The 144,179-nt window shown below is 33.1% G+C and overlaps 4 protein-coding genes, 1 long non-coding RNA gene and 1 pseudogene across 5 annotated transcripts; 3 read left to right on the top strand and 3 right to left on the bottom strand.

Annotated features, from left to right (window-relative positions):
* Positions 1–1,087: 1,087 nt before the first annotated feature.
* On the bottom strand, positions 1,088–3,182 carry LOC134726226 (uncharacterized; the record flags this gene model as incomplete). The annotated part of the gene is made up of 1 exon (XM_063590627.1): positions 1,088–3,182. A coding segment is annotated over one exon (993 nt), but the record flags the coding sequence as incomplete, so codon positions are not given.
* A 1,372-nt stretch (positions 3,183–4,554) lies between these two features.
* LOC134726227 (uncharacterized) lies at positions 4,555–6,279 on the top strand. Its single transcript, XM_063590629.1, has one exon. It carries the CDS (start codon positions 4,555–4,557, stop codon positions 6,277–6,279), a length of 1,725 nt encoding a protein of 574 aa, XP_063446699.1.
* Positions 6,280–12,226: 5,947 nt separating this feature from the next.
* Positions 12,227–18,355, top strand: LOC134726882 (uncharacterized). The gene is made up of 2 exons (XR_010108660.1): positions 12,227–12,396; positions 18,073–18,355. It is a non-coding gene; the product is annotated as an uncharacterized LOC134726882 (long non-coding RNA).
* A 21,800-nt stretch (positions 18,356–40,155) lies between these two features.
* LOC134726228 (NADPH oxidase 5-like) lies at positions 40,156–71,832 on the bottom strand. Its single transcript, XM_063590630.1, has 14 exons — positions 71,701–71,832; positions 69,531–69,636; positions 68,994–69,144; positions 68,454–68,664; positions 50,804–51,192; positions 49,236–49,408; positions 48,124–48,315; positions 46,912–47,044; positions 46,395–46,568; positions 45,926–45,993; positions 45,511–45,567; positions 44,581–44,790; positions 42,954–43,223; positions 40,156–40,727 (listed from the first exon to the last, which is right to left on the bottom strand). Exons 1-14 carry the CDS (start codon positions 71,802–71,804, stop codon positions 40,596–40,598), a joined length of 2,370 nt encoding a protein of 789 aa, XP_063446700.1. The 5' UTR covers positions 71,805–71,832; the 3' UTR covers positions 40,156–40,595.
* Positions 71,833–102,512: 30,680 nt separating this feature from the next.
* Positions 102,513–104,673, bottom strand: LOC134726229 (uncharacterized; annotated as a pseudogene).
* An 18,388-nt stretch (positions 104,674–123,061) lies between these two features.
* LOC134726230 (uncharacterized GMC-type oxidoreductase Mb1310-like) lies at positions 123,062–140,439 on the top strand. The gene is made up of 11 exons (XM_063590631.1): positions 123,062–123,203; positions 124,219–124,430; positions 126,532–126,721; positions 129,005–129,133; positions 129,925–130,046; positions 130,509–130,676; positions 132,865–133,015; positions 137,198–137,340; positions 137,873–138,047; positions 139,138–139,363; positions 140,217–140,439. Exons 1-11 carry the CDS (start codon positions 123,062–123,064, stop codon positions 140,437–140,439), a joined length of 1,881 nt encoding a protein of 626 aa, XP_063446701.1.
* Positions 140,440–144,179: the final 3,740 nt, after the last annotated feature.

Consider the following 144,179-nt stretch of genomic DNA (forward strand, 5'->3'; position numbering starts at 1 on the left):
CGTTACCCATCTGTAGACCCCACTGTTACCACTAACCACATTTTCCAAACCTGCAAATTGTAGAACTTGTCAGGCCCAGAGCAAGGGCCGAGTGAAATAATCCCCCAATCACTACCAGTCTCCCTGGACCTCCCCCCATTCAAAATTGACTCTGCGCCTAAGGATAGTAGAAGAAAATTAATTTCTTTAAAATGTCTTGTTTTCTTTCTAATTGTTAATTACTTTAAACTAGAATTAGTTCTGGATGCTTAAATCACAATAGTCCATATGTTAATAACGTGCTTAATGACGGAAATGTCCAAATGATAGCAACGCAAGTTTATTTCTAAAAATCCTGTCTAGGTCCAATACTATGAAGGTCCGGCTTGAATACTGGTAACCATAATATTGCGATCAAATACAGCAAACCAGTGCCTGAAAATATAAAACAAAAACAGCAGCAACTATTCTCAAGGGGGAGGGTGGGCGGGTTTTGGAGAGTTTAACTAATAACACCTGCTTTCGTCGACAGCAAATTAACAAGTGCCCGATACGGGATTTCCAAAATTCTATTCAAGCTGATCCGGGAATTCCAAAATTCTGATTCATGCTGCGAGCGCCGCAGTGGCCAAGCCATATATGGCATTGAGCTACAGGCTGCAACACCCACGCACTCTCACAAATATTTGATTGAATTAAACCAGATTATTGAAAATATAAAATTTTTATAATCTCAATTAATTGCAATACTCATAGAAGAAGACCCTATATCAATACTGAACTAATAACAATGAGATGAAGAACAACGATCAAGAGTTGTTGACGTATTTGTAAACTATGTTGAATTCCTTCCTTTAATCACAAAGTGATTAAAATTAATCTAGAGTTGTCTCTCTTTATCTGTTGTTTTACAGTAATTCGCAAATACCAAAATTAACATGATACAGACTTTCTGTATATTATACTCATTTGTGTAGAGGTTCCATCCTCTGTTTTTCATTTATAACTTTTACAACTATTACAAAAAACAATCCATTGAATTAAACATACATTTTATTACACCAACTTGTATTTACATTTTCATGACTATAATATATATTTTTTACTTTGTGGCATTACTTTGGCTACAGAGTATTCTATAATATTTTGTTGAGGCGCCAGGGTGACTACCGATTACCTAACACAATGGCTATCAGCTGACCTATGTTGACATAGTGTCATAAAACCCCTGGTAGTTAAACACGGTTACACCACCATCTACCATGGGGAGTGACCGGGGAAAAACACTCGTATTACCAATGCTCCAGTTATAAGTGCCCCACCTGTTGGCAGGTGTAGGCCTCCCCTCTATAAGATGAGGTGGAGGAGGTCCCAGCGTTACCCATCTGTAGACCCCACTGTTACCACTAACCACATTTTCCAAACCTGCAAATTGTAGAACTTGTCAGGCCCAGAGCAAGGGCCGAGTGAAATAATCCCCCAATCACTACCAGTCTCCCTGGACCGCCACATGAGAGCCCCAGTCAGCTACCAAATCTGACTGGGGTTCTCACCTCCACAAAATTTTCATTATTGATTTATTGGAAAAGTTGAATTTGTTGTGCGTAGGAAAGACTCAACACCCCCTTGTATATTATTTAAGAAAACCTGATTTCCAGTTTGAGACAAATGAGTTCCATCTGTTCTGTATAAAGACACTTCACTTGCCCTAATGTTCTCATGTAATATAGCTTTCCCCCCGTTTTCTATTACAAAGTTTTTGACCACTGAATTCACTCTTTTTCTTTTCTGTTCGATTATTGCTCCCGCATTCAAGGGAGCAAAATGCCAGTATCTGCGCTGTAGCATTGAAGACCATATTATAATAACTTTTTTAAATAAAGCCTTGTAACGTAGGATAGAACATTTTACATTTTCCATTAAACCCTTCCCTGTCAATTCTAAGTCTGTCAAATCATTAGCTCCACAGTGAATAATAATAAAATGAGGAGAAGGTAAACAATTTCTTTTTGCGTCCAGTAGGGAGTCCAAATCTTTAAACTGTAAGCCAGGTTGCCCAATCCAGTATGTTGTTACACCTTTTGACCCCAGTCCCAGGTTGTTTCTACCATATTTCTTCGCCTCTACGTTGGCCCAATGAACAAGGGAACTTCCAACAATCCATAAAATCTTGGGACCTGTGAAAACCTGTAGCTTGTTAGCCATTTGAACTAGAAAAATTGTAACCTTATATATCGAGAATAAGCATGCGATTTCCATCTGCCTAATTTCATAATTAACTCCTCTGAGACCCCCTGCCTGGCTAGTTCCGTGGCTCCCCCAATTCTAAAACTATGTGACCTAAAATGACCTTTACTAATATGAAGAAAATGTAAAGCTTTTTCCAGTATACTACTGAATTGGTATCTAGTTAAAGGCATACCAGTATAATGGATAAACAAATCTGAATTGTTACAGGTAGGTCGTACCTTTAAATATTCGTTAATGAGTCGTATCGGACAGTAGTTTTTTCCGTTCTCCGGTATCAACAAAGTAACAGACTTTCCCTTTTGGTCAGTTTTTGACCACCTTACTCTTAGCTCCAGGACTTTTCTCCTAACTAAAATATCTGAAATTGTTAAGTTGGAGCCATTTATAACAGACTTGGATTTTGAAGTAGTGATTTCCCCTACTCTTAGCAAACCAAGGAAGGCAACAGAAAAAACTGCTGAAAATAAAGCAGCTTCATATTTATTCTTACATACTTTATCTAAACAACTTATCATATCTGATAACAATTGCACTGTAATTGGTGCTCTAATGTCATTACGTTTTCCCCCTTGAATTCTTTTTATTCCTTCTAATGCCTTTCCAATTATAAAGAATTTTGTAGTATCCTGTATCCCTTGAATTTTATGATGGTATGAAACTCCTGATATATAAGATGATATGGTTCCCCCCGAAAGACCCTGTACTGACAAAAAAGCTATAAAATTTAACAAATCATTGACTGGCACCGGCCAATCCTGTTTCAATTTATAAGATGATCTAAAGGTACAAAGTTTTGACAGAGCCAAATTGTATGATTTTTGTGTATTTTTGGACACACCTTGATTGACAATATAGTCAGCCACCTGACTTAAATGTTCCAGATCTGTGTTGGAATTTTGGTTGGCCACTGGTCTGCTTCTGGAGCTAGGCTTCTGAACTTCCCCCACTGAGAACGAGAAAGACAATCAGCAATTTGGTTTTGTTTTGAAGGGATATAAATTGCCTTAACTAATGTATTATTTTTTAAATTCAATAAAACCATCTGTCTTACTAAAGTCATAACTCTACTTGATTTGCTAGTTTTCATATTAATGATTTGAACAACCGCCTGATTATCAACATGAAAAATAACTTTTTTGTTAACAAAATGGGATTCCCAGGACATAAGAGCAGCTACAACTGGAAACAACTCTAACAATGTCATATCTCTGGTGATTCCAGCCTCAACCCAATGTTCTGGCCACATGCCTTGGGCCCACTGACCTGCAAAATAGATACCGTACCCGCCTTTGGACCCCCCTGCACTATCAGTGAACAACTCTAATTTTTCATTTGAAACCCATACATTGTCTGTTATTACCGTGACACCATTGTATTGTTTTAAAAAGTGTAACCAAACTTCTAAATCTGCTTTCATCTGCTTGTTTACTCGAATTTTGTAATACGATTTTCTAACCCCGATTGTTGAATTTATGAGTCTGCGACAGAAGGTGCGGCCTGGAGCAACTACCTTACAAGCAAAATTTAGAAGCCCAAGAAGGGATTGCATATCTTTAAGAGTTATTTTAGAACTGTTCAAGGTATTTCTGATTTTTTGGGAGAGTTTGACAAGTTTTTCATTTGGAAGTCGCATTATTAAATTCTGTGTATCAAATTCTATACCCAAAAACATAAGTAATGTAGTCGGCAAAGTGGTCTTGTCACTGGCAAGAGGAATACCTATTTTGTTGCATACCTCTTGGAATAACTTTAAAGTATTGCCAACTTTTGATGTTTGGCTCGACTCGACAAAAAGAAAATCATCTAAATAATGGAGGATATCATCATTTCCGCTTTTAAGCTGTATTATCCAATGCAAAGCTCTTGCAAATTTCTCCCACAGGGCACAACTTATTGAGGCCCCCATAGGGAGCATTTTATTAAGATAATATTCACCCTGAAATTTTATCCCCAACAAGTCAAAATCGTGCGGGGCAATTGGCAACAAACGAAAAGCCGCTTTTACGCCGCACTGACTTAATCGGGCAAATGTTTTGTGTCTATTAATCAAAAATGCTGCTTCGTCCACTGAACTGTACTGCACTGAACAATGATCTTTATCAATAAAATCGTTTATTGAATTATTCTCAGGATAGGATAAATGTTGAATAAGTCTGAAATCCCCATCCTTTTTTGGCACTAGCCCCATTGGTGATACCTGAAGTGTGGGAAAAGGTGGGTATCTGAATTATAACTCAAATGAAGCTATGTTTTCAAGCAGTAGAACACATCAACAATCACAGGTAACTAGCGGAAGTGTAAATATGTCATGTAAATACTATAATAATGGTACTGACTGTCCCTACTTCCCTCGTTGTAGGTTTAAACACATATGTGAAATATGCAGTGGCAAACACAGAAAGGCCCAATGTAATAACCGGGCCCAAGGAAGAAGTAACAAAAAGTATTAATTTTTATTCGTTAGGAAGTACTCCTGTAAAAGTATCAGTCTTGAAAAATTATTTAGAATTCTACCCACTTCACAATGTAGCACATGAAATTATATCTGGTTTCAAATACGGTTTTTCATTAAAATATTTTGGCTCTAGGGAACCAAGGGAGAGTTCCAATTTAAAAAGTGCATTACAGCTACCCAAAATTTGTAAAGAAAAATTAATGAAGGAGGTAAAACTTGGTCGCATTGCTGGTCCTTTCAGATACCCACCTTTTCCCACACTTCAGGTATCACCAATGGGGCTAGTGCCAAAAAAGGATGGGGATTTCAGACTTATTCAACATTTATCCTATCCTGAGAATAATTCAATAAACGATTTTATTGATAAAGATCATTGTTCAGTGCAGTACAGTTCAGTGGACGAAGCAGCATTTTTGATTAATAGACACAAAACATTTGCCCGATTAAGTCAGTGCGACGTAAAAGCGGCTTTTCGTTTGTTGCCAATTGCCCCGCACGATTTTGACTTGTTGGGGATAAAATTTCAGGGTGAATATTATCTTAATAAAATGCTCCCTATGGGGGCCTCAATAAGTTGTGCCCTGTGGGAGAAATTTGCAAGAGCTTTGCATTGGATAATACAGCTTAAAAGCGGAAATGATGATATCCTCCATTATTTAGATGATTTTCTTTTTGTCGAGTCGAGCCAAACATCAAAAGTTGGCAATACTTTAAAGTTATTCCAAGAGGTATGCAACAAAATAGGTATTCCTCTTGCCAGTGACAAGACCACTTTGCCGACTACATTACTTATGTTTTTGGGTATAGAATTTGATACACAGAATTTAATAATGCGACTTCCAAATGAAAAACTTGTCAAACTCTCCCAAAAAATCAGAAATACCTTGAACAGTTCTAAAATAACTCTTAAAGATATGCAATCCCTTCTTGGGCTTCTAAATTTTGCTTGTAAGGTAGTTGCTCCAGGCCGCACCTTCTGTCGCAGACTCATAAATTCAACAATCGGGGTTAGAAAATCGTATTACAAAATTCGAGTAAACAAGCAGATGAAAGCAGATTTAGAAGTTTGGTTACACTTTTTAAAACAATACAATGGTGTCACGGTAATAACAGACAATGTATGGGTTTCAAATGAAAAATTAGAGTTGTTCACTGATAGTGCAGGGGGGTCCAAAGGCGGGTACGGTATCTATTTTGCAGGTCAGTGGGCCCAAGGCATGTGGCCAGAACATTGGGTTGAGGCTGGAATCACCAGAGATATGACATTGTTAGAGTTGTTTCCAGTTGTAGCTGCTCTTATGTCCTGGGAATCCCATTTTGTTAACAAAAAAGTTATTTTTCATGTTGATAATCAGGCGGTTGTTCAAATCATTAATATGAAAACTAGCAAATCAAGTAGAGTTATGACTTTAGTAAGACAGATGGTTTTATTGAATTTAAAAAATAATACATTAGTTAAGGCAATTTATATCCCTTCAAAACAAAACCAAATTGCTGATTGTCTTTCTCGTTCTCAGTGGGGGAAGTTCAGAAGCCTAGCTCCAGAAGCAGACCAGTGGCCAACCAAAATTCCAACACAGATCTGGAACATTTAAGTCAGGTGGCTGACTATATTGTCAATCGAGGTGTGTCCAAAAATACACAAAAATCATACAATTTGGCTCTGTCAAAACTTTGTACCTTTAGATCATCTTATAAATTGAAACAGGATTGGCCGGTGCCAGTCAATGATTTGTTAAATTTTATAGCTTTTTTGTCAGTACAGGGTCTTTCGGGGGGAACCATATCATCTTATATATCAGGAGTTTCATACCATCATAAAATTCAAGGGATACAGGATACTACAAAATTCTTTATAATTGGAAAGGCATTAGAAGGAATAAAAAGAATTCAAGGGGGAAAACGTAATGACATTAGAGCACCAATTACAGTGCAATTGTTATCAGATATGATAAGTTGTTTAGATAAAGTATGTAAGAATAAATATGAAGCTGCTTTATTTTCAGCAGTTTTTTCTGTTGCCTTCTTTGGTTTGCTAAGAGTAGGGGAAATCACTACTTCAAAATCCAAGTCTGTTATAAATGGCTCCAACTTAACAATTTCAGATATTTTAGTTAGGAGAAAAGTCCTGGAGCTAAGAGTAAGGTGGTCAAAAACTGACCAAAAGGGAAAGTCTGTTACTTTGTTGATACCGGAGAACGGAAAAAACTACTGTCCGATACGACTCATTAACGAATATTTAAAGGTACGACCTACCTGTAACAATTCAGATTTGTTTATCCATTATACTGGTATGCCTTTAACTAGATACCAATTCAGTAGTATACTGGAAAAAGCTTTACATTTTCTTCATATTAGTAAAGGTCATTTTAGGTCACATAGTTTTAGAATTGGGGGAGCCACGGAACTAGCCAGGCAGGGGGTCTCAGAGGAGTTAATTATGAAATTAGGCAGATGGAAATCGCATGCTTATTCTCGATATATAAGGTTACAATTTTTCTAGTTCAAATGGCTAACAAGCTACAGGTTTTCACAGGTCCCAAGATTTTATGGATTGTTGGAAGTTCCCTTGTTCATTGGGCCAACGTAGAGGCGAAGAAATATGGTAGAAACAACCTGGGACTGGGGTCAAAAGGTGTAACAACATACTGGATTGGGCAACCTGGCTTACAGTTTAAAGATTTGGACTCCCTACTGGACGCAAAAAGAAATTGTTTACCTTCTCCTCATTTTATTATTATTCACTGTGGAGCTAATGATTTGACAGACTTAGAATTGACAGGGAAGGGTTTAATGGAAAATGTAAAATGTTCTATCCTACGTTACAAGGCTTTATTTAAAAAAGTTATTATAATATGGTCTTCAATGCTACAGCGCAGATACTGGCATTTTGCTCCCTTGAATGCGGGAGCAATAATCGAACAGAAAAGAAAAAGAGTGAATTCAGTGGTCAAAAACTTTGTAATAGAAAACGGGGGGAAAGCTATATTACATGAGAACATTAGGGCAAGTGAAGTGTCTTTATACAGAACAGATGGAACTCATTTGTCTCAAACTGGAAATCAGGTTTTCTTAAATAATATACAAGGGGGTGTTGGGTCTTTCCTACGCACAACAAATTCAACTTTTCCAATAAATCAATAATGAAAATTTTGTGGAGGTGAGAACCCCAGTCAGATTTGGTAGCTGACTGGGGCTCTCATGTGGCGGTCCAGGGAGACTGGTAGTGATTGGGGGATTATTTCACTCGGCCCTTGCTCTGGGCCTGACAAGTTCTACAATTTGCAGGTTTGGAAAATGTGGTTAGTGGTAACAGTGGGGTCTACAGATGGGTAACGCTGGGACCTCCTCCACCTCATCTTATAGAGGGGAGGCCTACACCTGCCAACAGGTGGGGCACTTATAACTGGAGCATTGGTAATACGAGTGTTTTTCCCCGGTCACTCCCCATGGTAGATGGTGGTGTAACCGTGTTTAACTACCAGGGGTTTTATGACACTATGTCAACATAGGTCAGCTGATAGCCATTGTGTTAGGTAATCGGTAGTCACCCTGGCGCCTCAACAAAATATTATAGAATACTCTGTAGCCAAAGTAATGCCACAAAGTAAAAAATATATATTATAGTCATGAAAATGTAAATACAAGTTGGTGTAATAAAATGTATGTTTAATTCAATGGATTGTTTTTTGTAATAGTTGTAAAAGTTATAAATGAAAAACAGAGGATGGAACCTCTACACAAATGAGTATAATATACAGAAAGTCTGTATCATGTTAATTTTGGTATTTGCGAATTACTGTAAAACAACAGATAAAGAGAGACAACTCTAGATTAATTTTAATCACTTTGTGATTAAAGGAAGGAATTCAACATAGTTTACAAATACGTCAACAACTCTTGATCGTTGTTCTTCATCTCATTGTTATTAGTTCAGTATTGATATAGGGTCTTCTTCTATGAGTATTGCAATTAATTGAGATTATAAAAATTTTATATTTTCAATAATCTGGTTTAATTCAATCAAATATTTGTGAGGGTGCGTGGGTGTTGCAGCCTGTAGCTCAATGCCATATATGGCTTGGCCACTGCGGCGCTCGCAGCATGAATCAGAATTTTGGAATTCCCGGATCAGCTTGAATAGAATTTTGGAAATCCCGTATCGGGCACTTGTTAATTTGCTGTCGACGAAAGCAGGTGTTATTAGTTAAACTCTCCAAAACCCGCCCACCCTCCCCCTTGAGAATAGTTGCTGCTGTTTTTGTTTTATATTTTCAGGCACTGGTTTGCTGTATTTGATCGCAATATTATGGTTACCAGTATTCAAGCCGGACCTTCATAGTATTGGACCTAGACAGGATTTTTAGAAATAAACTTGCGTTGCTATCATTTGGACATTTCCGTCATTAAGCACGTTATTAACATATGGACTATTGTGATTTAAGCATCCAGAACTAATTCTAGTTTAAAGTAATTAACAATTAGAAAGAAAACAAGACATTTTAAAGAAATTAATTTTCTTCTACTATCCTTAGGCGCAGAGTCAATTTTGAATGGGGGGAGGTCCAGGGAGACTGGTAGTGATTGGGGGATTATTTCACTCGGCCCTTGCTCTGGGCCTGACAAGTTCTACAATTTGCAGGTTTGGAAAATGTGGTTAGTGGTAACAGTGGGGTCTACAGATGGGTAACGCTGGGACCTCCTCCACCTCATCTTATAGAGGGGAGGCCTACACCTGCCAACAGGTGGGGCACTTATAACTGGAGCATTGGTAATACGAGTGTTTTTCCCCGGTCACTCCCCATGGTAGATGGTGGTGTAACCGTGTTTAACTACCAGGGGTTTTATGACACTATGTCAACATAGGTCAGCTGATAGCCATTGTGTTAGGTAATCGGTAGTCACCCTGGCGCCTCAACAAAATATTATAGAATACTCTGTAGCCAAAGTAATGCCACAAAGTAAAAAATATATATTATAGTCATGAAAATGTAAATACAAGTTGGTGTAATAAAATGTATGTTTAATTCAATGGATTGTTTTTTGTAATAGTTGTAAAAGTTATAAATGAAAAACAGAGGATGGAACCTCTACACAAATGAGTATAATATACAGAAAGTCTGTATCATGTTAATTTTGGTATTTGCGAATTACTGTAAAACAACAGATAAAGAGAGACAACTCTAGATTAATTTTAATCACTTTGTGATTAAAGGAAGGAATTCAACATAGTTTACAAATACGTCAACAACTCTTGATCGTTGTTCTTCATCTCATTGTTATTAGTTCAGTATTGATATAGGGTCTTCTTCTATGAGTATTGCAATTAATTGATTACGATAAGGCTCAGGTTCGACCAATTTAAGTCGAAGTGTTTTCGTCAATCCTCATAGGAGTTTTCTCTTCTTATGTTTTTAAAATCAGTATAACTCCACAACCATAAGTGAATGACCTGGTTTTTTCTTTATTTGAGATAGCTGAATTTCATAATATTGTATGATAAGTCGGTTCTGCATTGAGAACAACCCGTCCTAAAGTTATTTACATCGATAACCAGTGAAACTGCGAGCTACTGCTCACTGATGATACCCCCGCCAAAATGCTTGACAGTAAACAGGGAGTGGTTGAGTAATGAATTTGAAAACGCATCACACAATATATAAATAACTGACTTACATAAAACCTGAAAACGAATTTCAGAAATCCTAGTGTGTCAACCTCGTCGTCGAGTATATACCTTTTGGTAACATGTCTACCACATTTTTTAATGGACTATTAAAAAAGATTGTTAATGAAACAACTCTTCACAAGAGACCAAATGATATAGATATTAACAACTACGGCCTTCAACAATGAGCAACGGTCAAACCGCATAGTCATTTATAAGTACTTGATATTTCAACATTTCAGGTCATTGTTAGACGAGTTGATGGTAGTGAGAATTTCAACCGAAACTGGCATACATATGAAAGAGGATTTGGAAACTTAAAAAGAGAATTTTGGATAGGTAACCAAAACCATATCATTTAATGATTACTCGTTACTGGTTCTAATTATTATAATAAAAGTCTGTATTTCCGTACAGCATATACATTAAATATCAGACACAATTATTATTTTTTAAAATAGGGGTGTTAAACGACTGATACTACCAATAAATGTTTTGCACGGGTCCATGTAAGTGTAAATAGCATGACGCATTTCGTTTTAGTTGAAAATTAAGAAATAATTCATGGAAGCCATATATTTTTTGGAAATTTACACATGGCCTGGGCCGTGATATTCGAATTTTATCCTAAGTTAGCGAGGGATAAAATAAACGAATATCATGGCCCAGGCCATGTGTAAATTTATAACAAATATATGGCTTCAATGAATTATTTCGATTCTAATAGGACAAATAAGTTCATTCAAATACTGAAGCGAGGATGGGTATGCCGTGTGTGTACATGTAGCTGTTCTTTTTTACTCCTTGATAGAAAAAGCTCAAATATTCCCATAAATCTGTAGCTTGCATTTATTATTTCGTTAATAACCGCTAGAAAAAATATGATTCAATCTCAAACCCAATATTTCCGATTTTTAATTTACATGTTTTCTCGTAAGCTACCGTCAAATCCAAAATTGATATTTCGTAACGACGGAGCTGCCATATTGATTCGCTGAAATCAAATGCAATAGAATAGAAAACAAAACAAAACCTACCCCATATTACATGAACTTCGATGGTTACAAAAAAGGTTTATATATTTGTTATATTGACTAAATATTGTTTTGATATTAAACTAGTATATTAATTTTTGATAGCTTTTCAAATATCGTAACATAAATATCAAGCTTATTTTCATCCTGTAATGAACCTTTGATTGTAGAGAAGTGTTCCATGATGACATTGACATTGCACAAAATATAGCTGTGTTACTATATTTAGGAAATAAACAAAACTAGTTGCAGTATAGTAATTCTTTTTATTATGCATCCGAATAAGAATAAAAGTTCTATTGTCTTTTGTTTTTTATTACAATTTCTTATACAATAAAATTTGCAAAGCGTTTGCAAAGTATGTTCAAATACATGTGGATTTACGTGGGAGGTATATTGTAATATCCATTGTTATGTATATATCTCTGAGTCTGCGCTAAGTATAGATATATCGAGAATTTTCACACAGTGTTGTTTACAAAGCGAAAGAAGAACGTCATATTAGAATTTGAGTTTAACCATAACTTTAATATTCATAGTAAGCCATGAACATGCAAACTGTCTTAACAGATTAAAATTGTACTTATAATGATACTTACCTGTATCTACCTTATTTCTGTTAGGAAATAGTTTATTGCACTCTTTGACAACCAATGGTAACTGTGAGGTCAGAGTTGATCTGAGGAATTTCAAGGGCGAGAAGCGTTTTGCCAAGTACTTGTCGTTTTCCATAGGAAACAGTGCATCGAAATACAAGCTGTCTGTGGGAGGATACAGTGGAAATGCAGGTAAGTCCCTTACAATTGTATAATGATACTTACCTGTATCTACCTTATTTCTGTTAGGAAATAGTTTATTGCACTCTTTGACAACCAATGGTAACTGTGAGGTCAGAGTTGATCTGAGGAATTTCAAGGGCGAGAAGCGTTTTGCCAAGTACTTGTCGTTTTCCATAGGAAACAGTGCATCGAAATACAAGCTGTCTGTGGGAGGATACAGTGGAAATGCAGGTAAGTCCCTTACAACTATTAATATTATCTTACCTCCTATACATTTCAGGAATATGATTGGTTAAAAGCAACCGCGTGGATACCATATATATTTCATATTAGGTTAACTTAGTATTTTCAATATTAGGTAAGTAAGCGAGGTTTATTTCAATACACGGCTAGTAGTGGTGGTACGCCCCTTTATAAACAAGAGGAAAAAATAATGATGGATGTTTGATATAAATTCAAAAAACATCTTAACGAATAATATCGGTTGTGGGAGATATTAGCAGGCAAAATCGAGGGAATTGTGCAAATGATGATACAAGCATGAAAATTACCACAAAGCATCATTATTATATACTTTTTAAGAAACAACTGCTGGCCATTAAAAAAATCATGTTTTCAAGATGGCCACGGCCTTTTTCTAAAAGGGCTGTTTTCACAGTTTGTAAAATTAATACTGATTCTTTCCAGAAAACTTTTCTTTTACCTTCCTTTAGTGAAAAACAGCTATTAAATTTGGTAGGTACCTTCCTTACATGTGAAAAATTTACTAAAAATTAATATTTGACATATCCAGGGTTTGCGCATGCGCGAAAATGTATCAAAATTCATTAAAAAAACATTTTCAACTATTTGCTATAAAATTAGGATTTTGGGGATTTCCAATGATATTTTGACTTGGTTTGATAACATTTTCCAAGGTTATGATACACATGATTTAACAATTTTGCGAATGCGAAAACTATTTATAGACATAAAGAGCGATTTGTATGCACTAGCAGGGCACACTCAGTCTGGTATAAATCGTAGTTCATCGCATTACTCTAAAAATCGCGGCTCTTGTAGAACTGGTCAAGTAAGTGTAACATCTATGATGCCATTGTTGAAAAACAAGCCCATTCAGTTGCAATGATCAGGTATTCGATGGATAAGGCGAAAAATGTGGTTAATACGGGAGACACATAAATAGTAACTATACAGAACACCAACTTTTGGTAATGGCTATTCAGTGGGAATGGCCTGATATGTACGGAGAAGATAAGTTTCTCGTCATGTGAGGTGGATTAAACATTTTTATAAAATTCTAGGTGATATATTGAGTGATAGTGAATGTCCTCACTAAAACCAATATTGCATCACCTAGAACGGCAGATTCTTTGTATGTATGTTCAAATATACTTAGGACTAGACACGCGAAGCAGATAACTGTTTATGTTTTTCTTGAATTGTATATTTCGGCTTTAGAAAGCTGAACACGGAAATTATAATTATGTCATGACTTAGTGACGTTCAATGATTTGATAGACTGGTGTAAGGAAATATAGGCATAATATAATATAAATCCTGTCGTTCAAGGATAAAATAAGAACTTCTTGTGAATTTGGTAATAGCTCATTTCATGAGTCAGATTTTGTACAAACAGTATATATCAAGCCTGATGCCGTATTTATCTAGGTCTTGATCGTGAAAATTAATCTCAATCGTTACTGACCTTCTCTGAGATATGGATTCCCTCCTCTAACATCACCCACAGGTGGCAATTGATTTTGAAAATGATAGTTTCACTGTACGGAAAATCAGCAAATATTTTTCTTTTAGCACAATTGATCAGGCAAAAAACAAAATAATGCAATTGTGAAGGGCAATGTTGTCGTCATGTGTATAACCGAAGATCCCTTTTAGACATTTAAATGGTAGATGGACCAGAAGTCAGTAGACTATCAGATAAATTTGAAAGATCTAGTGATTTGAGGCATTCTATAACAGATGAACGACTTAATGAACACTACAAAAACCCAAAAGGATTTCTTTAAAAAGATCAAAGGCAAACAATACGAAGATCGTTTAAAGCATATGCAAAACGAAGCAGAACCTGATTTTCATTACCAGATCAAAATGAACAACTTCCTGTTATGTCCGTAAAATAAAACAGTAAAAGTCTTTTAGAGAACCATAACAGTGATTGCGATATCTACAATGTATTCTAGACTTTTATTTCTTGTCACAGTAGACAAACTGACTTAGAATATTTTCTTTATCCATAAAAAAAACTGCTCCTCCGTTTTTTTCTCAGGATCGATGTCACTTTAAACAGTGGTATTATAGGTGCAAATAGGTATTCTTGAAACATTTTGCGATTTGCTGATCCAAATTCTGACGCATTTATCGTTGGTGGGGAAGCTTGTTGGGCAACAATATTTGATGATTTTGCAAATGATGTCATACTGCCTTACATAAAATCTTGCATCGATAAGTATTCAATAGTATACATTGTGTTTCTTTTTTGTTTTGTTTGATATACATTAGACCGCTTTTTACACTACACTAATTTTGGGGCCCTTTATTGTTTTTTGTTCGGTGTGAGCCCAGGCTCCATGTTGAAGGCCGTACATTAACCTATAATGTTTTACTTTTATAAATTGTTATTTGGATGGAGAGTTGTATCATTGGCACTCACATGACATCTTCCTATATCTATTGTATTTGATGTTTACTAAAGGAATAATTCAAAGGCTAGATGTGACAAGACAAAAACAAGGTTCCTGTGCCAGGTGCCAGACGGAAAGGTGTTGGTTATGGTAGAACACCAGGGAACTGGTGTGGTTTTCTTTGTAAAAATGACAACAAAACGAAGTTTTTCAAGTTACTTGCCGACAGAATTGCTTGCTAGAGGCTTATTAGGATACTTTCCGGCGCCCCTTGTAATCATGGAGAAGCAGATACACGAATGTTTGCCCATATTCGGCATGATCATGAAAATGTTGTAAAACGGTAGTTTTATGTAGCACTGATACAGAGGTAGTTGTATTAAGAATTACAGCACTTCAAAATATGGTGGAACAAACTGTGGATAGGTTTTGGCAGGAACTTAAAACTTTTGATTGCTTCCTGTAAATGACATATCAAATGCGTTTGGTCCTCGTGTAGCTACTCTTCCTTTCGTTTATGCACACAGTGGATGTAAAACTTTGTATGATTTTCCTGGAAAAAAGAATAAGTCAGTTTGGATGACATGGGAAGTATTTCAAGATGTAGGGGAGGTTTTGTTTTCTTCGCTGAAGTATAAAGACACATACATGGACATCATAGAAGCATTTGTTTGCATCATGTATGACAGAAAAACATCAACATTTGCTGTTAACGAGGCACGATGCAAATTGTTACCCAGGAAGCAGCGGCATTGTGATGCAGTTCCGCCTGCAAGAGTGTTTTTCTCGAAGCACATTCAAAGAGAAGCAAATTAAGAAGGACAAGTTTGGGCTCAGCCTGATTTATGTATTCGACAGGTACATGTGCCTAGTCATTAACACTGGGGTTTAATTAAAGAAAAAAAAATCGATGACAGTTGGAAACCAAAAAGGACTTCTTCGGCTGCTGTTGTATCCTCCTGTCAGGAACTTATGAAATGCGAAGGCAAAAAATCCAGCTGTGTTGACAACTGTAAATGCTACTGTTCTGTCCTTCCTTGTACGGGTTTTTGTATTGGCTACTGTCAGATAATTATAAGATAACCAACTTGTCTTTCTAACAAAAGTAGGCAATTAAACTTAACAAAGAATGTGATATCACATTTAAAGTTGATGGAAATTATATAAAAAAAAACATTTTCAAAATTTTTGCCGCCATTTTGGAACCGGAAGTCACTCTTTTTTTTCATTTGTGTGTTGTTATGTCGTTCTTTATGATCTGTTATTTAAGTTTGATCAAAACTTACATTGGAGTATACCCATAACACAGCTTTTAATGATTCGCGAAGTTAAGTCAATTGGATATAACGCCATTTTTTAGTTGATCGGTGGCCATCTTTAAAAAATTTGTTTTTTTTATGGCCAGCACCTAATTTTTTTTAGTATCATTTAGTATAGCTGTATTCCAAATTTCATGCTTGTATCACGATTTGCACAATCATGTCCATAATATCTCCCACTATAAATATTATACCAGAAATATTTTTACAATTGATTTCAAATCATAGTTTTGTCATCTTATTAACGATTACGACTTATATATGATATAGATCTCGACGCGTCGACAACGAAGATTATTGGATGCTGAAAACGATATTGCAAAATTGAAATGGTTTCAAAGCTAACTAGATCAATCTATATTTAAGCATTTTGAAAAAGTTTTTGTAGTGAAACCAATTGGAAACTTAAACTGAATTGACTCGATTGTAGTTTTTGTGAAAACTCTATCCGTCTTGTTATCCTATAATTATATATTATATTACACTTGATTCTTTATATTTAAAAGTCTCCTGATTGACGTACGATGGCACACATCAATTGTCTATATTTTCAAAACTAATCCTCAGTCGAAGTTGGATGATTTTACTGTTTCGTTTTGTTCTATATTGTTCAGGCTTCTTAATCCAACTTTTCCTTTTAAAGAGATTTCATGAATGACATACTTATTATATCTAAAGGAGTAGGTCCGGTAAGGGCCCATTTTGGCCTCAAATTTCTAGTTTATCTGACGAATGATTTTGGACACTTTTTAAACACTTAAATGTCTATTTTAATTGATCCAATTATTTTTTGTGAAAGATTTTAACTGATTCACTCATTAAAAACGCTCCAATTATAGCTTGCATATGAGAAATCTGTCAGATATGCCAAAAACTCACTTTTCAGATGGTATTTGTCAAAAATGAAAGCGGCCGCATCCGTGTTCATCCTCGACCTTTATATATGTTATGTATTATCATTAAACACAACTTACATTTCAATATCAAGAATGAACACGTTTAAGACGGGAGCCGTCTAAAATTTAACTAAAATGCTAAAATTGTGAAGATTCCAGTAATTTAGCATGACTTAATGATGCTAGTACCCGATATATGTGCATTTTAATTCCAAAAATAGCCCATATTTATGTAACAGAGTCATTGCACTTATCAAAAAATAACTTAAAGTTTACATTTAAACAATTTTGTAAAACTGCTATATTTTGAGGCCAAAAATGGTTCTTACTGAACCTACTCCTTTTAATTGAATATGGGTAAAATGAAAACAAAATATTAGTTAGAAGTACACACGTTTAAACATAATTTGTAGAAACGAGAAGATTTTTTTGTTCTATCACTTTTACCCTGTGAGTCTAAAGCAGATAAGAAAGGTATTTCACTGTGAACTAACATTTATAATTTTCAGTACTGTGAATTTAGAACCGGTGAATTAAGAATATTATTATTTCAACATGAAGCCTCAACAAAATGGAATCTGAAGCGAGATGAGATGTACATAATGATGTATCAATTCATTTTGCTTCATATAGTACAGCAAAAAACTTGTTGAAAGGTTAACAGCCAACCATCTTTCATAAATAAACTAATTGGCGTTTTTAGGAGTTTTTTTCAAACACTATTTCATGGATCTGATATAGAGATGCCAATTAATACTTTCAAAGACCAATATCTTATCTCTATGTGCATTTTATATAGTGGAATGTATGCTTGGAAATATTAAAGATCCAAAAGTGTTCCACCATAATCGATAGACAAAATTTTGAAATTATTTCTCAGCTCAATTCTATAATATCGTGAGTATACTATTAAAAGGTGCAAACTGTCCAAAATTACGCGCCTTCTTAAATATTTGTAAATATCATATATGCAAATATGAAGAAAAAAAACCCCCATCTTAAACAATTTTAATGAGAATTTTATTCCTATTTTAATTTTCTGTTTAGGTGATTCTCTGTCCAAGCACAATGGATTTGCCTTTTCTACACCAGACAGTGACAATGATACTTGGCCGAAAGGAAACTGTGCCGCTACCTCTGGATGGTGGTACTTTGCTTGTGACGACGTATCACTGACCAAATATTACAACAACAAAAGTAGTCCTATAGAGTGGGAGCGATGGACAGGGTCTGGATTTTCAATAAAATACGCCGTAATGATGACCAGACCAAAATAAATCTTTACATCTGAACAGATAAAAGTATTTACAATAAATCAAATTCAACTCAATTTATTTGTTTGAATTCATAACATTCATATATGAATATTGATAAGAACTATACTAGACAGTGCTACACCCTACTCGTCCATTCTCTATTGCATACTAAGTTACATAGAATATGGGTTAAGAGACAGCTAACAAACGACAAAAATCACCGAATAATCTTCAATAATACACAGTTGGGCCTATACGCTAATCAGGCTCTAAATCGGTTTTAGTCTAAAACGCTGTGAATAAATTGTATTCTGTCCTCTCATACAGAGCACCTGAGATCCCCTCAAATGTTTAGTGGGGCTTATAATTTAGTTTTTTATGTTTCTGTTTGTGTTCTATTGTTTCTCTTTTGTGTTGTATGTCCCTCTGGTATTTTCCGCCTTCCTCTCTTGTACTTAGCCAAACTCGTAAATCGAATAGTTGTTTTTTGTTTTATAAGCACATTAACAAATTCGTAGCACGTGTCATTGTTCGAACAATTATATATTCGGATAATTAAGATATAAAGTATACGCTTGGCAAAGGGACTTTAGCCTTCAATTACTTGTTGTAATTTCGGTTGTCTAAGGCCGTGTTCACACCAAACGCCGTGTAGAGTAAACATGTTTACAATTAGTTTAGCGTAGTGTACACTGGTTTCTCATGACATTTGTTCACATCTATACACCTTGTTAAGCTACCTGTACATAAGATTTGTTCCCACTTGTAAACTATTTGTCATTTAAATGTTCATTACGTAGAACTGAATTCAAAAATTTTGGACAACTTTTCTAGCGGTAAGGGAACAACCATTTGACTTCAAAAGGGGGGTGGGGGTAGGAAAGGAAATATTCCGATCCCCAATTTGATAAAAAAAAAAAATGATCATACAGATGATAAAGAAATAATCTGAATCAAGAGTTTCCCCATACATTATAGTGTTAAATATTGAAAAAAATGTATTTGATCACCAGCATCGAAAAAAAGGAATAAAAACGTACGCGCGAAAAAAAATCTTCCTCAGAAAAAAAAAAAAATTAGCCCTCCCCCTTTTATAAGTTAAGTGGTTGCTACTTTAAGAAAGCCATTTTTATAATTTGCAGTAGTTTGAATATACTAGAGATGTCTCAATTATGCATAAGAAAACGTTAGCTGCAGCAGCGTGCTTACAGCCGAAAAAAAGAATTGAGATATTAGGAATCACTACCTTTTTATCTTTTCTGTTTGTTTCAAATGGTATTTCTTCTCCAAGGAGTATTGGTAAAAGAATGGGGTAACGTTTTTTTATTTATTTTACGTGTTATTTAACGGATCAAAGAGGGGCTTTAGCTATTGTTTTTTTACAGGACAAATTTTGGTGACAAGTCGAAATCAATTTTAGCATTACATATAGTGACAGCTGAGGGTGAAACAAACAAAACAAAATTTCAGCTAGGGCCAAAAACTGGAAACATTTTTTGTTTCCAAAACAAAATCCATAGCTCACCACCCCCACCCCTTGTCTTTATGTTTTATACTCAACTTTAATAGTCCCCCCCTTTCCCCCGAAAATTAATTGGTAACTACCTTATGGGTTCGGCAATGATGCTGCTTTGAGTCTTCATCAGGGGTTAATAAAGGACGTGAATTTTTTTTTAACAAAAATAAATCTGTAAAATTTAGACACGATTTCTGTAAAGAACTATATATACTATAAATTATCAGAAATATCAACTTTACTCAAAAAAAGTTTCCTCTTAAATATATACACGGTAAAACTAATGTCCTAAATGCCTAGTTTTGTGTACACTTAACATACACAAGGCCTACATTGACTATCGACTGTGTGTAGATAAAACATGATTTAAACTACATGTAAACATTGAGTTTTATCAATGGGAACGCAAATGTGTTTAGTTTACGTGTGAGTTACACTAACACAACACCGAATTTAGGTCAATGTGAACACGGCCTTAGCTTTTTCATCTTTGCTTTAAATACACGACACACGAAACAAATAACTTGTTTTTTTGAAAACAAATAAGGTTGTGTATTTTGTTTTCTCAAACGACTATATTTTTAAAAACAGTTAGGAGTGTAGCTTAATTAGAACCTTGTAGAGGTGAACTCATGGCGACCTGTTTTTATAATTTATCTTGTCAATATATAGGTCATCATGTTTGAACCTGTTCTGTGCACGTTTTTTATAACACGACGACAAATAGCAGGCAAAGGTTTGGGTGCACTACTAAAAAACTGGTTTAACCCATCAGCCTGTCTTGTCTGTGTGAAAGTAAGTGTAACTGATATGTGCTGTTCGTGTTATTTATCTATAAAAAGAAGATGTGGCAAACATTCCAATGAGACATTATCAACAAGACTTTCAACGAGGGGTTAATGAAATTTCTGGTCACAGTATGGCCTTCCACAAGGTGGGGGAAAAACCTACCATGTAGTCAGTTATAAAAAAATGACAATAAAAATGCGAAATGATTCAAACAAACCTGAACTAATTTCGAAAAGAAACAAATATGACAGACATGTCATTGAACGAACGAAAACTACTGAAGGACATGCTTCTGACTTGGAACATGTTCATTAAGAATATTGTTATATTAATATAATCACAAAGAATGAAGGTTTAAAAAACAAGATATCAAACAAAGATCCACACGAAGCACAAAAACACAATTTCTATAAAAAAAATAATTTGATTTCACATTCAGATACATTGATAATGTTCTTTCCATTTACTATTCAGACTTTTCTAATTAGATTGTTTTGCTAATTAATTTAAAATATATATCCTTCATAACTAGACATTAAAGAAACAACAGACACGGTTTCATACGCCTCATTTTTAGACTTTTACCTCAAATTTGACATACACAGTCATCTCAGTACCAGAATCTTTGACAAACGAGACGATTTTAATTTTGAAATTATCTATTTCTCCAACCTTAGTAGCAATATATACCAATTTCACCTGCATATCGGATATGTATTTTGCACCCTATGCGACATTAAAGAGCTTGTAGCCGCTACTCAAGACGGTAAAAAATCAGTAGTGTCCGAGTAGAAAGTTGATGAACCAGGGCTATGTCTAGAAGTTTCTGTCCTTTTTCTAAAAAAGTTCATTGTATATTATTCTTTTATTTGTCTTTAAGATCTAGAACATTAATGTTCTTTTATGGTTTATTCGTTTTTTTGTGGTATTCATTTGACATGGCTCTATACTTATAAATCCCGTCATTGTGTTATTGTTCTATGGTAAAACAAAAAGTGTATTCTCGTCTTTCATTTGCATAAATATGCTTTGTCTAAATACTTTTTTCTTTGTAACATATGACGTAGCTCTGTAGTTCTACATCCCATCATTGTGTGTTTGTGCTATTGTAAATTTTCGAATTCTTGTCTTTCATGTTGCTAATGTACTTTGTCTATACACTTTTGTTTTGTTATATATGTTTTTTTAAGTGAGTACAATTAAAACACAATGTTAACTGCTGCACCCCTATTGTTAACATTTTAATCTATTATGTCTGTTTGTTTTGTTAATACATCGTTTTCAGTATAATGAAATTGTAAGCGACTATCATAAAAATGTGAGGTGTATGGCGAGCTATAACAGAATGATTATTTCACCATTTTCTACATAGAAAGTGTCCGTACAAAGTCAGGAATATGACAGTTTTTATACATACGTTTGATATATTTGAGCTTTTGATTTGACAGATTTGAAATTTACTCGGAGTATTTTTGTTAGTTTTTAGTACACATCTTACAAGTTGTAGATTAAAATTACTTTTTTGCACAAAGATTATAAAAAGGTTTGGACTGAGCGATAAGGTTATTCAAATTATAACATGCACGCCAAATGCGAATATATCAATAAACAATCCATATGTGATGGCGATCGAGTTTCGTTTAGTTTTCTTAGAAAATACTGCCTTCGTGATAATTGAGATTATACCATTTTAAATTAGAAACAGGTGAATGCTTGGTTCTGTCTTAGACAAGTGTGACATGAAAAGAGTCTGTATTACTGTCTGCAGCAATAACATGGATAAATAACATGAATATTTTTAATTTTTATTACATCTTGAGTTTCATTTTTGTATGCGTTGCAGTTGATTAATAAGATGTTTTTGAATTCTTTACTGGAATGTGGTTGTATGTACCAGCTTTGTAAGGATATTCAGCTGCAGGAGCATGCCCTAGATGTGCATAATATCCTTTCTGCGACTCCTTTGATGAATCTGCTGGTATTTGACCAACATTCTGTGACAACACAATTGGAATCGAGAGGTCAATTCTTATTGGCACTTGTCCTAAAATTGCATTATATAAAAACACTAATTTTTCTTTATACAATCTTGTTTTTCTTTGTTAAATTATTTGTTTGTTTTTATAATGGTTAATATTATAACACACTATTGACTGATGTACTCTATTTTTTTTTTTTAACATTTAGTACTTTTATGTCTGTTTGTTTTGTTCATACATTGTTTTTATTAAGGTGAAATTTTATCCACCATTTTCTTCATAAGAAAAACCAATGCCTATACCAAGTCAGGAATATGACAGTTGCTGTCCATTTATTTGATGTGTTAGAGGTTGTGATTTTGTCGTTTTTATATGGGACTTTCCGTATTTTTTTATTTTACCTTTGACAAGCCCTTTATTAGACAAATGTAAACTCAACAAGGAATTTTAATAATTATAAATGCCCAACTCTTTAAAGAATTTGCCATACTTATATTGAATATTTCTGACCAATGTGGGTTTTATGTGCCTTTATTCAAATATCACACTATTGTTTGTTACTATGACTTAAAAAGAGTAACTATGCAGACATAATTTGATAATTTTAGTTGTCTATTTCACAAAATGAAATGATTTCTGGTTAGTTAGTTTTCCTGCTTTTACGCTATTTTTTCAAATACCGCTGCTATTACACCATATAATTTATTAACTATATTAGGATCAACGTAGCCATTTTTTTGTCGTTTGATTGGTGTCACTCACCATATCTGCTGTCTTTACTATCGCTGTCTTTATCACTATTGTCACCATCTTTGTCTTTTGCAGGAACTGCAAAAATAATGTGCGTACACTTTAAACATCAAGAAGCAAATTCAGGATACAAACAATTGTCAACTTTTGAAGAATTACCAAATTTTATCTACAAGTTCAGTATAGTACTTTCTTGATAAGGGAATTTCCTTTTTAAATTTTCCTCGGAGTTCAATATTTTGTGATTTGATCTTTCACTGTGCTTAATCAGACTTTCATGTTCACTTTAGCAAATGGTGACTTAGTTGCAGGTTTATCTTATTGCACTAGCTCATACCATATCTTCTTATATATATGTTTGACCTAGAGACAGTGGTTTCAGATCAATTAATATCAAAACAAATATACACAACTGCAAAATATAAACAGGATATTTAAGCATTTATCTTTTCGAAGTTATTATCGAATCGGATACGTTTATTATCATATGATTGTAAGTAAACATCGTCAATTCATATTGTTGACATTTTGTAATGATTGCTTTATCTTTACAAAGTTTGAAACTAGACATAACGTATTTTGATAATTACATTATATTAATGTTCCATTATAATAAGTTATTTTGATAATCTATGATCAGTATCGCGTCATTTTAAAAGCAACTTTCAGTTATAAATGAAATGTAACATTCGTGATGATTCGAGCGTCCGCAATGAAGTGCACAGGTACATGTAAATAACAGAAACACTTGATAGAAATCGTGTTACCATGATCATATAAAAAAGTGTAATTACAAGTATAGAAAACTCCTTTTAGCAGAAGCGCTTCATTAAAAAAGTGTGCGCACTTTCAACACTCATACAGCCTTACACATTCGTTTTATAGGATTATGAAAACACGCTTTCTATGATAATCAAAAATCGTCTTCCTTTCTCAACAATTCTGTTTAATAGATTAATTCATTGAAATGTATAAACGCCATTTTCCGAACCACTGGCTTATTTGTAAAGGCTAATTGTTTGATGGTGAAGAAAGACATATATATGTACTTTGAGTTATTGAGTTATTCATGACCTTCGATAGGAAAATTGAGACTTCTAGGCAATTAAGATTGGATCGACCACACATAAGAACTGCGGGATTCGAACTCACAACCTTTGTATTGATAGCTCCGTGATACAGTAATTTGACTACTTAGACAAATATTCTTTCAAGATCCCCGTTTAATAGAGGAAAACACACACGTGATATTGAAATGTATGAACACAATTTGAGGAGACTCACACGAATACACATACTTGTGTTTCCTACTTATCTATATGAAATAGATTTTGTACAGATTTGAAATGTGACGTAAAATTAAACAAAAACTGAGGTTCATAAAAAAAAACCAGCATGCACTGCTTGCACCATCACATTTCAACGTTTGGTGGTACGTCAAATCCGGGTAAGATCAGTGAATCGTGAAATCCTGAGAAAACACTTATTTGGCATATACGCTATGTATTTATAAAATTTAGGTACAACCCACCGTTTTCTACATTTGCAAATGCCTGTACCTTTTTATAAATATGACAGTTGTTAGCGAGTGTTCGTGACGTCATGTTACTGTTAATTGCAACGTCAGGTATTTATGTTGTGTTTATTTTTCTTTGAAATTCAGCCCAAAAAAGCAGCAATCCCTATTGATTTTAGTAACTCTCTTTGGATCCGTAGGGGCCATGTACATTACAACATTAAACAAGAGCAAATGAATACGTACCTATATCAGTACAGACCTTCTCTGCAATCTTTTCCACCACTGTAGTTTTCAAATCCGAAAAGTCGTCAACAAGATGGACGAAATCAGGACCGGACGCTATTTTAGAAATTACGTCCAAATTAATTTTGTTTCCAACACCAACGCCGAATATGTAAACTTTCTCACTTTTCAGCTGGTTTGCAATAGGAATTGGTTGATCAGAACTGACACCATCAGTTAGAACTATAATCACCTTGGTAACAGATGGACGTACTCCACCATTTGCCGCCTTGAAATATTCATTTCTGATTCTCTTTTGAAGAAACAATGAAAAATATTTGAAGAAAACAACGAGCTTTATGTATGGCAACATGACTCTTTAATTAATGACTTCAACATTTTAATTCAACAATATGTTAGAAATCCATATTTCTATTATCCGTGCTAATAAATCCTGTATTTTAAAGGTAGCATTCACATTTGATGGATTGTGAATTATTTAATTACTAGGTGAAATTAAAAAAAATAAATAAATAAAACTAAAATTGACACTTTTACCCAGAGGAGCTTAAATTATTGATACAAATTTAGGTTATGGAACTCTTTTTAAAAGATATTCAGTTAGAACGAAATTGCGGGAAAATACTGACTTGGACTTTAACCCAAAGTTTGTTTATATACTATTCATGGTTTCCTCTCAAAATAAATAAATCAAGAGTCTGATAACAAATTGAAAAATGTCTCTTTGTATAAGTCTTACATGAGGAGAAAAATGAATGTTATGATGCAAAATATCTTACCCTATATCAAAGGAAAACACAAGGAGTCCGACAATCTGACAAGCATAATTAAAACTGACGTAAGTACATCCTTTAGTGTAAGTAATTGTTTTTCTATTCTTTATACTTATTTGTTATTTTTTTTCTATTTTTCTTATTTTTGTTTACCTTTTTCTCTCCTTCAAACGTTGTTCTGAATTATTGATCTATTGTCAACAGGTGAAATCAAATAAAAGCTTTGGGAGATTGAATCACCGTAGAACCCTTGGTGCTTTTTAAATAATAAGGAAGTATACAAAATTATTAAAGGAGGCACAGGACACATTTGCCCTGTTGTTTAGATCAGAAATACCGGTTTTTGTACTATCAAACTTCCTGAAATCAGTACACTCGAATATGAAATGACGGGCATGTTGAATGTTTGGCAACAAGTTTGTCTGTTTGTCTGTTTGTCTTTTTCATTTTTAGTCATGGTGTTGTCAGTTTATTTTCGATTAAAGTGTTTAACTGTCCCTCTGGTATCTTTCGTCCCTCCTTTATGATAAGGTAAACTTTTGACATGAAATGACTACCACTGTATTTGAACTTAAGACAACGTAGCCATCAATGCTTTAAATTGCATAATTTAACAAAGAAAGCAATGGGACTATGAATTAGTAGTTTTCTGCCTTAATTTCAATTTTGTGATTACCATTTAGATTTTCCTGCATGACAAATAAAAAAAAAAAACTCAGAAAATTAAATCATATCTTTATTCAACTTTCTATTTTTTGAATCCTTTACAATTTTCCTGTAATTTAGTATTTTTATTCAAAATTATTCGCTCTAAGTGATAATTCAGAATCGTAGTTTTAGATCGCGATAATTCAATTTATAGACCTGATCTGACATTTTACGCATAAACTCATTTAAGATACCAGGCGTACAATATGATGAGCCAAACGCACGTTTAGTTTCTTTTAGATTTATCTGTGGCACTGGATATTATAACCATTCAAATTATCTAAAGAGATCAAACTACTGTTGATTCAGAAGTTATTGCGTGCGTTTGTTATATTTCGGTTTTACCATTTTAGACTAAAATGCGATTTTAATTTGTGCGATATTGAGAAAAATCCTGTTTAATTCATTTTTCTAGTTTGAATTATTGATTATAAGCTGTAGCATTTTTCGCAAAAATAAAAACATTGCAATAATTTCTGAATGTACAGTACTAGTATCCTGTATTATATCCATGAATAAGTTTAATTACCTCTAATCCTTTACCAGTGTATGTTGTTCCGCGTATTCCAGGTTTGAAAGCATTTATGGCGTCAATGACAGACTGTTTAGTGGGATGATCTTTCAAGAAGAAATGATCTTTAGTGTTTGTGCCAAAACATATTGCCGCAAACTGTGCAGCATTTTGGCCCACATCAAATCGTTTTACAATGTTGACCAGGAACTCTTTCATTTGCGGAAAGGCGTTGTTCGGTATGCTATAGCTCTCATCATACAGGAACACTATGTCAATAAGTTGGTGACAAGTTTCTTCTCCTTAAACAAACGTTTAAATATATAAAGTAAGTTAACTCATACTATTAGATTGATTGATACACTTTTCTTAGATAAAAATATATCTTTTCTGTCGTCCAGAATTTATTAACCGGCTATGACCAATCCGATGCATATAAATGCTACTTCTGCATCAAGTGTGATACGATATTTTACCACTCGACACAGTAACATGTTTAAAACGCGAGCATCACACGACTGATTGTTCATACATATAGCAAGAGGCACTTAGAATGTTGAAGCAATCGGTGTTTGTCTTTTATAGGATTCCTTCATGTTTTTTTGTTGTAATCTTCTTTGTCGATGGATAAAATATAAACATATATAAGCATACGCCGTCTATTCCTTCCAGTCAAAATCAATCAATAAAATAAGAAAAGATCTTTAATAGTTTGATTTTTTCCAGCACATTTTCATTACATACCCTGCTTATTTTTAAAATTCATTGGTAAAATGGCTATTTGAAGTGGACCTTTTTTGTATCAGGACGATACAGAACAATTTGAATAAGATAGATTTGGCTGGTTAATTTTTATGAAAATTTGACAAAGTTTTTATATTGACCTGTTGACCTAAATATAGAAATTTCGAGAAATGTGAACCACACAATTTACATAAAAAATCATACTATCTTTTAAAAATCGTTTAAAACGTTTAAAAACATTAACCGCGGGTAAAGTCACACAGACGTACAGAGAGGAATATGATACTTCAAGGGTTAACTATATAGCTACCACATGTGTTCTAAACCACTTTAATAAGTTACTGAAACAGAAACAGACGTACCTGATGACGACGAGGAGAGAAAAATACAACACATCTGAAAATAGAAATAAGATGCCAGAAGAAAATTCTTTTAAGATTGTGGTAAACATAGAAACGTCTATGCTCACTCTCTGATGAAAATGTTATAGAAAAGTCTCGTTGAAATAATACATTATTTTGTGTTGATGCAAACAAAGTGATTGATATTCATAAAAGGAAATACATTTTTCTTTCCAATGCTCTTTTAATACTAATCGATTTGGACAAAGGAATCTTCATATAATTGTATGACGTAATCCTATATGAAATGGACTAATATTCTGCATAAACAAAAATAATGTACTGTAGATCGGATTTTCATGTCATAAAATAAAACAGTAAGGCAGCAACCATTTATTTTTCTGGGGGGCTATGGACTTTTTTTCTGTACAAACTTTTTTTTTGCCTGCGGCGAAAAACAATCTTTTTTTTTCGCGACAAGTCGAAAACAATTTTTTTGTTTCAATTTTAGCATTACATTTAGTGGCAGCTGAGGGTGTAACATTTTTTTTTTCAGAGTCAAAAATTTTTTTTTTTTTTTCTCCAAAAACTAGAAACAAACTTTTTTTTCCAAAAAAATCTATAGTCCCCCACTAGAAAATCAAATGGTTGCTGCGTAACCATAAAGACAGAACTGGGGTCAGGGAAATTTGATCGCAGTAATTTTTTTCTGACGTTTTGGATAGAAGTTGTCCTACATGTATATGTTGGCTGAGTTGTCTAAGTAGATTATGCGCGGTATTACAGACAATAGCCTATCAACAATAAGGTTGTTAGATCAAATCACTAAAGTGGCAGGAGCGTTTCAATCGGAATTCGAGTTGACTAGGATTTAAAGTTGTTTCTGTTGAAGGTTGGTAGTGTTTTCTTGGAACTCCGGCCTCTTTGACCAGTAACATTTACCAAAACGCTATTTGAAATAGACTAAGAACTTAAGTTTGATAGTGACACCGAAAATCAATGACTACAATCATCTATTATAGATTAAAAGATAATAAACAGTTCTTTGTTTTAAAAAGAAATGCTTGTTTGTAAATTTTACTTACAATCGATGCTAAAGAGAAACGTGTCATCTTCGAACAAATATTCTACAAAAATTGTAACAAATGAAACTTATATATCTTTTATATTGATATAAGTAACACAATAAGCGCCCATGTGGATCAGTATCTGCTTACCCTTCCGGTGCGCATGTACATGATGTAATCACCCAAAGTTTTTGGTGGGGTATGTGTTTGGTTAGTCTAGTTTTTCTATGTTGTGATTTGTTTACAAGTAATTGTCTGGGTTTATTTTGGCCATGGCGTTGTCAGTTTATTTTCGAGTTAAAAATGTGAGTTTTAATGTCCCTCTGGTACGTATCTTTCGGCTCTATTACCTTGTTTTTACATTAAATTTTGTATTTTTTAATAATTCTCACTTTGTTTGAAATTGATATTTGCATATTGTGTCCATGCATATAATGAGATATGAAGGTATACCCTAAAATGCACCAATAACAAAATAGCTCAGAACATAATTGTACATGTATATTGTATTTGAATTCCTTAAAGAGAAAAAACCACTTAAAATGTGTTGGACTATGAGAGGTGTTTTGTTTTCCCATTGATCAGAACGCTCTAAAAATAATTGGAAACTAAGAATGTATACATACCCGAAGACGTCAATCAACCTTTCAGCACTCAGCCAAGCAGCAGCATTTTTTTCAAAATTATATTTTAGAAAAAGTATTTTGAGTAATAAAGACATGAATAAACATATAAATTTCTGTGAATATTTGTGCATGTCTTTTTATCTCTTTATCTCTGTCATTACCTCTTTCTCTGTTTTTTCATTATCACTTCATACCGAAATATCTATAGATAATTCAGTAGCCACGAAGAAAAATATGTATTGTGTATATGGTACATTATTGTCGACTTACCTTTTTAATCTTTGTGGTAGAGGAAGACAGCCTGGAGTAAATAACATGAGCTGACTGGTTTGTTTTATACCGACAGCATTGATGGTTGATTAACCTTTTTAATAATAAAAGATCTAAGAAAAGCATAACTGCAAACTGTTACCTCCAAATTCACAGCAATGAAAACAATAAACGATTGCTCACCCTTTTGAAAGAAAAGTCAGAAATTGTAATTTTTTTAATAATAAAAGTTCTAAAAGAATCTTTATTGTGAACAAAAATCACAGTAATGGAAAGAAAGAAATCGGATAATCTGCGTTCTCGTTTTTAACAAATGTAAAACATTTACATACTGCAGAAAGGTATCTGAATTGTGTATTCTCTATTTTTCCCTTATTCTCACATTTTTCAACCCATTATGAACCCAAATAAATGTTCTTGGCAAATGATTGGTAGAAAGGTGTTAGGCCAGGAACCCCACCAACGACCCTGTAGAGGTTTTTTTCTAAAACTTTCATGATCAATCTAATGCAAAATTGATAATGGAAATGGGGAATGTGTCAAAGAGACAACAACTCTACCCAAAAACCAGAAACGATCTGAAGGTCTCCATTTTGGTCTTCAACAAAGTTAGAAAATCCCGCACTGTCTGAGCGCTCCAGCTGGCCCTAAACAACAACGTGTACTTGTTCAGTGATTATGGACATTATACTGAACTCCAAAAATGTAAATTTACTAAAATAAAAAAATCATACAAGACTAACAAAGGTCAGAGGTCTTGGGAAAGGCATATCAATTGCGCCTGGATTTAAAATATTTTGTGAGATATTTACTAGCCCCTTTACCTCTAGCTAATGCAGAAAAACAAGCACACTGCAAAACGCACATTAACACCGAGATTTAAAGAAGTCATAGTCCGCTGTCAAAATAGGTAGCGAAAGATAACAAAATGACGGTGATACCTAAAGTAACTACTAGCAGTTACTGATATTCCAGCTTCAAACCTCAATAAAACTGATTGAATGATTATGTCTTCATCATATGAATATCAAGCACACATTACTTTTCGTTAGGGGTTTAGTATCATACTATCATGACATAATAATTAAAATCTATGAAGAAAATAACCAGACCAACAACTGGTCTAAGAATAAATGTGTTTATTTCCGATGCAAAGACCCTATAAGTGAATCAATATTAATGCCAACATATGCCATCTTTAATGACGTGACGACATGATCGTTAAACTATATCCCTTCTTTATACATCTGATTAAAGTTTTTGTTAACTTTTGATGTGAATGCCAGCATTTTATTGCTCTGTAAAAGATTGAACGTGTTGAATGTGTTATACCTGAACGTATAGGATGTTTGCATGTTGATTTATATTTACGAATGATATCTTTGTACCGATGATAAAATTTAGTAAATATTTTGACTAGTTTGTGATATCGAAATCCCTAGTGTAATGATTTTTCAGTAATGCATAGATTTCTTTCCTTAAGATATAAAACGTTGTAACATTAAAGACCGAATCGAACAATATATCAACACCGAAATAAAAAGCTTGTATCCATTAAACGATTCTAAAACAATGGTCATATTCGAGACTTGATACAGACTATTCGATAAGTAGATTATGATGGTTAACACCTGGTTTTATAGCTAGCGAAACCTTTCACTTGACGTATGGCAGTTGTATAAATGCCATTCAATAGACAACAATATGAGAACAAAACAAACGGACACAACAGGTGAAGAACTCAAATATAGAAGAACAGCAATCGACATTGTGTTATAATCCTAATCAATATAAAAACAAACATATGATACAAACCCTGGAAATATAAGTATCCATTTGATATAAGTAAACGTCTTAGAAAAATATAAATACAGAGAAAGTAAATGAGAGAGTAGGGTTTGGGTTCCACAAATGTTATTTTCAAACTGGTAAGGGAATCAGGGCGGACAACACGGTGAATTAACGGCAAATAAAAATTCTGCAATCGTCAAAATGTTCCAAACCGATACATTCAGAACTGTATATTCTATACTAAAGTTACATAGTGAAGTAAACTATGATCACGAGAAACACATTTATCATTTGCATATTCATAAACATATTATGTGTAAATAATTACATACGTTGACTTTTTGTATGTTTCGTTATAATACTTTATTCTGATTGGCTAACTGCACATCAAGTGTTATTCCTTAAGCAATTGCATTACTCAATAAAAATTTGAATTCCGATGATGATAACACGTGGTCTCACAATAAAGTGCACAGGTGAATTACATAAAACAGTTATTAAATTCGCGTTTTAATGATCATAGCTAAAAATGTAATATATATAAGTATTGAATGCTTCTTTTTGTAACTTGATAGGATTGTAACAGCGTTGCCCGTGCGCACATTTTTAGGAAGCGCTTCATACAAAATGTACTTCGGTCAACGCTTTTAAACACCAATGAAGTTACAAAAAGAAGCATTTAATTCTTAAATAAAACGGGAAAAGAGAGTGACACACAGCGGCCAATCAAAGTGTCTAGACTATATTACAAAAGTTTTAAAAAATAAAACTTAAAAGACCAGAGCAGCTCAAGGAAAGTAAATGACAAACAAACAATAGTATTCAAAACACAACATCGATAAATAAAGACTCAGCAACATTAACTCCATACAAAACCCGCAACATTTTATCAGAATTAATGGAAAATTCAACAGGTACTGTAGTTAATAGAATAAACGGTTATAAAACCATAATAATATCATATGTCGTATTTTGTTACGTTTTGTACTACTTTCAAAATCGCTTTGAATGTAAACTAAATAAATTGGATTGAAACGAATCTGCTTTTAACTAGTTTAGTGTCTTTTTGAAAACTTTTTCATACTTGATTCGAGGATTATACTAAGATACATGTCACGTATTTCTTTTTTGTTTAAATATGAAATGACCGGAGTAGATTTTCTTGCTGCAAAAATCTGACTGATAAATACAACGCAAATACGGACGATGCATCAGATTGTAGATATTACAACACATCAAATCTTTCTATAAAACGAAAATAAATGTTTTTATTTTCTTCATATTCTAAATTACAAATTTAGACTTGCATTATTATAGAAAAATCATTTTCATGAATTGAGTTTTATGATCTTCAAAGGGCTTTGTTTATAATTCTTGCACTCATAATATATTATTTTGAGCAAATGGGCTACACAAATGTATGTAAATGACAAACTAATAAGACTGTATATTTTCTTGTCACTACTTTCAGTGAACTTTTAATCAATAATTTCGTACCATTGAATTTGAATTCCTTGGTTACTGTGTAGATATTTTCGATTATCTCTAGAGAGGACATATTCTTTTGATCTCTCCCATTGTTATTAATTAAGTATGCATGCTAACAATGTCTTTTACATGCAGAACCATATACAATGAAAGTCCCAACTGTGTATTGGCTTCCGAAGCTACACAAAACACCTTACAAATATTGATTTATTTCGTCTTCAGGCCATTGTTCCACTACCAAATTGTCTATTGTTCTTACCAGCACACTTGGTACAATCAAATACCTGATAATAAATTGTTCAAATAAGGCCTTCGAAAATAGTGGAATTAATTACTTTTGGAGTGTCAAGAACTCCGTGGAAGTACTTGATATTAAAATTAACGGTACCAATTTTCTTGCACCAGATGCGCATTTCGACAATACATGTCTCTTCAGTGATGCTCGTGGCCAAAATATTTGAAATCCAAAGCTTATATAAAAGATGAAGAGCTATAATCCAAAAGGTCCAAAAAGTATAGACAAATCCGTGAAAGAAATCAGAGCTTTGCAAGAGGGAGATACATTCCTTAATTTATAATAATTTCTAATATTTTGTAACAGCAAATTTTAATAACACAAAAAATCCGTATTTTCATGCCACTACCGAAGTACTGGCTACAGGGCTGGTGATACCCTCGAGGACTTATAGTCCACCAGCAGAGGCATCGACCCAGTGGTAGTAATAAAATTAACGGTACCAATTTTCTTGCAACAGATGCGCTTCCGACAATACATGTCTCTTCAGTGATGCTCGTGGCCAAAATATTTGAAATCCAAAGCTTATAGATGAAGAGCTATAATCAAAAAGGTCCAAAAAGTATAACCAAATATAGGGGGAGGGTTGAGATCTCACAAACATGTTTAACCCCGCCGCTTTTTTGCACCTAGTGACAAATATGTTCATTGTTGTTTAGGACGAGTATACATTGACAGTAAATACAAAAGGTAGTTTAGTTAATAGAGGCCGTCCTGTTTTAAAGTCGGCGAAAGTCGGAAAATGAAGGTATACAAGATAGACCAGACAATTGGCCTTGCAACAGACCTCATACAAACCCCGCAAATAATTGTTGCAATTGTTGTTATCGTGCATAGGGTGTGGCGCTTTCTTAACACAGCCGTTGGATACAACGTTCTAATTAAGACCGACTGTGGTTGCATACATTCCCTTTTATTTATTATGTCTCTTTAGTTCACACATCATTGTAAATATAACAGAATTGGATGAGACCGTTAACAAAGTTAGATGGTTAGCGCTATAAAACCAGGTTTAATCCGCCATTTTCGACATTTGAAAATTCCTATACCAAGTCAGGAATTTGACAGTTCTTGTCCATTCGTTTTTGATGTGTTTTGTTATTTGATTTTGCCATGGAATAATGGACTTTTCGATTGGATTTTCCTCAAGTTCAGTATTTTTGTGATTTTACTTTTTTTGTATCTCCTGTAAAGTAAAAAAAAAATCGACTTAGGCACAGTGAGAACTTTTCTACCAGTAGGAGGAAGACCAACGTGACTATATCACAGTCACCATTGTGAAGTGTATTTCATTCCTATAAATCCAATTCCAAGTAAAACTTATATTAACATTTTCATTTCAAACGACGGATATATTTCCTTACATTTTCGAATGTTTTCAATTATGCAATGTTGACGTTGCCAATTACTGTCTTTCGCAAGGAAAAATATATTTTTATATTATTCACCTTGTTAGTCAGAGGTGTTTTTTATCAATCGCTGTGACTATTTAAAACGAAAAAACAATGTAAGAGCCTGTAAAATATATTTCATGGGTTCTCGTTTGTTGTGGAATTTGATATCATTTTGTTTTTGGTTATTGTTTTTAAATAAATCAGGCTTACTGTACACATTTCTCGATTGCTTTGTTCTGCATTTGTTTTTCTTTCAGAACATTTTGATGCTTTCTATGTCGGATAGATGTTCGTTATTGCTGACGCCCGTAAGGTGAACTATAGTTGCTAACATCTATGTCATTTGGTCCACTGATGAAGTTTTCCTTTTTTTATATACGAACAGTTAATAAATAAATGTATGCCTGTAGTATACATCTGTTCGATATGTTCGTTAATCAAATACAAATACATATTAACAAAAGTTTACTCGGTGCTTTGATAACGTTTATACTGGACTTTTCCCCGTTCGTTCGAATATTTTCTGATATTAATATCAAAACCACGATATAATTTAAAACCTTACGTCATTATACTCAGAAAGGGAATTCTCGTCTTTTCAAATTTGAAAATGTGACACCACTAATAATGTTATTCTTACTGTTCCGAGTACCTGATATTACCCTTGGTGTAAATTGATGGTTAAACTATCAAATGTTATGAGTTAAGTGTGTGGCGACAGTGTGTATATAATGTGTTGGTCCAAACATTGTTTCGCTTTTTTACTAATCGTGTTCCTAGATTGTCTGCCTTGGTTTAAAAATGGCTTGTTAGAACCATTGACCCCTTCAGTTGATCATGATTCAATTTTCATCTTTGACTATTTTTAGACTTTCCATTGTTATTGTTTTGACCATGCAGATTTGAGATTTGACGGTGCAGATATTTTGTTTCAATCGATATATACACCATCTTGAAAATATATCTTGATAAATATCGATTCTAATTGGTGCAAATATGATTTTGTTAAGATTACAATGGCTATACAGCAGGAAATATAAATAAGGTAGATGTCGAATATGAGTATATGAATATTCGAGATGGTTGACCCCGATCACATATTAATGCTCCATATTGACGTTATCTATGATACTGCATCATCCGTGTCGTAAATGCTTAAACATATGCATGATTAATGAAACCGCGACTATTACAAACGCATTTAACTAATTTTTTTATAAAAAAAACTCACAGTTGCATTTAATACGCAAGAGGAGTTCATTGATATATAATGTAAATACACAACAACAATATTTTATGATAATACAATGCATGCGTACAAGTAATATGCATTTACAACAATACAGTACAGCCACAAAACATGAACATAACAAGAAATGTCAGTTCAAGAGTTATATTTCTAAATCTTGGTATATTTGCACCCAGTATCTCACCAGTAAACAGTAATCAAAGCTACATAGATATAGGAAGATTTGGTTCGAGTGCCAATGAGACAACTCTCCATTCAAATAACAACTTATTAAAGAAAAGCATTACAGGTCAATGTACGGTTTCAACACGGAGCCTTGGCTCACAACGAACAACAAGTTATATGCTTATATGCGGGTACCGAACCAGGGAATTTATACACAAAGGGCTTTCACACCTGCATTGTAAATAGAATTACAAATAAGAGTATTCAATTCTTATATGATTTTACTTTTCATTTCATACATCCAACTTTTTGCTCAACTACTAAGTAGTTATACATGTACAGTAATGTCTGTTTGCTCTACATATTTCTCCCTTCGTTAAATATGAAATGGCAGGAGTAGAACATCACTATAAGAATATTTTTCTATTCAATGATATTTAACTATATATATATATTGAAAGCAGTGTTTTCCTGCTGCACAAATCTGACTGATAAATACAAAGCCAATACGGACTATGCATTATATTATAGATATTAAAAAACCTCAAATCTTTCTTTAAATTGAAAAATACTTGTTTTATCTTTTTCATATTCTAAATTACAAAGTAGGATTGTTATAGAAAAATCATTTGTCATAAATAAATTGAAATCTATAATCTTCAAAGGGCTATGTTTATAATTCTTGCACTCATAATATATTATTCTGAGCAAATGGGCTATACAAAAGTATGTTAATGACAAACTAATAAGACTGTAGATTTCCTTGTCACTACTTTCAGTGAACTTTTAATCAATAATTTCGTACCATTGAATTTGAATTCCTTAGTTACAGTAGATATTGTCGATTATCTCTAGAGAGATCCTTTCTTTGGTCTTTCCCATTGTTATTAAGTATGCATGCTAACGATGTCGTTCGTTTATATGTTCATGATGTATAAATACACAGCCATATCCTGCCGGAAAAGAGTTTTTATTTGCGATGTCGTGTGTTCTTGTTTTGAAACAAAAATACCGAACTCCAAGTAATTTTAAAAGAGGAAGTACACAACAACTGACAGAATCAACTTTATCAATCAACTCTTTCAGAATCGACCAATGAGATTAATTTGAAATTATGTTGTTCGTTCTTTCAAGTTTTCAATGATTGATTGGTGGTTGCTTAGCGTCTAGTGACAAATATTGTTCATTGTTGTTCGGGACGAGGATAAATTAACAGTAAATACAATAGGTAATAGTTAATAGAGGCCGTCCGGTATAAAAGTACGGTATATGATATAGAACAGTCAGATTTGCCTGAAACAGTCCTCATACAAACCCAACGAAGAGTTGTTGCAATGGTTATTATCGTGCATAGAGTGTGGCACTTTTTTAACACAGACGTCGAATTTAACGTACCCATTAGGACCGAGTGTGGTTGCATACATTTTCTTGTACATCATGTAAATACAGAACGAACATTCGACTTCGGCACAGTGAGCGTTTAACTACCGGTCGGAAGTTGATCAACGTGACCATATCACAGTCAACATTGAGGTGTCCATTTTATTCATATAATTCCAATTCCAACTGAAACATGAAACAAAAGGAAAATAAAGATCTCATTATATTATATACTGTCGGTGCCAATTATTGACTTCCGAAAGGGGAAAGATATTGTTATAGTATTCGCATTGTTTGTTAGAGGTGTACAAATCGACCGATTTTTTATCAATCGCTGTGACTTTTTAAAACGAAAAAAACCAACGTGAAGAGTTTGTAAAGTATATTTCATGGGTTCTCGTTTGTTGTGGAATATTATATCATTTATTTTTTTTTGGTTATTGTTTTTAAATAAATTGGGCCTACTGTACACCTTTCTCGATTAAATATTTTTGCATTTGGTTTTTTTCAGAACATTTTAAAGCTTTTTATGTCGGATAGATGTTCGTCAAAACTGACGGACGTAAGGTGACCTATAGTTTATAACTTATATGTCATTTGGTCACTGATGGAGTTTTCCTTTTTTTTTATATACGAACAGTTAGGAAATGAATTTATGACTATGATAAAAGTCTTTTCAATATGTTCGTTATTGAATACAAAGACCCATTTGCAAAAGTTTGCTTGGTGCTTTGACAACATATATGCTGAACCGTTCCCCGCTTTCAAAGATTTTTCGATAAAAAATATTAAATATCCACACCATATAAACCTTACGTCAATAGAAACAGAAAGGCAATTCTCGTCTTTTCAAATTTGAAAATGCGACAGGTGTCGCATGCTAACCAGGTTATTTTAACTGTTCCGAGAACCTGATATTAGTACCCTTGTTTTAAATTTATGCATATACTATCAACTATATATTTATCAAAGTTGTACAAAGTCGAACATTTAAAAATGTTGTTGTTGTTTATAGTTAACACGTGTTTAGTTATTTATAGTAAGGTCGGTTTGAATGGGGTTTAAAGTTTCATGCACGAGTGAATTTAGGTAGTTTAAAGTCATTCGAGTCAGAGTTAAAGTGACCAGTAGCACTTTCCAAATTAGTCTCGATTACCCAGACGCATATCGTGAATATAGCGTCTATGAAAAAATAAGCGGCTGGATGATCGAGACTATTTCCAAATAAATAATATAATAATTTTATATTCTTTATTTTCAGATTTGTTGACCTTTAGTATGCGGTAACCAGTACCAGCGGAGAATGTTCGGTGTATTTACACAAAAAAAATTGATTTCTTTATACATACATGCAAATGTTTGCACCTGTCCTAAGTCAGGAATCTGATGTACAGTAGTTATCGTTTGTTTATGTAATATATACGTGTTTCTCGTTTCTCGTTTTGTTTATATAGATTAGACCGTTGGTTTTCCCGTTTGAATGGTTTTACACTAGTAATTTTGGGGCCCTTTATAGCTTGTTGTTCGGTGTGAGCCAAGGCTCCGTGTTGAAGGCCGTACTTTAACCTATAATGGTTTATTTTTTAAATTGTTATTTGGATGGAGAGTTGTCTCATTGGCACTCACACCACATCTTCCTATATCTATGTGTATACGAATAATAAAATGTGCACTTGTCTAGGCAAGTGGCGTCTCTTATGTGAGAGTTTACGAATTAAAATTTAAGTCATGAGTTAAATAGGTGGTGACATTGTGTGAATTGTTGGTCCTGAAACATTTTTGTGAAATTGTCTCGTTTCTTAACTAATCGTGTTCCTCGATTTTCTGTCTGGTTTTAAAATTGGATGTTAAGTACTTATGACCCTTCAATGGCTCATGATACAATTCTCGTTCTATGGTTGAATTTGTGTGTCGAATTTTTAACTGTTGTTCGCTTTTTGTTTTTGTTTTGTTTTGCCTATGTGTTTGTTAGTTTTTTGGGTGCAGCAGTTAAAATTAGTTTCATTCGATATATACGCCATCATAAAAATGTAACTTAACAAATATCGATTTCGATCGGTGAAAATATGACTTTGCTAATAATACAACCAGATTATGGCTAAACAACAGGAAATATAAATAAGGAAGCTTTATATTGACGTTATTTATGATACTGCGTCATCCGTGTCGGACATGCTTCAACATAAACATAATTGATCAAACCTCGACTATTACAAAATTTTAACGCATTACTAATTAACTTGTAAACTGTGATTTTTATTTAAAAAAACTCATAGTAGCATTTCATAGATATTTAATATAAATACACAACAACATATTTTATAATAATACAATGCATGCATACATTTAATATGCATGTACAAGAATACAATACAGTCACAAAACAAACATAAACATAACAGGAAATATCAGTTCATGAGAAATCTCCCTAAATATTGGTTTCTTTCAAATTGCTTCATTCCAAGTGTCTACCCGTATACAGTAATCAAAGGTTCATGCATATATGCGAGTACCGAACGAAGCGTTTTATACACAATGAGCTTTTACACTTACACTGTAAATACAGTTACAATTGACAGTATTCAATTCATATATGGTTTTATAAATTCATTTTTTTGCTCAACTACTTAGTATTTATACAGTTATGTCTGTTTTCTCTACATATTTCTTTTTTTGTAGGAGCACCACCATGATTTGTCGTAGTTTATGTTTTACATTAGAAATTTTCTTTTGCAAAAGCAAATGAATATTTTTCACAAAATTCCTTTAAGGTATCGGACATTACTTTTGGTCCACAGAAGAAAACTTTTTTCTTTCCTTTATTTTGTTCAGAAAACTTTCCAAAAAGCTGCAAAAGAATGAACAGTTCATTTAAACTCATTTATAACTTGAAAGAATACATGAATGTATTTTGTATGTTTTTTTTAAAATTTTGGCGTGATAATAAGATTAATACCAGGTACAACCAACATTTATTCTTAAAATGTACTGTAGCAAGTAAAGTTCGAAAATGGCTATTATTTTATTATAGTTCGCATGTTAGCGTTGTGTTTCTGTTGTGTCGTTGTTCTCCTCTTATATTTGATGTGTTTCACTCAGTTTTGGTGTGTAACCCGGATTAATTTTTTTCTCAATCGATTTATGAATTTCAAACAGCGGTATACTGTTGTTGACTTTATTTAATGAATATCAATCGTTTCAATGATTTACAACAGTTCCGTTTCAATTAGCTGTGTGTGTCTTTTGCTGTCAGTGTTTTATTTATATTTAGATTTATAACTTAACCAATTTGTGTTGTGTTAACACTCTTGGTTTTTTTTTCTTTAAATAATATATTTTTTGTCATCTTGTTTGGTAGAGACCTGCAAATTTTTTTTTCTTTTTCTTCGAATAAAAAATATGTTTAACTAAAGAAGACCTTTTTGTTCAATAAACTGAATGTGACTTTTTCCTTTTGTAATACTGGTTATTTCAAGCATTTCTGTCAAGTTTTGTCATAATCATTTCAATAGTTTGAGAAAAATCTAGTATAATGAAAGACGACATCTACAGCGATTCGAGCGAAATTTCTTCCACAAATCCAAACCAAGCCGCATCAAGTTAGAATAGAGTGTGGAGCAATAAATGATAAAATATCTATCTTATCTGCCTACAAACAGTTGAAAATGATACACAAGATGATTTTAGGAAGATAAAATACCACTAATAAACCTCTTTGTCTTCTTTATAAGGTCTCTTTGGGTCAATTTATACCTCACATTTCCTCAAAATTTCAACTTTTCAGGCCGATAGATAAAAATATTGGGGTAACTTTCACTCATCTATGGTAGAAATGTTATAAAAAATGAGTAATTGAAGCATTTTAGCAGAATGAACAATCCATATAAAAGTTTACTGTCTCCAAGGAGGTTTCAATAAGTCTGTACGTAAAAATTAAATTTACGCTGCGTTCCAAAGAGCGACATAAAAGGCTTTCTTTTAGTGAATAACTCGTCGTTACAACATGAAAAATAATTTCATCTACTTATAACTATCTATTTATTTAAGTATTACCTAGGAAAATGTTATATCATAGCAAAATATAAGAAATCAGGAGAAAAAGCCCACCCCCTCTAAACAAAATAAATATATATGCACTTAGTATGGCTTTTTCTGTCAACTGAATATTCATGGTACAGTCCAATTTCAAGAAAATTTTCTCATAAAATGTGTTTTGGAGACTCAATCCACTCAGAATATTTCATTTTTTGTATTATTTCACTTAAATAGCAAGAAATTTTAACACATGAGATTACTCACAAGGCCATAGGTGCATGTACAGCTTCCCATGATATTAGGTGTAATACCACCATTGATTTTCCCCTATTAGTCTTTGTTAAATTTGCACTTTTCAAAAAATTGTGCAGAATTTATCTTTGTTTCAAATAAAGAAATACTTGGCATGAGTAAAGTTTTATCCTGTCCAGTTCTATAGAAAAAGTTTCACATAACATTTCATTGCATATAAGAAAATAACCATCATTGAAAGTTAACCAATCAAATTTCTCCCCTTATTCTATCTGTGTACAAGATTAGTCACCATGTAACCTCAAGATTACAAAATTTTCTATAGAAATCACAAATAAAAAATAATGGTGTTTTGAAATACCCAAGACATATGTTTATGTTTTACTGCAATAAAATGTAGGATTAATTACCTACAACGGTCAAATTCAAGGGAATATTTTTTTAGACCTACTTTCGTACGGATGTGACGTACCATGATTTGGTGGTATTACACCTTCAATCAAAAACATCAATCTCTATCACCATCATACATACACAAGAATATTTTCTAAACAATGTATTATTATGATATGATTGTCAATGAGACAACTCTCCACAAGATACCAAAATTGCACACAGATTTACGACTATAGGTCACCGTACGGCCTTCAACAAGGATAGCCCGTAAACAAATTAAGGGCTAGCGGAAGTATAAATCAGTCAAATAAAAAAATAAAAATAATTTTGTTTAGCCGTAAGAGGGTCTGACTCATCTTGATCTGTCTCAAAATATACTGTAAGTACTTGCCTTGTCCCAGTCAGGTCGCCCTGCCTGAGTTTTTGTTTTTAATCCCGTAAAAAAATCTTTTCGCTCCTTTTTATGTACTAAATCCAACGCCAGTTGTAAACCAACTCCTTCCATATGCGTCTTTTTTACTGCAGCTGTCATATACAGATGTAGGTCAACAAATTTATCTTCTTCCCATCCTGCTAAAGACTGTTCAACTTCCAAGTTGTTTAATACACGAACAAACCATTCAAAACAACGTTGATTTCTATTTATCCAAATAAAATCTACCTATAAATAAAAGTAATAATAGTTTACCGCTGTTCAATAGCCATACATAGATTACGCGAACACAAATCCGTGTCACAAACCAAAACCGGGGAAAACAATGCAACAACAGAAACACTGAACTGCAACAAAAAGAAACGCCAACAGAAATATAAACGGAACATTTGATCATAAATGTCGAATTCCTGGTAAGGTATCGGACAGTTTAAGAAAACGTCATGTGAAATCCTAGTTTTATGACGAACCTATATGGCAATATGAAGATATCACTAAAAGGATTACATTAGGTACACATAACATAAAAAGGGCATATCATATACATTATGGTACATTACAACATGTAAACCACAGAATAACAATGGAACCTAAACGAAAAAAAAATAGCATCAGACTTTACTTTTCCATTAGCTTGAAAAGCTTGAAATTCTTGAACGTTTATCTTGCAGTTTTAATAATAACTGTTAAAAACCATTTCAAACATTTCAAAAACCTTCTAAAATCGATATAAAACAAACTGATGAAATCATAATCTTTCAGTCAGTTTAATTGAAGTCTGGAGCTGGCATGTCAGTTAATTGCTAGTAGTCTGTTGTTATTTATGTATTATTGTCATTTTGTTTATTTTCTTTGGTTATATCTTCTGACATCAGACTCGGACTTCTCTTGAACTGAATTTTAATGTGCGTATTGGTAGGCGTTTAATGTTCTACATTGGCTAGAAGTATTAGGGAGGGGAGGTTGAGATCTCACAAACATGTTTAACCCCGCCGCAGTTTTGCGCCTGTCCTAAGTCAGGAGCCTCTGGCCTTTGTTAGTCTTGTATTGTTTTAATTTTATTTTCTTCTGTACAATTTGGAAATTAGTATGGCGTTCATTATCACTGAACTAGTATATATTTGGCCAGCTGAAGGACGCCTCCGAGTGTGGGAATTTCTCACTACATTGAAGACCTGTTGGTGACCTTCTGCTATTGTTTTTTTCTATGGTCTGGTTGTTGTCTCTTTGACACATTCCCCATTTCCATTCTCAATTTTATTTAAACTTACAAATAAATATCTAGATATTAAGAAATTGGTAGGCAAGAGTTCGCATTATCGAGGATTCAGTTGCTTAATTTTTTTCTTCTTAAAACGATTTGATATTAAAGTGCTTCTTTAATGATGGATATGCGGAACTTACATACACATGTACACATTGTACTGATGGTAGCCGTGTTCCCCTCAAACATATTCTCTTGACTATCATAACATTTGGACACTTCAGTGAGCTTTATATTCCAGCTGAACATGAAATTGTGTGTGTGCTCCTTTGGAGGTGGAGTATGATTTTATGAAATATACATGTACAATCTGAAGTTTACCTTTTTCATCTTTAAAATATTTTCTTGATTATCGTCATACCAACAATGTGTACATTTCGGACAGTTCCGTTTGTTTCTTTTAATCTGATGAATAATGCTTTGTAAAATAGAAGCCATTGGTGTGACGCCAATTCCTGCACCAATCAAAATGGCGTGTTCTGTAGTCAAGGCTTCACGTGATGCTGTTCCGAATGGTCCATCTAGGAAACACTAGTAATACAAGTTGTATTGACAATAAGAACAATTTATAAGAAAAAAAAGATGAGTTTTGATTGGTGAAAAGTTTTCGAATGTTTTTGAGAGTCGTATTTTCAAGCAACTGATTACAATAACTAAAAATTCAGAAAATGATTGAACCTTAAAAAAAGTATCGTTTGTGGTGAATGATGACTTATTGATTTTCTACAGGTATGCGTGCATTTTACTGAAAAAAAAATTTCGAATTTGTTTTTAATTTTGTTTGTATTTAATTTTTACAAATGTTTTCATATATATTTATTGTACTTGTAATACATAAAGTGTGTGGTTCTAAAACACATTGGAGATGTTATGAAGAGGGAATCTTAATGGTCCTTACATTTCTTATTTTAAATGGATTAGTGTACTTAGAAAATATTATAAAAAAGGACTTTGGTTTGAAGTTAATTCAATGTGGGTTATGCATCTAATATACATATTTTGTAAAACCATAGAGGGGTTACCAATATGAGAAAGCAATTAAATGTGACTGTACAAAAAGCCTTTCAACTATGTTAAAAAAAAGCATTGAACAATTTATATTACAATGTATAAGGTGAACAGTAATACAATATCCATATGCCTCTTTAATCAGTTCTTCTCATACTTCTGCAGAAATCAATCAATTAATCAATCAAACGAAGATATTTAAAACAACGATATTTATTTGAAAATCATGCTTTATATACTTACTCTAATTTTGACAGATTTTATTTTCATTTGAATTCTCTTTAGCCTTGCTACTTCTTCCTACAAAATACTTCCAGATTAAATGACTGCTTATGTAAATATATGTTTCCGAATGAAGAGTAGTAAGTTTGTCTGTGTTTATTTCCAATTTTATGTTTGCCGACCGTGCAAGTCCCTTATGGATACATTTAGCCAAAGTCCTTAAAAAACCTTTTTACGTCTACTCTCGAAGCTTTGATTTTTTTAATACTAAGAATTTTCTTCTCCATATAATGGATTACTTTAACAGTATTTGACAAAAAAAATTCGGAAATGTTGGTCAACTATACTCTTCAATTTCGTACTTTATTTGACCCTTTTGACTTTTTTATTCGAGCGTCACTGATGAGTCTTATTATTGTGACCCCGTGCTTTATATACCTACCCCATCTAAACTCCCGATTGTTCCACTTCTTCTTATGTTTATCATTAGACCATTTAATCTATCTGAAACAGACAATAGTTTCAAGGTCAAATGCTGTCAAAACATGTACATGTATTAAAGATATCATCATGTCTCACGAATAAAATAAAGCATTTGATAAATAATTGAATATATGTTGTTACATATTTAAGGTAAATGAAAGTGCAAAACCTTTTGTTACTGACTGTTTTTAAGAACTAATCTTTTCCACGTGATCAATATACACGAATATGCCGAAGTTTGCTATTATAAAGGAACATTTTGTTAAAACATTCTTTTACAAGAATTTAGCGTTATATAATTAATTTTAAGTTATTTCTTGTCACATTTATAAAAAAAACCAGTATCTCATCAAAAACAATTAATAGAAATTCAAATCTCTTTTTTTCAAATTTTAATATACACATTTTTTTTTACTGCAGACCTATAATCGACTTTCGTCTATTAGGCAGATGTTCTTTTCGTTTCTTCTGCAATGTCGTCATCATAGGCGTCTCAGCCTCAATTTCACATTCCACTCCAGGATCGTACCTAGATAGGTATTGGTACAGAACTTTCGTCCAATTTCCTGTTGTACGCACGTGTAACCATAGTCTGTCTAAAAGTTGAAGAAAGACTCCTTAATAAGCATGTTAAAATATTATTGTCTGGTTTATTTTTTCTAAAGTCTAGATACTGCCATAGTGTAGTCCTATGTCATGTATAAATGATTTTGTTACAGCAGATGACCGTGAGGGTATTCCGCTGTATACTGCTATCGCTTAGATTTCCATTATGTAAACAAGTCATGTTCGTTTCAAGAAAAACAATGTTGACAAATATGCAATTATATAAGAACATAAGAAAATACAATGGCATGTAACAAATTCTAATTCTTTGGCAATTTTTAACTCCAAAAAAAATCAAATTAAAACTCTGTTGTTTTTAAATCAAGCAAATACCTTTCATTTCTGGCGCACTGCTGATGGTGAACGGGTGAAACTCGTACGGTGAAATGTCAGGAATCTGTAAATACATATAGTCGCCAGGCTGGAAGTCAAATGTCTTTGGTCTCGATATCTCAAGATGAGTTACCTATGAAATGTATCTATATGTTAATGGTTTAAAATATGTTCCTACAGAGATACATTTCAAGTGTTTTTCTGCAATTTGAGTCATATTAAAGACTGATTCTAGATACATATATAAGAATTAACTTATATATCCACAATGTATGCGCGAAAATAGACATTTAGACTCAGACAAAAATACATTACCCTTTGAAGTTAACTGGTTGTTCCCTTAACACATCAAATCGACACAAAGCATCAATTGAAAGTATCTAACAAAAACATACCGAACCTAGCAAGTTATACATCGCTCTAAACAATAAATAATGTTCGTTTCCTGGTTTATTTTTACATTCGTATGTGTATTCATGGGTCCTCCTAAAAAGCAGTGTTAACTTTAAACCATGTCCACGACAGCAATACATAATACTCATTGTTAGCTGCAACCATCAGAAATAAATTGATGTTTCGGATCCTTAGACAAACACGCAATTTAAACAACTTTCCTATCAAGGCAGTAACCCAAGTTTTTTAATTGTGATTGTCCCCAAAAGGCACTTACGTAGCTTTAGAATCTTACAACACAAGGCAGTAACGTGACTTTGTAAACGTTATAATCACCACACGACAGTAACTCTGTGTCTCAACGTCCCCTACACTGCATTAACTAGTAGGCCGTACGGTGACCTTTAGTTGTTAATGTCTGTGTCATTTTGGTCTTTTGTGGATAGTTGTCTAATTGGCAATCATACCACATCTTCTTTTTTTATAGTTCTCTGTCCACTGACCTATATGTTTATACTGCTACATAATTCCAACAAGGCAGTTATGTTACTCTCTGAAATTACCTCACAAGTCAGTAACGTAACTTTGTAAGCTTTCAATTCCTCACAAGGTAGCTCATGTTCTAAATTCACGTGCCCCACAAGACAGTTTCGTATTATTTTGAATTAATAATCCAACAAGATATTAACATATCTCTCTAAACTAACCAATGAGGTAGTATTATAATTCTAAACACTTATTAATCACCCAAGTTAACAATGCAATAACCTATCTCTCTACATTTACACATGAATTAGTATTATAATTGTATACACTTACCCCACAAGGCAGTAACGTAACTTTCTCTATATATGTTACACCGTAACGTAACTGTTTGATCCACTTGACTCTATAGATCTGTTCTAATAGGAATATAGTACCTGGTACCAAAATCCACATCCAAAAATGTTTACAGTGGATTATTAATAGAATCCAAAATGGTATACACAGAAAATGGAGGTAGAAAAATACCTGAAATATGATTAATACAGTCTGTCTCATCAAGAAAAGAAGTTTACATTATAATTATGATCCTAAGAAACAGGAAACAAGCGTGTTTTCAGTTGCAATATTTTACTTATTAATAAAAATGTACGCTACAAAAGATGACAAGTTTATCTTGCTCTGATAATAATTACAAAAACTAAGATTAATATACTTGAACATTAAAGCAAAGTTGTTCATTCTTGAATGTTATTGAATGCGCTCTGAATCTCTCGACAGACTCGTGTTCGCCTCGAGTGTGGAAGATCGTTAATTAGTTCGAAAACCAGCCGGGCCAAACAAATGACTTAAGAATTCGTATTTGATTCCTTTCAATGCAACTAAGCACGGGGTTTTAAAGTGAATTTTAAATTTATAAATATCAATTAATCATTTTCTGGGAAGAGCATACATGTATCTGTCAAAATATATGTTCCTGCTATTTTTTCACTTCAAACTTGAAATCAATAAATTTTTAGATCAATCGTTTCAAAATATCAACAACAAAAAATAACAGAAACAGCAAAGATTCTGATTGAAAATACACGATGAAGAAAAATACACGCGACACTCCCTAAGTCATCCTCCATTTTGAAAACTAAAGAAAAAATCACATTTTTTTCAAATTGATGTGGTACGCATTTTGCCCTCGAATTAAACTATGTCAAGTAGAATACTTCGCTTGCTATATATCTTAATGTACTCAATCGAGTTGCAAAATTTTACTTTTAGTTAAGCAGTATTAAAATCATCATTATTTCAACATTTATTCAAAATGTTCATTCTTTGCACAATTAACTAGATAATTGGATCTTAAAGTGAGTGTTGTATGTTACAGGATGTCTGAAAGAAGAAAGACAACTCCATTTGCCTAGAGTGATTCCCTCATGTATAGAATGTGGACTCACTTGATATATCCTAGATCTGACAGATGGGTACGACAAAACACACATGATAAGGAGGATAACTAATAATATCCATCCAGTAATGAAGGCTGTTCCATTTATTAACCCAAACGTTGTGATATCTGTCAAAAGTATTTTCCATGCTAGCAAGGCAACACTATCGTTTGATAATAAGACTACAAAAGAGACAAAATCATTGACATTTTACAGCTAATTTACTATTGTTTGTAGGGTAAAACTGTGGTTGGATAGCTTACTTTGTTTGTATAATTGTTTATACAAGCTTTGTAATTAAGTTTGACATCTCCAAACAATAAATATGACATAGTTATATAAGCCTGTATATATCATATTTTAATTCAATTGGACATTATCCCAATATAATTGTACAATATAAAAACAAAGCAAGCAAGCTTACCAAAGTCTTCCTCTACATACATTAAGAAATTAGCTGTAGTTTCATGGTACTTTCGACATTTGCATACCTGCCAGCTTTTCAAAATCCCATGGGGGTTTTGCGTGCAAGATGGCTGTCCCAGTTCATAAAAAACTTGAAGGGGGCTTGTAAATACATTTTGATGTTGTTTTTTGGCTTCTTCATACTTTTATAATTCTAATGTCATTGTAAAATCAACTATTTTATTTAAATTGTGGACACAATTGCTCAGTCTTTCAAAATTTCAATTTGGGAGCGTTCATTGGGGGAAATTCCCCGCAAATAGTGAAAATTGGCAGGTATGCATTTATATATTATTTATGATAAAATAAGAAGACAAGTCATTGTGACCGTAATAACCAATTACACAACTGCATGTATCTACAGAGCATCGGCCATCGAAAACTTTATTCTTTTAGAGGCTAGGTGTTCGAGTGGCCTAGAGCTTCGGAAATAGTGCAAGGCGATTTGAAGCCACGATATCTCAGTAGCAAACTGTTTGGATCCCGACAAGGGAAGAACAAAAAAAAATGCTTCCGGAAGTTGACATATCTAACATTGTTGGTCTGATAGTTAGACGAATTATATACTGTATCACAGAACGTGTTTTTAGCCTTGGATTACCATCACTGGTGATCCGATGGATAAAATCTGTCGTAGAGCTGTCACTGGATCAGACGTACTTATATATACATATAGCTTAGGGTAGTTTAATGCCATTAATGGGAATAGTTTTTAAGTATATGTTTCTTGTTTATTCCATTTTAGTGTGAATAAAACTTCTCGTTGTTTCTAAGGATTCGGTGACTAAGAAATGGTAAATGGTTTGGAATATGACATTAATTTTGTTTTCTAGTCGTTTGACGAGTTTGAGCTTTTGATCTCGCCATTTGATAAGGTATTTTCCGATTTGAATTTTCCGTAGAGTTCTCTTTTTTTCAGTATGTATGTAATCAGTTATTCCTACAAACAGGACCGTCGACTTTTCCGCTTAACGTTTTTCTCGTGAAGGGTCTAAGTTTTATTGTTTATTAATATTTATACTTTTCTGATATTTTCATGATGACTTAATGCTATTTGTTTGTTTGTTTGTTTTTATAGGAGCGGGAGGGATAAAGTGTTATACTTTACTCACTTGCGTTCCCAATATGTCCTATTGTATGAAATACTGCAAAAACACCTATCATAGCTCCAACACACTGGTGAAATACTGAATGTTCATCTAACGGAAGATAACGTCCAATTCTCGTTGATCTTACGAGATTTATTGTCTGTTTTAACATTAGAACGAGAACAAGAGTACAGTTAAAATTCAAATTCATTCCACAGACTCTCGCTGTAATTAAAAACCCGTTTGATTTATTGTGATTCCAGGCAGCAAAAGCACCAAGTCCTAAATTTGCAATTATGTAGAGTAGAATGAATACTATTTTTGAAGTATTGTGTTCCCAATAAACTTTAGAACAATACCGAGCTCCTTGGGAACATGTATTACTCTTTTGAATGTCGAACCAATGTGTAGCACTATATTAAAAAGAAAACATAAAAGTGAATTGTATAACATGATATCGTTTAAATTCATCAAACTATTTATTTTTATTATGACATTTAATCAATTTTTAGAGTTGTTTATAATTTTTTTCCGACATTTTTTTTAATGTGTCGTTAAATGTCTTTACCAAAATAAGGCGGTAGTTTTATCTTATGAATTGTTTTATATACTGTCATGAAGTGGCTAACGGGTTGTTCTCATTGTTGAAGGTAATATGGTACCCCGTTGTTATTTTTCTTTCACATTTACATTATGTCCAACATGGAATTTTAAATGCATATGTGTCTCTTTTCGTTGCGCACATGTATAATAGATCAATAATGCATAAAAAGGAAAATAAGACTATTTAAGGTGGTTTGGGAGTATAAATTAAAAATGATACATTTTTTTATATATATACTTTACCAAAACGTGGTATATATTGTGAAATATTCAAAAATATAATAAAATGATAGGTCACCAAACATTTTCTCAAGTTACAGGTTGTGACAAAATGCCACTTGTTGTATTATGAATTATACAGAAAAAAAACATCAGTTTGTGATTAGAAGCTATTAAGCTAAATGATAGAATTGTAAAATAAAACACTTGGAGATTGCTTTTATAAAATGCTTTGAAAATATCAAAGAAAAAAAGGGTCACCATGCGTTTTTTCATATGGAATATGAAATTTAAAACAAAATTTCATTTAGATTCCTTCAGTAAATGCACTGTTTCAGAGTTACCTGTCGTGAGTTCCCTTAAAATGCCAAATCAAACCATAAGCAATCAAGCAAAAACGATCTAAGGCTGGACAAATATTATTATAATATCAATTTTTATCAGTTAGAATCTTACTTTGTTCTTTTAAATGAACATTCACATTAGTTATTTTCATTCCGCATAAAATTTTGCTGACTTGCTTGAAAATCTAGACCTTATGTTCTCTCAGTGTTGTTGTTAATCCAAGATGGCGTAAACATCCATACAATAATATCGGTAAAGGGCAAAGCTGTAAAGCCATTCGATGTCATTTTACACTTCCATCATTATCTTTATTTTAATTCACTAGCTTATGTCATTTTACACTTCCATCATTATCTTTATTTTAATGCACTAGCTTATGACTGATATGCTTTTATTATAAGCATTTAGATACTTTTGTCTGCATATAACTGTTATATTTATTTATGTTTTGTTATACTCAGCAAATGACACCATGTCTGACATAAAACATTGTCTTGTTAATTCTCCGTTTCAGAATCTAAAGCGTTCTGGGTAATATTCCCTTAAGCGTATACCAAACCGTTGTGATGGGTTTAAAAAGTGATAAACAATTATAGAAATTCAACCAATGATGTATATTTAAGGTCTTTCCTTTTTCTATAAGGAAAGACCTTACTGTATTTCTTCTGATTATTAAGGTCTTTCCTTTTACTAAAGGGAAAGACCTTACTGTATTTCTTCTGATTATTATTATTATTATTATTATTCTTCTTGTTCCGCCAAACTTTGACAAAATTTCCCTCCGTAACCGTAAGACATGTCGCTTTCATGTTCACACTTTGTATCGGTGTCATGAATACCTATCTGGAACTCACCCTGTGAGTCGAAATATTTTGTCGGTTCGGAGTAATCCCTCCGAAACCCAAAAACCTTGTTATCGTTCCAACACCGTAACCGTAATAGGTAGAAAAAAAACGAAGGGTGAAATTTGTTCAGGACCTGACCCCGGTTCTTCGTTACATTTGGATCGAAACGATTCAACGACTCATTGGTAGGGTTACGCCCCTATGAAAATTAACCGGTGTCGGTTGGCCACCAAAACTCAGAAACCGTAAGTCGTAGACACATAGGATCTTCACCAATCATCATCAATTTATGTATCTTTGAAAAATATCTCAAGGTCAAATTTGTATTTTGACCTTGACCTTTGACCTAACACCTTGTTATGGAATAATCTCAGAAACCATTATACTTACAGAAGTTTTAAATGGTGGAAAATGTTTGGGTCATTATGGCGCAACTTTGTTACATTTTGACCAAAGAGATTTGACCTTTCTATAAGGGGCATAACCCCTGTTTTAGGTTTTTGAAAAGACAAAATCAGCTTTTACTATATAACCAAAGGTCCTATACCCTTGGGGTCTTCAGTAATTGCATTGGGGACCAATGACCTTGACAAAGGTCAAAAGGTCAAAGGTCAAGGTCATGTCCCAGATAGCGAATTTAGTGTTTTTAACCTTATTTAAAGGATTTTTAGTGTGTTGTCGAGCTTTTTAAGGTTGACCTTGACCTTTTCAATACATTCTACGTCTGTTGGAACATGTATTTTACATTAAAAAAGGAAAGACCTCTCAATTGTTCAAGAACAATTGACAGTTTAATTATTATTATTATTCTTCTTGTTCCGCCAAACTTTGACAAAATTTCCCTCCGTAACCGTAAGACGTGTCGCTTTCATGTTCACACTTTGTATCGGTGTCATGAATACCTATCCGGAACTCACCCTGTGAGTCGAAATATTTTGTCGGTTCGGAGTAATCCCTCCGAAACCCAAAAACCTTGTTATCGTTCCAACACCGTAACCGTAATAGGTAGAAAAAAAATGAAGGGTGAAATTTGTTCAGGACCAGACCCCGGTTCTTCGTTACATTTGGATCGAAAAGATTCAACGACTCATTGGTAGGGTTATGCCCCTATGAAAATTAACCGGTGTCGGTTGGCCACCAAAACTCAGAAACCGTAAGTCGTAGACACATAGGATCTTCACCAATCATCATCATTTCATGTATCTTTAAAAAATACCTCAAGGTCAAATGTTTATGTTGACCTTGACCTTTGACCTAACACCTTGTTATGGGATAATCTCAGAAACCATTATACTTACAGAAGTTTTAAATGGTGGAAAATGTTTGGGTCATTATGGCACAACTTTGTTACATTTTGACCAAAGAGATTTGACCTTTCTATAAGGGGCATAACCCCTGTTTTAGGTTTCTGAAAAGACAAAATCAGCTTTTACTATATAACCAAAGGCCCTAGACCCTTGGGGTCTTCGGTAATGGCATTGGGGACTAATGACCTTGACAAAGGTCAAAAGGTCAAAGGTCAAGGTCATGTCCCAGATAGCGAATTTAGTGTTTTTAACCTTATATAAAGGATTTTGAATGTGTTTTAGAGCTTTTTAAGGTTGACCTTGACCTTTTTCAATACATTCTACGTCTGTTGGAACAAGTATTTTACATTACAAAAGGAAAGACCTCTCAATTGTTCAAGAACAATTGACAGTTTAATTATTATTATTATTCTTCTTGTTCCGCCAAACTTTGACAAAATTTCCCTCCGTAACCGTAAGACGTGTCGCTTTCATGTTCACACTTTGTATCGGTGTCATGAATACCTATCCGGAACTCACCCTGTGAGTCGAAATATTTTGTCGGTTCGGAGTAATCCCTCCGAAACCCAAAAACCTTGTTATCGTTCCAACACCGTAACCGTAATAGGTAGAAAAAAAATGATGGGTGAAATTTGTTCAGGACCAGACCCCGGTTCTTCGTTACATTTGGATCGAAAAGATTCAACGACTCATTGGTAGGGTTATGCCCCTATGAAAATTAACCGGTGTCGGTTGGCCACCAAAACTCAGAAACCGTAAGTCGTAGACACATAGGATCTTCACCAATCATCATCATTTCATATATCTTTAAAAAATACCTCAAGGTCAAATTTGTATGTTGACCTTGACCTTTGACCTAACACCTTGTTATGAGATAATCTCAGAAACCATTATACTTACAGAAGTTTTAAATGGTGGAAAATGTTTGGGTCATTATGGCGCAACTTTGTTACATTTTGACCAAAGAGATTTGACCTTTCTATAAGGGGCATAACCCCTGTTTTAGGTTTTTGAAAAGACAAAATCAGCTTTTACTATATAACCAAAGGTCCTAGACCCTTGGGGTCTTCAGTAATGGCATTGGGGACCAATGACCTTGACAAAGGTCAAAAGGTCAAAGGTCAAGGTCATGTCCCAGATAGCGAATTTAGTGTTTTTAACCTTATTTAAAGGATTTTTAGTGTGTTTTCGAGCTTTTTAAGGTTGACCTTGACCTTTTCAATACATTCTACGTCTGTTGGAACATGTATTTTACATTAAAAAAGGAAAGACCTCTCAATTGTTCAAGAACAATTGACAGTTTAATATTGTTCTTACATCTCTTCTGAAAAAAAAAATCCACCACCTTGTTATCACTTAAACTCTGAAACTACAAGTCCAATCGATCCCAAAATTTACAGTCAGCAGGGCATACATGTACTAAAGGTTCATAAAACAACGTGGTGCCGATATCTCTCAAGACTTTTCCTAGAGAAAAAGAATGGCAATGCCGTAAAAATCGCTTGCTAGGTCCGTAATTCTCAATGAAATCCTACAATAAAAATGTCCGCTCCTGGATTGAAAAACTTATCTGTTACAAACTGGTGCTGAAAAATGTACATTTTAAGAAAATAATCCTTAAACGTGTTTTAAAGTTACACCGGATCAAATAAATCCAAATCATGCACTGCTGGTGAACTGTGATCAAAATGTCAATTTCCTATAATGACCAAAGAAATTACATTGTGTACATTCCATCTCTATAGATGTTGTCTGTCCAACGTCCCGACCTAAAGAGAAATAAAAAGACTAAGTTTTTCTTAATATAAACACGCGTCACGTGGTGTCTCCTCAATCTGGCGCGCGCGCTGGACCTAAAATAAAATAAAAACTTTCCAAACTAAACATGAAACTTCTCCGGTAACACAATACTAGACCCCTTACAGAAACAAACAAACAAACAAACAAACAAACAAACAAACAAAACAAACAAACAAACACCCCCCCCCCCCCCAATCAATCTGTTTCAAAGGGGGAAAGACCGTTTACAATTGCTTTTTGAAAGCAATTGATTTATATTTATTATTATTCTTTTTCCGCCAAACTTTGACAAATTTAGCCGCGTTAACCGTAAGACGTGTCGCTTTCATGTTCACACTTTGTATCGGTGTCATGAATACCTATCCGGAACTCACCCTGTGAGTCGAAATATTTTGTCGGTTCGGAGTAATCCCTCCGAAACCCAAAAACCTTGTTATCGTTCCAACACCGTAACCGTAATAGATAGAAAAAAAATGAAGGGTGAAATTTGTTCAGGACCAGACCCCGGTTCTTCGTTACATTTGGATCGAAAAGATTCAACGACTCATTGGTAGGGTTATGCCCCTATGAAAATTAACCGGTGTCGGTTGACCACCAAAACTCAGAAACCGTAAGTCGTAGACACCTAGGATCTTCACCATTCATCATCAATTCATGTATCTTTGAAAAATAACTCAAGGTCAAATGTGTATGTTGACCTTGACCTTTGACCTACCACCTTGTTATGGGATAATCTCAGCAACTATTATACTTACAAAAGTTTTAAATAGTGGAAAATGTTTGGGTCATTACGGCGCAACTTTGTTACATTTTGACCGAAGAGATTTGACATTTTTTTAAGGGGCATAACACCTGTTTTAGGTTTCTGGAAAGACAAAATCAGCTTTTACTTTATAACCAAAGGTCCTAGACCCATGGGGTCTTCGGCAATAACATTGGGGACTAATGACCTTGACAAAGGTCAAAAGGTCAAAGGTCAAGGTCATGTCCCATATAGCGAATTTAGTGTTTTTAACCTTATTTAAAGGATTTTCAGTGTGTTTTAAAGCTTTTCAATACATTCTACGTCTATTGGGACATGTATTTTACATTACAAAAGGAAAGACCTCTCAATTGTTCAAGAACAATTGACAGTTTAATTATTATTATTATTAGGTCTTTCCACTTTTCCGTGGAAAGACCTATTGGTTTTCTTCTGATTATTATTATTATTATTATTATTATTTTTTTTCTTCCGCCAACTTTTTGATCCTTCGCAATTTTTTTGTTTCGCAAGATGTCGCTTAGATATATGGTATATGATATCGAGCAATTAATACGCTTTTGAAACTGACACCGAGTAACCAAAATCTTTTCAATGTAAGAGTTATCTCCCCGAACACTGTTTTTCTTGTGATCGCTTAATATTCGCAACCGTATAAGAAACCGACAAATTTATTTTACCAAATTGCTCGTTATATCCTCAGGATGATTTGATTTGTTTTGACCGAAGCTATCCGGAGACTCCATATGAGAGTTATTTCCCCTTTTATATTTGATATAAGTGATATGCATTTTTAACTGGAAAACCATAAGTGTTAGAGGCCTAGGGTCTTTTGTTTTGAGGTCCTTGGTCCAAAAAATTGAAAATGAGGTCAAGGTCAAAGGTCAAGGTCATGATCAAAATTTTGATTTTGGCTTGTTATCTCTTATTTTCAGAAATCATATAAGATATTGACAAAATATTTTCATAAAATTGTTAGTTACGACATGTAGTAACACATAAATTTTAGTCGAAAGGGTACGTAGACATTTGACGTGAGTTTTCCCCCTTTTTATATCTAATATCATATGTATGGTAATATAACTCATAAACAATATAAAGTAGAGGACTAAAGTCTTTTGATTTGAGGTCCTTGGTTGATGACCTTGAAATTGAGCTCAAGGTCATTGGCAAAATTAACGTTCTAGATTTTGACCTTTGCTTTTACCTCATATGTATACATGATAAGGACATGGGACTTTTTGCAATAGGTTGCAAGCAATGTGACCTTGTAAAAGCCAACCGGAAGTGACCTTTTGTTTACCGGAAGTAGCTATTTTTTGTTCTAAATAAATGTAAAAGTATATAGAACCATATATTTTTGGAATCAGTGTCAATTAAACTATCAAACTATACCGGAAATTACGTCGTTTGAACCGGAAGTTAACAATTATCTCCCTTATCTATATCTTTTTCCATAGAAACCATACATTTTTGGAATCAACGTACAATAAGCTGTCATTTGACGGTTCAATTGACATTTAAAACCAAATTTTTAATATTTTCTTATAAAAAAAAATCCTTACTAGTGGAAAGACCATCAATGGTTCTCTGAACAATTGGTTTTTAATTATTATTATTATTATTATTATTATTCTTTCCGCCAAACTTTAACGAAATTTCCCAAAACAAGTACGCGACATGTTGAAATGATATTAGGTATTTAGTATCGGTTGACCAAAAGCTATCTTGTGGTGAGGGCACGACCCCGTAACATTTCCTTTATAGGAGTTATCTCCCCTAACACCAAAAACCTTGTTATCATTCTAACTCCATAACCATAATAGGTAGAAAAAAAACAAAGGGTGGAATTTGTTCAGGAACAGACCCTTGTGCTTCGTTACATTTAAATTGAAAGATTCAACGACTCATTGGTAGGGTTATGCCCCTTTGAAAATTAACAAATTTCGGTTGGCCACTAAAACTCAGAAACTGTAAATTGTAGCCACCTAGGATTATCACCAATGATCATTAATTGACATGGACATGAAAATTGACCTAAGGTCAAAGGTCAAGGTCATGACCTAGATTTTGACCTTAGCTTGTTATCGGCTTTCCTAAATAACCGTAAAAGATGGCTGATAAAATGTAACGGAGGAAATGTGTGTCTTGTTAAGATCTACATTTGCTATGTTGGGTTTAAAATCATTGGACCAACTGTTATGGAACTAGGGCACCAAAACTGTTTTTGGGGTCCGAAATGATGATTGTTTGCTTATAACCCAAAAGTGGTTAGAGATAGAAAGAAACTTTGAATTGCAATAATGATCAGCATAATAAGATCTACAAAGTTAGGTCAAGGTCAGAGTTCAAGTCCCTAGCAACGACATGAAACACCTTAGCAACCATATATTTTTGTACTTAGAAGGCTATGGATAATATAAATATGATATTTTTAATACTGGAAATGACATTTTTGTCCCTAGCAACGACATATAAGTCCTTAACAATCACTTATTTTTTTAACTTTAAATACTATGAATAGTACATATGACATTTTTAATACTAACAGTAATATTTTTATCCTTATGAATGATTTTTGTCCTTAGCAACCACTTGTTATGAACATAAAAGTCCTTAGAAACCATATATTTTTTAACTAAGAAGGCAATAAATAAAAGAAAAAAGGAAAGACCTAGCAATTGTTCATGAACAATTGACTTTTAATATTGTTCTTACATCTCTTCTGAAAAAAAAAATCCACCACCTTGTTATCACTTAAACTCTGAAACTACAAGTCCAATCGATCCCAAAATTTACAGTCAGCAGGGCATACATGTACTAAAGGTTCATAAAACAACGTGGTGCCGATATCTCTCAAGACTTTTCCTAGAGAAAAAGAATGGCAATGCCGTAAAAATCGCTTGCTAGGTCCGTAATTCTCAATGAAATCCTACAATAAAAATGTCCGCTCCTGGATTGAAAAACTTATCTGTTACAAACTGGTGCTGAAAAATGTACATTTTAAGAAAATAATCCTTAAACGTGTTTTAAAGTTACACCGGATCAAATAAATCCAAATCATGCACTGCTGGTGAACTGTGATCAAAATGTCAATTTCCTATAATGACCAAAGAAATTACATTGTGTACATTCCATCTCTATAGATGTTGTCTGTCCAACGTCCCGACCTAAAGAGAAATAAAAAGACTAAGTTTTTCTTAATATAAACACGCGTCACGTGGTGTCTCCTCAATCTGGCGCGCGCGCTGGACCTAAAATAAAATAAAAACTTTCCAAACTAAACATGAAACTTCTCCGGTAACACAATACTAGACCCCTTACAGAAACAAACAAACAAACAAACAAACAAACAAACAAACAAAACAAACAAACAAACACCCCCCCCCCCCCCAATCAATCTGTTTCAAAGGGGGAAAGACCGTTTACAATTGCTTTTTGAAAGCAATTGATTTATATTTATTATTATTCTTTTTCCGCCAAACTTTGACAAATTTAGCCGCGTTAACCGTAAGACGTGTCGCTTTCATGTTCACACTTTGTATCGGTGTCATGAATACCTATCCGGAACTCACCCTGTGAGTCGAAATATTTTGTCGGTTCGGAGTAATCCCTCCGAAACCCAAAAACCTTGTTATCGTTCCAACACCGTAACCGTAATAGATAGAAAAAAAATGAAGGGTGAAATTTGTTCAGGACCAGACCCCGGTTCTTCGTTACATTTGGATCGAAAAGATTCAACGACTCATTGGTAGGGTTATGCCCCTATGAAAATTAACCGGTGTCGGTTGACCACCAAAACTCAGAAACCGTAAGTCGTAGACACCTAGGATCTTCACCATTCATCATCAATTCATGTATCTTTGAAAAATAACTCAAGGTCAAATGTGTATGTTGACCTTGACCTTTGACCTACCACCTTGTTATGGGATAATCTCAGCAACTATTATACTTACAAAAGTTTTAAATAGTGGAAAATGTTTGGGTCATTACGGCGCAACTTTGTTACATTTTGACCGAAGAGATTTGACATTTTTTTAAGGGGCATAACACCTGTTTTAGGTTTCTGGAAAGACAAAATCAGCTTTTACTTTATAACCAAAGGTCCTAGACCCATGGGGTCTTCGGCAATAACATTGGGGACTAATGACCTTGACAAAGGTCAAAAGGTCAAAGGTCAAGGTCATGTCCCATATAGCGAATTTAGTGTTTTTAACCTTATTTAAAGGATTTTCAGTGTGTTTTAAAGCTTTTCAATACATTCTACGTCTATTGGGACATGTATTTTACATTACAAAAGGAAAGACCTCTCAATTGTTCAAGAACAATTGACAGTTTAATTATTATTATTATTAGGTCTTTCCACTTTTCCGTGGAAAGACCTATTGGTTTTCTTCTGATTATTATTATTATTATTATTATTATTTTTTTTCTTCCGCCAACTTTTTGATCCTTCGCAATTTTTTTGTTTCGCAAGATGTCGCTTAGATATATGGTATATGATATCGAGCAATTAATACGCTTTTGAAACTGACACCGAGTAACCAAAATCTTTTCAATGTAAGAGTTATCTCCCCGAACACTGTTTTTCTTGTGATCGCTTAATATTCGCAACCGTATAAGAAACCGACAAATTTATTTTACCAAATTGCTCGTTATATCCTCAGGATGATTTGATTTGTTTTGACCGAAGCTATCCGGAGACTCCATATGAGAGTTATTTCCCCTTTTATATTTGATATAAGTGATATGCATTTTTAACTGGAAAACCATAAGTGTTAGAGGCCTAGGGTCTTTTGTTTTGAGGTCCTTGGTCCAAAAAATTGAAAATGAGGTCAAGGTCAAAGGTCAAGGTCATGATCAAAATTTTGATTTTGGCTTGTTATCTCTTATTTTCAGAAATCATATAAGATATTGACAAAATATTTTCATAAAATTGTTAGTTACGACATGTAGTAACACATAAATTTTAGTCGAAAGGGTACGTAGACATTTGACGTGAGTTTTCCCCCTTTTTATATCTAATATCATATGTATGGTAATATAACTCATAAACAATATAAAGTAGAGGACTAAAGTCTTTTGATTTGAGGTCCTTGGTTGATGACCTTGAAATTGAGCTCAAGGTCATTGGCAAAATTAACGTTCTAGATTTTGACCTTTGCTTTTACCTCATATGTATACATGATAAGGACATGGGACTTTTTGCAATAGGTTGCAAGCAATGTGACCTTGTAAAAGCCAACCGGAAGTGACCTTTTGTTTACCGGAAGTAGCTATTTTTTGTTCTAAATAAATGTAAAAGTATATAGAACCATATATTTTTGGAATCAGTGTCAATTAAACTATCAAACTATACCGGAAATTACGTCGTTTGAACCGGAAGTTAACAATTATCTCCCTTATCTATATCTTTTTCCATAGAAACCATACATTTTTGGAATCAACGTACAATAAGCTGTCATTTGACGGTTCAATTGACATTTAAAACCAAATTTTTAATATTTTCTTATAAAAAAAAATCCTTACTAGTGGAAAGACCATCAATGGTTCTCTGAACAATTGGTTTTTAATTATTATTATTATTATTATTATTATTCTTTCCGCCAAACTTTAACGAAATTTCCCAAAACAAGTACGCGACATGTTGAAATGATATTAGGTATTTAGTATCGGTTGACCAAAAGCTATCTTGTGGTGAGGGCACGACCCCGTAACATTTCCTTTATAGGAGTTATCTCCCCTAACACCAAAAACCTTGTTATCATTCTAACTCCATAACCATAATAGGTAGAAAAAAAACAAAGGGTGGAATTTGTTCAGGAACAGACCCTTGTGCTTCGTTACATTTAAATTGAAAGATTCAACGACTCATTGGTAGGGTTATGCCCCTTTGAAAATTAACAAATTTCGGTTGGCCACTAAAACTCAGAAACTGTAAATTGTAGCCACCTAGGATTATCACCAATGATCATTAATTGACATGGACATGAAAATTGACCTAAGGTCAAAGGTCAAGGTCATGACCTAGATTTTGACCTTAGCTTGTTATCGGCTTTCCTAAATAACCGTAAAAGATGGCTGATAAAATGTAACGGAGGAAATGTGTGTCTTGTTAAGATCTACATTTGCTATGTTGGGTTTAAAATCATTGGACCAACTGTTATGGAACTAGGGCACCAAAACTGTTTTTGGGGTCCGAAATGATGATTGTTTGCTTATAACCCAAAAGTGGTTAGAGATAGAAAGAAACTTTGAATTGCAATAATGATCAGCATAATAAGATCTACAAAGTTAGGTCAAGGTCAGAGTTCAAGTCCCTAGCAACGACATGAAACACCTTAGCAACCATATATTTTTGTACTTAGAAGGCTATGGATAATATAAATATGATATTTTTAATACTGGAAATGACATTTTTGTCCCTAGCAACGACATATAAGTCCTTAACAATCACTTATTTTTTTAACTTTAAATACTATGAATAGTACATATGACATTTTTAATACTAACAGTAATATTTTTATCCTTATGAATGATTTTTGTCCTTAGCAACCACTTGTTATGAACATAAAAGTCCTTAGAAACCATATATTTTTTAACTAAGAAGGCAATAAATAAAAGAAAAAAGGAAAGACCTAGCAATTGTTCATGAACAATTGACTTTTAATATTGTTCTTACATCTCTTCTGAAAAAAAAAATCCACCACCTTGTTATCACTTAAACTCTGAAACTACAAGTCCAATCGATCCCAAAATTTACAGTCAGCAGGGCATACATGTACTAAAGGTTCATAAAACAACGTGGTGCCGATATCTCTCAAGACTTTTCCTAGAGAAAAAGAATGGCAATGCCGTAAAAATCGCTTGCTAGGTCCGTAATTCTCAATGAAATCCTACAATAAAAATGTCCGCTCTTGGATTGAAAAACTTATCTGTTACAAACTGGTGCTGAAAAATGTACATTTTAAGAAAATAATCCTTAAACGTGTTTTAAAGTTACACCGGATCAAATAAATCCAAATCATGCACTGCTGGTGAACTGTGATCAAAATGTCAATTTCCTATAATGACCAAAGAAATTACATTTTGTACATTCCATCTCTATAGATGTTGTCTGTCCAACGTCCCGACCTAAAGAGAAATAAAAAGTCTAAGTTTTTCTTAATATAAACACGCGTCACGTGGTGTCTCCTCAATCTGGCGCGCGCGCTGGACCTAAAATAAAATAAAAACTTTCCAAACTAAACATGAAACTTCTCCGGTAACACAATACTAGACCCCTTACAGAAACAAACAAACAAACAAACAAACAAACAAACAAACAAACAAACAAAACAAACAAACAAACACCCCCCCCCCCCCCAATCAATCTGTTTCAAAGGGGGAAAGACCGTTTACAATTGCTTTTTGAAAGCAATTGATTTATATTGTAAAAAGGCCTTTTTAACCATTCTGTTCCGTTAATACAAAAAAAAAAAAAAAAAAATCCCCGAGACCCCCTTTTGCCCCCCCCCCCCCATTTTTTTTACCCTCCACTTACAACTGAATGTAGTTTGTGTGCTATCTATCCTATCAACGTTAAACGAACGACAACTCCAGTTTTTTCCCTATTATTAAGGTCTTTCCTTTCTTAAATGGAAAGACCTTACTGTATTTCGTTTGTTTATTATTATTATTATTATTATTATTATTCTTTTTCCTCGTCCGTTTTCAAAGTCCAAAATCAAGAAAAGTACGCAACATATCCAAATGATCTTTGGTATCATGTATCGGAGGTATAATATCTATCTTGTATTAGAATAACCAAGGTTTACTGTTTACCTTATAGGAGTTATCTCCCCAATTACAAAAAACACTGTTATCACTACTTCTCATAAACTATAAGACTTAGCGGCAAATGTTTTTTTTTTAAATGTTCCTTGCCAAAAGTTACAACTTCAAATAACTTTAACCGAAGCGATCCAGTGACCTTTTATAGGAGTTATTTCCCCTTGAATATTTAAATTTTCGATATGCATATAAATCTCATGAACCGTAAGTCATAAAGACTGCGGGTCTTCAGATTTGAGTTCATTGGACCAAAACTAGAAAATATAGGTCAAGGTCAAAGGTCAAGGTCATATTTTAGATTTTCAAAAGTTTTTCATTTCCCTATAACTATTGAACGGTTATAGATACAGAAAAATTAAGCAGTTGCAAATGATTGGTACTTCAAGGGGCAACTTTTTTACATTATGACTATACTGATTTTACCATCATGTAAGGGACATAACTTCCATTGATGGTTTTTTAAAAGCCATTTTTAGGCAAAACTCTTTAACAAAAGGTCCTTGACCCATACGGTCTTTTGCAATGACCTTGTGGAGCAATGACCTTGACGAAGGTTACAAGGTCAAAGGTCAAGGTCATCAAATTATGTGTTTTTTGGCACTATTTAAACAGTTTTATGTGTGTTTGAATTCCAATCAATTAATCAATCAATCAATCAATCAATCAATCAATCAATCAATCAATCAATCAATCAATCAATCAATTAATCAATCAATCAATTCCGTTTCATGTGTTTCATACGGGATCCAAGGTTGTTTTTTTTTCGCTTGTTTTAATTGAGCCTATCCAACCAACGTGTTTAACCAACGTGTTTAACCAACGTGTTTAACCAACGTGTTAAACCAACGTGTTAAACCAACATGTTTAACCAATGTGTTTAACTAACCAACCAACGTGTTTAACTAACCAATCAATCAATGCATGTTTCCGTTTCATGTGTTTCATACGGGATCCAAGGTTTTTTTTTTGCTTGTTTTAATTGAGCCTATCCAACCAACGTGTTAAACCAACATGTTTAACCAACGTGTTTAACTATCCAACCAACGTGTTAAACCAACGTGTTTAAACAACGTGTTTAACTAACCAATCAACGTGTTTAACCAACCAACAAACCAATCAATCAATGCATGTTTCCGTTTCATGTGTTTCATACGGGATCCAAGGTTTTCTTTCCGCTTGTTTTAATTCAGCCTATCCAACCAACGTGTTTAACCAACGTGTTTAACCAACGTGTTAAACCAACGTGTTTAACCAACGTGTTTAACTAACCAACCAACGTGTTTAACCAACCAACAAACCAATCAATCAATGCATGTTTCCGTTTCATGTGTTTCATACGGGATCCAAGGTTTTTTTTTCGCTTGTTTTAATTGAGCCTATTCAACCAACGTGTTTAACCAACGTGTTTAACCAACGTGTTAAACCAACGTGTTTAACCAACGTGTTTAACCAACGTGTTTAACCAACCAACAAACCAATCAATCAATGCATGTTTCCGTTTCATGTGTTTCATACGGGATCCAAGGTTGTTTTTTTTGCTTGTTTTAATAGACCTTCTCAACGTGTTTAACCAATCAACGTGTTTAACCAACATGTTTAACCAACATGCTAAACCAACGTGTTTAACTAACCAACCAACGTGTTTAACCAACCAACCAATCAATCAATGCATGTCACGTTTCATGTGTTTCATACGGGATCCAAGGTTTTTTTTTCGCTTGTTTTAATTGAGCCTATCCAACCAACGTGTTTAACCAACGTGTTTAAACAACGTGTTTAACCAACATGTTTAACCAACGTGTTTAACTAACCAACCAACGTGTATAACCAACCAACCAATCAATCAATGCATGTCACGTTTCGTGTGTTTCATACGGGATCCAAGGTTGTTTTTTTTGCTTGTTTTAATTGACCTTTACCAACGTGTTTAATCAATCAACGTGTTTAACCAACGAGTTTCACCAACATGTTTAACCAACGTGTTTAACTAACCAACCAACGTGTTTAACCAACCAACCAATCAATCAATGCATGTCACGTTTCATGTGTTTCATACGGGATCCAAGGTTTTTTTTTTTCGCTTGTTTTCATTGAGTCTATCCAACCAACTTGTTTAACCAACGTGTTTAACCGACGTGTTTAACCAACGTGTTTAACCAACGTGTTTAACTAACCAACCAACGTGTTTAACCAACCAACCAATCAATCAATGCATGTCACGTTTCATGTGTTTCATACGGGATCCAAGGTTTTTTTTCGCTTGTTTTAATTGAGCCTATCCAACCAACGTGTTTAACCAACATGTTTAACCAACGTGTTTAATCAACATGTTTAACAAACGTATTTAACTAACCAACCAACGTGTTTAACCAGCCAACCAATCAATCAATGCATGTTTCCGTTTCATGTGTTTAATACGGAATCCAAGGTCTCTTTTTTTCGCTTGTTTCAAGAGACCCTATATCAAGTGTTTAATTAATAAACCAATCATCCAACCAAACAACCAACCAACTAATCAATAAATTAATCAATCAATATATATGATATATTTATTTATGACAGTATAATTAAAAGAAAATGGAAGGAAAGACCTATCAATTATTCAAGAAGAATTGAACTTTAATTAGGTCTTTCCACTTTTCTGTGGAAAGACCTATTGTTTTTCTTCTGATTATTTTTTTTTTTCTTCCGCCTAATTTTGTTCTTGCGATAAACATTTGTTTCGCAATATGTCGCTTAGATATTTTGTATATGATATGGAACAGTTTATGCGCTTTTGAAATTTACCCTGCGTAAACGAATACTTTTCTTTGTAGGAGTTATCTCCCCAAACACTGTTTTCCTTGTTATCGCATCTCCTTCGCAACCGTAAAAGATTATGACAAATTTATTTTACAAAATTGCTCGTTATATCCTTCGCATGATTTGTCCTATTTTGACCGAAGAGATATGACCGCTCCATATGAGAGTTATTTCCCCTTATGCATCTGATATAAGTGATATGAATTTCTATCTTATAAATCATAAGTGATAGAGACCTAGGATCTTTTGATTTGAGGTCCTTGGTCCCAAAAAATGAAAATTAGGTCAAGGTCAAAGGTCAAGGTCATATTCTAATATTTGAATTTGGCTTATTTTCACTTATATCCAAAGACTGTATAAGATATCAACAAATTATTTTTACTAAATTGTTAGTTGCGACATGTCGTAAGATGTAAATTTTGATTGCAAGCGTACGTTGAATGTAAAAGGGAGTTTTCTCCCCTCTTGTATTTAAAAATACGCGTTTGGTGATATAACTCATTAACTAAATATAATTAAGACCTATGGTCTTTTGATTTGAGGTCCTTGGTTTATGACCTTGAAATTGATCTCAAGGTCATAGCTTAATTTGAAGTTCTAGATTTTGACCTTTGCTTTTATTATATATGTATACATGATAAAGATATACAACTTTTAGAAAAAGGTATCAAACCATTTAACCTTGAAAAAAACCAACCGGAAGTGACTTTTTGTAAACCGGAAGTAGCTATTTTTTTGTACTTTATTCATATAAAAGTATATAGAACCAGATATTTTTGGAATCAGTGTCAAGTAAATATTCAAATATAATCGGAAGTAACATTTTTTAAACCGGAAGTAACAAATTATCTCCCTTATTTAAAAAAAATGTATGGAAACAATATATTTTTGGAATCAGCTTACTAGGAGCTATCATTTGACGATTGAAATGACATTTTAAACTTAGTTTCACAACTTTTCATATCAAAATACATTGTTTTGATGGAAAGACCTTCAATTGTTCTCTGAACAATTGGTTTTTAATTGTAAAGTTCTTTTCATTTTGGTGCACGGACAGTTAGACTACCCATAATCCTTTATATTCTGAAAAGACGAATTGTAGGAATCATGCATATCGCGAGTCCAATATATTCTCAACCTCAAAATTTATCATTTACCTCAACGTCATATCATCAATCAAACCCGGATGTTTTTCAAGGGACGACTGAAATTCATCAAAAGTTATTTCACCGCTGTTATCAACATCCGCGTCTTCAAACAGGACCGAGGTCAACTCATCTATATCTTCGTTACACAAAGTCAGTGAGCTTTCTTCCGTACATGATTTCAAAACCATTCGCATTTCGTACTTGTCCACTGTTCCACTCCCTAAAATGTTTGAAAATAATTGGTGACTATCGTAAAAACAACAACACACACAACGGAAATTATAACATTCATTTCGGATAAAGGAACTACAATTTAACTTCAAGGGGAGGGGGGGGGGGGGGGGGGATATGGTTTATTCGTAAACTATTCTGATCCCCAAATAACTTAACAAGTCACCATGTACAAAGAATAAAGGATCAAAATCTTCTATCCTCTGAAATATTAAGCGTTTAAAAAGTAAGCCGGATTGCTAAACTTGTTTCAGGCTTTCTGCGACAGAATATAAAGATAATTTTAATTACAATTTTGCTTATTCAACAAATATTTACCGTCTGCGTCAAAAACATCAAAGAGAAATTTTAATTTTTGCGTAGGTGTTCCATTCTTGAGCATGCGTAGTCCGTTAATTAACTCTTCACACTCAATATCCCCGCTGCCATCGGTGTCAAACAGTGCAAAGAACCTCTCACCAAAAAATGACTACAACAAAAATACAAAAAACATAAACACAAGTAATTAATCAAACATAAATAAAAACTAAAACAATTCAAACGAAACTATGATGGCAACAAAAAGAGACACATGACACATTTTGCTATACATACATTACACTGTATATAGACGTGCCGTCATGCGAGTTATATAAGACTCTAGATATGCTTTGTCTTTTTCTGTATACTTACTTATGAAGCAACAATTTAGCTCCATGAGGGGAGGGGTTATATATTCTTGTCTGAGTCTATTTTGTTTCGCGAACAGCGTTAACATATTTTTTTTAAAATTTTTCAACACTTTCAATCAAATGCATTGATTTCGTTAGTTTTTAAATTTGTGACAATATAAAATTTAACAAATTGGTTCGTTACCTTTTTAAGTCGTAATGCTTTCTTAAAATTTTCTGTACAGAGTCTTCCATCCTCTGCAAACTTTTGAAATTCCGTGTTGACCAATTTGACCCACCGATCATCTTCGCTGAAAAAGACAATTTTTGGTTAATATAAAAAAGAATATCTCCTCATTTACCAATTTGATAGAACAGCCGTCTTCGCTGAAATCTTATTTTGATTGATTTTTTTTTTTCATTTTTCATTTTTAATTTGTTAATTTTATTTGTAAAGTACATTTATTCAGTCAAAAGAAACGTTTTTTTCCTGTATATATAGATCATATATCATATATGTATGAAGCTGACATATGACCGTATGTGGGCCTTATTGAGATACTCAATTGCATCCAAATAATATGCTCACACTTGACCACTATTTCACTACTATAATTTTCTTGTACTGGATTTGTACTTTCAGTTTCAAGTTGAAAGTAACCAATTTATTTCTTCTATTATGTGGTACATTTTAGGTACAAAAACTCATGTGTACCTGTCCAGTATATATTATAGTTTCAGTATCAAATAATTATAGAAAAACAAGTCTTACATAATGTAGTGTACCTCAACAGTACTATACAACTGTGGTACTGTGTAACATACCAAGTTACTGTAGAATACTGGTTCTGGAATAGTACAATAATTTGTCAGAATATATATGAAACACCCAGAAACATGTCCATCACCTCAAACGTGTCCGGTGTCTCAATAACGCGTCTAAACATGTAAAGTCACTGAACTACAATACATAACCATGACTTGTCTAGTTGCTAAAGGGCGCTAAATCGTGAATGTTTTTTCAACGTCCAAATGTTCCCATTCCCCCGAAAGTGTCAATATGAAGCATAAACGTGTTTTTTATGAATGCTAAATATAGTCTTTATTTGTAAATGTCGCTTAAATTAAGTTGAAATTTGGCCTTCAAATAACAATTTCTTGTCCACCAATATTAAGTGTGTAATGTATTGTCATTTAAAAACAAATTTGCTATTTCGTTATCTCTTTCTTCTTTTACTCTTTCATCTATTGTCCTACTCCAAAACATGAGAAAACAAATATGATCACTTAATAACTATTCAGTCCTCTGGCCAACCGTAAAGAAAAACCCTTGCCAAATATAGCGTCTGTTTTGTTGTTTGTGATGTAAAAGTACGCAACCTCGTCCTATCAGAAAGTGGATGTTAAATCCGAAAACTATTGTAAAGAGAGTGCCTTCAATAAATACCTACTTTGTAATCTACTTTCACTACTAAATATGTAAAAAAAAAAGCTGTAGGTCAAAAACACGAAGGATATATTTATTTTAAAGTATCACAAATGAATGCATGAATTATTTGCCACTAAACATTTTAAGACAATCAACGAGTATAATTATCTATATGTTGTAAATTAAACTAGCAATTATGCTTTATACAAAAAACCTGCGTTTAACAATCTAATTCTAATAGATTTTGGATTCTTTTTTTTCCACCCTGTTTCTTACCTAGGAGGATGGCAGTTTATAAATTTCATCTCGTTGGATAAACGGAATAAAACACGGCTGCATTTAATATCATTGGAAAGAGGAGAACAGGCCTTTTGAAACATTGGTTTCGTCGTTGTCTACAGTGGTCAAGATTTTCTTAAATTTGGGTCAAAGGTCAAAGTTAAAATTTCAAGCAAAACTCAGAGTTATGTTGGATATAACGCATCCTGTGATTAGCTGATAGTGTTTGCCAACACCACATAGACATAATTGTATCATGTGACCGTGACGTCATTAACGTTTTTTCATGAAATTTTAAGAATAAAAAATTCCTTATTCGAACCATCAGAAATGTGGTATCATCTATGTTACACTCTTAATAAAATGATTGATGTCACGGGATAACCCGTGTTTAATCATTATGCCAAAATGTTAACTTATTCTTTTTTTATTTGTTAACTTCCTCAAAACTACTTTTATTTTACACATAAAATTTGACACACACACGCACCGTGTCCTTTTGATTTAGTCAGAGTAAAAATTATCGTGATGATACAAGAATAGTGTTGCTCTCGATGAAAATGTGTTAAATTTATGGTAAAATTTTAGTCTTACTAAAATGCTGAAACAGTGGAATCTCTCTTCCAAATATACATGCGCAATAAAAATCTAAAATTGATTTGCCTACCTTTCATCCAAAGAATCATCGTTATCCTCATCTATGGGTTTGTATTTAACGGTTTTCATTTTAGATATAAAATATTGGACACATAATTTCGGAACTTCTTTCATTATTCTTTTTTGTAGATCGTCCAAACTGGTCTCGTCTGTTCATATATAACTTTTAATTTATGTTTAGATCGGATTTATATTCTATCAATGTTTTTATTAATTTAAATTAAAAAAAATATGTATACGGATTTTTTAAATTAACTTTCACACCCGTTTGATTTAAAGTTTAAATCGTTTTATAGCTTTCAGTCTTTTATTTGTAATTGAAAATAAACATAAAAATCATTTATACTACAATTGTTTTGTTCGGACCGAAAGTATTACACGGTGAGGGAGACATTGAAGAGAGCAGGATTTATAACTACTCAAAAAGATTCCTTATACTTTAAAGTGCCAGAAAGACATCGACCAGAACAGGTTTTATGATGACATAATACAAAAATGCACACTGCAGAAGGTCTCTTAGACTACTTCTTTATATTCTTAGGCATTTTATTCTGTCTTTTCTCTCTCCCTTTAGCCTATTCTATAAAGCCCAACTAAAACCTCATATATTAAACAAGTGGAAATTTTAATTGAAACTTTTTCTGTTTAATACGAGAGAAAATTAAATCTGAACAAGGTTTCTCATTCAAATTAAGCAAGGGAGACTGGGTGGAGTTTGACAGTTTTATAGAATAGAGAATAATACATCAACGCTGCAGGATTGAGAAAATAATCAAAATCCAGCTTTTAATCAGTGAAATGAAGGGACATCTATTAAACTGTTTTCCAAACACCAAACTATTATTTCCCCCCAGAAAATGCACCGATCGTTAGCTCGATTTTACACAGTCATGTTAATGTTTTCTTGACCGAGTTCTAAAATGCCCGTCCACACAGAAGGTAACCTGGTAAAAATTATTTACACCGGAATCAACACACTGTAATATGAAAATAGTCTTGTTAACGCAATAACTTTTAAAGGATCCCTATAGGTATAGATAATTATAATTTACAATATAAATTGATTTATTATTATAGTACATTCATTAAGCCCTATTGCAATATGTTTGTTATTGGTTATTTGTACGCTAATTGATGAAAAGGTGAACAAACTTGGAAATATTACCCTAAGACAAATGAATCAATGATTTGTAATGTCCAAATTGTTCCTGTAAAAACTTATGCTTGTCAAATTGAGTTATGAATGCATGTATATATTTGTTTAGGGGCCAGCTGAAGGACACCTCTCGGTGCGGGAATTTCTCGCTACATTGAAGACCTGTTGTCTCTTTGACACATTCCCCGTTTCCATTCTCAATTTTATGTATATGTTATAATTTTGTGTATTTGGTTGATTGCTACTTGTGTAATGTCCAGTTGCAAATATTTCATGCGCATTCATGACGAGAACAAATCTGGAAAACAGACAAACCGGGATAAGCGAGTTGGCCAAACTTTTATTATCGTTATGAAAATGTGTACCCTAAACGGAGATTTTTTAAAGTATGCATCATCATTGCGACTTGATGAGGCTCTGTATTTATACATCCTGCACAGCCAAACGGTCTGCAGCTATCCATGAACGACATAATATCTATGCCATGGTAAATCCAAAAGTGGCAAAATAATCAGTAAATTGATGGTGGCCGCAAAATGGTAGAAGTAGAAGACAGAAAAGTCTTTGTTTTTGCAACAACCTTGTTAAAAAAATATTTGAAGTTTCACAAATCATAGAATTAAGATATTTATCACCGATATTAATTAAACCGAAAAGATGACTGAGTGTGCCGTTTTCGAGGCACGTCTCTATATCATGCTTGTAAATTCCTATTAGGCATTTTATTCCCGACTTAACAATATTCGGCTTCAACAATGAATAAAACTAATTCGTCTTAGAAGACTACTAGTTGATGTTGTTTGTCTCATATAGTTAATTTTACCTCCTACATGTCAAAATAATAATTCCTTAAATATTTGACATTCCACGGGTACCCTAAACATTTTTGATATAAGTTTATTATTTACATTTACTTTACAAATCATAGTTACATAGTTACAAGTATATATATTAAAATTAAAGGGTGATGATATATTTTGACCTCGTCACCGTTCAAAAGTCGAAGTTTTCAAAGTTAGCATTTACTAGAAAATTATATATCGATTTATCACTTTGAAAAACCGTATACTACTGTTGCCTTTATCTATGTTTATATTAAATGTTAATTGAATAGAATGTACATTGAGGAACAATATAAAAAAAAACTATTTCTATTAACATTAGAAACAGGACAAAAAGCGACACTGTTTACACCCTGCACTTTAATGGTTTAGTTGCTGAAAACTACTTACTAGTTCTCTCTTATTTTTATTTAAAAGAAAACGTCACAACTTAAACGCGGTCCTCACAAGTAACCCTTACAGAAAAAGAGATACCGTGGCGTCTGCTCAATATGGAAGCGGATTAACATAAGACATTATTTGTACAATAGTTGGTTGAATGGAGGATGCAATTTTTTATTAAACATTCTAGTACATTTCAAACAACTATTCGTTTAACCAGAAAAAAATAGGTACATTGTACGAAAGACTTTATTTTGAAAACAAGTACTTTTGGTTTTCATCAAATAAATTAATACTACTATATCAAGAAATAATTCTGCCTTTATTTTCATATTTGCAACTGGACATGACGAAATCAATAATCAATGCTTTTGCAATGATTATATATACAATAACTGTTTAGTGTCTTTAAATATCAGCTGTATTTGTTCGAGGCTAGGAAACAAGGTGTATGCGAGCTTTTAGCGAGCTACTACACCTGTTTCGAGCCGAGTACAAATACAGCTGATATTTAAAGACACTAAACAGTTATTGTCTTTATCCTGCAATTAATTCTGTATATTATTTGTGTTTTGAAAGACACAAAAACTAATATATTTAGCATTTATTTTCGATTTGAAATCCCTTGAGGCCCGCGTAGTAATATCAAAATCACACATTACGCTGAAGACGGGTTCGCAAAAAAGAATCTGTAATGGTCAATACTAATGCATCGCTCAAGGCGAATAATTATCTATTTTAACATAACAACTATTTTCAACAGTAAAAAAAAATAAAAATACATTGTCAAAGAAACAGAAGTGTACGAGTTGTCCTACGCTTCAGACTTGACATTCACTAAACATGCATGCTGAAATTGACATGGTTGATTTTGTAACACAATCATACACATTCAAGTTTTGAAATCGACAACTGTCAGCATCATTGGAATGCAACTGGAATACACATTCTGAGGTCACACAGGTTCAAACAATACTCAGTCCGGCAGTGGGCGGAGCTTTAAAGCGATATCTGTATAGTATACAGATACAGCATAGCGATATCTGTAGGGCTGTGTCTATATAGTAGGACACCCAATTGCAGGATAAATTTATTTATGTTCTACTCAAACAGTTGCACTCTCATACTTTAAATGCTTAAAATTGAAAAAGAAATCATTTTTTATTATTGGCTTCGTAATGTCCAGTGGCAAATAACTTCATGAAAAATATGTAATGCATATTCAGGGTCGAGAAAAAACGAACAATTTATTACTTGAGAAAGTTAAATATCCAATGGCAAATATTTTATGCATATTCAAAATCGAAAAAACAGATCAACAATTAATATTAGTAGAATATGTAACTTTACAGTGGCAAATATTTCACGCATATTCAGGATCAAGAACATATTAATTTATTACAAAAAGCTGTTATTCAAATTGAAACATCACCTAGAGATGTATAATGTATTTCCAATATGACTACAATTACTTTCAGATAAATACAATTATTTCTTTCTTAATGTTCAGTGGCAAATAAGTAAAGCATTTTTAAGACCGAGAACAGATTCAATGTCAATCAATAACAGAATTGTGTATTTGTATAGTAACATTAATAAATAATTGCTTTGAAATTCTAAATGTTTAGTGACAAATATTTCATGCATAGCCATGGTCATCAAGAACATATAAACGCTTAATTATGATGAATTAATTTAAAAACATTACCTAGAGTTATAAGTATATCAAGCCATGGTCATCAAGAACATATAAACACTTAATTATAATGAATTAATTTAAAAACATTACCTAGACTAGAGTTATAAGTATATCCAATAACTACATGTATGTGTGTACTTTGCGTGAAAAGAAAAGCTTTCTTAATGTTAATGTCTATATAAATATGCCATGCATTTTTTTTGCATCAAACACAAATTTCAATTTATTACAGAATTAAGGTATTTAAATGGAAACATTACAGAGGTGTAAGCATCTCCAATATCTATATGTGCACGTACAGTTGCATAACAATATTTATTTCTTAATGTCCAGTAGCAAATATTTCATGCATATTTATGATCAAGAGCAGATTAAAAATTAATTACACAAAGTAAATATTCAATTTGAAACATTTAATTTACCTCGAGGTATAAGTATCACCAATATCTATACATGTACTTTCAGTTAATTCTGAGATCGTAAGCGGCCTAACACGTGTAATCCCGTTCATCATAATCTTACAACATATTCTAATAACAAAGGACCTACCTTTTTATATGAATGTTTACTTAAATGACTTAAATGTTATTAATATACATTGGAATTTTGACGTATTATAGTTGATGTAATTGATGCATATTTCGGTATCTATTTTGATTTTTCCACAACGAAATCACTACAACACGTAAGTGTCATATTTATATTTGGAAATTTCCGAATGTGATTAATTGACCACAGATATCAATAATCGTAACCCGTCATATCATATATCTTTCCAAATTATTTGATTTCTTAATCCGGGTCTTTGTGATAAATTATACCATTTAAATGGTCAAAGTGACGTTTGTTCCGCAATGTTTACAGTATACTTTTAAAATTCATACCCACTCTACTGGTATGGATCCGCATTGGAACAATTTAACGGATAGCATGACGACACTCTTTGTATTTAATACTCTTTAATGTAAAAGAAGTCCGAATACAATCTTTATATTACTGATACATGTACTCAAACTTTATTTTTATTTTCTATTTCGACTTAAAAAGAAAAAAAAAGTATATAATTATTGCTTTAAAAAAACACATTTTTTGTTGCTTTCTTTGCACCTCCGCATTAAAGAAACCGAATTAACACTTAACGGTCGGTGATTACAAATTTATTGCATTTTAATATATTTCAAGTACGGTACATGATTTTGTTTTAGATAAATCAATAGTACAAGTTATAGATATCTCATATCGTTTGGATAGTTTTGTGGTGTTTCGTAAATGATACCATAGTTTTTGTTAAAAGCCCCGTCAAAAACCTCACGAAACCCCGCAAAATTATCCCAAAAATATGAAATATCTGTTTAAACCTATTGCATCTTTCGCTGTTGAAAATTGTGTATATCATATATTTTAGTTTGTTACTTTAACAAAATTTAAACCTAAACAGTTGGATTATTAACACATTTATATTTTTTTTTTTAAACTTAATTTGTTTGATTTTGGAGCGAATCATGGTTCATTTAAAATATAGGACAACGGAGATGGTGTATGTGGGTTCAATTCCCACCCTAAACATTCATTTATATCAGCTGAAGCAAAGCGGGCAATTTGCTTAATAGTCGCCCAACACTTTCTTTGTTGTTCCTATAAAAAAATTCAGACGGCCGCTACCAGGTCTTGATATTTTTTTTTCTATTGACTACCTTATACAACAAAACCATGGTATAATTGTGAAAATATACCTAGGATAGCTAGAGTTTAATTTTCGATTATTGAGATTTATACTCTGGTTGCATTACCATATGTTCCATTGTACAGCTAAAGTTTAAGACAGATCGCACTACGGTCTGTGAAAAAGATGCAAATTTTGACGATTGTAGAGGTCTTCAAGATCGTGATGAGCATGGCCAACTTTGAATATGGTGCGGTCGAATCGAAATCAGGTCGTAGTAGCGGGTAGTGAGAGCGCACTAAGTCGTGGTAATATCGTATCGTTAAGGTCGCTGTACCATCGTTGCGAGAACGTAGCAAAAGCGGGATTCTATTCGGAGAGACTGTTATTGATAAAACTCATAATAAAGTAATCATTACGATTTTTATTAATGATTGAAATAATTTGTTGAAAATTACTAATGTGCGAAATACATTAAGCGGAAATCAACGACCTACTAGATAAAATCACAAACCTGACAACTTGAAATTCATTTATTTTCGTGGATATTTAATTATAGATAATATGTTGAACCTCAAATTGGGGGTTCACATGCAACCACGAAATCAACGAAATTGGTATCCAACGAAAATGCTGAATTAAAAGGCTATAAAAAAAAAGACATTACAAGAAGAATGAATACAAATAAGTGCAGTTGAATTCAACAATAAAAAAATGTTATTCAAGAGATGACTGAAGAATCACAAATATGATGAATGAATGGGCCAACCAAAGATAATAGGAAACAATAGGGACTGATATTATTATACAGAGTTTTTGAGCGTCAGATAAAAAAATGTTATATAACCACTTTTAATCATTAGACAAATCCTTATAATAAAAATAAAAATTTAAGATATTAATGTTCAGTTGATATTTCTACAGTTCAGTGATTACTATGATAACAAGTGAACTGATATTAACATACATTGTGCAATTGGTTAATTAGCGTATACTTGTTACGTTTTATATATTAACAATGACTTAAGGATTGTCACAGTTAGCACCCTTTATTTCATCTCATTTAATATTTTTTGTTCATACAAAATCTAAGGAATTGTTGAGCTAACTGAAAAATAAAAAGGGTCAAGAATTAAAAAAAAAAGTGATATGCAAATGAAAACAAAAAAGTTGGTTCTTCATGCAAGTATATATTGCAAATTGTAAAATGTTTAAAGACCGGTAAAGTATGATATTTTCATTGCAATAAAAAGCATAGATTTTCTTGTATAGTGTTGTACTCATACCTAATGAAGGTCAACTGAAGGGACGAGTACCAACCTTTCTCAGACAATGGTAGACAGTGGAGTCCTCCCCGATGGACTGTGGTGTCCACAGCCCTGAAGGAGTAGAACACCTATACTGTCATAGCCATTTTGAATCTGTGTTATATTGATATTTCTCATGTGGATGGGAAACAGTCATATACAGAGCATTCACTGGAGAGGAGTTCGGGTCATGTATAGGAGTAAGGGTTAAGTGTCCTGCAGGCATGGGAAAATGGTGTTATGTGTTGGGTGGTTACGGGTAAGTATGGTTATATGTAGGTATAGTGAGGTGTATATAGGGATAGGTATGCGAAGGGTTGAGAGGGTTAAGGGTAAGATAGTGAAGTATGTTAAGGTCGGGTAATATTCAGGGCGGGCCCAAAGTGAAGAGTTTGGCTAATGTTAAAGGTTGGGCGAAAGTTGATAGTTTTGAGGGTTTGGCGAAAGGTTGAGACTGTGTGTGAGCGGAGGGAGAGTGTGTGTGAGGACAGTGTGTGAGAGAAGACAAAGAGTGCACGAGAGAGAGAAAGAGTGTGTGTGTGAGACGAGAGGATAGAGTGGGTATGTGCGAGGAGAAAGAGTGTGTGGGAGAGGAGTGAGTGGGTATGTGCGAGGAGAGAGAGTGTGTATGAGAGGAGAGGAGAGAGTGCGGATGTGTGAGAGGAAACGGAGGGTGTGAGAGGAGAGAGAGTGTGTGAGAGAGAGGAGAGAGTGTGAGAGAGGAGAGAAGAACAGAGTGTGTGAGATGAGAGAGAAAGGACATACAGTGTGTCAGAGGAGAGAGACAGAGTGTGTGTGAATGAGAGGAGAGAGTTGGTATGTGTGAGAGGAAAGGGAGGGTGTGAGAGGAGAGATAGTGTGTGTGAGAGAGAGAAGAGAGTGTGTGTGAGAGGATAGAGTGTGTGTGAGAGAGAGGAGAGAGTGTGTGTGAGAGAGAGGAGAGAGTGTGTGTGAGAGAGAGGAGAGAGTGTGTGTGAGAGGATAGAGTGTGTGAGAGAGAGAGAGGAGAGGGTATATGTGAGAGGAGAGAGAGAGAGATTGTGAGAGGAGAGAGTGGGTATGTGTGAGAGGAGAGAGAAAAGAGATACAGTGTGTCAGAGAGAGACAGAGGGTGTGAGAGTGTGTGAGTGGAGAGGGAATGCATGGAAGAGAGAGAGAGAGAGAGAGAGAAATGCGGACACTTTCGTCTAAAATTTAACTAAAATGCTTAAATTGTGAAGATTTCAATAACTTAGCTTGAGTTAAAGATGCTAATACCCGATAGTTTACAACTACTTCATTATTTGTTTTGGACAGCAATACATTTCTCAATATTTTAAATAAGTCAGTAGAAATAACTCCGTTTTTTGTCTTTTTAATAATATAGCATTGTTACCCTCCCCTTAAGAATTACACATTAAAGTGGTTTTGTATTACGTACAAGGATTCAAATATACATTGACAAAAAGATTGTATGAATTTCAAAGCAAGGCATTTTTTATACTAGCATAGAAAGTTGAAATCGCTTCCTTGATTTTTTTTAAAGAACTTATAAGAGAACACGTAATTGTTTCATTCAAGAAATAACCGATTGTTGTGGTTTTTTTCTGACAGCAATTTCTCAAGTTTCTGGAGTAGTAAGTAGAAATTTTAGCTTCCTTCATTTATTTAAAGGACCAATCAGAAAGCAGTATAATGTTTCAACGTAAGAATGTTTAAATATATAGATACAATTTACTTTGCAAAAACACTTTATACATATAGAAAGTATAACTGACAGTTTTTTTTTTATTATGGCAGCAATACATTTCTCAATATTTTTAATAAGAAAAATTATGTAGTCATTATCGCTTCCTTCATTTATTTAAAGTACCAATAAAAGAACACTGTTTTTTTCAACAACAAAAATAACCGATTGATGTGTTTCTTAATTACGTAAGAATGTTTAAATAAACATTGAAAAAAGACCACTTTATACATATTATACATATTCGAACAACTGACAGTTTTTTTTATTACAGGTATACCTTTATCAAGTTATTTGGAGTAGATTGGTTGCTTTTTTTAACGATTGATGTGTTTTAAAATTACGTAAGAATACTCAAATATACATCAAAAGAAACTTTATAAATCTCATGTATAAAGAATATCTGACATATTTTTTTATGACATCAATATATTTCCCAACTTGTAGATTAGAAAGTAGAAAATGCTTCCTTTTATTATTCAAATAACCAAAAAGAGGACGTTATATTGTTTCAACGAAAAAATAACTGAATGTTAGTATGTTTTTAAATTACGTAAGCTGATATAGATATAATTAATGATAAATAGCACTTTATAAATAAATCATATCCGGATAAGAACAACGGACAGTTTTTAAATATGACTGCAGTACATTTCTCAGTAAAAATCGCTTCCTTCATTTATTTAAAGGACCAATAAGAGAACATTGTTTTTTTTTTCTCAACAAACAATATAACCGATTGATATGTTTTTGAATTACGTAAGATTGTTTAAATATACATTGAACAAATACTTTTTAAATATTATTTATAAAGAATAACTGACAGTTTTTTTTAAGTAATAAAAAGAATAACTGACAGTTTTTTTTTTACAGTAATAAATTTATCAGGTTTTGAAGTAGAAATGGTTGCTTTTTTAACGATTGATGTTTTTTTTTTAAATTACTTAAGAATGTTTAAATATACCTCGTTTTTTTTTTTTATAAATATCATGTACAAATAATAAGTGACAGTTTTTATTGACAGCAATATATTTCTCAAGTTTTTAGAGTAGAAAGTAGGAATCGCTTTTTTCTATTATTCAAAGAACCAGTAATAGGATGTTATATTGTTTCAACGAAAAAACAAATATTAATAAAAAAAACCAAACACACTTTATAAGTCATACCCGGATAAGAATAACCGTACGGACAGTTTTATTTATGACAGCAATATATTTATCAAATTTTTAAGAGTTTTGAAATTACGTAAGAATGTTAAAATATGCATTGAATACACACTAAGTCTTTTGAATATTATTTATAAAGAATAACTGAGAGATGTTTTTTACAGCAATAAATTTATCAGGTTTTGAAATAGACAACGGTTGCTTTTTTAACGATTGATTTTTTTTAAATTTACTTTCAAGTCTACATCATATTTTTATAAATATCATGTAAAAATAATAATTGACAGTTTTTATTGACAGCAATATATTTTTCCAGTTTTTAGAGTAGAAAGTAGGAATCGTTTCCTTATATTATTCAAAGAGGACGTTATATTATTTCAACGAAAAGAACATATTGAGAAAAAAACCTACACTGTATAAGTCTTACCCTGATAAGAATAACGAATAAACAATGTTTAGAGTAGAAAGTGAAAATCGCTTCCTTCATTTATTTAAAGGACCAAGAAGAGAACACTATTTTTTTTCTCAACAAACAATATATAATAAACGATTGATGTGTTTTTGAATTACGTAAGAATGTTAAAATATACATTGAAAAAACACTTTTAAAATAGTATTTATAAAGAATTACTGACAGATTGTTTTATTACAGCAATACATTTTGAAGTAGAAAATGGTTGTTTTTTTAACGATTGATTTTTTTTTAAATTACTTAAGAATGCTTAAATATACCATCTTTTTTTTTTTTATAAATGTCATGTATAAATAATAATTGCCAGCAATATATTTCTCAAGTTTTTTTAGAGTAGAAAGTAGGAATCGCTTCCTTATATTATTCAAAGAGGACGTTATATTATTTCAACGAAAATTATTGAGAAATCCCCCCACACTTTATAAGTCTTAAGTACCCTGATAAGAAAAACGAACAGTTTTATTTATGACAGCAATACATTTATCAAATGTTTAGAGTAGAAAGTGAAAATCGCTTCCTTAATTTATTTAACGGACCAATAAGAGAACATTTTTGTTTCAACGAAAAAATAACCGATTGATGTATTGTTTAAATAGGGTAAACATGTTTTAATATACATTGAAAAAAAGTTATAAATATTAGATAATAAAGACATGCGGTAAGAGTGTTATTGAGATAAATATACACATGAGACCAATGCATGAGGTAGTTTTTAAGTGGTTGTTATCACGTGTGTTTCTTTTGATTTTAAACTGTAGGTTTTTTTTACTCTTCATGAAACTCATTCATGAAAAGTTTAGGGGCATAGTTTTTAAATTTTAATCAGTATGATAAATGTTTGATTCTTTATGACTCGGGGTCTTGATTTTCCCCCCATTTTTGTACTCTTTTATTAGACATGAGAAGTTGTGGTATGAGTGTCTATTAGACAACTCCCCATCCAAGTCTAAAAAATTACTGGCATAAACAATTTATGTGTTGAAACTAGATTGGAAAATTATTAAAAAGACGACGCAATCATAGACTTTTTCATTTTCACACAATTGTGAATAATAAAACTCCAGAGTATTCAGGGGACTTATCGACCGATTTAGTAGGAAGTAGTCATGATCATAACACAAGACAAAGAAATAATATTACACAAGTCAACAAACGGACCCGTTTATATTCTTAATTTGTCATCCCAGCAACAACAAAACTATCGAACACTCTTAACGTAAACATAAGAAAATGTGAATCTCTATCATTATTCAAAAACCAAATTAGTACCCAACAATAGTAAGGTCCCAGTGTATTATTATATAGGACATCGTTTTGGTCAAATTCTTCATGATCGCATAAGAATGGATTGAAGTTCATTGAATTTTCACCTAAACGTTCGTAATTTAGAAGACTCTTCAAATTGTCGTTGTGATGATGTAGAAATAAACTTATCATAGATACCAGGACTAAATTTTGTATATACGCCAGACGCGCGTTTCGTCTACAAAAGACTCATCAGTGACGCTTAAATCCAAAAAAGTTAAAAAAGCCAAATAAAGTACGAAAAAAGTAAAAACACAAAAATACCGAACTCCGAGGAAAATTCAAAAAGGAAAATCAAAAATCAAAAGGCAAAATCAAAAGTCCAAACACATCAAACGAATGGGTAACAACTGTCATATTCCTGACTTGGTACAGGCATTTTCTAATGTAGAAAATGGTGGATTGAACCTGGTTTTATAGCTAGCTAAACCTCTCACTTATATGACAGTCGCATCAAATTCCATTAAATTGTCAACGATGCATGAACAAAACAAACATACTCAAAGAGTAAAAATGTCAAAATAGGGGTACAACAGTCAATATTGTGTTATCATCTTAATATCTCTACATAAACAACAAATGTAACAAAGAAGCACAAAAAGGCATACATTAATTTAACATTCTCATTTTGCTTTTCTTATACGGCTGAATTTATCTATGTAAAGTCTACCCATAATGATAGAAGGTTTCATTACTGGTTTAAAAATGCGCGTTTGAAATTCGCACAGGTAGACATAAAAATAATTTTGTCGTATGACGGCATACATAAATGAAGACTTACGTAAAGTTAATATAACAAAAACAGACTTAACAGTAAAAGTAATAATAATAAGTAAAATAATGGTGTGGTTCAAAGTATGACGGGATACATAAGAACAGTTTCACGTCAAATACGGCTGCATTTATCTAGTATGTAAAGTCTACCCATAAATGATAGAAGGTTTTCATTACTGGTGTAAAATAGCGCGTTTGAAATTCGCACAGGTAGACATAAAAAATAATTTTGTCGTATGTCGGCATACATAAATACAGACTCACGTAAAGTAGATATACCAAAAACCAGACTTAACAGTAAAAGTAATAATAATAAATAAAATAATGGTTTGGTTCAAAGTATGACGGGATACATAAGTACAGTTTCACGTCAAATGTATATCATGAAAAACAGACTAAACAGAAAAAGTAGTATTATTGAATAAAATAGTTTTGTCATTCATAGTATTCAAGATCCTTAAGTAAAAGTAATTTCAATCAATGAAATAATTTTGCCGTTCAAAGTATGTGGTTTTACATAACCACTGAGTCACGAAGTTGAAGAGCATTGAGGACCAAAATTCCTAAAAGTTTTGCCAAATTCAGCTAAGGTAATATATGCCTGAGATAGAAAAGCCTTAAAGTTTGTAATTCAAAAATTTAAAATTTTGTAATCATATAATTTATAAATATAACCATATCAATGATAATTCATGTCAGCATACAAAGTGCTGACTACTGGGCTGGTGATACCCTCGGAGAATTAAATCTTCACCAGCAGTGGCATCGACCCAGTGGTAGTAAATAAACTCATCATAGATACCAGGATTAGATTTTGTACATACGCCAGACACGCGTTTCGTCTACAAAACACTCATCAGAAACAAATTCTCACTTTCTGTTATCTTGTCCCATATACACTGATTGAAAACATGAACTATTAGATTCTGTTTCAATTCTTTCTGTCAAAGTTGACACAAAAACTTTGCTTTTTGGATTAACGGTACTCCCAAATGACCAAAATAGTCTTTCATTTATTTTGGTGCAGAAATATATTATTAAAAGTAAACGTTTTATCCCTTGTTATTAATGCTTCATTACTCCATAGGAACCAAGCATTTCACACTGTATTCATTACAATAATTCATGTTTATTATTCTCATTAATATTTTTTTCTCTTCTTTTTCTTTCACCTCTTTCATATTCAAATATTTATCACAGAGCATGCCAGTATTTATATTTATATATTTACCAATTAGTGTATATTATTTTTGTAAAAGGAGACAGATTTATAAAAACAAATTGCTTGTTTTTGAATCCTTAATATTATGTCATTTGTATAATCTCGTTAAATGTTGACTTATCATGTTTATTTGAATAAATATTGTTTAAACTCAAGTCTCAATTTCAAAAAAGAAAAACCATTACGTAAGGCAAAGTACGGTTTTTAAGTTTGTGTGCCATTTTCTATTTACCTATTGTTTAACCTCATTTAGTTCAAATGACAAAGTGACCTTTTTGAACTCTTGGAGCCCGTCGTCCGCCGTCGTTCATCGTCATCGTTCTTAACTTTAACAAAAACCTCCACCTCTTAAATTACTTGACCAAATTGATTTATTATCAACATTGTTGATCTATTATAACAAATGCGTCTCATAATCCCGCTTTTCAACATGGGCATTGATGGCTACACATAAAAGATAAGAATGAAATAAAAGATTAGCCCATTATCTTGAAAACCGCTATCAGTAGAGAATGTCTGATATGAACAAAATGTTCAAACTGTTGAAATATATCTACTGTTTAATACATAAACACTTCTTATACATAATAGGAGTTATTGCCCTTAGAAGACGATCTTAACCGTTTTTTTACATGTAATACTTTCTTCAAAACTATTAAAGACAAAGAAACAATTGTTTAAGGAGCAAAATTGACCAGTAAGAAACAAACGACAAATAATATAGGAAAAATTGTCGAAACATCTTTAGACTCCTTATTGGAATTTTCGTTCTCAAAAGAGTACAATGTTTCATTTGATCAAGAAATACTTTTTTGCCGAAACTGTAAGAAGAATATAAGTCATAGCCTGTGAAAGACGATGTTTGTACCTTTTATGTTTGGGGAAACAATAAAGGTGGTAGTGAGAATCTGCGCACAACAACAATAAAATCACCTGCAATACAAGTTCTTGAAAAAAGATCATGATATTTTGTCATATTTTTTTTTCAAGTCGAAGGTTTCTATTATTGAAAATACACATACCAATACATTAACACATGACATGGGTGACATCTTTTTGTACTCACTATGCTATAATCTGAGTTATGTACAGCAAAGGTGTGCATTAACTACCTCTGGTAAACTGCACATGTACATTTCAAAAGTACTCTGACTTTTAGGAGGCGGACTCTGGATTTTGAAATGTATATTATTCAATGAATTCGAGTGTAAAACAGTTTTTGGCGATTTTATGCTTAAACATGATATGTTTTCCAATTAAAGCGTGTGACTTACAATATTTTGTGTCCAATTAAAATCTTAAATGAGGGTTTCACAGTCAAACCAAGGACGTATGTTAGTTTAACGTCCTTGGTCAAACGAATTATTTTTTGCAATTACTGCCAAAGAAAGAAACATATTTTGGAATATCCAATTAAAACAAATCAGATTTGGATTAGTATTTTGCACAATCAATTTTATTACGACTAATAAATTATGTTTGCCTTTTTAGAAAATATTCTTAGATATGTATTTTTCAATTATTTATAATCAAGAAGTTGAAATAGTATGCATTTTGTTCTTAAAATAGAAAAAAAAATCACAAATTTACAAAATCAACAACATGTCTTAATTTGACACGAAAAATCATTCTAATATTAACACCGACATATAGTGTTTTTTTTTTAAGTTAGATTTATGCCTATTGGTCCCCTTCTTCTTAATTGAAAGTATGAACAATTTATGTTAAACTGTGGAACTGTGATATTTTGCAGCGATTAAAATAACATTTAAAAAAAATGCATTCAAATTCAATTACATTTGAAAGTTTTATTAAACGTATTATATACGTATGTTTTAATACTTAATGCATACAGAAGGGTTTGGATGAGGTCCCTCATATCATTTTTTTTTTATTACTTTCCTCTTTTCTGTACCTATTTTGCTCATTATTCTCTATTCTCTCTCTATTTTGCTCATTATTCTTTATTCTCTATTCATTTTTCTCATAATTTACTCGTCTGTATTTCTTTTACTCATTATTCTCTTACTCTATATATTTTGCTCATTCTTCTCTATATCCTTTTCATTTTGCTCATTATTCACTATCCTATATGTTTTGCTTCTCATTATTCTCTTTTCTCTATATGTGGCTTCCCGGTTTTCATCATTCTTTATTTTTTTAGCCTATTTCTCTCTTTTCTTTATTTTTTAGTCCTCTACATGTTTATTCAGGAGTTTTTGTTTATTATTCTTCTTTTTATAAACTCCATACACACCCTCATACATGCACAATGCACAGGGAATGCCATCGACCTGTATTACTTACCTTATTACACTATATTACCGCTATAAACATAGACCAACAGACGTAAATACGTAACTAGGCAGTAGTACCAAGAGCTGTATCGCACACCTGGCATTTCCCATTTTCATTTGAAATAAACGAAATAGAAATACTAAAACAAAAATTTGGCAAAAACACCCAAATAATTCTTTATTATATTTCATTGGTTAAGAATGTCGCCTGCGTAATTCAATTATTGTGACGTAGTCGTGCATCAGATACTGTTGATTATTTGACGTTTCAAAATAATCATTAAACATTCGAAGGGCAATAACTCCTATACGGCGTCGTTTAACAGTTTTCATCATAATGGGAAGCTTGTATTTTGCTATATCATGTTAACTTAATGATCAATTGTATTTGTTTACATACTCTGATTAAGGGTCTTAAGAAATATAAGATTAAAACATGAAATGTATACCCCAGCCTCATCAAAGTTTCTCTATCTTTTAGGGATAACAGCAAACAAGACAACACTTCAATTTTATCCTTAAGTTATATGATGGCCTGAGTGTGGTTACCAAATACCATGTTACGTTGTATAGGCGGGGTTGTGGAACGCATTATATAAACAAGATACCTTAGTTTTTTCCCCTCTTATTCTACAAGTTGAAGAGTTTTTAAAAAGACAGTAAGATGTTCCAAAAGTTAACATTGGCCCTTTGTGCCAGGTGAGCAAAATAAATAAATATAAAAAAAAATATAGTACATTTAGATCATGCATTTGGAATCAAAACACGTTTAAAGCTACTTAAATACTTTTTTTTAAATACCATTCATGATAATTGAAGCTGAAAAAAGTCCTGTAGGTTTTAATTTGCGTTAGTCAGCATTTAATGGACGACGTTTTACGCGTGCATGAGCAATCTCTCAGTATGACCATATTGTAAACCAGTCTGTTAGTCATGCTTGTTAATTTTGAAATTCTGATCATTTGCTAATAGTACAAAAAATTTAGTTGAAGAAAAAGGGTTAATATATTATAATACAATATTATTTGAAAGTATTTGGTTTTATTCGGAAAGGCTGGACCCGTATACGTATGCATAAATTAAGGTAAAATAGCTATAAAGACTTGTACCGAACGGACGAATTTTTCTACATTTCTTACGATAAATTAGTTTTACGACTGGATATTTTAAGTTAAGTGGTTTTATGCATACGGGTACTGATACATTATTTTCTTTAAAGAGGGGACTGGATGCAGTTAACAAAATGGCGAATAAAGATTAAAAAAAAACAGAATAAAGGACATACACAAAAAGGAATTATAGAGAACATAGGCTAACAAGAAAATAGAAAACAGAATAATGAGGTGCTTACATATAATGAATAGAGAATAAGAGGGGGAAAATAAAGAATAATTGTAGGTTAAAATATTGTTGTTGTTTATTTCAAATTGTAAGTCGTCTTTCATTGTCAAATTGTACTAAAATATTCTACGCCTCCTCACAAGCAGATTACTTATCCAAATGCATATTGTACATCACATAACGAGTATGTGACTGTGTGCATGTAAGTTATTATACATATAGTGTGATATGCATAAACAATCAAATAAAGCATGTATCTTTTTCGGATTCTCGGTCTGTTCAGATGTTTATGGTAAGATGTATAACATTTGTTTTGAATGAAATATTCTGCCTCTATCCTTTCTTAATTGAGGGGCCCTTTATAGCTTGTTGTTCAGTGTGAACCAAGGCTCCGTGTTGAAGGCCGTACATTGATGTATAATGGTTTACTATTATAAATCGTTATTTGGATGGAGAGTTGTATTATTGGCACTCACACCAAATCTTCCTATATTTATTGGTTATACGGTCGTTATTTCTTTTGGATCATTGTATAAATTACTTTGACATCTATGGTACATCTTGTTTCTTCTTTAATGGATTAATTTGACCATAACTTCGAAAACAGATGTTTTGAAAAGCGCCTAACTCTTTTCCACAGAAGATGATCTATGATCGTCTGAGAGAAACTAATTGCTGATTTCAGACAATCGCTCATTTGCTTTTTCCAAGTAAGCTTTCCTTTAATTATAGACATTTCTAGTTGTCTTGTATTTGTTAGGTTAGGCCTGACATGTGTCCGTACAGCTATAGCTAGCATGTCATTGTCACACATTTATATAGGGAACTTCTGAAATACTTTTAAACAAGACTTGGGTGAAATGTTGTGAAAAGGTTTAGCATCATGACTTTCCTTTATAAGTGATTTGTCGCTATGTAAAATGCTGCTTTAAGTATTGCTTATTTCCTTGTGAAGTTGTTCTGCATGTCGCTTCCAGAACTTGTCATTCTTCACACTCCTGACTTCGCTTTACCATGATAACTACCCCTCACCTCTTTTGTCAAATAAGGTTTACTCTCCTTTCCATATCTTTTGTATTAGGGATATCATATGGAAAGATTTCATTATCCAGAAGTAAATTTTGTAAAAACAATAATCCTGTTTTACCGTATTTGACCTAAATGGAACTATTTTTTTCCCTGCCAGGAAACATTACATGCACACTGTGATAAACGTCTTTGAAATTTTAATTAATTAATTAATTAAATTTCTTAAACTATCCTGTAATTCTACTAAACTTTGACAGAAGCTTGTTTATAATTATAATATAGTACCCAGAATTATTTTTTTAGATCCTTTTATCACTTTCTGAGAAGTTAGATTCACTCTTGGTATATTTACAAGTTACGTAATTATTTTCTGAAAATAGAGGCGACTACGGCTCAGAAATGATACTATTGCCATGAGGCTTGACGCACTATCATGGTGAGAGATAAATTGCATATCAATGTTAATATTTTGACAAAAACTTTTACAAGGAGTTGATTCTGATGGAATTTCCTTGCTTGCACCAGTTTTGATACTAGTATCAGTGAATCTGATGTTACGAGAGAGGAGAGTAAACATTGATAAAAGGAAAGTAATCATCAAGGTTATTGTATGGTGCAAAGACGTTTTTGTTATTCTAAAGTAAGTACATATCTAGATTAAAAGTGCTGTTCGAAGAAACGTTAGTACCAATGTTAACAAACGTTCTATGATATCAGATCTTATATTGATTGCATTTTGTGGCATTTGCGGACAAGTGAAATACTTTTGAAAAGACTAGCCTTGGGTAAAAAGTTAGTAAAGGTTTAGCATCCTGTTTTGTCGTGTTGGTAAGGTGTTGGTTTGTTCAAGGCTATGTTGATTTATGGTTTTTCACAATGTGCAGTACATCCCGCTCCTGTTGGTACACGACCACTGTCCCAGTCAACACCTCCGGGATTGAAATATCCAACAAGGAATATTTGAGATTCCCTATATATCTTTGGTGTAACAACCCTTAAAATCGCCAGTTCGAATTTCCCTAGTGCCTCTTTAGCTGATTTAACTCTCTATAAAAAGCTGATAATAGTATTGATTATGTCTTTGTTAATTGAATTTGCTTTAGTTTGCATGTGGCTTCCAGATCTTGGCATTCTTCACAAGCATAACTTGGCTTAAACTTGATAACTATCCCTCATATCTTTTGTCAACTAAGGTTTATTGTCCTTTCTATATATAGATTTTGCATTCGGGATATCATATTGAAATATTTCAGCATATAAGTGATCTAGATTTAGACAAGTGTCATCATCCTCTTAAAACGTTTGGCTCCATCCTAGATATTATGTTGCATAAGTCAATTTTTTTTTATATCACATATACTCTGAAAGTTAATGAATGCCTTATTTGCATAATTAGAGATGTTATCACTTTCTGAGTAGATAGATTCAGTCACTTTTTGTGTATGTTGAAGTTATGTAATTATTTTCTGAAGGTAGAGGCGACTACTACTCAGAAACCATACTATTGTCATAAGGCATGATGCACTATCATGGTGAGATATAATAAATGTCAGTTTTGGACGGTCACTTTGACAAGGGGTTGATTCTGATGGAACATGTTTACTTGCACCGGTTAATATACTAGTATCAGTGAATCTTCAATTGTGAGAGAGAAGAGTTCACATTAAATGTAAATTTTTTTAGATTGAAAGTTTATAATATGGTGCAAAGAAGTATTTGGTATTCCGAAGTTGATATATATATCTAGTTTAAAAGTGTTATTCGAAGAAACGTTGGTACCAATGATCACACACTTAATACCGTAAAGCGAGTTATTTTCGCGGGTGTAAAATTTCGCGATTTTCATTGAATAAGGTATACGAAATATTTTTGCGGTTTCGAAATTTTTATCAATACTTTTGCATGTACACTTTTAAATTGGCGGAATTCAGTTTGACGATTTTGTTCTATCCGCGAAAATAAGCGAAAATGTACACCCCGCGAAAATAACCCGCTATACGGTATTATACCCGATGTTACATAGATCGCATATTGTTGCATTTGCGTTCATTTACTAAATATGACATGCACAGGGAAATGTAATGGGGCCTGAGTGAAGTTGTATATCACCCAATTGTGATATGACTAATTAAAAATTAAAAAAATCACAAAAATACTGAACTCCTTGTAAAATTCAAAAGGAAAGTACCTAATCATATGGCAAAATCAAATGACAAAACACATCTAACGAATGGACAAAAACTGTCATGTTCCTGTGACTTGGTACAGGCATTTTTAAATGTAGAAAATGGTTGATTGAACCTGGTTTCACAGCACTAAACCTCTCTTCTAAGAAAGTCGCGTCAAATTTTTAATTAATAATATTTATAATGATGCGTAAAAAAAAACCTAGACACAATCGGTAAAAATGTCAAAAAAAGATTGTTACTGATGTAACAGATAATTAATTATCTGTATCTACATCTACCAGGTCCACTACGGACATCCAAATTTGCTGCTAATAAGTGAGTACTGCTTGCATTAATAGTGGACTATGGTCCAAAAGACTCGTATTGCCCATAACACGTATTACTTTAATATCCTTAAAGTCTATCTCACTTTGTTATATACAAGTTACTAATTCAGAAGCTCATCCACATTTTATTTTAGTTTGACAGATTCACATGCAGACGCTACACAATCAGTGACAATATCCCGTTAAATCATTTAGAATCGACAGCGGGTATAAACCAATATTGATTATTTATATAAAATTTGTATTTGCAAAACCATAAGGAATTTCAGGTTCTCAATGCTCTTCAATTTCGAATATAATTGGCCTGTTTGTCTCTTTTAATCGAGCACCACTGGCGAGTTTGAATTACAAAAAAATACTCTCCTACCGTCTATGACGAGTTTATTTGTAATGACAATATCTTCAGTGTCCAATATCTTCTTGCTACAGTTCCATTAATTTTTGGGTAGCAGAAAATTTGCAGGAAACTGGTGTGAGATGATATCGAACACTCCTGTAGTACCAAAATGGGGATATACCTTTCCTACAGATTCTGAACAAGACAATGCTTAACTTTTAAGCAAACAACTATCCAAATGACTTTGTATAACAAAACCAATCAAGTCTTTGTCATAAATTAGTAATTAGGTGTCATGATGTCTATCATGTCTATTGTTCAACTCCTATTATGATGGACAATAAACATCAAAGACTATAAGGATTTGAGGTGCCTCTGCACTGAATAAATTAAAAACAAAAATAACTCAACATTTCACATACAATCCTGTATATCACATTTTGGTACCATAAGACTATAAACAGACAATGGGTGGGATGAGGTGGGATTAAAATAACTTCACTTGCAGGCTATAAACAGACATTACAGTACAAACGTTGCCTATTCTGTCAAACGTTTGCCTCCTCATTGAGTAGATATTAAACAAATGAGACAGAATCACATGGACTTCCGCCTAAGTTAATTGGCCAATGAGGTTATGACCATATCCTCAGCGTCCAATATCTTCTTCCTACAGTTCCATTAAGTTATGGGTAGCAGAAACTCTACAGACTTCCTGCAGATGAAACTCAAAATCTCAAATGCAGTATAATGCCTCTTCCCAAAACTCAAAATAAAACAGATCTTCTTTCTTAATATTACATAAATTTCTTTTCGTTATAAGGCTTAACTAATACCGTTATGCGTAGTAATTTGCACGGGTGGATTCACCCGTGCATACCTAAGCGGGAATTAAATCATTCGACGGTTTGCATTCAATCAGTCTACACGTTTAATTCAATTGCTGTTAAGGTCTGTTTGACTTTTTCTCCTTCATGCCTGACGAGGAAATCCTAAGTACTGATGAACGTGCACCTGCAAGAAGTCATCTTAGGAGTGAAGATGACAACCCTACTAGCAACCCTACAGCTGATGCTTTATCGTTGTTTTCTACTGGACAGTGGTCTAACTGTCCCGAAATAAGCGATCTTACAACACCAGCAGTTGCAAATGAGGTATTATCTTTGATTGACTTTAGTTTATGTTTAGACACAAGTCCAAAACGTATGCAGAAAATTAAAAATTTGCATTTAAGTTTGATTAAAGACATCATCGGGGTACCTACATATAGATATGCATGTTGAATCACAAAAGTTTCTTGTGTTTTCATAGAAAAGTGACACTAAAGTTAAATATAACACTTCAGCTTTGTCTTTTGTGCTGAGCTCAGCTTGTTCCATTTTCACTAAAATGGTACGCCCTCTTGTAAAATATTGGCATAGTAAAGGATTCAATATAATTGTATATCTAGATTATGGACTTGGATTTGAAAATACTGAAACATTTATGTTAAAAGTGTCAAAAGAAATATTGTCCGATTTATATTGTCCGCTGTGTTTTTGCCAAATTATGGAAAAAAGTGTGTGGAAGCCATACAAAATTAGACTAGATTGGTTTTGTGTGGGATTTACATATGATAGGGGTACTTTAAAGTGTACCTGAACAGAAAATGTACGAATATTTTGAATAGTATTGTTTTAGCACTTATAAATCTTTTGTAATACGACTGCAAGGAAAGTTGCAGCGGATATTGGTAAACTCATTGCATTATCACCCGTAATAGGTAAATTATGGATAATGTGCTGAGAATTTGGTTTTAAACCAATATAGGTTTATTTCAAATGTGCTTGTATTGAACAGTGTACATGTGTGTAATATGCGGACCTGGCCGTGATGTTGTTCTGTCCTTGAAGGATAGGATTTTGCATATCTTTTCATGTCTTGTATTGAAACTTGAAGCTAAAATGAATGAATGAATTTTGAGTAAAAATATTTTTGTGCGGACCTTGCCGCTTTTATGTTTTTTGATGTTGTAACTGTAGATTGTACAGTGTACATGTGTTCTATATGCGGACCTGGCCGCTTGTATCACGGACCTGGCTGTGATTTTCTATCCTTGAAGGATAGGATATTGCATATCTTCCCATGTCTTGTATTGGAACTTGAAGCTAAAATGAATAAATGAATTTTGAGTAAAAATTTCTTTATGCAGACCTTGATACTTTTTTGTTTTTTGATATTGTAACTGTAGATTGTACAGTGTACATGTGTTAAATATGCGGACCTGGCCGCTTGTATCACGGACCTGGCCGTGATTTTCTGTCCTTGAAGGATAGGATATTGCATATCTTTCCATGTTTGTATTGAAACTTATTGCTAAAATGAATGAATGAATTTTGAGTAAAAATATCTTTGAGATGATCTTGTCGTTTTTGTTTTTGTTTGTTTTTTGTTTGTTTGTTTTTTTTTTGTTTTTTTTTTTTTTTTATGTTGTAACTGTAGATTGTACAGTGTACATGTATTTTATATGCGTACCTGGCCGCTTGTATCACGGACCTTGCTGTGATTTTCAGTCCTTGGAGGATAGGATATTTTTGCATATCTTTCCATGTCTTGTATTGAAACTTGAAGCTAAAATGAATGAATGAATTTTGAGTAAAAATATCTTTGTGCGGACCTTGCCGCTTTTATGTTTTTTGATGTTGTAACTGTAGATTGTACAGTGTATATGTGTTTTATATGCGGACCTGGCCGCTTGTATCACGGACCTTGCCGTGATTTTCTGTCCTTGAAGGATAGGATATTGCATATCTTTCCATGTCTTGTTTTGAAACTTGATGCTTTATGTGGACCTTGCCGTTTTATGTTTTTTGGTGTTGCAACTGTAGATTGTACAATGTACATGTGTTTAATATGCGGACCTGGCCGCTTCACGGTATCACGAACCCGGTAGTGATTCTCTTTACTTGATGGATAGGCGAAACCAATACAAAAGAAAGAATTTAACTTTCTATTTAACCTGTATCATGATAATTCTAACCTGTCCAACTGTATGTTAATTTGTATGTTATAATTGGCTTATACTTGATTTTTTAGATACAAAGAACTCTCGCTTATAATAATGAGTGATATCAGTTTTCATAAAACACACGTTGACACTATATATAGTTCACATGCAATAGCAAGACCGATATTTATTGACAAGGTAGTATAGTTATGATAGCAAGTACTGATAAACCGACTTATTCACTTAATTATCAAGTCTTAAGATTGATTCTTCGGAGTACATCTTTGTTCTTTGCAGCCCCAAGAAGATACCTTAGTATTGAGTAAAATATATAAGCCTTCATCTTATACTAGAACCAGATAGCTTTAAGCGCAATAGGGTTAGACAAAAATAATTTAGTTTGTATAGTTTACGAAGAGGAGGCGCTTCTGTTTCTTATACCTTGGCACTCTTTCGCCTTTTGTCTCGACTGGATGCTGCAAACCTACATCCCATAGTATATTGTGTTTTGTGTTATTAAGCCTTGTATAGAAAAGAAATGCTTTATGTTCGGTTGAACCCGTGAAAAAGAACATAAATAAATTTCTTTTCGTTATAAGGCTTAACTAATACCGTTATGCGTAGTAATTTGCACGGGTGGATTCACCCGTGCATACCTAAGCGGGAATTAAATCATTCGACGGTTTGCATTCAATCAGTCTACACGTTTAATTCAATTGCTGTTAAGGTCTGTTTGACTTTTATTTATTTTTTTGTTGTTTTGAAACAAAAACAATTGTTGTTCTTTAGGACTGGTACTGTCTTTCACACGTATATTAAGATTATTCTTATAGAATTGTACAATTCAAAAGATGCACATGTATACTGTCCAAAGTTACAGTATTTAATCAATTTTCTCTTTTCATTCATTTACATGTAGTTGTGAATTGTTTCTAATTTTTGCAATTATATTTTGTAGATTGTTCAGGCTGTTGATCATACTTCTAGTGAAGATAATGTGATAAGGACTGTCTTTTGGCGTAATGCCTGCCATTCAAAATTGTGTTTTTTCACGTGTTATTATGTTCCGAATGAAATTATTAAAAGACTGGATGCTGCAAACCTACATCCCATAGTATATTGTGTTTTGTGTTATTAAGCCTTGTATAGAAAAGAAATGCTTTATGTTCGGTTGAACCCGTGAAAAAGAACATAATTATTACATAACAACACTCCGTATTACCCCGATACAAATGAATCCGGACGTTGACGCGTTCGAAGCGATAATCAGGAAAACATTTGGGATGACAACAATTTCGATTGCCTCTCTAGAACTTATACGATGAAATATAAACATGTCAATGTGCATGATGGTTTATTTATTCAATTTTACAGTTATTGTAAGTTTTAGATATTGCATAGAACGTTTGATAAAACTGCTCGATGCAAAACGCACATACATGGTGCAATTTCATACGTTTTATGAGACAAACAATGCTGAATATCTTTTCGTACATGCACATTTCCGTATTTATACCTTAGACAATAATAAATAACTGTACGTTGCATTACTGCGTGCCTTCAAATGTTCCGTAGAACTTAGAATAAACGCAATATCATACTAAATAAGTGTTCTTTAACTGTATTGTTCGTTTCATCAAATGCGTTCGTTGTGCGTTTTTAAATAATCACTGAACAGTTCGTTGACAAAAACCTTCACAAATCACTTTCTTGTCAAGGTATTCGAGATGGTTTCGACGACTCTTTTTTTGTATTTTATTGTTAATTTTTATCTGTTTACTTAGTCAAATTAGTTGAACTCAAAATATCAGTCATACAAAGCCAAAATTTCAATGTTAAACCAACTTACATTTACTTGAATTTTTACTAGATAACATTTTTGTTCGCTTTGGGGATTCCGTATATCGTCAGATTATCGGAATTCCAATGGGGACTAACTGTGCACCACTTATTGCGGACCTCTTTTTGTATTGTTATGAGTTACAATTTATGACAAAAATAAGCAAAGACCCATCAGAACAACATCTGATAAACAAATTTAATAATACTTTTAGATATTTGGATGATATTTTGGCTCTCAATAATGACGACTTCAGTATGTATATTAATGAAATTTATCCTGCTGAACTTACTTTAAATAAAGCTAATACTAATAATGACCACTGCCCTTTCCTCGATCTTGATATCTATATCACTAACGGAAAGCTGAATACTAAAATTTATGATAAAAGGGATGATTTTTCATTTCCTATCGTTAATTATCCGTTTTTAGATGGTGACGTTCCCTTGTCACCATCTTACGGTGTTTATATATCTCAACTTGTACGATTCGCTCGTGTTTGTAACAATGTTTTAGATTTTAACGAGAGAAATTTATGTATTACTGAAAAATCATTACACCAGGGTTTTCGATATCACAAACTAGTCAAAACTTTAACTAAATTTTATCATCGGTATAAAGACATCATTCGTAAATATAGCTCAACATGCAGACTTTTTATACGTTCAGGTATTTCACATCCAATTTTTTATGGAAATATTCTTTATAAAGCACAAAGGTGTAAGTATTCACCTCAGAAACTTACAAAACCTTTAAATAGACTGATTAAGAAGGGATATAATTACGATACTGTTGTCAAGTCATTAAAGATTGCATATTTTGGCGTTAATATTGAGTCACTGATAAGGTCTTTGCGTCGGAACTAAAGACATTTATTCTAAAAACAGTTGTTGGCATGACACGGGTTATGTGCTTCTCATATATGTTATGATGGTATGATACTAAACCCCTAACGGGAAGGATTGTGCCTGATGTTGATGAAATCATAATCTTTCGAATCATAATCTTTCAGTCAGTTTAATTGAAGTCTGGAGCTGGCATGTCAGTTAACTGCTAGTAGTCTGTTGTTATTTATGTATTATTGTCATTTTGTTTATTTTCTTTGGTTACATCTTCTGACATCAGATTCGGACTTCTCTTGAACTGAATTTTAATGTGCGTATTGTTATGCGTTTATTTTTCTACATTGGTTAGAGGTATAGGGGGAGGGTTGAGATCTCACAAACATGTTTAACCCCGCCGCATTTTTGCGCCTGTCCCAAGTCAGGAGCCTCTGGCCTTTGTTAGTCTTGTATTATTTTTATATAAGTTTCTTGTGTACAATTTGGAAATTAGTATAGCGTTCATTATCACTGAACTAGTATATATTTGTTTAGGGGCCAGCTGAAGGACGCCTCCGGGTGCGGGAATTTCTCGCTACATTGAAGACCTGTTGGTGACCTTCTGCTGTTGTTTTTTATTTGGTTGGGTTGTTGTCTCTTTGACACATTCCCAATTTCCATTCTCAATTTTATTTTATTACATCAGATAGGAATGTTTCTATTGAAAATTGGGACTTTCAACGTTATTCCAGATGAAATGAACAGTTAAAAATATATTCCAGAGAAAGTAAAGTACAGTCAATAAAACTTTAATGACTTACTTTTCACAATTTAAGGCTCTTCCAAATAACGTTGTTTGTCCAAATTCGCCTAGACGAAAGCATTTTTCTTAATTAAATTATTTTTTACATCTAAACGGCTATGTAGATGCATATGTGGTGTGATGGTCGGTGAGACAACTTTCCACCTAAGTTTAAATGGAATGGGTGTTTTTATAAAGCATTTCACAATGAGGAAAACCTATACCATATCGTCTGATAAAAAGGCCCCGATATAAAAAACCCCATTAAAACGAGAAAACTAACGGTTATATATTGATAACTTAAAAATTATGTATTAAAGAAGAAACAAAATATGACAGCTCTGTATAACCAATGTACTACAGGCTACTGACGTTGGACCGACACACAAAAAAAATGCGGCGGGATTAAACAAGTGAGCACCCAACCATCTTCTTTATACGGGACACTCGCGTAACAGCACAACACGATACAAAACAACCTGTACAGTTACAATTAGCTCAACTCATAATGTTGGTACAAGGCACAAAAACCATATACATAACATTTCGACAAAGTCAGTATATTTCTAACGGTTTTAGGTCAAGACGTAATAAAATGCATGAACTTGTGCAATGCCAAATAGTTATAAGTAAACAGTATCAAGAGAATGTACGATCTTATGAATTCTCATAAGTATTGTAATAATGTTTAGTGATGTTTTAATTTAACAGGTACAGCAAAACTTTCTACATTGTAGACAATTTTTTTTTTTTAATTTCATTTAATGAAAAAATTTGGGAATGGTGACTGGGATATATACGATTAGATATGGTCACTTTGGTCTTCTTTTCCGACCGGCAGTTAAACCTGACTGAAGTTGGCCAACCGTTGAGTTGTGTGGGATGTAAAAGTATGCAGTCACGTCCAATCCGAATGGGAACATTAGATCCAATGTCTGGTGTTGAGAGAACACCACGCTAATGCAAACCTTTGCAAAAACTTTATGAGAGGTCCATAAATGGCCTGTTGAAAGGCAACATTTGTGTCCTTATTCAATTTAGCTCATTTAATCCAGTGGCAGTCCAAACTTATCTGGCTTAATTCCGGAGGGCCTCCTTCCAGGACCTACATTTTATATGTGTTGCTACTTATGTGATTATCCTGAACACGCATGACATATTGGCAAGTGAACTTTATTTAAGCAACCAAAAATCAGCCATTACGTACACGTGTCAATAACAAAAAATGAGGTGCAGAAATTGGTCAGTTACATCTGTGAAACGTTTCATTTTTTATTGATAACTTTTAAGACATGAAAGAAGAAACAAGGCAAATGACTAAGGTTTAAGTTGATAATTGATGCTTAGCTCAACCGCATAATTTACCGATGACGCAAAGGGTAACTTGTGACTTGGGAATATAAATACGGTCCCTTCTGTCTTCTCCAAAATAAGTCACAATTTGAATGAAATGCATATGGGTGGGTAGATATTAAGGTGTTAATAGTAACACGAATTACGAATCGTTTAGATTTTGCCATCACAGTAGAAAGACTGTAATGTTCGAGCAAGTTAAGCACAATCTTTAAACCTTAAAAATTAAACAAACAAAAAACATAATTGAAAAAAGCAAACCAGTTGAATATAAAAAAATATCTCGTAATCTTTACATCTTCACATACAAGAAACTGAATTATTATTGGTGGCTATAAGTTGCGTAGTCATTGTATACACATATTTTGTAGCCTTAAAATGTAACTCTACTGTAATCTATGACCCACTAGGTTTCGCCTTTGAGATTTAGACCAAAAGTCTATAATCCATTGATGGTTGTTTATCGCTGTATATATTAAAAAGAAGATGTGGTATTGAAACAACTCTTCGCCTTTGAAAAGACCAAACGACACAAAATGAACAACTATAGGTCAGCGTACGGCCTTCAACAATGAAAAAATCCCATACCGCATAGTCAGCTATAAAACACACCGAACTTACAAGTTAAAACCAATGCATACGAGAAAACTAACGGCCTAATTTATACACAAAATAGTGAATAACAAAAATATACAAATACTGAATTACACGCTTTACACTCTGCCTTTTTCAGATACTATTCTGAACAAATAACCTACTGACATATCAACTGTGCTTACTTGGCAAAAAATAACTTAATCAAGCAGACCTTGTACCGGACAAATAGACAAATAATCACACTTCCTAATAACAAATGTATTACTCTTGCCCTTATCACCTCGAAGTGTCTTTCCAAACGTATGTTGAAAAACCAAGCCACTATTACCGTTTAATACTTTTACCTCCTGAGCAACAACTAAAGAAAGGTCACTAGCCCTATCATCTGCAAAAAAATGTAGTTTCATCCAAGCTCTATCTCTATACAGAACATACCTCTCCCGTAATGACATACCAGGACTTTTAATTTCCCTATCAATGTATGAACATATTGCCTTAATTTTTGATAAAAATATAAGCTTAGCTTGTTTTGGCAATACATGTGCACTGGCTTGTTCTTCCCTAATTAGTTTAAGATATTCTTTTCCTTTTTGAGCATAAGCAGGGTTACCAGACTTAGAAAACATGTCCCAATATCTCCCAAAGCCATTGTCATCAAATACATTAACCAATTGATTAATCATCCCTTCAACTGTACCAGAAGCCAGTCGTTTTGGACAAAATAGTCAAACTCCCCCTTTTGGCCTAAATGTTTAAAATGAACACCATGAATAGTAGTTTTACCAAAAAAATCCTTCCAAATTAAAAATCTTCGAATATCATAAGGTGTACAATCTGACAAATGTTTAAAATCTAAATCTTGGAGAAATTGGAGAAAAGAATCTTGAAAACTTTCTTCCTCTTGTGACCTGATGAACAAGTTATTCGTTTATCTAACTCGTCCATTCTTCCCTCAATTTTTTCCAAATCAATATTACTATCTATCTGCAATGACAAATATAAGGTCCATTTTTAGGTCAATGACAAAAAGATTTACAATTAAAAATTGAAAATATCTTAATAGGACTTAAATACAATGCACATGCATTAACTAATAATAATATACATATTTTTCATAAATGAAAAGATAAGCTACACTGGTACATTAAAATTAAACAAAAAAACATTTAATTCATTTTTTGTTCGCCTGTATTACTTCACATGAAATATAAACAAAAATAAGATCATGAAAAAGAAACCCTGAATGCCCACAATGGCCATCTTAAACCAAATTCATCAATAACAAAGCCTTTCCTTGAAGGTGCTTTGACAACACCTTTTTGACCCCTAGCTCCTAGAAGAATGGAGGTTGATGAACAACTAGTCAACAATGGCCACCACACAGGAACCGGATAAAGTTCAGGTACCACAACTGTGCAAGAAACTGACTGTTCCTTCAAAAAACATTGTAAAGGAAAAATCAATACATAGGGTGGATATACATACATATTAGATTCTGCCTTTAAATCTTGGGAAAACACATTAACACCAGAGGTTTCTGGTGTTTACCATGGGGTAAAATGTCTAAGTGGCCTACTGTCTACTGATCGCATTACATTCGAGTCCAAGGACATAAGATCAACAGTATGTGGACCAAATCGAGAATCAACTAAAAGCCATGAAGCATTACTCGACATAGTATCAGCCGTGTTCATAATTCTAGAAGGACCATCAGCCTTATTCAGTTCAGATGGAACAAAACTTAAATGCAAATCAACGTTTTTCCAGCGACCAACTGAAATATATCCTTCATAATACAATTCAAGGTCGCACATTTGCTCCCTTGACTATTCCAGGCTCATATAATCGCCATGCTATCAGTTAATACATCAACCCGAGAGTCTAATATAGATTAACCCAAAGATTGCAATGCCTTCAAAATGGCTTTAGCCGCCTTTTCATGAATAGGTCTTGTATCATCAGCCGACCAATAATCACCCATGATGATAGTCAAATGCTAACTTCACAAGTGCCCCATATATGTAACCTGAAGAATCTGTAACCAAGTCGATTTTATTATGAAATTCTGGTCTCCATTTTGTCCAAAAATTTCCAATACTCAATCTCCTCTTAAAGAGGTCCAAATACCCTAACAGGTCTACTACATTTAGTACACACAGAAATAGCAGCATTAACCTCCCTGCAAAAAAGCTTACAGCCAGGTACCGCTAATTGCATACTAATACACTTTCTATAAAATCTTTGTAAAGTTCTTAAATCTACCTCCTTAGACAACAAAATAAATTCACGCAACTCAATAATTTTTTTCCGCTTATCCTCTGGTAAAATAAACGCTTGCTTTTCTGAATCAACGAAAATCCAAGAAATTTCTTACAAAATTCTGGAATCAATGAACACTTCTTAAGCGAAAGAGTATACCCTAACCTTGTCAAAACCTCCAACATAACATAAACCAACCTCCTACCTTCAAACTCGTTCTCCTCACTCGACTGCAATGGGCCCCCTCGAGTTACTGAAAACCTATCATCAATATATAATGTATTCAGTACATTTATTTTTCTTAAATATGATGTTACACACATCCCTATTGACTGGTATATGAATGGGCTTGCTTTCCAACCAAAGGCCAATGTTGTGTAAGATCCCCCAAACTGAATACCAAAATATGTAAATGAATCTGGACTAAGTTTAACATGGTCGCAACCTGACTTTTCATCATATGTTACCATAAATGCATCTTTTTGTACTAATCTCGGAATATCTTTCAAAGTTTCAAGATGAAATGGTAAATCTTTTACCCACAAATTTAAAAAACGTTCATCATGGCATAAACGTGGCTTGCTGGGTTCGACTGTAAGTGGCATTACTATTCTAGGGGGTTCACATTCACCAACCGCTCCAAACAGCTTACTGAACCCATAGCAATTTTCTCGCATAATTCTTTTGAAATAAAATCAACATGTTGCTTACAAATTTTTCAATTTTGAAAATATTGATTTGGAGGGATATCCGAATCATAAAAACGACCCTTAAAATTTCCTTTAAAGTGACTGAAAAAATCTGTAGCATCAACCCCATTTATAAGCCATTTTAGTATATCTTTATCATCTGTCCCTTCTAGAATATCTTTCCAGGTAGACAAATGGTGATGAATCTGACCGCTTAGAAAAAGATCAGGATCACGCAAAGGAGAAGTCCCACTATCAAAATGAACATCCCATGCACCATTCAGAACTTCTTCAGCCGAAGGAACGTGTGTTGTAAGTGAAAGAATTTCACCTCTAAGTGTTACCCATGCTTGTTTTTGGCGTACTTGTACCTTTTCGGGATTAAAACCATTTCCATTTCCCATTCTTGAACATGAATGTTGAAGCATTATGAATTTAAACTTCCCAATGTATTACTATTCTGAAGAGAAAAATAAACAAGAATGTGTCCATAGTACACGGATGCCCCACTCGCACTATCATTTTCTATGTTAAGTGGACCGTGAAATTGCGGGTCAAAACTTTAATTTAGAATTAAAATTAGAAATATCATACCATAGGGAACATGTGTACTAAGTTTCAAGTTGTTGTAACTTTAACTTCATCAAAAACTACCTTGACCAAAAACTTTAACCTGAATTTCGCACTTTTATTTTCTATGTTCAGTGGACCATGAAATTGGGGTCCAAACTATAATTTTGCATTAAAATTAGAAAGATCATATCATGGGGAACATGTGTACTAAGTTTCAAGTTGATTGGACTTCAACTTCATCAAAAACTACCTTGACCAAAAACTTTAACCTGAAGCGAACGGACGAACGGACGCACAGACGGACGAACGAACGAACGAACGAACGGAGGCACAGACCTATCTTGAGTACCACTACGTAATAAACGAACATAGGAAAATGTACTTAATCATTATAATCTTATTAAAACAAACAGCAGTTTTTTTTTTAAAAAGTGTCTATCATTTGATTATATAAATCATATCTTTTATAAAATCCATGATGACACGTGTCGAGCGCACCTTTCGCCACGACGGGATTGTTGAAAAAATCTTTATACATCATTAAATTTCTTAAAAAACTATAAAAATTAACATATCTTATCAACCAGTTTAGAATATAAATATACTACAAATGTTAAAAAACATTGGCCCTATAGATATAACTAATTTCGCACTCGACCTCGTGTCGGGCTTTTCTGCCAATCTATAAATTTATAATATCTTCTTGGCCCTGGTTATTTTTTCAAATTAAACATTATAACCCTTGTCATTATTCTCCAATTATATCTCAAAACCTCTTGCTTTATCAAATAATAAATATTACCATCTCCAAATAAATCAAACCATCTCCTTGGCCCTCGCCATTTTTCCAGTGTCACATCTCATGGCCTCTTGCCCATTTAAAAATGTATTATGTCTATTGCTATTCTAAAATTATATGACCTCTTGTCATTCTTATATCATATGGCCTCTTGTCTTTTAAAATAAAAAATATATACCTTTCTTATGAAGTATGTTGCCAACTTGGCCTAAGCAGTCAGGACACGGTCCGCTCTCTTCAGTGGATATTAAACAAATGAGACAGAATCACATGGACTTCCGCCCAAGTTAATTGGCCAATGAGGTTATCTTAACAAACATGTACTGGTATATATTTACACAACATTTTTACAATTTATATTTCTAAAGAATTCTAAAGAATTCCAAACTTGGATCTCACAGGGTACATAAAATCTGAGACACCTTCATCTTATATAAGTATTAAAACTTAAAAAACAAGTTGAAACATTTGGTACTGCTTTGTTTAAGAAAAATTGTAAAACGTAGATACGATTATCTTGTCTTATGGGGGAATAAATCCTACTTTGTAAAAATAATTCCTCTGATTCAAACAACAAATTTTCTGAAACTAACATTATCAAGATGCTCGATTTTTTGATTGACAACATATTTTTTATGTTTGGAGGACGTGTGTTCAACAAACAATAAGAGTTTTGCATTCCAAATGCAGACAAACGTACTCCGTCGAAAGTAAATGTCTATTAACAGCCTAAAAATAAAATAAGTTAAAAAATAACTTGCCGTCTATGACAAACCAGAAACAAATGAAGGATACAAAGCTATAATTTAGTTGAATATCAGACATCAAATTTTAAACTTTACATGCTAATGTCTTTGGTTTCATTTCATGCCTCGTTCACACGGACATTTAATTCGAATTGAATTCGAATCGAATGCGAATCGAATTCGCTGATTGCGTTCACACACTCTTTTTTAATTCGAATTATAAATGACGTAAGACGTACAACGTTATGAATGCGAATTAAACTAATTCGCATTAGTTGATGCGAATCGAATTCGAATTACGTGTGATAACAATAGAGAATTGAAAGATTAGTGTGAACGATTAGGTCAGATAGATTTTTTCAGTTATCAAAGTTGCATATGCTCATATGTTGCACAAGTTGTATATAAAAATGTGCACCTTCCTATTTGTCTTAGAGTAGGTTTTGTTTTCAATAAACGAACATGTGTATACTAGGTAAGTTTCATTTTTTTTTAAATTTAAAACAAAAACCGAAAAGAATCAAATCACCAACGGCAATTTTTTGGATCAAAAAGTGTATATCCTATACGCAGAATCTTGATTATATTGTGCGATCTAGTTTTGAAACGCTGTATGTTTCAATATTGTTTTATGTTTAATACCCTGTTGAAGAACGTAATTTTTTCATTTTTCAGTATTTAAACTTCAATAATGAATAATGAAATAGTTCAAAGTTCAAAATTCACTATTCAATGTTATGTGCTGAATAATGAATAATGCCATTGAAATAGTATATGTTTCAGTTATCAAGTTGAATATTGAATAATGAATTAGAAAAAAAAAATGACAGAGACGCTATAAACCGTATTTCTGAATTTATTATTTTCCTGTTTTCTAACAAATATTCAAATTAATATCGGGGAAAAAAATTAAAATCCCCTTTGAAATATTAAACTATTTATTAAGATATTTTGGGAGGATAAATAAGTGGGTTTCCCTGAAACTATTTTTACAGAAATTCCATGGTTCAATGTATGGACGACCTCAATACCAAAACATAAGTATATAAACATTGAAATAATCTAGACGTTCTTTATTTTCACTTTACCTTTGCTCAAGTTGCGCTTAGGTCCTCCGTAACTCCTATAAAGGTCATTGCAGCACGAGGCGCAAGTAAAAAATGATAATAATAGACAGCATTAAGTATTTTAGTTTTGATATATATGTTTTGATATCCAGGTCGTCTATACATTGAACCAAGAAATTTCTGTTTAAAATAGTTTAGGGAACCCACTAGTTTATCCTCCGAAACTAATATAAAAAAAGAAGATGTGGTATGATTGCCAATGAGACAAATATCCACAAAAGACCAAAATGACACAAACATTAACAACTATAGGTCACCGTATGGCCTTCAACAATGAGCAAAGCCCATACCGCATAGTCAGCTATAAAAGGCCCCGATTGGACAATGTAAAACAATTCAAACGAGAAAACTAACGGCCTTACATGTATTTATGTAAAAACTTAACGAAAAACAAAATTATGTAACACATAAACAAACGACAATTGCAACCACTGAATTACAGGCTCCTGACTTGGAACAGGCACATACATCAATAATGTGGCGGGGTTAAACATGTTAGCGGGATCCCAACCTCCCCCTAGCCTGGGACAGTGGTTTAACAGTAAAACATAAAAAAAAAATCAATTGATAAAGTTTAACATTTGAAAATGTGTTTTGACTTTTTTCTGATATTGATTAGGTGTTAGATAATACCAAAACTAGGTTGACGATTTCAGAAATACGTGATATTGTTTCACAGTCAAAACAATGTTTTTTTATTTCATTTCTCACTTTACACCGTGAATACTGAAATCTAATCTGTTCCACTATTCACTTTTCATCACTTTCCGTTTAATAGTGAATACTGAACTATTTCATTATCAATATTAAATTTGAATGATGAAAAATTAATAACGGACGTTCTTCAGCGCGGTGTACTAGCATGCATGGTATTCAAAAGCAAAAACTCACGCAGGATCTTCCTAGATGCATTGTGTTTAAATATGCAAGACATCTTATGAGGAAAAAAGTTATCAAAAGTACCAGGATTATAAAAAAAGCTTGGCATTCCTGAATTTGGATTGGCTACAAACTCAAAATCTTCATCTAGCTTATTCCTATTGACCTAAGTTACATTTATTTCTATATGAATCATTTGAGAAAGTACAGTGCAATTTATTATGTTTTTACAGCAAAGTGAAAACTTCCTAGCATTCAAACTGTAGGAGGAGTTATATAAAGACGCTCTTCTTACGTAAATAAGTACTCCAAAACATTACAAAGTTCAGCTATCTTCCAAAAGCGCAAATGTTTATAAAAATCAAAACCCTGACCAAATACACACCTTCAATATATGTACAAACAAACATCAAAGTGAAAACTTCAGCGCGTTCATAAAAATAAAGTACAACAATGTCTAATAATGCCGTAAAACTGGGTCTATGGGAGAAGCAATGAACATCGAGTTCGACTTGGATTAACTCGGATTACTCGTATAAAGAAACTTTAAATTTAAGTTTTAGTCGAGTTTCTAAAACGTCACCAACTTAACCTTTTGACCTTACTCGGGTTCTACCTACCTCGATGGAGGGTTTAGTCGAGTCGAGTAAGAAAACAAAAATGGAAGCACAAATGAAGTAAGTTAAAACTGAAAACTGAGAACAAAAGATCTTCAAATTTAAGCTACTACTTTCCTACACTGGGTAACAAATCATAAAAATAAAAAGTTTATAAAACTAAGATAAGAAAAATGTAGCTCAGTAATGGATTCAATACAGAATGAAAATATTTAACTATGTATTTGCATTCAGGTATCGCAAATCAAATTTATTCGTTCATAGTATGTTAATTTACGTTTTTTGATTGTGTTAATCCTTCCACTTTATATTTTAGCATGTGTTTTTATATGTTGTGATTATATACTATTGTTTCAGAAAAAGGGATGTTATTTATACCATTAAAACGTTTAATCCCGCTGCAAATGTTTGCACCAGTCCTAAGTTAGGAATATGATGTACAGTAAATGTCGTTTGTTTATGTAATCTATACGTGTTTCGCGTTACTCTTTTATAATTTAGATAATACCGTTGGTTTTTCCGTTAGAATGGTTTTAAAATAGTAATGTTGGGACCCTTTATAGCTTGTTATTCGATGGAGCCACGGCTCCGTGTTAAAGTCCCTACCTTGACTTATAATGGTTTACTTTTATAAACTGTTATTTGGATGGAAAGTTGTCTCATTGGCAATCATACCACATCTTCCTATACCTTTTTGTATATACCCACCCCTGTTTTACTTGAATTATTGTCAGCTTACTCTATATATGTGCATGTTTTCTGACTTGTTTTCGACACGTTTGAAATAAATGCAATTCATCAAATGTTTTAATATATATTTAGACATCCATTATGTAATTATAAATATTCAGCATGTTTAAAAAAAAACCATGCAAACACGGTCTTTTCGGACAAGAAATCAATTAATGCTTACACATTTAAAATTCAAATGAAGTAAAAAAAAAAGAATACATGGAAGACAAATCAATATTGTTCACGCAGTAATGACAATCTGTTACACAGAATAACAGTGGTGCATTTCTTTCCAGTGGGTTTTAATCAACATACACAGACATCTTGGTAAGATTTTAGTCTAGGATGCATGATTGTTTTGATTAGTTATAAGTGGCTTTAAACTAGTTGTCAATAACTTCAAGTTCTCTCAGATCTGTACTTAGTGCCTAATGTTGTTAGGAAATACAACTATCCGGCCACGGCCACTCTGTGTTTTTGTTATATGTATTTCTATTTGTATTCATCTGATGAATGAAGCCTTTTTCAACTGATTTGTATAGTTCGTTCTTATGTAGTTAAGTTATGCACCACTGTCACAGATTAGGGGTATAGGGAACCCATTAACATGTTTAACCCCGCCATATTCTTTATGTATGTACCTGTCCCAAGTCAGCAGGAGCCTGTAATTTAGTGGTTGTTGTTTGTTGATGTGTAACATATTTGTTTTTCCTTTATTTTTTTGGTAAATAGATTAGACCGTTATAAATTAGTTTTTTCGTTTGAATTGTTTTAGATTGTTTATTTAATGGCCTTTTAAAGCTGACTTTTTGGTATTGGATTTGCTTATTGTTGAAGGCCGTACGATGACATGTAATATTTAATTTCGGTGTCATTTGTTCTCTTGTAGAGAGTTCAAACTTGTCTCTTTGGCAATCATACAAATTCTTCCCTTTTCTATATATCTGTAGTGGTCAATATTAACTCGTCTTAGAATAGTTAGATACATAATTTAAGAAAAAAACATTCACATAGATAAACAAAGCTGTCTTTTCCAATTCCTGGATGTTTCTTCTTTTTATGTCAAAGAAACAACAACCCGACAACAGATGTTAAATCCCCCAGCATGTGTGCGCCTGTTCAAGTAAGGAGCCTCTGGTTTTTGTTGGTCTTGTTTGTTTTTTATTTATTTTTCATTTTTATGTTTTGGAGCTAAAGTGTGAACTAGCACACATTTAGTTTATATTTTATCTGAATCCCGCCTTCAAGTGCGGAATTTTTTCGCTGTGTTGAAGACCCATTGGTTGCCTTCGGCTGTTTCCTGCTATTTTATCGAGTTATAGTCACTTTGACACGTTCCCCGTTTTCATTCTCAATTTTTAAGAATGTTAGGTTCAATGAAAATTAAATCCTTAAATTTCCATGAGCAATTAATTTAAAGGCATATAGACAATATCATTCACAACGCATATTAGATGAGTAACGAATGAACCAAATGTCGATATACGCGTAAACATTAAGAAATAGCTCATTCTGATAATGGAATGGAGTCCTGCAACACGTCAGCCCCTAGTTAAATGCTATGATACGCGTCATAATTGAGCCATACACAGGTACTAAAAAATGCATAGTTTTACAAATTAAATTTAAAGTGGTCATAAATTATAGACCTTTTTATTGAACAAAAAAAAAAACATTTACAGGAGTTATCACAGTTAATGATTTTCCTTTCGGCGGCAGTTCGCATTAATGAATTCGATACATTAATTTCTAAATTTACACAGATATCTTTTTAATATAAATTAGATTTTGATATCATATTCTCCTATTTTGTTTGCATATTTATACATGTGTACTTACTCCCTTTGTTTCATTTCTTCCTGTTTCTGTTTCTTTTCTATATTTTATCATTCCCGATTTTTTCTTTGTCGCAAACTGGTAAGGAAGTTGAACATTCAGGATTATGCCTTAGATTTTCTTATTTCCGTAGATTTGTGGCATATCCTTTTTTATTATAAATGCCAGCAATGGGGTTTCTCTATTTTATTTGATTAACAAACAATATACATGTTACTTTTAACGATTTCAGTAAAACTTGCAGATAGACGATGTTCTTTATATAAGACAAATAAGCTTTAAAAAAAGATCCCAATATATTTTGTTTATCAATCTCATTTGGTCAACATTTAAATTAAAACTTAAACTATTCCTTGCATACGTTGATTGTATTGTAATTTATACGTGCATTTTCATTTTCATTCGAATTAAAGTGAAAACAAATAATTACGATATGAAACTAAAACCCAGAGCATGAAATTAGTTACGTGTTGCGGACGTTGGGATAAACGGATACTTTTTAAAACGATTTAAAAACCTTGTTACCTAACGAAATTGTTATGCTAATATATATCAAAATGGAATTGGTACTAACATCGTCTGTATGTTTTTATTATTGGTTTATGTTTCCGCGCTGAAGTACGTAAACTATTCATTTTTTATTATTTAAAATTCAATAATAAATAATCAAATAGTTCATAATTCACTATTCAACGTTTGGTGATACATAATGAATACTGTCATTGAAATAGTATATGTTTCAGTAATCAAGTTGAATATTGAATAATGAATTGGAAAAAAAATTGACTGTGACGCTATTTCCCGTATTTCTGAATTTGTAATTTTCATATTTTCTATCAAGTATTTAAATTAATATCAGAAAAAAATCAACCCCCCTTTGAAAAGTAAAATTTATTTATTAAGATGGTTTTGGAGGATAAACTTGAGGATTTTAAACAGAAATTCCATGGTTCAATAGATGGACGACCTGAATACCAAAACATATGTGCATAAAATGGAAATAATTTACGTTCTTTATTTTCACTTTACCTTTGCCGTTATCCATCCTTTGATTAAATATAAAATGTCGATTGTGCCGCAAAGACCATTATGGAAGAGTTACGAAGGGCCTGAATGCCAAAATATGCGTGAAAAGTAAGAATTAGCCAATTTTTGATAATGGAATGGACTGCTGTGACCCGTCGCCCCCTAAATAAGGAACACCGCATACACCATTTAAAGCTTATTAAAAGAGGAACAAATGGTTGTAAACGATATCTGCCGTTATGATTATTGGAGGGGTTACGGCGGACCCGGATGCCAAAATACGCGTAAAAGTTAAGAAATAGTTAGTCAATTTTGAATGATGCAATGGATATTTATTGAAATTTGAAATATAAGGTATATCTGTTATTACATGAATTAGAAAATGCAGGGACGAAGCAGTCCATTCCATTATTTATATTATCTATTCCATTATTCCAAATTGGCTACTAGAATTTCTTATTTTTTACGCCTTTTTTGGTATTTAGGTCCTTCGTTATCTCTCTAATGGTCATTGCGGCACTTATTGATTTTTACCATTCCGTTGCGCAATCAATAAGTTTTCAATTGGGGTATACATTTTCCTTAATAAGGTGCTGACAGGTTGCAGCAGTCTATATTCCAGTAATCCAAAATAAGCTATAATTTCTTAACGTTCACGCTTATTTCGATATAGAGGTCATTCGTAACCCCTGTAATACGCGTTGCTGAACATATTGACTATATACATTTTGTTCCTCTATCAATAAACTTTCGATTTATGTATAAATTATATTTATAATAGGAGCTGAAGGGTCGCAGCAGTCCATTATATTATTCAAAATATCCATTTCATTATACAAAATTTACTACTTTTACCTTTCACGCATATTTTGGCATTTAGGTTCTTCGTAATCCTTCTAATGGTCATTACGGAACATATTATTAAAACAACCATTGTATTTCTCTTTCTATAAGCTTTCAAATGGTGTATAAAGTTTTCTGTAATTAGGGGCTGACGGGTCGCAGCATTCCATTCCATTATTCAAGATACCCATTTCATTATTCAAATTGACTATTTCTTAGTTTTCACATGCATTTTGGCATTTAGGTCCTCCGTACCCCCTCTAATGGTCATTACGGCACATATTATTTATTACCATTTTAATCCTCTATCTATTAGCTTTCAAATGGTGTATAAAGTTTTCTGTAATTAAGGACTGACTGGTCGCAGCAGTCCATTCCATAATTCAAAATATTCATTTCATTATTCAAAATTGACTATTTCTTAATTTTCACGCGTATTTTGGAATTTAGGTCCTCCGTAACCACTCTAATGTAATTGTAGCACAAATTATGTATAACCATTTTATTCCTCTCTATCTATAAGCTTACAAATAGTGTAGAACGTTTTCTGTAATTAGGAGTTGACGGGTCACAGAAGTCCATTCCGTTATTCAAAATATCCATTTCATTATTCAAAAATTACTATTTCTTAATTTTCACGCGTATTTTGGCAGTAATATGTAGGTCCTCCGTTACCCCTCTTTAGGACATTGCAGCACAAGGCTCCAGTAAAATTTATAACATGTATAATAAAAGACAACATTGAGTATTTTAATTTTGGTATATATGTTTTGATATCCAGGTCGTCTATACATTGAACCAATGAATTTCTGTTAAAAATAGATAAGGAAACCCACTAGTTTATCCTCCGAAACTACTGTAAATTCAGAAATTATTGCGTGCATTTATTATTACGATATTGTCATTTTAGACTTAAATGCGATTTTAATTTTTTAAATTTTGAGTAAAATCCTGTTAAATTCATATAAAGTATTTCAAAATGCGAGTTTAAATTATTGCGTTAACAACTCAGTCGCATTTTTCGCAATAATAAAAACCTCGCATTAATTTCTGAATTTACAGTAAATAAATAAATAAAGTTAAAAATTTGAAAGAGCGTTTTGACTTTTTTTCTTATATTGATTTGAAAAGTTTTTTGATAACACCAAAATAACGTCGACGAATTTCACGGTCAAACATATTTTTTTTATTTCATTGTTCACTTTTCAACGTGAATACTGAATTCTGTTTCATTATTCTTTTTTTATCACTTAACGTTGAAAAGTGAATACTAAACTATTTCATTATTCATGACTTCAGCGCGGTGTTTATGTTTCACTGTTGTAGTCATATCTTATTTAAGTACTAGCGTGGAATTCAAAATAGCAAAAACCTCACGCAGGATCTTCCTAGATATACATTGTGTTTAAATATTCGAGACATCTTATGAGGAAAAGCTTTGTTTATGTACATCTCATAGTTTTATTTTAATCCGTGTCTAATGGTGTTGGCCATCATGAATTTGGATCGACTACAAACTTAAAATTTGTATCAGGCTTATTCCTTTTGACTTGGGTTGATTTATTTCTATATGAATGATTTGAGAAAATACAGAGCAATTTATTTTGTTTTTACAGCAATGTGAAAACTTCCTAGCTTTCAAACTGTACATGTAGGAGGACTTATCTGAAAACGCTCCTCTTATACTCGAAAAAATTACAAAGTTCAACTATCTCCCAAAAGAGCAAATGTTAATAAAAATTAAAACTCTGACCACATGCACACCTTCAATATATGTACAAACAGACACCAAAGTGAAAAATTAAGCTTCTTAGGATTCAAACTGTTGCAGGGGTTATGCGGAATAACTAAAGCACATAATGAAACGGACGGACAGACGGAAAGAAGGACAGATAGACGTACGGGAGGACGGACAGGGTGAAAACAATGTGCCACAAACTTTCAGTTGGGGTGTCATACAAATAACGTCGAACAAATTCTTACATAGAAAACTAAAGCCGTAAAACTGTGTCTATTGGAGAAGCAATGTACATCGATGTAGACTTCATTTTGAACTCGAGTTTCTCGTGTAAGTAAAGTTTAAATCGAACGGGTAGAGTTTTTTAAAACGTCACCTACTGAACCTTTTGACCCGAGTCGGGTTCTACCTACCTCGATGGAGGGTTTAGTCGAGTCGAGTAAGAAAACAAAAATGGAAGAACAAGTGAAGTAAGTAAAAACAGAAAGCAAAAGATCTTCAAATTTAAGCTACTACAATCTTACATTGGGTAACAAATGGTAAAAATAAAAAGTTTTTAAAACCCAAAATATAAAAAAAGAAGCTCAGTAATTGATACAATACAAAATGAAAATGTTTTCATCGATTTAGTACGATTTGATAAAGCAGTGGGAATTTTGCCGTTGGCTTGCTGGCAACTAAAAAATATGACAGTTTGTCGGCTGTGTTCAAGGTACCTTTGGCAAGAAGCATATTTATATTATCATTTAGGTATTTTGCTTGCATCGGCATATTTGGAAGATGATATTTTAATATTTTTCTACAGTACCATTTCAAAACACTTTTTTTTGTGTTCCAGCAGTGATTAATATAGTTACCCATTTAATTAAATTCGACAAAAAGGCATATGCTGTAATAGCAATGTCCATTTTTTTCGGCGCTGGAAATATCGTAAACTGCTAGACTAATTATTATGTTACCGCTTTCTTTGTAAAAAGATAATTTTAATGTTTACTTTTGAAAAGTACTATGAAAATGTACATTTAATTTACGAACACAACCAAATCACATCATTGCCTAATAAAGAGTATTTTACTGTTTTATTAATATTTCTATATTATTTGCAATTTTTCTGCCATTTTTTGTTCCATGGTCTATTGCACTGGAAATTATGTTCTATTGCACCTGTGAACAGTCTATTGCACTGACCTGTTATGATCTCTTTTTCTGAAAGGTATTCATGTTGTTCAATCAAATTGGGTCTTTTAAACGTTCTTGGTATAGCCGTCAAATTTTGTAGAATATTTAATATGTTGACTTAAATGATTTCATGGCCGTTTTATTGAATTTCTAAAGTATTGGTTGTACATGTATGCTCCTTACACATTATAGTTAATACAGTTGTTACTTCCATGTGTTTTATTTATTAGAATTTGTTAGAACTGTCTCAGTATGTATTAGGTAATAAAACAGTTATTGAATGTGTAACAGATCAAAATATATTTCCCTCGGTATGAAGATCAGCTCATTGTTCTATTTCCCTCAGCCGTTGGCTTCGGGCAATAGCACAATGAGCTGATCTTCAAACCTTGAAAAATATATTTTGATCTATTGCATAGTTACATATTAAATAACTGTATATTATTACTCTTATAGTTTAATAAGATATAACACTTATAAGTCAAAGTACTGAAGTACTGAGCATCGTATGACCGCAAGTTTTTGTGGATGGTCAAAAGCACTTGTCACAGAAAAAAAATCACATCTCTATACCTGAAACTGAGGTTAATGTACAGAGGTATATTTTTTCCTGAGACAAGTTCTTGCGTGGATAATGAATAAATGACATGAAATTCAACCTCACCGTAATAACTATTATATTATAGTGATACAAATCATTATACACTGATTTGTTGTTATATATTATATTAATATAACAGTTACATTTATATATAATTTTCATCCATTTGTATATACCATTCTATTCTACTATTCCAATAATAGTGCAGTGCAAGTGCATGCATGGTGGGAACTCTTCTGTAAAAATTCGATTTTTCTAAATTTAAGATTGGATATGAGTAGGCATTCATATTTTCCCGCAAAAGCAATCTTCCATACAGAGATACCAGTCCTTGCCGGATTTGTCACAAAAACGTTCTTCCGCATGTTTTAACAAAAATTTCCGGTACTTGTACATAACTATAAATATTTTTTTCAGTATTCATTGAAGAGATGTATTTATAACAAACGATAAGGAATGTTATTTTGCACTTGTTAATGTCCGCAAATGTATCCCTTCCTATATCGATGTAGATCGGTTACAAACCCAAAACGAAAGTTACGTAATGGAAGTCTAGGCTAATACAACCCGACCAAAGATGTTAAATCCCCCAGCATTTTTGCGCCTGTCCCAAGTCAAGAGCCTCTGGCCTTTGTTAGTCTTGTTTGTTTTTAACATTATATGTTTTGGAGCTCGGGTGTGAACTAGCACACATTTGGTTTACAGGTCAGCTGAATCCACCCTTCAGGTGCGGAATTTGCTCGCTGTGTTGAAGACCCATTGGTCGGCTGTTTTCTGCTATTTTGTCGGGTTATTGTCACTTTGACACGTTCCCCATTTCCATTGTCAACCTTAAAAATTCACTTAGACAGAGAGCTTAATCTAGACTAGTGATATACTTTGTTATACTGGTCACATGTAACTTGATATTCACTGTCTTACCAAACGCATTAAGATCCTGAAAAAAAGTTTGCCAATTACTTCTTTTATAAATCAGAGGATAAAACAGTTGTTTAAATAAAAGTAAAATGTGTCCATGGGTCGCTGAGTCAACTTCCACATCCAGATGCAGGATTTACGTAGTTAAGACTGTTTTGTGATTATAAGTAGTGTGTAAACGTTTCATATCATTTGGTTAATGTTCAATCAAAGTTGTCAATTGAACGACATGTCATAATTTAATTTTTTTTAAACTTTTAGAAAAATACCGAGTTAAAAAGGATACAAAACTTAATTCACTTAGCTTTTTTTTAATTACTGACACCTCCCCCTCCTTCATAACATTATATGGGAAAAATTCATTGACCATAATGGATGTATGTGATATTGATGTCAAACAGTAACGTAAACAATTTTACCCAAGTAGCCCGAATTAATAAAACGAAGTGGACCCGGAGGGTTCTACTCATGTAACCCATTCATGTTTATCAATACCATAGCCTTACAGAAATAACTGCATATACTCTTAAATGTTCTTTAACATACCTTAAATATTTATCCTTAATAATATTATTCACTATGTATTTGCATTCAGGTATCTCAGATCATATTTATTCGTTCGTAGTGTATTAATTTACGTTTTTTGATTGTGTTAAGCCTTCAAATTGATATTTTATCGCGTGCTTTTCTATGTTGTGATGTTATACGTCTATTGTTTTAGAAAAAAAGGAGGTTTAGAACCAATAAAACGTTTAATCCCGCTGCAAATGTTTGCACCTGTCCTAAGTAAGGAATCTGATGTACAGTAGTTCTCGTCTTTTTTATATATATTAGACCGTTGGTTTTCCCGTTTGAATGGTTTTACACTAGTAAGTTTGGGGCCCTTTATTGTTTGTTATTCGGTGTGAGCTAAGGCTCTGTGTTGAAGGCCGTACCTTGACCTATAATGGTTAACTTTTATAAATTGTCATTTGGATGGAGTGTTGTCTCATTGGCACTCATACCACATCTTCCCATATCTATTTGTATATACCCCCCCCCCCCCCGCCCCACCCCTGTTTTACTTAAATTATTGTCAGCTTACTCTATAAATGTGCATGGTTTCTGACTAGTTTCCGACACGTTTGAAATAAATGCAATTCATCGAATGTTTGAATATATATTAAGACATCCATGTAATTATAAACATTGGGCATGTTTTAAAATAAAAGTGCAACACACGGTTCTTTCGGACAAGAAATCAATTGATTCTTATACTTTTAAAATTGAAATGAAGTGAGAAAAAAATACACGAAAGAGAAATCAATTTTGTTCACGCAGTAATGACAATCTGTTACACAGAAAAATAGTGATGCTTTTCATTCCAGTGGGTCTCAATCAAACATACATAGAAACATTGGTAAGAATTGAGTCTAGGATGCATGATTTTTTTATTAGTTATTAGTGGCTTTAAACTAGCTGTCGGAAACTGCAAGTACTCTCAGATCTGTACTTAGTGCCTTATGTTGTTAGGATATACAAGTATCCGACCACGGCCACTCTGCGTTTTTTGTATATGTATTTCTATTTGTATTCACCTGATGAATGAAGCCTTTTTCAACTGATTTGTATAGTTCGTTTCTTATGTTGTTATGTTATACACCACTGTCACAGATTAGTGGGTGGGGGGGGGGGGCGGTGGAGGGGGTCCTGTTAAAATGTTTAACCCCGCCACCTTTGTTTTGTATGTGCCTGTCCCAAGTCAGGAGCCTGTAATTTAGTGGTTGTTGTCGTTTGTTGCATTTTGATGTGTTACATATTTGTTTTTTATTCATGTTTTTGGTAAATAAATTAGAACGTTAGTTTTTTCGTTTGAATTGTTTTAGATTTTTCATTTTAGGGCCTTTTAATAGCTGACTATGCGGTATTGGCTTTGCTTATTGTTGAAGGTCGTAGGATGACATATAGTAGTTAATTTCGGTGTCATTTGTTCTCTTGTAGAGAGTTCAAACTTGTCTCATTGGCAATCATTTTCCATCTTCCTTTTTTTATATACTTGTAGTGGTCAATATTTACTCGTTCTAGATTAGTTAGATAATGGGTTTTTTTTCAGAAAAAAGCTATTCACATAGATTCACAAAGCAATTTCTTTCAATCCTTGATGTTTCTACTTTTTATGTCAAAGAGACAAAAACCCGACCAAAGAGCAGATAAAGATGTTAAATCCCCCAACATGTTTGCGCTTGTCCCAAGTCAAGAGCCTCTGTCCTTTGTTATTCTTGTATGTTTTTTATTTTATTTCATTTATATGTTTTGGAGCTCGAGTGTGAGCTAGCACACATTTGGTTTACAGGTCACCTGAATCCCGCCTTCGGGTGCGTTATTTGCTCGCTGTATTGAAGATCCATTGGTGGCCTTCGGCTGTTTTCTCCTATTTTTTCGGGTTATTGTCACTTTGACACGTTCCCCATTTCCATTCTCAATTTTTAAGAACGTTAGATTTAAATGAAAATGAAATCCCTAAATCTCCGTGAACAATTATTGTAAATCATTCATTGCTTCAGGAGTACAATGTTAATCTGACTGACAGTTGTAATATTTTAAATACTATACATTGATTCAAGCATTTTACCTACAGTTCATTTCATGCACATGCAGATATAGTTGTCTGTTTTTTTATATCTTAAAAATCCATACAGAAGGTATATGCATAACAATAAACTGAACTCAATGCAAAGAGCTCAATCTAGACTTTTGATATACTTTGTTATACTGCATGTACTGGTCACATATAACTTGATTGTCACTGTCTTATCAAACGCATTAAGATCCTGAAAAAAGTTTGCCAATTACTTCTTTTATAAATCAGATGCAGGATTTACGTAGTTAAGACTGTTTTGTGATTATAAGTAGTGTGTAAACGTTTCATATCATTTGGTTAATGTTCAATCAAAGTTGTCAATTGAACAAAATGTCATAATTAAATGTTTTTTTAAACTTCTAGAAAAATACCGATTTAAAAAGGATACAAAACTTAATTCACTTATTTTTTTTTAATTACTGACACCTCTCCCTCCTTCATTACACTATATGGGAACAATTCATTGACCATAATGGATGTATGTGATATTGATGTCAAACAGTAACGTAAACAATTTTACCCAAGAAGCCCGAATTAATAAAACGAAGTTGACCCGGAGGGTTCTACTCGTGTAACCCATGCATGTTAATCAACACCATATCCTGACAGATATAACTACATCTACTCTTAACTTTTCTTTAACATACCTTAAATATATATCCCTAATAATTTTATTAACTATGTATTTGCATTCAGGTATCGCAGACCAAATTTACATTTTTTGATTGTCAGCTTACTCTATATATGTGCATGATTTCTGACTACTTTCCGACACGTTTGAAATAAATGCAATTCATCGAATGTTTGAATATATATTAAGACATCCATGTAATTTAAAACATTGAGCATGTTTTAAAATAAAAGTGCAACACATGGTTCTTTCGGACAAGAAATCAATTTATTCTTATACTTTTAAAATTCAAATGAAGTAAAAAAAAAAAATACACGAAAGAGAAATCAATCTGGTTGACGCAACAATGACAATCTGTTACACAGAATAATAGTGGTGCATTTCATTCCGGTGGGACTCAATCAACATATATAGAAATCTTGGTAAGAATATAGTCTAGGATGCATGATTTTTTTATTAGTTATTAGTGGCTTTAAACTAGCTGTCGGTAACTGCAAGTACTCTCAGATCTGTACTTAGTGCCTTATACTGTTAGGATATACAAGTATCCGACCACGGCCACTCTGTGTTTTTGTTAGATATATTTTTTTGGTATTCATCTGATGAATGAAGCCTTTTTCAACTGATTTGTATAGTTCGTTCTTATGTTGTTATGTTATACACCACTGTCACAGATTAGGGGTTAACATGTTTAACCCCGCCACATTTTTTATGTATGTACCTGTCCCAAGTCAGTGGTTGTTGTCGTTTGTTGATGCGTTACATATTTGTTTTTCATTCATTGTTTTGGTAAATAAATTAGAGCGTTTGTTTTTAGGTGCGGATTTGCTGTATTGAAGATCCATTGGTGGCCTTCAATGTTTTCTGCTATTTTGTCGGGTTATTGTCACTTTGACTCATTCCCCATTTCAATTCTCAATTTTTGACATGGAAAAGGACATATTTGAAGAAAACAAAATGATGGGTTAAACCTGGTTTTCGTGGCTTGCGTCTGTTTGTCTTTTTTCTTTTTTACCATGGCATTGTCAGTTTGTTTTCGATATATGAGCTTGAATGTCCCTGTGACATCTTTTCTCCCCTTTTAAACGAATATTTATACAGAATTTTGTTGATAATAAGATAATGAGTTGTATATTCTAGCTACACTGTATGTCGGTATTTCTTCTTTAATCAAACTATAAAACACATAAATCGTGTACATATATTTGCTTTGAAATAAATCAGATAAACTCTGTGATTAATATCTTTACTTTAACATACGAATAGAAAATAAAAAAATATAAATAGAATTAAAACTTCAAACGATCAGAAATTTAACAATATCTGGTCAGATTCACAAATACAACTTTTAACTAAATACATGAATGTTGGATAAACAAATACCGTGATATAAATAACAAATAAATGGGAGAACATACAGGACAGAGAAACACACAAATAATAGCTGGCAAAAGTTACCAGGTTTATAAGTTGATACACTAGACGGTTTTTGTCTACATAAGACCCATCAGTGACGCTCAGGTAAAAAAGGTTCGAAAGCCAACACAAGTACAAAGTTGAAGAGCATTGAAGACCAAACTTCAAAAAGTAGTGCCAAATACGGCTAAGGTTATTTGCCTGGGATAAGAACATTCTTAGTATGTAGATTAATTCATAATTGTGCAAACAGTAAATTTATAAAAAAGATTATATAATAGATATACATGTTTACACCGAAGTGGTGACTAACTACAGAATAAATACGAAAACATAAAACAACATAAACCAGCACATAAAAGGGCACAGCCGCCGAGTTAGGCGAACAGATTGACACATAAAGTGCTTTATTAGGTGCATGCTCAACTTCAAATGACTGTAATAATGTTGATCTATACTTTTATTTTGTAGTTTAATTCCTGTCTTCAGCAACTACTGAATCTGTGGTAAAATGTTTTTTGGAGAAATAATATTACGTAATTCGGCGATTGCATCGCTAATTTACGTTCTATCACTTATTCTTCCGCAACGAGAAGTAGATCCACCTGGAATATTCGACAAGCCTATAAAGAAGGTTTACGATTACATAGTTGGTAAGGTTTTATAATTGTTCTCTTTTTTTAATATAAAAAGAACTCTTTTCAGAAGTTAGTCTTGCGCGAAACATGATAATGTATAGGTCTGACATTATCAAATATTAGTAAGATCTACGTTCATGATTAATGGCATAATGATGTTTTTTTTTATACCTTACATATATTTCAAACAGTTCTATTGGGTAACACCTTATCGCGTGACATGGAATAATACAGTTAATTTGCATTTAATTGCAAGGAAGGACGAATAACCCTTAAAATTTACACCAGCTGCGAATAGACCTTTTATTCCCAGGCGAATAATCTTTAGAGTTTCTAGATTTTCACTTGAGTTATCTCCCATGAACACCTTACACTGAAAGCCCTGATCGTGAGACGAGGAGAAAGGCTTTGAACATTATTAGATACCTGAATAGAGTGCCAGCAGCCGATGATATCTCTTATGAACGGTCCTTTTCAGGGCCATCGATATTTTACAAAAAGATTCCACCTGCGTTGAAAATTCTAGAACAAATGTATATTCAAAGGTCAGCTTGTGTTTGTTATGTAAAGAATATAGTAAGCGTTCAAAAGGCCCTTCCACTGTTCGGTAAAATAAAACAATTTTGGCCCTTAGAATCGACGAATATATAAAATTGTCAACCCTTAAAAGTTGTTTCACTTCCTGCTTCGCCCTCTTTAAAATAACCTTCCCGTGTTAACATTTTTGGATATTCATCTTTTCAAGGGGCCATATTTGCATAGTGTCATGTACGCATGTAAATGACTGCTATTAAATCATATATGATCATCATGTTCAAAACATGAACTACACAAATGTATTGATTGTCTTTAAAATGTAATATGAAAATAACATATTAGTTATATTCGATGTTTATTTTTTATGTCAGTATATTGTTCTCACTAAACATTATTTATAAGAAGCAACAATCTATCGAATAAACTTAAATCTGCCAACTAAATCTGAAAAGATAAATAGCTATAATAAATCATTTATATAATGTAATATCAGTTGGTAGTGGGTCGGCTGGAGGTATAGTGGCGTCACGTTTGTCTGAAGATTCCAAAGCGTCAGTCCTTTTACTAGAAGCTGGAAAATCTGATTTAGAACCTGATGACTCAACACAAATACCGTTCATATGGACTTCTAATTTCGGCTCGGAAAAAGATTGGAGCTACAGCACAATACCACAAAAGTATTCACTTTTTGCTTATAAAAATCCGGTATGTATGCTGTTTGACAGACTATTATGCTGTCCAATTGCATGGATGACTGTCTCTGATTTCTTATTTCTAGATGGTAAACGATTTAGTAATATAACATCAGTGGAAGATTCAGGCGGCATATATATTAATCGCCACTGCTCCCCACCTCTGATGGCTTAACTCATACTATATAATGTGTTTCACGATTTCATAAAGCAAAAATAGTTCATAAAGGATTTCGAATTGCTGCACTCGGCGGTATATTATCTGTTGGAATACGCTTATTTTTAAAAATCCTGAATCCTATGCATTGTCAATAATAAATTGACCAACGTCAAGGTACGATAATCATAACACTATGGAGAGATTAACGATATGTTTTGTTTATAAATCTATTAAAGGGGCGTTGTAAGTGCCCATGTGCATACTACTACTTGCGGATACATTGTATTGCCGAAACGTTCATATATGTTTTCCAGGAGAAAATTTAAAGCTTCAATCCTATCTTCAGATTTCCAGTTAGTGTATCTAGCATACTTTCCTTTTTCGTTACAGAAAAGGCTTTAAAAAGTTACAGCAAATACATTCGCAATGAGATTTTTTAAAATACCATTTAAGACCAGTTCTCTGTAACCACCAAAATTTCATATATACAGCCTGTCAAGGCATGGTACTGAAACTTCATGAAACTGTGTATACTTTATGTAAACATTATGCTAACTCAAAACATATCAAAATGTTGATCATCAACATGGTTGCCATGGCAACCAGCCAACACCCTTTGGGGAGATATTTTACACTGGAAATATTTAATTTTGCAAGGTTTTATGATGTTGACAGAATTTTTCTAGCTTCACAGGCAATACAATGACAACAAACTACTGAAAGAATAACATGTATTGAACAAAATTGAATGGTACCTATATCAGTTCTTATTATAAAGATTTTTTTTTATCCAACTTCAAAAAGCATGTAATTAAGGATATTTTGATACCAAATTATGAGAATTTTGTTCATGCTTGATATACTAAAAGTAGAGGGCTTGTGTCAAAAATACTATTACTTCATGAGAAAATATTGTTTACGCTATCCAAAAATGTAAAAAAAGTCAACGGGATTTGACTAAACAAAATTTTCAGACATTCTCAAAAATTGCCCCTTTCAAAAGGAGATAATTACAAAAATCCATAATTTTTTTTTTCAGAGAGTAAAATAATTTATATGTATATCTAAGATATTTGATACATTGCTGCATAGCCAGTTAACTAATGTGATTTAATATCATAACCTTGAATGACCTTGACCTTTGATCTTAATTTCAAGGTTAAATCTTGTGTTTTGTCATTTTGTTTCTTGGGTCATAAAATTAAAATAATTGGTCAGTCTTGTGGTAATTTTTAATTACGTCATGTTTTGCTAATGAAAATGTCTCAAAAGGATATACTATTCCTATTGTCATCTAAGCTTGGGGAGAGTAGAACCTTGGTGTTTAGTAAAATTCAAAATCAAACAAACGTTATATTTGAAGAAAATGAATTTATCAATGAAATTCCATATCAACTCAAATAGCTAACCACTGGGCTGGCTATATATATATTCTGCGACCAATATTTCTTTGAGTCTTCTAAACTGCATAACATTTTGGGCATGTAGTAGCTTCGTAAATAACTAGATAATGACTTTGTAAATGACAATTCTTGTCAACACAAAGTGCTGACTACTGGTTATACTTCCGGATACAAAACTCTCTCCAGACTTCTTTCAATGCTATAATACTGATCAAAACATATAAATAATTGGAATGATACTTTTTCTTCTCTTAATTGAATTTGAGTTTTTGTTTGTTATAAAAACAGTATCATATCGTTCAAAGAATCATTATAATAATACATGTATTGTTCTGTACTAAAGCTTTGTACATTTTTATTTGATCAATGTTCTATGCAACCTGTTATAAGTTAGAATAACCTAGTCAACATTCTCAACATATCAAAGGCTAATATTGACATCATGTATAATAAGAGAAAATGTGTATTAAATAAAGTTAAAATGTTATTAAAAAAAAGACAACACTATTAATGATTCAAGGAGTTAACACAAACCTCACTATATGTTGAAGGTGGCAGGCATTAGCGGAGGAAAGGTTTTAGGAGGTTCTTCGTCAACAAATGCTTTAACTTTTACAAGAGGAAGTCCTGAAGTATATGAGAATTGGGAAAGCGAAGGGGCAACTGGTTGGGGTTATGATGGTGTTTTGCCATACTTTAAGAAGTTAGAAGATGTGACAAGAACAACGTATAAAGGTTCAAGTATGTGCGATTTCTTTTTATATATAAAATAATTTCTTCATTTATCTACACACGCTATTGATTATAGGCCTAACTAATGACGCTCGAAGAAAGCATTAAAGAATTTGTAAAACAGTTAAAAGCCTAGATCAATATTTAGATCAAGTCTTGTTCTAATAGAGTTGTCAAAATTTGAGTTGAATAAATGCAGTAATGGTTCAGAAGTTAAATCATGTAGCTGATCTGTCTTAAATTTACTTATTCGGTAGTCTTTAAAAATGTCCGAACACTAACTTTGTGTCAAGGTACTTTGATTGTGGTCCTTGGACCGAATACGAATTTATCTTAATATGAAAAAATATCTCAAGAACAGGATTATTTTTTCGGATAATTGATTGCTTTAGAGTTTTGAACAAATGCTAATTATTGAATGCTCTGCAACCTTGTACTTATTGGTGTTTTTGATTTGATTGATTTGAGCTTCACTGATATGTCTTTTATATAAACTGTAATTCTGAATAAACGATTCGTTTCTTTGTACTTGTTTCGGCTTTCAAACTTTTGTATCTAGTCGTCACCAGTAAGTCTTGTGTGGAAAAAATGCACTTCTGGCGTATTAAATTTTAAACCTGTTGCCTTTTGTTAAGCTGGGGTCACACATTCACGATTTTTACTACCGTTCTTGAAAGGACCATTCCCGATTAAAATTTATTAAAAGTCTGATCAAGATCCTGTGAATCGTGGATGGAAATTCAAGCTTAAATTAAAATTTGTAAAAAAAAATAATTTGATCACGACAGCAATCAGATAGTGTTCAGGAAGCACCGATATTCAACCGTTTCTAAGCGAATAAGTCCCGATAATCCCGTTCTGAATCCGCTTCTAATCCGATTTGTATTTTTCGCCAGGTAAAATTCGACCGAGTCTGTCACGACTGCATCCCGACTCTACCGAATGTAATCCGACTGAGATCAGACAGTGACGGAAGTTATTTGTTCGAAAACTGTCGGCATATTCGGGATGATCAGGTACTGTCGGAACGTAATCCTATCACGGTCCGCTCTATCGCATTGCAAACGGCTTTGTCTGGTCTCAGTCGTATTGTATTCTGTAGTTGTCGGGAATCTGACGTGGGTATCGTTGACGAATTTCGTATTAATAACGGGACTGTTTCGGAAAGGTTTCGGCAAAAACGGTTCGCAATCGACAAGATCTGGATGCAATCTGGACTCAATCGGCAGAAAAACAGCTATGAAAAATTACTCCGGATCATTCCCGTTCCACAGGACACCGTCCAGAATACACAAGACATTGTTCGGAATTCGATCCGATACAGCAGAATCTGTCACGACATAGCCACGATTGTAATCCGATTAGACAAAATCGGCTGAGTTGCCCCGAATGTTACGGGACGCACCTAACTGTCGGGATGCTTTGCCGAACTATTCAGACCCTTACCGATCCGTAGGAATCTGTTACGAACTAAAACGAATGCGTTCAGGCAATGATAGGACATTCCAGATAATTGAGGATACCAATCCGACTTTTTCACTTTTCATATCGTATTGCTGTCTGGTCTCAAACGGGAGCAATAATCGGCAATGTGTGAACCCCGCATTAGCTTTTATTCGTGTGTTTCTTTGTAAATTGTGTTCTCTTATTTATTTGTATTGTAGTCCTGTAATGTTGTGTTGTCATTTTCATATTTTACATGGCCATAAAAAAGGGAAGTTTCGCATGCCACAAAACCAGGTTCAACCCACCATTTTTGTCTTTAAAAATGTCTTGTACCAAGTCAGGAATATGGTCATTGTTATATTATAGTTCGTTTCTGTGTGTGTTACATTCTAGCGGTGTTTTTCTTTTGTGTCGTTTGTTTCCACTTATACTTGAGTGGATTCATATTATTATAAGACTTGTCACGGTACCTTTCTATCCAAAATTCATGTATTTAGTTTTTATGTTATATGTGTTATTCGCATCGGATTTTGTCTAATGCTTAGTTCGTTTCTGTGTGTGTATCATTTTAATGATGTGGCGTCATTTTCTTGGTTTTAATGCGTTTTGCTGGGTTCTGGTTTATGATTTTGGGGCTAATAAGGGGTCCTACTGGATCTACTTCTTTAGTTGAGCTAGAAAATATAGAGGTCGTCGGTTACAATTTTTTACCTGTAATAAAAACAAGACACACAATAACTGTGAACAAAAACCACAGGAACTTAAAGCCAATATCTAAAATCTGAAAACAAACCCCAAAATACAAGCAAGGAAATTATATTTGATCTTAATAAAAAAATGTTTTAGATTTAAGAGGACAAAATGGGCCTATAGAATTAAATGACGACAGAAATTCACAGCTAGGCTTCTTTCATCGAGTAGCAGCCAAAGAACTTGGACTTCCATTTGTAGACTGTAACGGGTATAACCAAATAGGTGGGTGAATATATGTCTCTCTATTGAATCATGTGACCGAGGTAATTATATGTATTCATTTGACTGAATTCCACATATGTATACTAATCATTAGTCTATTTGAAAACATAATCACGAGTAAGGCATTGCGCTCTTAATAAATAAAAAAAAAGTGTGAATAGTAATGGTTATTGAATATTAACAATAGGGTCTGGATAGTGTGAACTTAAGAGAGAGTAATGGACCATATCTACAGAAAAATTGATTATCAAAAAAGAAAGAATAAAGAAAAATAAAGCTTATAACATGAATAAAAAAAAAGACTTTGGACAAAGACAAATAGAAAAAAATGAAAGCAGAAAGAAAAGATCCACATCTGGAGCATTTTACAAATTAACTTATCTTTTAAATTGGTGCATATTCCAGAAGGTAAATCAAACTCCATTACATCGCATGAAAACTGGTCCATTTATGCGAAAAAAAACACACATTTTTGAACGAACAAGCAATCCTCTTTCAAATCTAAACACAGAACACATAGGAAAATAAAAAAACGGAAAGTCAATTAACAAATGGCAAAACCAAAAGCTCAAAAACATAATGGATAACAACTGTAATATTCCTGACTTTGTACAAATATTGGTGGATTATTAGCAACACGTGTTCTACATTAAACCAAATTCATGAAATCCTTCACCTCTACCTCCCTTCACCAAAGCAAATTGTTTCATAGAACTTTGATACTTTAAGTTTTTTTTTAAACTTGCGTTTGAATACAAACTTTTATTATGTTTATTTGTCACACTTTTTAGGCTACTGTCTGACTCAAATAAATACACGTGACGGAAAAAGATGCAGTACATCAAACAAGTATATACGAAAAGCCTTGCCGAGAAACAACTTACAAGTTAATTTACGATCACATGTGACAAAGGTAATATAAACATAATGTCTAAAATGCTGACTCAGTAATTGATATTTCCCATCCACACTTGTTTCAAGTCTACTGATACACATTTAGAAACACGTTATATCTTAAAACGCATCCAATTCAATGAAATGGAAATGCACAATACTATTGTTATAAAAATATTATTCATAGTTATTCATGGTCATAGCTTTTCGAAATATTTGATGTGGTATATTTTACTAGCGATTTCAACCATATTTTGATAAAAACAAGATATACTAAAAAATCTCTAATTTTTTTGTTATATTAATTTTTTTATTTAACTACGCTTTATATAACCATTAAATATGCTTAATTCTTAATCGTCACGGGTATATGTAATAAGGATGCTAGCTTGGCTTATAAATATTCGGCTTTGAAAGATCCAAAACACAAGTGTGTTGTACGCATTCATTATATAGCATGCTGTCTTTATTTTGTGGCTAGATTTTGATACGCAACAAGAAAGCTATTGGAGTAGAGTTTGTTAGGAACGGACAGAAACATGAGGTTCTTGCAAGGCGTGAAGTAATACTCTCAGCAGGTACTATTGGGTCGGCACACATACTAATGCTTTCTGGAATTGGACCTCGTGAACATCTACAAAACATGAAGGTATTGTTTTAATTTCATGTTAGGTTTGTAATACACCTCTCTAGCACAAATGGAAAAAAATCCAGTTAGTTGCAAATGTTCTCAGGGCTCCTTGAACGACAATTTTGGCAAACATTTTCAACTATTTTATCGTTTTTGTAATTATAATCCTCAATGCTCTTCAACACTGTACTTGTTTGGCGGTATAACTTTTCTGATATAAGCGTCACAATGAACCTTATGTAGACGAAACTCGTGTCTTGAGTACTGAATTATAATCCTGGTATCTTTGATAAATAATTACAACAGTCGCTCGATACTACCGCTGGTGGATGATTCGTCCCCGATGTTATCACCAGCCTAGTCGATTGAACTTCGTTGTTAACATGAATGTCAATTATGTGGTCATTCTTATAAATTTCATGTTTACAAAACATTGAATTTTTTCGAATAACTAGTATTTTGTCATCCCAGGCATAGATTACTAGTACCTTAGCCGTATTTGGTAAAAAAAATTGAATTTTGAATCATCAATGCTCTAGTAATTATTGCAATTTGTACTTGTTTGGCTTTATTACTTTTTTGATATGAGATTTACTGATGAGGGTTATACCGGCGTTACACATTTGAGTATAAACCAGCGTTTACAAAACGTACAGAGAAAATGAACAAAATCGATGTACGTTCGTTGCACGCCAGAGGAACGCTTAACAATCGTTAAACGTGCTTTGCATACATTTGAAGTACGTCGAAATATAAAGTTTTACGCTTGGTGAACGCTACAACTCGGGGAAATTTAAATGCAGCAAAGAAATTTGAATCAGCTCAAACGTGTGTCTAGCGTTTACCTGTACGCTACACGGGTGTAAAAAATACACTACAAGCGCGTTGAAAACGCTACAGATAAGTGTGCGACACGTTTTAGGCACGTTATATACACTTCGGGATCGTTCGACTAAAACGTATGCGGGTGTGTTTGTAACAAACACCCCATAATAGAACGTCAAAGGTAAGAACGGCACGCGTCTCAAATACGTTTAAGAGACCCTTTGCCTTGGTAGCGTGCGTTCCATTTACGTAAGACAAACACCTAGCATACGCCAACATACATTACTTGAACGCCAAATACACACTTATGTACGCTTCTCGTACACAAAATACATGCTAAAGCTTTTTGTGCACACTATACAGATATGCTTGACAGGTTGAATGCATCCCAACTTACTAGCGAATTGTCAGCATACATGATTTGCAAACACGCTGATGTTTTACGCCGGTATTATAAAGACAAAATGCGCGTCTGGTGTACTAAATTATAATCTTCGTACCTTTGATAACTAATTATAAATGTCCTATACATCTGAGAACGCATTATATGCTCAATAGACAAAGCATCATTAACTTTGCTCTTTTTATTAAGGATGTACATTATAAACAATTTAATTTAGCAAGAAAATAGTATTTATCATGTGATAGAAAGAAACAAATCGGTTAGTCCGATAGCCAGTGCTTCTATTGTGTCATTATATTGATATTCAGTCATCAAAGCTATATATATATATATAAAAATCATATGTTATGCAATGGTAATTCTTCCGTTGCACTGGCTACTTTTTATAAATACGAAGATTTGGTAAGATTACCAATGAGACAACTCTCCAGTTGAAACCAAATAAACAGAAGGTAAACAGCTACCCCGTGTCTTGTCATCGTACAAGTTGAAGCATTAACAAAACTCATACCGCATAAAATGCTATGAAATTTCTCAACATGACAAATTGATCACAATTTAAACAAGAAACCAAACGGTTTGAACAATGTAAAATGACATTAAGAAAAATCAAATATAATATATAGTAGCATGCCACAAAGTATGAACTGCTGACTTTGGACAGGCATATTAAAAACATGCCGATGCCATGGATTTATGAGTTTTGAACAGCGGTATACTACTGTTGCCTTTTTTTAACATGTTTAACATGTCGGCCGATGCGACAGCTTATTTTCAGGAAATGTTAATTGCAAGCATTAAGTGCAAAAAACATGTTACTTTTAAAATGTACATGTATGTGTTTGTTTATATGGTCTGTTTTCTCTTCTTCTCCCCCCCCCCCCCCCCCCCCCCCGTTGTTGGTGGTTTGTGTATAAATAGCTTATATTTTTGTTTTAAACTGATATGATAACAGCATGCCTAAATGATTGTCTACAGATACCAGTGATAGCTGATCTGCCAGTTGGACAGAATTTAAAAGACCATATGTTTGCGACCTTTCAATACAACATAAACATACCTATAAATATCAACAGAATGAAAGTGACTGACCCGCAACAAATCCTTAACTACATTTTAAATAAGCAAGGTGAGTAGTGTTAAACATATCTATATTACAGATTAAATATCCAGATACATCAGCATTACTCTAAGTTATTCCACAGAACAAAAGCACAATGGCTGGACGCAAACGTTCCGAGCCAAGCCAAAATGATATTACCACAAATGAACTAAACACATTTTTTTCTCTCTATTTTTTAAAGCAGTTGTTGGCATGACACGGGTTGACCGTTATGGAATAACCGTTTCACAAATGATATCGGATATGTTCCTTACGTCGTAACTACAATCCCCTTCCCTTTCATGAATAAAACCTACCGCATTAGACTTTTTATCGGATTTGTAATCACATAAGCAACACGACGGGTGCCGCATGTGGAGGAGGATCTGCTTACCCTTCCGGAGCACCTGAGATCACCCCTAATTTTTGGTGGGGTTCGTGTTGTTTATTCTTTAGTTTTCTATGTTGTGTCATGTGTACTATTGTTTTTCTGTTTGTCTTTTTCATTTTTAGCCATGGCGTTGTCAGTTTTTTTTTGATTTACGAGTTTGACTGTCCCTTTGGTATCTTTCGTTAAGGAACATATCCGATATCATTTGTGAAACGGTTATTCCATAACGGTCAAACAACTCGTGATGGCGTCCGTAAAATTTATGAAGGGATGATTTCAACTTCACCATTTGGAACTCTTGGTTTAATAGCTTCCTTGTGAGCAGTAACCCTCTATCAAGAAAATCATGATAGGAAATGTAAGCACGGGAATATCGTATATTGCTAACTTCTTATCCTTCTTCCTAAGAAGTTCCTGCATGAAGTCAGCCTCATAATAATAAAGAAACAAATCGGCAAGTAGAGGGGCACAATTTGTTCCCATTGGGATGCCGACAGTCTGTTGAACAACACGTCCTCCGAATGTAGCAAATATGTTGTCAATCAAGAAATCAAGCATTTTGATAATATCGGTTTCAGAGAATTTTTTGTTTGAATCAGAGTGATTCTTTACAAAGTAGGATTTATCCCTCCCTAAGACGAGATACTTGTATCTACGTTGGCCATTCAATTTTAGGAAGCAAAGTAAAACTCCTTTAATTTATCTTTTAGTAATTGTTGTGAATTTACCCCTTTTAGCTCACCTGGCCCGAAGGGCCAAGTGAGCTTTTCTCATCACTTGGCGTCCGTCGTCCGTCGTCGTCCGTCGTCGTTAACTTTTACAAAAATCTTCTCCTCTGAAACTACTGGGCCAAATTAAACCAAACTTGGCCACAATCATCATTAGGGTATCTAGTTTCAAAAATGTGTGGCGTGACCCGGTCAACTAACCAAGATGGCCGCCTCGGCTAAAAATATAACATAGGGGTAAAATGCAGTTTTTGGCTTATAACTCAAAAACCAAAGCATTTAGAGCAAATCTGTAAAGGGTAAAAATGTTTATCAGGTCAAGATCTATCTGCCCTGAAATTTTCAGATGAATCGGTCAATCGGTTGTTGGGTTGCTGCCCCTGAATTGGTAATTTTGAAGAAATTTTGCTGTTTTTGGTTATTATCTTGAATATTATTATAGTTAGAGATAAACTGTAAAGAGCAATAATGTTCAGCAAAGTAAGATCTACAAATAAGTCAACATGACCAAAATGGTCAGTTGACCCATTTAGGAGTTATTGCCCTTTATAGTCAATTTTTAACCATTTTTCGTTAATTAAAGTAATCTTTTACAAAAATCTTCTCCTCTGAAACTACTTGGCCAAATTAATCCAAACTTGGCCACAATCATCTTTGGGGTATCTAGTTTAACAAATATGTGGCGTGACCTGGTCAACCAACCAAGATGGCCGCCACGGCTAAAAATAGAACAAAGGGGTAAAATGCAGTTTTTGGCTTATAACTCAAAAACCAAAGCATTTTGAGGAAATCTGACATGGGATAAAAATATTTATCAGGTCAAGATCTATCTGCCCTAAAATTTTCAGATGAATCGGTCAATCGGTTGTTGGGTTGCTGCCCCTGAATTGGTAATTTTGAGGAAATTTTGCTGTTTTTGGTTATTATCTTGAATATTATTATAGATAGAGATAAACTGTAAACAGCAATAATGTTCAGCAAAGTAAGATCTACAAATAAGTCAACATGACCAAAATGGTCATGTGACCCGTTTAGGAGTTATTGCCCTTTATAGTCAATTTTTAACCATTTTTCGTAAATTAAAGTAATCTTTTACAAAAATCTTCTCCTCTGAAACTACTTGGCCAAATTAATCCGAACTTGGCCACAATCATCTTTGGGGTATCTAGTTTAAAAAAATGTCTGGCGTGACCTGGTCAACCAACCAAGATGGCCGCCACCTCTAAAAATAGAACATAGGGGTAAAATGCAGTTTTTGGCTTATAACTCAAAAACCAAAGCATTTTGAGGAAATCTGACATGGGATAAAAATGTTTATCAGGTCAAGAACTATCTGCCCTGAAATTTTCAGATGAATCGGTCAATCGGTTGTTGGGTTGCTGCCCCTGAATTGGTAATTTTGAGGAAATTTTGCTGTTTTTGGTTATTATCTTGAATATTATTATAAATAGAGATAAATTGTGAACAGCAATAATGTTCAGCAAAGTAAGATCTACAAATAAGTCAACATGACCAAAATGGTCAGTTGACCCCTTTAGGAGTTATTGCCCTTTATATTCAATCTTTAACCATTTTTCATAAATCTAAGTAATCTTTTACAAAATCTCCACTGAAACTACTAGGCCACAATCATCTTTGGGGTATCTAGTTTGAAAAATGTGTCCGATGACCTGGCCATTCAACCAAGATGGCCGCCACGGCTAAAAATAGAACATAGGGGTAAAATGCAGTTTTTTGCTTACAACTATGAAACCAAAGCATCTAGAGCAAATCTGACAAGAAGTTAAATTGTTAATCAAGTCAATATCTATCTGCCCTGAATTTTTCAGATGAATTGGACAACTGGTTGTTGGGTTGCTGCCCTCCAATTGGTAATTTGTAAAGAAATTTTGCCGTTTTTGGTTATCTTGAATACTATTATAGATAGCGATAAACTGTAAACAGCAATAATGTTCAGCAAAGTAAGATCTACAAATAAGTCAACATGACCTAAATGGTCAATTGACCCCTTAAGGAGTTATTGCCCTTTATAGTCAATTTTTAACAATTTTCATTAATTTGGTAAATTTATGTAAATTTTTACCAAATATAGTTCTCTGTTACTAATGGGCAAAGTTCATGATAGATATAATTGTAAGAAGCAAAATCGTTCAGTAAAAGTAAGAACTTCAAACACATCACCATCACCAAAATACAATGTTGTCATGAATCCATTTGTGTCCTTTGTTTAATATGCACATAGACCAAGGTGAGCGACACAGGCTATTTAGAGCCTCTAGTTAAGATGTAGCAAGAAATGAAGTTCGGTGACCCCATTTTTTTCTTTCTTTTATCTAAAAAGCATGTTATAAGAGCTCTGTTCTCAGATTTAATCTTTAATTCTATGAAATATGTTTCCTTTTGTCACACATAATTTCTAATGCATAATCTATAAAGAATCTGATATTGCATGTAAAAAGACATGTGTCAAAGAGACAAAAAATCGGCAAAAGAGCAGACAATAGTAGATAGCCACCACTGGTCTTCAATACACGAGAAAATCCCGTTCCCTGATACACCTATAAGTAAAAATAAAAGTGCGTTGAAGGGAAACAAGTTTTTTGATAAGTTTACAGAACACATTAACGCAAAAATAATCACGCGTTTCTTTTCAAGTGCAACCAATAACTCGGCAAATGACTTATGTTTTAACTAGCATATAGAGTTAACAAACACAAGATACAGATGATTAGATTATGAAGTAAACAAACGATGATGTGAACACGGCGTTAACTTGGTTTTGAAGACTTTGTTGATTGTCAGAATGACGTTTACAGGAAAGAAACTTTAACAAGGTTGTAGCTAGTTTCATACCTTCTTGAATCTTATTGTTTTGTTTTTGTTCTTGACCGAACGTAGTGAGAGATAGTACACACATGTGTTATTCATACCACATTTAGCTCAATGTTATTAACTTTCGACAGAACTGGTGTCTTTTTTCGTTCATTTCCCTTAAAGTCATACGATAGTTGCTCTAGTTGAACCTTGCTGCACCGGTTGTATGTGATTATGAACTAGTATGCATTTATGTTATTTTGTTATTCTTTGCAGGGATATATTCATCCACAGGGACCGCTGGGCAGATCTTTGAAAGTTTAAGTCGTCCAAAAAGAAAAATACCTGATGTAGAGCTTTCGTTTCTAGAAAGTGCATTTGAAAGTGGGGCTGCAAGCAACCCAGCGATAAAAGATGTGGTAGGAAAATTACATGCTTTTACGTATACACAGTTACAAAGTTTTGTCAATATAATGGAAATATATGCTACTATTATACAGTTTAGCTAACCAATAAATTAAGTTTAATCCATCTTATTGTACATTAGAAAATGTATGTACCCAGTCTGAAATGTGAAAGTATATGCCACAAGTGTATCTTTATTTAAAAAAAAAACAAAACAACAACTCAACTTTGTAATTTGCTTGAAATAGGAATTTAAATATAATAGGTATAGCAATACCTGTTCTTTGAAATGCAAAGTTAATAAGCTTCACTTTATGTTAAATACAAAATTCAAAATAATTAAGGCCTAAACTTGATTTTTGAGTTATATAAATTCATAAACCAACAGTTCATTAACTTAAGCCTACAGTTACAAATTACTTTGTATTTATATTGTTAAGTCTACCTCCCATTTTCTATTTTTGCTGATATCGTTTCATACATACAAGATTAAACTTTCTTAAGTTTCAGACGTAATGATGTTCCATAAGTATAACTATATTTCAGATTCGCGCAGAACTTATTAGACGCGCCAACTCAACTAGCTTCCAAGTTGTATTGTTTCCGCAATCACCGAAAAGTACTGGGGAAATAAGACTGGCTAGTAAAAACCCATTTGAATATCCTGTAATAGATCCTAGATACCTATCCCACGCAGACGACATAGACATGTTTGTAAAAGGTATTTCTTTATGAACATGATATATGAATTACAAAAAAAAAAATGTATTATTGATTAGAGGATTGAATTACTAAATAGCGTATCTAGCAATTTCGAAATTGATTTATAACAAACGGAGGTGGTCTTGCGTATCTAACAAAGAAACTTGAATAAATAATGTTTTGTCCTTTGTATATATTTGCCATCAACATTAATCATTTAACATTTTCTGATAAAGGGACAATATCTTCGTTGAAAGACAATATTACTTAATATGAGGAATCTTGTAGACTTTATCTAGTTTGACTAAATCAGGTCTTGATATTTATTTAAGCATGTAAAGTCTTTCCGTTCTATTTAAAAAAAAAGATGTATCAAAATTTATATAAATACTGTTCATTTCGGCCATGCTTTCTTATTTGACGAATAGTTGTTGTGCTATTTGATAGCGTAACATAAATAAGGTAGTCAATTTTGGTTTTACTAAATAAAATTGTATCTTATTCGTCATGTCGGAGACCTTTATAACCGACTATATGGTATAGGGTTCTCTCATTTTTTAATGCCGTAACATTTCCTTTCATCCTTTTTATTTGACTTCGGTGGATATTTGTGTCATTGCAACCCTACCACATCTCCTTTAATGCCGAAAATAATTCGTCCTTTAACATTTCAGGGTAATTTAATGGTATTAGAAGTCGAATGTGGATGTTGTCGTGATAACTTATTAGTAGATCCGGTTTCCTCTTTTCCCCAGAGTTATAATAGCGATTATTTGTATAGTGAGTCGACTGTCTTTTTAAGTTATGTTGAATTGTTAGTTGGTTTTGAACTACTTGCCATTTTTGGTTCAAATTGCCCAAAGATTTCAGCACTGTGATAATTAAAAAAAGAAATAAAAGTTTTCTATATGGATCAAGGAATAGTATGCGACTGCTATACAATACTAGGGGTAAATAGCTATAAAATCAGGTCAAGCCTACCACTTTCTACATATGGAAATGCCAGAGATAAGTCCCAAATATCATGAATATGACATTTTAATTCCATTCTTTTCTGTGTTTTTGATTTTGCCATTTGCTAAGTGATTTTCTATTTTCATTTAATTTAGGTGTGAGATTTCTGCGATCGTTAGAACAGACTGAGGCCTGGCAATCTATTGGTGCTACTTTGGTAAGAAACGATGCACCTGGACATTGCGATGACAGTATCTTTGATTCTGATAACTACTGGAAGTGTATTGGTAGACATTTCTTAGGCTCAGCAGGTCATATTGTTGGAACATGTAGAATAGGATCAGCACATGACAGCTCTGCTGTTGTTGATCCACGTTTGAGGTACATGTATCCCTATTAAATACATATATTATAAGTTTAACATTCTCATCGTAACATCATCTTATATGTTTAAACAATAAACATTCAGTCTTCATGTTAATTTATAGCGTAAGCCACTCTCCGAAATAACTTTATCAATTGCAAAACAGGGACGTTAAGGTGTAATACCACCATTGATTTTCCCCTATTAGTCTTTGTTAAATTTGCACTTTTCAAAAAATTGTGCAGAATTTATCTTTGTTTCAAATAAAAAAATACTTGGCATGAGTAAAGTTTTATACTGTCCAGTTCTATAGAAAAAGTTTCACATAACATTTCATTGCATATAAGAAAATAACCATCATTGGAAGTTAACCAATCAAATTTCTCCCCTTATTCTATCTGTGTACAAGGTTTAGTCACCATGTAACCTCAAGATTACAAAATTTTCTTTAGAAATCACAAATAAAAAATAATGGTGTTTTGAAATACCCAAGACATATGTTTATGACGCAGAAATAGTTTTACTGCAATAAAATGTAGGATTAATTACCTAAAACGGTCAAATTCAAGGGCATATTTTTTAGACCTACTTTCGTATGCAACTGGATGTGACGTACCATGATTTGGTGGTATTACACCTTAAACATCCCAAAATACCCAAAGAGCAATTTAACCAAAATTGTGTTTAAATTGTAACTAAACCAAAATAAGGTTAACTTAAATTAAATTAATAAGCAACCTTTAACATGTACAGAATGAATAAAATCGTTGATTATAAATCAGAATCCTTTGTGCAAATTTGGAAATCCAGTGAAATATACGTTACATTTTAACAACTACAATATAGTAATTTTATAATTGAATTATCCAGGGTAATTGGAATCGAGAATTTGCGAGTAGCTGATGCATCTGTCATGAGAAACATACCATCTGGTCATCCAAATGCTCCAACCATGATGATCGGAGAGAAAGCAGCAGACATTATCAAACAAGATAACGGTGGTCACCACCGTCATGATTATAAAGGTGAACGTGCCAGAAATTATCAACGAAGATATGTTAAATATGCAAAACAACATATGAGATATCACTGATTTATATTTAAGCAATCAGAATCTTTGTCTTAAGAATTAAAATAAAAAAATGAACGAAACATCAAACAAACTTGTCCTTTATTCTACTCAACCATTTTCAAGATATAATGCAAAAGTTTATTTTTATACGAGACATACTACAAACCATAATTAACTGATGTATAATAACTGTGACAAAAAAGGATACATCAATGGTTTGTATCATTGGTTTAATGCGTAAACTCCATTCAAAAAACATATTTATATAGATGGATGTACCAATGACACTTGTCGTCAAAGTGAAAAAAGGTGTACACGTTATTTTTTTTTTAACTTTTCAATTGTTAACATTTGAACTATGTTGTTTCGTTTCAAATAAATATTCCTGCATCGTGTGGTTTGTTTTCAATACTCCTATGCATATGTCGACAAAGAACTGACATTATAAATAAAAAGTAAAATGACAAAAATACTGAACTCCGAGAAAAATTTAATAAGAAAATTCCCGAATCAATTGGCAAAATCCAAGGCTCAAACACATCGAACGAATGGATTGCAATGCAAGATTACCTTGGTAAAATAATAATACTAAAAGAAAAGCCGAGGATAGTATAATTTTCCTGATTCGCATGGCAGGTCATAGAAATATGAAAATGTTGTATGAGATAAATCTCCGCCAGAAACCTAATAACACAGAAGTTAAAAAAAAATGTAGGTCACCGTACGGATTTTCAACAAACATGAAGCCATTGAGGCTAATATAACAATAACTGAATCGGTAAAACGAGATTCTTAACCATGTTATACACCAACTACCTATAGTGGGAGATATTATGGACATAATTGTGCAAATCGGGATACAAGTATGCAATTTGGTATATGAGTGGACAAAATGATAATTAAAAAAATCAGCTGCTGGCCACCGCTCATTTTGCAAATGGCGTCATATCCAATTGGTTACATTTCGTAAATCATTTGAAACCTGTGTTAGAGGTATACTGAACGACTTTAGAAATGCAACACTCATTTTGTTGATTTTTTTTACCAAATCTTTTTTGATTCTCTTACAACTACTTTTTATGCGTATCATGCTTCTTTCTCTTTACAAAAAATCAAAAATTGACTTACCTGTGGTTATTGAACATACCGAATTTTTAAAGTTGCACGAATTTCTTAAAGCGAAATTTTGGTCCCATGAAAGATTGTTTCATTTTTGTTGCTTTGTGAAACATTTCTTTCAATCCTTTGCCTTACTTACTTTTTTTTAAATGCTGCATCTTCATTTTACCAAGTCTGAGAAATAAAAAAAAACAGAGAACTGAATTAGCCCTTTAGAATACTGCAAACATGAAAACATAAATGTGCTGCAACCATACCGTATGACTTCAGAAACTCGTACTACTGTCCTTCCGACAACGTTACAAGTAGACAAGATTTGTTGCTGGCCATCAATGAACAGATCAACGTGTAGTGACAGTGAAAAATCAACATATTTTGATTATGCAACGTCATTTGCCAATCATGTTTACGGCCGCAATGTCAACTGCTAACCAAATTTACCGAGTGCCATCGAGTACATATTTATGCCATAAATGTTTCCCATGAACTGCATTGCCAAAGAATTGACTAAAGGAAAACCTGTAAAGCCCTCAAGTTCCAACCGAATAATTGCCATAAACACTTAATTGGTTGAACACATGCAAATTTAGAAGGTGTAAAACAGAACCCCCAAAAATGTCAGACAGAATTTGTTGACCTTTCTGACAATAATTTTGGCGTTAGTAGTCAAGCTCATCATAGATACCAGGACTACATTTAATTATATGCCAGACGTGCGTTTCGTCTACAAAATACTCATCAGTAACGCTCGAATCCAAAAAAGTTAAATTGGCCAAATAAAGTACGAAGTTGAAGAGCATTGAGGACCAAAATTCCTAAAAGTTTTGCCAAATACAGCTAAGGTAATCTATGCATGAGGCAGAAAAGCCTTATTTTTTAAAAAAAAATCATAAATTTGTAAACAGTAAATTTATAAATATAACCATATCAATGACAATTCATGTCAGCACAAAAAGTGCTGACTACTGGGCTTGTGATTCCCTCGGTGAAACAGGCAGTCATTGCTTTTGACGTTGATACATTCATTAAAAAATAACACCAAAATAATCTAGTGTTGCGTTTCTAAAGTCGTTCAGTATATAATCCAATGTTAGTTTTGATAAAACTTAAAGTACAGTTCTTAAAGTACGAACAAACAATACCTTTATAAAGAAAAAGAGTGACTTACGGTCCCAAAATGGCCGCAAAAAGGGGGAAAATGTCATTTTTATCATTTCAATCAACTAAACAAGAGATATCACTGACTTTTTTAAAGTTCAAATGCATACATTTTGTTTAGAATGACAGGATGCTTATCTTTTAATTATCTGACAGTTACCAATACACAAAAATGTACACTGCAGGCCTGAACGGTAGCATTTACAGTTACCAACACAGCTGACTTTCTGGCATCCGCATTTAAAAAAATCATGACACGAGGATCAGCGGCCATCAAAGAAGTCTGTTTTGCTTTCCAATTATCATTGTTTTTTTTGTTAAACCCAACTCTTGAGTCATGACTTGGTACATGAACCTGTCGAATGCATTAATCCAGAGGAGCACAACCATGTCCACCTTGATATATGTTTCTTCTTTGATGTGCTTGTGAAGATTACAATCGTTTAAAAGGAAACAGCGGCCTTATGATGCTATTCCGCCTACCACAGGAAATTATAATGATTTTGTGGTAGGCGGAATAGCATAATAAGGCCGCTGATTCCTTGCAAACGATTTTGAATCGTGCCTCCTTAGCAACAAACGGGGATGTTGTTTTCGTATATGATGCAAACAAATACTTCTATGATGTCAATGTCTGTGTCTTCATACAAAATCGAGCAAAACCGTTTGATATGATAATACTTTCAATGTCTGCCAAGCTCACCTTTTCACTTTCCGATTAAATGCCGCCTCAATGTCACATCCACTAAATGCATGGAAGAAAGGAAAAGCTGCTACACGAAGACCAAACGCATTTGATATGACATGTACTGGAAGCAGTCAACAGTATTTATTCCTTCAAAATTATATCCAAAATTTGTCCACGTCTAATCTTTCGAACACCACAATTCCTAATCATACTACATTAATGTCAGTAATACTTTTTATAACCATTTTCAACAGCATGCTTATCATGGACAATCTTTCGTGTATCTGCTTTTTCACGGTTAAAAGGGGATACAAACTTAGGTGGGAATTATTCGTATTGATATTGCAAAGTACTTTTTCAACTTGAGTAGCATAAGCATTTTCATTAGTCTCTAAAGAAGCAAATCTGTTGGCAAGAAACTTAAACAATTCCGTTTTGTCATCATCTTCACAGAGAAAACTACTCTAAACCCTTGGCGTTCTACCAGAACAAACAACTTTCCGTCTAGCACTAGTACTTTGTCTTTTGATTTCGTCCCAGTCTTAAGATAATTATTTAGTAAACAACAAATCGATGTCTGCTTTTGGATACTTATCGAAGGAAGATTTATGTAAGTCAGTATTATATCATTTACATAATCATCCAATATGTTTGCCACAAATGGTGGAAATACATTAACCATTGCTGCCCCACCAACGATAAATGCGTCAGAATTTGGATCAGTTGATGGAAAATCGCAGAATGTTTCCAATTTGCTGCGATTTAATGCCTAATCCTGATACATAGACAGAGGAAC

Source organism: Mytilus trossulus, chromosome 7 (genome assembly GCF_036588685.1).
Source record: "Mytilus trossulus isolate FHL-02 chromosome 7, PNRI_Mtr1.1.1.hap1, whole genome shotgun sequence".
NCBI lineage: Eukaryota > Metazoa > Mollusca > Bivalvia > Mytilida > Mytilidae > Mytilus > Mytilus trossulus.

Bases quoted from the DNA above. Each gene is read 5' to 3' on its own strand.
- LOC134726227 (XM_063590629.1), top strand. From the start codon at position 4,555: ATGGTACTGACTGTCCCTACTTCCCTCGTTGTAGGTTTAAACACATAT.
- LOC134726228 (XM_063590630.1), bottom strand. From the start codon at position 71,804: ATGAAAGAAGTTCCGAAATTATGTGTCCAATATTTTATATCTAAAATG. The intron at 51,193-68,453 runs GTAAATGATAAA...TTTTTAATATAG, and splicing joins ATTGATGATATGACGTTGAG to TGCTACACATTGGTTCGACA. The intron at 45,994-46,394 runs GTCTGCAGTAAA...TGTCTGTTTCAG, and splicing joins TAGACGAAAGTCGATTATAG to ATAGATTAAATGGTCTAATG.
- LOC134726230 (XM_063590631.1), top strand. From the start codon at position 123,062: ATGTTTTTTGGAGAAATAATATTACGTAATTCGGCGATTGCATCGCTA. The intron at 123,204-124,218 runs GTAAGGTTTTAT...ATGTAATATCAG, and splicing joins GGTTTACGATTACATAGTTG to TTGGTAGTGGGTCGGCTGGA. The intron at 133,016-137,197 runs GTGAGTAGTGTT...TATTCTTTGCAG, and splicing joins CTACATTTTAAATAAGCAAG to GGATATATTCATCCACAGGG.